The sequence below is a fragment of the Ochotona princeps genome, chromosome 3, assembly GCF_030435755.1.
Source record: "Ochotona princeps isolate mOchPri1 chromosome 3, mOchPri1.hap1, whole genome shotgun sequence".
Lineage (NCBI taxonomy): Eukaryota > Metazoa > Chordata > Mammalia > Lagomorpha > Ochotonidae > Ochotona > Ochotona princeps.
This window is the reverse complement of record NC_080834.1, coordinates 38,515,217-38,659,395: the sequence shown is the minus strand read 5'-3', so window position 1 is coordinate 38,659,395 and position 144,179 is coordinate 38,515,217. Positions and strand designations below refer to the sequence as shown.

General features: G+C 44.1%; 2 protein-coding genes and 1 pseudogene across 2 annotated transcripts; 2 read left to right on the top strand and 1 right to left on the bottom strand.

Moving 5' to 3' along the window:
* The first annotated feature begins 39,239 nt into the window (after nucleotides 1-39,239).
* N6AMT1 (N-6 adenine-specific DNA methyltransferase 1) lies at nucleotides 39,240-51,662 on the top strand. The gene is made up of 6 exons (XM_058661729.1): nucleotides 39,240-39,396; nucleotides 41,360-41,446; nucleotides 42,445-42,535; nucleotides 46,237-46,320; nucleotides 50,014-50,155; nucleotides 51,372-51,662. Exons 1-6 carry the CDS (start codon nucleotides 39,263-39,265, stop codon nucleotides 51,476-51,478), a joined length of 645 nt encoding a protein of 214 aa, XP_058517712.1. The 5' UTR covers nucleotides 39,240-39,262; the 3' UTR covers nucleotides 51,479-51,662.
* LOC101517250 (small ribosomal subunit protein eS12-like) lies at nucleotides 44,285-44,610 on the top strand (annotated as a pseudogene).
* A 14,070-nt stretch (nucleotides 51,663-65,732) lies between the features above and the next one.
* LTN1 (listerin E3 ubiquitin protein ligase 1) lies at nucleotides 65,733-135,136 on the bottom strand. Its single transcript, XM_058661721.1, has 31 exons — nucleotides 134,956-135,136; nucleotides 130,991-131,194; nucleotides 130,113-130,211; nucleotides 129,414-129,644; nucleotides 126,842-126,894; nucleotides 125,905-126,085; nucleotides 119,189-119,362; nucleotides 117,166-117,356; nucleotides 114,302-114,437; nucleotides 111,381-112,190; nucleotides 109,376-109,417; nucleotides 107,422-107,608; nucleotides 106,757-106,996; nucleotides 105,519-105,672; nucleotides 104,643-104,787; nucleotides 103,650-103,836; nucleotides 101,056-101,215; nucleotides 99,517-99,621; nucleotides 95,330-95,472; nucleotides 93,723-93,858; nucleotides 93,095-93,239; nucleotides 91,396-91,609; nucleotides 90,478-90,715; nucleotides 89,062-89,136; nucleotides 86,269-86,455; nucleotides 81,660-81,831; nucleotides 78,184-78,404; nucleotides 71,386-71,580; nucleotides 68,446-68,613; nucleotides 67,960-68,024; nucleotides 65,733-67,929 (listed from the first exon to the last, which is right to left on the bottom strand). The coding sequence occupies exons 1-30, from the start codon at nucleotides 135,088-135,090 to the stop codon at nucleotides 67,962-67,964; spliced, it is 5,391 nt and encodes a 1,796-aa protein (XP_058517704.1). The 5' UTR covers nucleotides 135,091-135,136; the 3' UTR covers nucleotides 65,733-67,929; nucleotides 67,960-67,961.
* Nucleotides 135,137-144,179: the final 9,043 nt, after the last annotated feature.

The following is a 144,179-nucleotide window of genomic DNA, read 5'->3' as shown; positions in this document are numbered from 1 at the left end:
TTGAATATGGTAGTCTCTGTTACACAGTCCTGGATGATCCCTCTGAGGCGACTGGGACCCAAGGTATGACAACCATGCCAAGAAAGATTGGGACACAAGAAATGCAAGGCGGGCCCGGGGGCATGGCCTAGCGGCTGAAGTCTTCGCCTTGAACACCATGAGATCCCATATGGGCGTCGGTTCTAATCCCGGCAGCTCCACTTCCTATCCCTGCTCCCTGCTTGTGGCCTGGGAAAGCAGTGGAGGATGGCCCAAAGCTTTGGGACCCTGCACCCGTGTGGGAGACCCGGAAGAGGTTCCTGGTTCCTGGTTCCTGGCTTCGGATCGGCACAGAACCGGCCACTGCGGCTCACTTGGGGAGTGAATCATCGGGCGGAAGATCTTCCTCTCTGTCTCTCCTCCTCTCTGTATATCTGACTTTGTAATAAAAATAAATTTTAAAAAATGCAAGGCAAGTGAAGCAATGCACACTTTATTGAACTCAACTACATACATGCATATGTGTGTGTGTGTATACACACACACACACACACACTCACACACGGCAGGTTACCTAGGCAACCATGGAGAGCCCCTCTAAAGATAGCAAACAAGGAAATGAAGTAATAATCACCATAGCGGCAAAGGAGTAAACATGATTCTCAGGAATGGATTCTAACAATCAAACCAATTAACTGAGGAAGGGGATGTGATCCGCTACAGCAACTGATGAGAAAGGGGGCACAGGTAGTCTCTGCTCATCCCCTAGACATGCATGGCCAAGTGAGGCAGCCAGTTCCATGTAGGAAGTCTGATTCCTGCTAGCGCTCTCAGTATGAGTTCTGGAGTCCTCCGGCATCTGGTGGACTGGTTCAGGGACGCACTTCTACACACAGTTACTATACACCCCCTTAAATGAAAAGTCAAGCAACAAAACAATAGCAGGAAGAAAAATAGAAAATTTACAACATGAAGTTAAATAGCATGACATAAAATAACCAATGTGTCACTAAATAAATGAAAAAGAAAATGATACTGCTGTGTGAGCTATGTGTCATTGAAGAAATTATTAAGAAAACATCCAGTGTGGCACTGATAGGGCAGTATGAACCATGAAATCCATTCTGTTCCTGTACCCACCTGCCTGGGTTCTGTCACTCTGCTTCTACTCATGCTGGAGTCAAACAAATCAGTAGGACTGGCAGTTCTATACCTGGGCTCTCCTGAACTCCCAGTGAAGTCCCCTTCCACCTGCCTGCTGGGGGAGTTTCAGCCACTGACCACCAACCACCCCTGGGGTATCTGGTCATGGCATAACCACTGCACTGTGTGCTGCTTCTCCTGTCCAAGGGTCTCCCGCTGTCACTGCCATCTGCCTGGACTCTCCTAATTCCCAGGATTGAATCCTCTCTGCTTCATCCTGGCTAATGATTCTCTGTTCAAATGTATCCTTACCCTATTCAGCCATCTTGTTTTCTGACCCAATACACTTTTTTCTTTAGGTTCACTAAATTTAGTTTTAAAATCATAAAACATCCCTCACAAAAGAGCATTACATTCTACACACTGTTCTGAACAGATGCCACAGATATGTGAACCAGTTGCTTTTCTTCCCTGTCCCACCCCCAAAGGTTACAGTGAGCATAAAGTCAAGTGTTCATGATAATTACATGGAGAAAATTTTGTTTTTCTTTTTAACCATCAACAATGAAAAAAAATTAAATTCCCTCACTCTGTTGTTTTCTATAAAATTTCTATGTTAGTTTTTGCACTCCATCCCATATGCTTTTTTTTTTTTTGCTTCTTTTTAAAATATTGTCATCATTTTATGATACAGTTCCATAGGCCTTGGGATTTCCCTTTCCCAAGTCCCCTCTCCTCCCAACTGAGTGCTCCTATATTATTACTATTGTATAGTTCTTAATAAACACTTATAAATACATCATTGTAGGCATGGACAATGGCAGGGAGTCCAGCATCCTATTGACAACGTACAGTTAGGCCAGCGCCGTGACCTAGCAGCTAAAGTCTTCACCTTTAGGATACCAGTTGGTGCCAGTTCTAATCCTGGCAGCCCCACTTCCCATCCAGCTCCCTGCTTGTGGCCTGGGAAAGCAGTCCAGGATGACCCAAAGTCTTGGGACCCTGTACTCGCGTGGGAGGCCTGTAGGAATTTCTGGCTCCTGGCTGTAGATCTGTGCAGCGCCAGCTGTTGCGGTCACTTGGGGAGTGAATCATCAGATGGAAGATTTTCCTCTCTGTCTCTCCTCCTCTCTGTATATCTGACTTTGCAATCAAAATAAATAAATCTTTAATAAAAAGATATAGTTCACAGTTTCACTGGGAGTCCATCTTTGATCTGGAAACACAGATGCATACTGCATTGTATCCTCATATCTGGACATGATAATCTCCATTAAACAGTTACTGTACATCCCTTAAATGAAAAGCCACAAAACTAAATCAACAGCAGGAAGAAAAAAGAAATTTACAATACCATGAAGTTAAATAATATGCTACTAAATGACTAATATGTCGCTGAAGAAATAAAAAAGAAAATCAAGAACCTCTTTGAAGAAAATGATACCACTGTGTGATCTATGAGTCACTGAAGAATTTAATGAGAAAGTGTTTTTGAAGAGATGAAACTAAATAAAAAAAATCAAATTCCATGAGATACAGTTTCCTGTGACCTTTGTTGCTGAGATAGGTCTCCTGCAGGCAACAAATAGTTTTGTTTTTTAATCCATTCTAAGCTATGACATTTCATTGATGGGGCTAAACCATTTACATTCAGGGTTAATAAGAATGAATGGTAATTTGATCCTGTCATTTTTAGCAATAGGTTATGTCATATACTTTTAACATTTAGTTTTTAAGGCCATCTCACAAAACTTTTACCATTTTCCATCATGTGATATTTTCGGCCATTTGGAATTTATATACAAATGTTAAATAAGATGAAGATCCTCTTTTACTCTAGATGGATTACCAATTGCTCGAGTATCATCTTTTTCTTAGATTTCATTTCATTTTATGACACAGTTTCATAGGCTCTGGGATTTCCCCCAGCCCCTACCCATGTCTGCCCCCATGGTGGATTCCTCCACATTGTTGCAGTAGTACAGTTCAAATCCAGTCATGATTCCTTCATTGCGGGCATGGACCATGCAGAAAGTCCAGCATCTTATTGTCCAGATAAATTCAACAGTTTCATCGGGAGATCATCCTTGGTCTGAAAGTAGAACTGGCAGGATATCGTCCCCTCCAATGAAAAGCCGCAACACAGCATTAACAACAATTTACAACATTATGGAATTAATTGACATGATATTGAGTGACCAATATCTTAGAAAATTCAAGTTCTTTTCCATTTCCTGTAACTACTTCATTGACATCTCAATTTTAGTATACACACAGCTGGTTGCTATAAATCTAAAAAATGATTATAGGGTGCTATTCAGCTGTCTCGTGTCTATTTTTATTTTCATATTTAGCAGCTTATAGAATTCAAGCGTGATTTTTACTGAACTTGGTGAATTTTAGGATGGTCCAAACAGGCTTGTAACTCTAACAAGCCAGATGTTAATGACTGAGGAGCAGAACAATTTTACGACGGGTGTGCAGAGAAATCTTCACTACCTTAGTGAGGAGTAACTGACCTTTGTGTCCTACCTAGTAAAATATATGGGGGCCCAAACTGACTTTTTCCTGTCTGTTCTAAGCTTTCCTTGTTGCTCTCTGTCTGTCTCTCTGATCTAATTTTGGGGGTCTCCGGAGCAACCCTGATGGTCATTGCAAGAGAAGATGGGGATCCAAAGTTGGAGCTAAGTAAGGACCCGAGAAAGCTCCTCTCCTGGGTCCCGAAGGAAGTTTACTGTTTTTCTGTTTCTGAGGTCCGCTCTGGGCTCCCGGCTATTGTTCTGATGACATTAGATCCTGTGAGGAAGGATCTGGGCATCTTCCATCCTATGGAGGAAATCTGAGATGGAACGGTTGACCTCAGAGTTCTCAGCCTACGAGGGCACTCCAATTCCCCGTGATCGCCTTGGCAATTGGGATGTAGTCCTTGGTGCCCATACTGATAGTCTTTGGTGAGGATCCGGGAGTCTCCAGGGTTGGGATACAAGCCTCCTCCTGTCCTCCTGCTCCACTCTGGGATCCCCCCCTGCTCTGTGCGTATGACCTCCTATTAAGAGGTTGTCAGGATCACTCTTAATTCCCCCTGTATGTCTTTATAGTTTGTGCTGATGTCTAATGTTGATTCAAGTCTGTCTATAAGTTACCTGTTATATTCTTGATAAGTTATACTTAACGTCTTCCTCGCACATTTTCAATGGCCATTTTCCATACTGATGCCAATTCAAATCCCAGTTACTCGATTTCTGATCCCCTCCCTACTAATGCACCTGGGAAAGCAACAGAAGATGGCCCAAGTGCTAGGGCCCCTGTCACACACCCGGAAGACCAGGATAGATGTCCTGTCTCCTAGCTTCTGTCTGATTCAATCAGGGCCATTTAGGCCATTTTGGGAGTGTCCAGCCAATACAAGATCTCTCTCTCTCTCTCTCTTGATCTCTGTCTCCCCCTCTATCCCTTTGTATCTTAACAATAAGAGCAGAGGGCCTGGCGGTGTGGCTTAGCAGCTGAAGTCCTCGCCTTGAACATGCCGGGATCCCGTATGGAAACTGGTTCTAATCCCGAATTCTCCACTTCCAATCCAGCTCTCTGCTTGTGACCTGGGAAACCAATCGAGGACAGCCCAAAGCCCAAAGCTTTGGGACCCTGCACGCGCGTGGGAGACCTGGAAGAGGTTCCTGGTTCCTGGCTTCGGATCAGCACAGCACCTGCCACTGCGGCTCACTTGGGGAGTGAATCATCGGGCGGAAGATGTTCTCTGTCTCTCCTCCTCTCTGTATATCTGACTTTGTAATAAAATAAAAATAAATCTTAAAAAAAAATGAGCAAACGTTTCATCAGTATAGCTTTTAGTATCTGCCAAAGGTTTATGTGTAGATGTCTCCTTTCCATCATATTCAGTATAGTTTACAACTTCTCTTTTAATATTTCTTTGAATCTTGGATTATCTGCAAAGTGTATTTTTTTTGTCATGAATAAAACTTATTTACCCACTCTGATATTTTTGTTTAGGTGAACTTAAACAGGGACTCTCAATGATAAGAATTACTTTAATAATTGCTGGGATTTTCTTATACCAACTCAGTGCAAGCACAAATCAATATGATAAACTTTTCGTGTACATAGGCCAAAAAAAGAATCACTTAGGAGCATGGAGATTTCAATATACATCTATTGAAGAAAGGTAAATATTGCTAATGTTCTTTCTTAGTGACTTTTTAAACTGCACCTACCAATTCTGAAAAAGGAATATTTTGTCTCCCATTAATTTTAACTTTGCCTCTATTCCCAAAAATGCATCCCCCAATGAACTTAACTGCTATATTTTTTGTGGAAATTTTTAAGCATAATATTCTCTTCATAAGCTGTTCCTTTTATTTTTGTCTAATGTATATCTTCAGTGTATTTAGCACTAAATTTAACCTGGACTGGTATTAGCAGGACCAACTGTTGTATAAAAAAAAAAAAAAAATTGCACTCGCATCAGAAAATAAACATTCTGAGTCCTATTAAGAATGTCCAAGGATGCTTTTGTAGAAAGTAATTCTGTGAGTTTCCATGTGAGTCTTAATATGTCTGACATATTAACATTTATGTTTCAAAGCTACATGTGTTCTAAGAGCATCATTCTTCAGTTCTTCAGCTATTCATTCGAATACTAGCCAGATGGTTTCAGGGCTTGTGGTTGCTTTGCTTTTTAGACAGTAACATGCCTCTTGCTTTGCAGGTCATCCTGACCCAACCCAACCTATAATCCCAGTATAAAAGTGTTTAATCCTTGGTTTTATCTTTATGTAACTTGACCAAAAACCAAACTAAAAATTTTGCTGCACTTTACTTCTTTCTTCTTGTTTGATTTTGTCCCATATCTCTGTTTAATCTTTAATTTTGGCCACTAAAATTATCAAAATGAGATTTAGCTTATGTTTTATTTGTGCCCTAGTCTCTGGCAATTGTGTCCCTATGCACTCTTTTTCTCAGTAGAATGTTCTAATTCATCTCTTTTTCTTCCTGAACTCCAATAAAATAAGAGCCATTGAACCCTAATTGTTTATTTTTAATTATTTTTGATGATTTTTTACATAGTTGTTTAAATTAGAGTTAAAAGCTACAGGAAGGTGGGTGAGATCACCATTTCCACATTCTCTTTTTTTTCCTTCCTGTATCTGGGATAAGGAGGGAGATAAAGGGAGAAGCCACACCTAGCCTCCCAAATGCCTCTGCACCCTGGGATGGAGGGTAGTCTCCCAGGGTCCTCAATGTGGGGCATGCTCTGAGAGTCCTGCTCAAATGATTTTCATAGTTCAATAGTTCTGAATTATTGCTGATTTCAGCACTCAAAGCACGATGAAATCTCTCCAGAATTCACTGGTTGACAAGGTCCACTTAGGAGTCTCTGTTTGCCCAGATATTCATTGCCTACACCAGCAATGTCAGGGCACACTTAAATAACAGACTGATGGGCTTATGCCTGCTTATGAAGGACTATACTATTATAATATAGGAAAAATCAGTTGGTGGGTTGGAATTTGGGGAGGGGTTGAGGGAAATCCCAAAGCCTATGGAATTGTACCATAAAATTCAAAATTCAATTTTTAAAAAGATATCTTTGGTCAAGCATAAGGAAAAGATGCATGTGAAAAAATCAACTTCTAAAGGAAACCCAGTATGACTCACAGCTTACCTCAGAGAAAACTCTACAGGCCAGTAGAGAATTGAACAACATAGTCCATTTCCTAAATGGAAAACATTGTCAGTACAGAATAACTTACCCACCAAGGTTTTCCTTTGCTTTCGAAAATGAAAGTGAATTCTTTCTTGCACAGCTTCCTCTTTGTCTTATTGAGACACTTTGGAAGCCCAGCCTCCAAGACAGATAATACAGAACGTGACACTGAGGACAGACAACAAGGGTAGACAACACTTGGAAAGTCACATTGGATATTCTAGTCATAGTGTCTGTAGGGGTTTCTGCCAACAATCAGCATCCACAGTCAGAAAAGACAGTAAATAATGTTGTGGATGGCTCCAACCACCAGTCTTCAAACTTCATCAACTGATGCTAAAACTGAAAAGAGATCATCTGTCTCGGAGAATTTTGCATGAAATAATTGTTGTCATTGTTGTTGCTATTTGTCACTGTTTCAAACCACTGAGTTTTGGGTAGATTGTTACACACAGACAGGTAAACAAAACAAGTAATACTCAAATAAAGCAACTACAAACTACCTGTAAAACTCTTTTTAGATAGATAGATAACATATATAATTGACTATGTGTGAATACATATGTATATGTATATATATATATGTGTGTGCATGTGTGTGTATGTGTATATATATATATATTATATATATATATATATATATATATATATATATATATATATCAGATCAAGTTGCTACAGCAAAATACCATAGATCAGGTGGCTTAAACAACATAAATTGATTTTTTACAACTCTGGACGATAGAAATCTGAGATTAAGGATTGACTAATTCTGTTTCGAGAAGATTCTGTTCCTGACTCGTAGACAGCCATGATCTCTCCAGGTTGCCATGACCATTCCCCAGGACCTGCAGAAAACCTTTCGAAAGTTTAATCTTACAAAGAAATTTATCATATTAGACCAGGGATCCATATTTGTGACCATATTTAACTTTAATTATTGCCTTACAGGCCCCATTTCCACATACAGCCATACTGGCAATTAACTTTCCAAGGTACACATTTTGGGTAGACACACACATACAATCCATAACACAAAACTTAACCTAAAAAGTGCAAAACTACTGAAGTGCAAATGCTAGACAAAGTTAAAATATAGCAAACACTATTCAAATATGATCCAGTGATATGAACTGAGTGATTAATGTGATGGCATTTCAGTTGAAATATGTGGCAGCTAACTTGAGTTCTGAAGGTTAAGCCTTCCTGAAGGAGTTTAGTGTTTCTATAAAAGTGGCTATAAGGAATTCTCTTGCCCCGTTTCCACCATGATAAAACCCATGAAAGGGTCTTCACCAGTATTTAACTATGCTGGTACTCCAACCCCAGACTTTCAGGCTCCAGAACTGTGAAAGCTAGATTTCTGCCATTTGTTAGTCATTAGCCAATAGTACTCGGCCATAGCGAACTAAACTAAATGGAACAGCTAGTATAACCCTGCTGACATCAGATAAAATAGAGCTTCAGGTAGGACATTCTACTAAAGATGAAAAGGAACATTTCACAAAAATAAAGATTCAATTCACCAGGACTATATACAGACACAGGTAAAAATCTATAATGCAAAATTATAAAAATTTAAATAAGGAGAAAAAAACCTCCATCAACACAATGGGAAATACTAACATGCTTCTCTCACTGGAAGATTAATCCTACAAAATGAACCGATAAAGGTGTAAAAGACTTAAACGATAGAATCTTCAAAAGACTAAAACCAACATAATGAAGCAGAAAATATGAAGATCATTCCAAGGGTTCATGGAAAATATGTTATTAAAATTATGAGAAGTTATGCAAGGATATAAAAAAACACCTAAATATATATTTTAGTTTCACTTTAATAAAATTTATTTTAATTCTAAACATTTGAGGTACCCTTCAAGTGGCTGAGATCATTCTAGAAAACAGCAGCATAAGATGTGGGACAGTGTGGGGGAGAGAACCAAATGACAAGGACATACTCAATTTCTCAAAAGAAATGTGAACATTGAAAAGAACCCAATAAAATACAACGTATATAACAGTGAGCTAAAACAAAGAGCAATTACCACAAGAATAAAAACAGAATTTACTTGGAGCAAATGCTGCAGCACAGTAGGTTAAGCTTGCATCTCATATCATATGACACTGTTGGTGTGAGTTCCAGCCACTCTACACCAACACCATGCCAGTTTCGAAGAACAGAAATATTTATTTGTCAGTTCTGATCCACCTAGAAATTTCTGTTATTTTAGCAACTTAATCATTAAGTCATCCACAATTTCTTACTCTAGTTAAGATAAAAAGAATTTCCCAAATAAACTTGGAATTATGAACATTAGATCCTCCGACCATAAGGACACTACTTAATGAAGTAAAATGTAGACCAGAAGTTGCTATTCCTTATTTCAGGTGAACAAACAAAGCTTTCTTTATGACTACTCTATACAAATATTATCTATTCTGCCTATGAAGACTTTAACATTTGTTGAAAACAAGAGAGATGAACAGCTGAACAGGCTAGAAAGTATATTGAGGATACATGTCTGTATTCATAGTAAAATCTTTGGCTAAGTAATGTTACTGTGAAATGCACAGATTAAGTTATAAATTCCCTCATTAAAGTTATTCTTTGAAAAACAAACAGTGCACATTAATGAATGGCTCAAATTGGAAAGGGGCATACCTTACGAATTGTTCAGGTAGATATTTTAATTCCCAAGTGATTTTTCCAGTTAATCATTTGACTCATGCATTTCCTTTCCTTGGGGAAATATTCTGAATCTTACTTGACTTTTTAAATTATTTTAATATGCACAAAACATTTTTGGTATTTGTGAAGCTACAAAATGTTCTTAACCTCAGAGAAAACAAACAAGAGAAAATTATAACGAGTCCAAATCATTAAGTGCATTTTTTTGAAGTCGCTCAAGTGTAGGAAGACTGTAGGTGAACTAAACTACCTTGGCCCAAACCTAGACAAGTCTCTGGAAATGTCAAAAATAATTTCATATTAATAGTTTGGGGGTGTTTTATGATTTTCTTTTTACAAAGCAGAGTTGGAAAAAAAACATGAACCAGAAAATTAATCAAAACTCAAGTTTCAATGAGGATACCCTGATACATTTGGTCTTCCAATCCTGCAGGCTTATCATGTACAGATCCTCCAACTCAACCTAAATCTGGAAGAAAATGCCATGCTAGATGCTGGGCTCATACAGGAATAGAAACAAAACTGAATTTTCACCCGAACTATTTCAGTCTATGAAATTAGGTTACAGTTAAACAATGACACCCCAGTGGCTTATAATTTTACAATACAATACTACATTGGAGGGGGGATTTTCAAGTCATCATCTCCCAGAAATCAAAGGAAGATGAATTTCACTTCCTGCCTATGCAAGGCCTTCCTTGCCCTCCAGGGCAGCTTTTGGACTCCATCTGGTTCAGACCAAGAATTTTCCAGCACATTCTTGTTTCTACCATATATGGCTTGCTATTCTAAGCACTTCTCCATTTGAGTCCTGTAAGCGCTCGCACAGTGTCTTTTGCGCCGAGGAAGAAGACAGCATAGCCTGCAGGGACACGGCGGCCAGGAGAACAGATTCCAGGGCCAGATGGCGTTGGTACAATTCTCAGCACGATGGGCCCGGCGGCGTGGCCTAGCGGCTAAAGTCCTTGCCTTGAGGGCCCCGGGATCCCATATGGGCGCTGGTTCTAGTCCCGGCAGCTCTACTTCCCATCCAGCTCCCTGCTTGTGGCCTGGGAAAGCAGTTGAGGATGGCCCAATGCATTGGGACCCTGCACCCGCGTGGGAGACCCGGAAGAGGTTCCAGGTTCCCGGCTTGGGATCGGCGCGCATCGGCCCGTTGCGGCTCACTTGGGGAGTGAAACATCGGACGGAGGATCTTGCTCTCTGTCTCTCCTCCTCTGTGTATATCTGGCTGTAATAAAAATGAATAAAATCTTTAAAAAAAAAAAAAACAATTCTCAGCACGATTACTAGACATCTAGGAAAGTCTGCTTGATATTTTCAAGCCTCACCTAGAGAAAGGTAGCATTGGTGGGTCCTTGCTACAAGAGCTGTGAGGATCAAGTGAGGCAGCAACTACATTTCAAATAGCAGTGAAAATACATGCTGGCCATGTAGATGTGAGCTACAGGTAATGTTTGCCATCAATGTGTTTGTCCTTGCATCCCACTGAGTGCCTACCTCTCTTGCCAGATGCTTTTCTAGATACTGGGCCCCCATGGTAAGCAGGCAGACGCTGATCCTCCATTATCACCCCTACCAAGAAATAAGTTCCATTTGGAGAGACTTAAATCTCGTTCAGTAACTGCCATGGTGCTAAACCCGAAACAGATGTCACTTATAAATACATTATAATCACTGCGAGAAGAAAGACAAACTTGGAAAATCTAGCACTCCTGGACAAAGGTAATAAATATGTGAACAAACCAATTGTATTCTGCCGAGATGACCTTTCGAATCCAGTCCTTTAGCATTCCTTAAAAGTCAATTCCTTGGTAAATTTAAAATAGAAGGGATTACAGGAAGTTTCCACTGTACCATGCCACGTTTGACTCACAAAGCGCAGGAATGTGTGGCACGGAACACACTGAGGATTGTAATGTTCAGCCAGGTGAGCCCGGATCGCTTTGTATTTTGAGGTCATTCAGTCTGGAGCCCTAGAATGCCAGGTGGAAGCCTCGGCCTTCAAACTGCAGCAGGGAGGTGCGTGGCCTGAGGGATTGCAGGGTGCCAGGGAAGCTCAGGTGCACCTAACTGAGCAGATCCACTCTTCTGATGCTTGAGTTACGATTAAGACACGTTTCTCTAACACAGTTAGCAATAGACACTGTTTAGATTTATTCATTTTTTGAAAATAGACACGAGACAGCTGAATAGTACCCTATAGCCATTTTAAGGTGTATAGTAGCCGGTTCTGTATATAAACTAAAATTGAGATGTCAATGAGCTAATCACAGGATGTGGCTAAGAACTTGCATTGTTTTTAACATATTGGTTACACAAAACCATGTCAATTCCATAATGTTGGGAATTGTTGTTGATGTTATGTTGGGACTCTTAATTGATTGGGATGATATTCTGCCAGCTCTACCTTCAGACCAGAGACAGTCTCACCAAGAAACTACTGAACTTACAAGGACCATAAGATGCTGGACTCTATGCTTGGTATATGTTTGCAAAGAAAGAATCTTGATTGAATTTGAACTGTAATACTGCAACAAAGTGGAAGAATCCACCATGGGGGAAGGGCATGGGGAGGGGTTGGGGGAATCCCAGTGCCTATGAAACTGTCACATAATGCAATATAATTAATAAATATATATTTATATATATATAATTTTAAAAAAAGATTTATTCATTTTTGGGGCCTGGTGCAGTGGGCTAGTGGCTAAAATTCTCGCCTTGAACATGCCAGGATCCCATATGAACTCCGGTTCTAATCCTAGAAGCCCCGCTTTCCATCCAGCTCCTTGCTTGTGGCCTGGGAAAGCAGTCAAGGACAGCCCAAAGTCTTGGACCCTGCACCCGCGTGGGAGACCCAAAGAAGCTCCTAACTTCAGGCTTCGGATCGGTGCAGCACCGGCCATTGCGGTCACTTGGGGAGTGAGTCATTGGACAGAAGATCTTCCTCTCTGTCTGTCTTCCTCTCTGTATATCTGACTTTGCAATGGAAATAAACAAATCTTACAAAAAAGATTTATTCATTTTTAACAGTAAATAAAATCAGCTTTATTCTAGCAAAAATAATTTTAAGAGACTACAATCTAATTATAAAACTGTGGTTTATTGAGTTTGTTCATTGTAAGTAACCAGAAGCATAACTCTACACACACAGCATTAAGGGCGAATTTTGAGAAATGTAGAGAAAAAGAAGATGCTTACAGAATCATTGGCCTGCTTGGTCAGAAAATAGGGACTGTAGTTTTAACTACAAATGTTGACTGGTCAAATTAAAATGAGATAAATGATGTCACTGGATCCCAGTTTCCACATCTGGAAATAAGAGTGCTTGCACGCTCATTGAAGCAGCTTTCCAAAGGTAGTTATTAAATAACTATTCACACAGTGCAGTGAGAGGCAGTTAGTATTATGACAACAAAATACCCAGAACTGGGATTTATAGCTGACCTCTATCTTACATTCACCCATTACCTTACATTTGACCTATCTCGGAACGACACACACCACATGTCAGAGAGCCCGAGTCCTGACTTCAGGCCCAACTGCACACCTTGGTAACGCACACCTTGGGAGACGTTAGGGTCACTCAGGGCCAAGCAGTGTTCCTCGATGAGCCTGAGGGAAGCTCACTCGAGCTCCTGGTTCCTTGCGATGCTCTGGTCCAGCATCAACTGTCGAGAACATTTGAGGCCTGAACCCAGGGAGAGGACCTTACTTTCGCTTTCCCTCTCTCTCTTCTCTCTCTCTGTCTTTATTATTTTCAAATATAGAAATTAGCTATATATAATGCCTGAAACTGAGTAATTTATGAAAAACAGGAATCTACATGTGTGCAGTTCCGGAGGCTGAAGAATCCAAGATGGAGGGACCAGCATTTGATGCCTGGGGTGGGCAGGGAGTCTTTCTGACTGTGTCAGCTGCAGGAAGGAACCTTGTGTCCTCACGCAACTGCAGAAATAAAGTTCCTCCACCCAACCTTTTCATAATGACAGTCATCCCGTTAAAGGCAGCTTTCCCTGACATAAACACCTCTCCAAAGGCTCCACCTATTTAAGCCGTAATAGGAATAGATTTCCCAATGAAGGGGCCAGTGTGAAAGCTCGATCAGGTAATCCTCCCCCTGCAAGTGTCAGCAACCCATATGGGCACCAGTTGGTGTCCCATCTGCTCTACTTCCCCTCCAGCCTTCTGCCTGTGGCCAAGGAAAGCAGAGGGAGATGGCCCAAACCCTTGAAACCCTGTACACCATGAGGAAGCTCCTGGCTCCTGGCTTCAGATATGCTCAGCTCCAGCCATTGCAGCCATCTGGGAAGTGAGCTAGTAACTGCAAGATCTTTCTGTAAAATTTCCTTTTCAATAATAAATAAATATATTTTTAAAAGATTTATTTATTTTTATTGGAAAGTCAGATATACAGAGAGGAGGAGAGATGGAGAGGAAAATCTTCCATCCAATGATTCACTCTCCAAGCAGCCACAATGGCTGGTACTGAGCTGACCCGAAACTGGGAGCCAGGAACTTCTTAAAGGTCTCCCGTGCAGGTTCAGAGTCCCAAGGCTTTTGGGCTGTCCTTGACTGCTTTCCCAGGCCATAGTCAGGAAGCCGAATGGGAAGTGGGGCTGCCTGGATTAGAACTGGCACCCATATGGGATCCTGGTGCTTATGAGGCGAGGACTTTAGCCACTAGCCCACTGCACCAGGCCCCATAAATGAATATTTTTTAAAGATTTCCAATGCTTTAATTTGGGAGAAATAATTGTCTAATTTGGGGCACATAATTGGTAGTTAATTTGACAGATTCAGGGAAGCTTCTTTACCCAAAGCCTTAGGATACGGAACAAAACTGTGACTTAAGGGCAACTCCTCTGTTTTACGTTTCTGAAGAGAATAAGTTAAAGAGTTGAGATTTCCCTATTTTAAAAAAAAGATAGGATGTTGGATATTTTCCAACAAATAAATGTTAAGTGTTTGCCTGGGGCCAGCACCTTGGCCTAGTAGGTTAAGCATCCACCTGCAGTACTGTGCCGACATCCAATATGGGCACCAATTCAAGTCCCACCTGCTCTACATCCAATCCAACTCCCTGCTGTGCTCCTGGGAAAAGAGCAAAAGATGGTCCAAGCCTTGAGGCTCCTGCATCCACACGGGTGATCCAGCTGAAGCTCCAGGGTCCTGGCATCAGACTGGCCCAGCTCCGGCCATTGGAGCCACATGGGGAGTGAGCCACTCGGTGAAAGATTTTTCTTTTCCTCTCCTTCCCTCTCTCTCTCTCTGTGAGTGTGATTCTCCTCTCTCTGTAAATTCACCTTTCAAATAAAAATAAATAATAAATAAATCTTTTTGAAAAGAAATTTTTAAAGAGACAGGTATGTTTACCCTGAATGAACATCAGACAGACACACATGTATTGAAGTATCCCATATTACTCTATAAACATGGATAATTTCATAGGTCTGTTAAACATCTTTTAAATAAAGAAGCAAGGGCTGTCCATGTGGAATAGCAGCTAATGCCATCATTTGTGACACCAGCATCCTACACAGGCAATGATTTATAGCTTGGCTGCTCCACTTCTTAGCTAACAACCTGTGAAAAACAAAAGTGAATGATCCAAGTGTTGGGGCCTCTGCCTCCCACCTTGGAGACCTGGATGAAGTTCCTGGTTCCTGGCTTCACTGTGGTCTTCCCCTGGCCATTGTGGTCAACTGGGCAGTAAACCAGCAAATGGAAGATCTCTCTGTGTTTCTCACTCTCTCAGTAATTCTGACTTTCAAGTAGGTAAATAAATATTTTTGAAAATATTTGCATTTCTGCACCAGGAAAAATTTATTGGAAATTGTAACGGCATGCAGGTCTAACCTAACCATGACAAGTTTCCAACGTATCAGTCATTGTGCCAGTCATATCCAAAACCATAGCATAAAAAAGCTGGCCATGTGTTCCCCCTGCTGAAGTGCAGTCCACTTCATGACCAACTCTGATTGGAGTAGGGACAACATCTTCACTGTGGTCAGTCTATCATATCTTGGGATAAAATGAGTTTTGATCAATAAATGTGCCAAAGGAGAGACAGAAAGAATGCCTTTTTCACATATCTGGACTGTGAAACAGGAAAGTTAGCCAGAGAAGGATTGAGAACACACCTAATGTGTAGCATCTTAATTAGAACTGGGTACCCAGAGTGAAATGGATGGTTTTCTACCTCTGAGTATTGCAGACTTCTCTTAGGCTCAAATGATTTCCCACTTTCTATTCCATTTTCCACAAGGATGGTTCCACTATGAATCCTGCTCATGGATTGCTGAGGGATAATCCTTCTGAGTAATGCATGGATGCTGACATGTTAAAGCATTTTCAGGGTGAGCATTTGAGGTGGTGATTACAATGCCACCTGGAACACCCACATTCTGCATTACCCTATCTCTCTCTCCAATTCCCCTTCACACACTCTCTCTCTCTGTGCCTTCCTCTGTTTTTGCCTTCAAGTGAAAATTAAAAACCACAAGAAATTTTATTTAAAATATATATTCAAAACATTCTGTATTCTTTACAATTAAAAAACACACAATAAAATTGCACAATTGTTTTGATTCACCATACTCCCAAATAATGCTGAAATGAACAGGGATTTGGCACATGGTCTACCAATTCCAAGGCCTGATTTGTTGGTTGTTGCATTCCACTGACTAATTCTTTTCACTACTACAACTAACCCAATTATAATCACTTAGACTCATGAGAACTCAGTATACCCTACCAAAAAGGGACACCTGCTACCATGACTTACCACTCAGCCCAAAGCCAATCAACCTCTAAGACCATTCTCATATGCTCTGAGGCTGAATATTAGCCATGTGTTTTTAAACCATTCATAACTTCCAAACTATTGAAAACCTGAGGCTTTTTTTCAATGTGATGAAGCTATGATGCTATTGACTATAAAGCAATGAATGTCCTCACAATATGACAAGCAAGGTTTTCTCCAGAGAAACACCTTTGTTCATTTAATGAGAATTGACCAATAAAGTTAAGGCAAAGAATTTCTAATCTCTGATTTCATTTCTATCAGCAGCAATGAGCACTGCATGCCTTAGAAAGAACAAAGCCCTTGATTCTTTCCTAATTTTGATTCTCCATGTTGATATCCTGTGTAGCAGTTACCCTTTGAGAACTTCTTCATGTAGTTAAATTTGATAGTAGCATTTCCTTCACTGGCTCACTGACTGCCCTCTAGTGCAGGTTAGCCAATGACCCCTATAGAGGTCTCCAATTGCTCTCTATGCATGTTGAGCAATTCTTACCCTGTACCTCAGCCAATGAAAATGTTGTGCCCTTTTACAAGCAGCAGAAGTCCCAGAAGGCCACACAATTCTATGGCATGATACATGCAAAAGAATAATAAAGCATTTTATGGCTGCAAGGAAGCCAACCATTTGCAATAGTGCCCCAAGGCAGGTAAAATTGCTGTGTCCTCACTCAGGCTCATGCCTTGACAACTGTAACAGAGAGCATTTCATTTGAAAGAACCTGGGCTGCAAAGCTAAACATTGTCTTGGATTTTGGATAACGACATAACCCAGGTTCTGTCTATGTGTATTTCTAACTATGCCCTTTCTAAGAAGTTGGAGGAAAAAGGTACTTCAAGCAAAAAAAAACTAGGTGAGTTTAATAAATGGAATGTTATCCATTGGGAAACAGACATTAGCCTCTGTAAGTTTATTTCCACCCAATCTAAGTATCTCTAGAAAAAGTTGCCCTGTCCCTAGCTATAGGCAACTGCCTACGTTGCCTTGTACCAAGGCAAGAGTTGCATTGCTAAGAGAAAAGCAGCCAATACTTGGCAAGCATCTGGGCCTGGTTAATGCCAAATTTGTGTTAACTAGACAAGTATGTCAATATAGTTGTTTATTCTTTCTTTTGTATTTTTATTCTAATTGTGATGATGTCTACATAGTTGATCAGGGTGAGAAGGACCGAGGATCAGGGGTAACAGGTGAGACCATTGTTTGCACATTTTCTGCTTCTTCCCGTGTATGTGGGAGAGAGGATACAAGAAAAGAAATAATGCCCAGCCTTTCGACTACTGCAATACCCGGGGGATGGGGAACTGCCACCTGATGTCATCCCACATTCCCCATTGTGGAGCATTTTCGGAGGATTCTGTTCTGAGATGCTACTGATATCGCCACTCCATGGATGAGGAAATCTTGCCGATGTCAATTGACTGTCATAGTCCACCTGTGAGTCTCCATTGGCCAAGGAATTTGCTGTCAAGTTTCATTGGGGTAGTTGATCAGTTTGTTCTGCCTGCCCCCCATCCTCAACAAACCAATGGGTGCTGCAGCCTAGCCCAGCCCTACCCATCACACACTCGGCCCTCACATACCACAGGGGGAGCTGCAACCCAGACAGAGTGACCCGCAACAGCCCCCATTGGACAAGCCCCCCAGCTCTGCTTCCTGTGCCTGCTAGCATGCGCAATGGAGTGGTCCAGTCTGCTTCACATCCCATTGGGATCTTGTGTACATCACTGGGCATTGACGCCTAATTCAACCCAACCGACTCCACCCTCCAGCACACACTCAAGGCAGTGGATGCCACTGCCTGTTCAACCAGACTCACCTCCAGTCCTGGTTCTCATGTTCACCAGTGGGAGCCGCAGCCCATCGCTGGATCCACTCCCTGCCCCGAATCTTGCACTTTTCAGGTAGTTTTGCAATCTAGATTGACAGGACTTGCCCCAAGTCCTAGCATTTGTCAGCTGATGCTGCTGCAAAGCCAGTCCATCTGCCCTTATTCTGGCTCATGCCTATACCAGTAGATATAATCGGCTGCCTCAGCCTGGCTCTCCCCCAACCCAGTTCACAAGTAGGCCAACAAATGTCATAACCCTGCCCAGCCTGATCTACCCCCAATTCCAGCTCTCACGCATGCCAGCAAGAGATGTGGCCCAGCAATGCAGTCCCTGCTACTCCCCTACCAGGCTCAACCCTCACCCCGCCCAGGTCTTGCATGTGCTGCTGGTTGCTGCAGCCCAGTCTGGCATTTGCCAGCGGGTGCTGCAATTTGGCCTGGCCTGGTCTGCCCCCCATTCCAGCTTGTGCTGGCTGGAGCTGCCACCCAACCTGGCACAGTCAGCACCAAGTCCAGATCCTAATGTGAACTGGCTGACGATGTGGCCAGACCCAGCCCAGCCCACACCCCATCCTGGTTCTCAGATTGCCAGTGGGTATTATGAACTAGCCCAACCTGGCCCACTCCCAGACCTGAGCCACACGTATCCTGTAACCTGATCTGTTCTGAGCTGCTCCTTACCTCATTTTTTGTGCTCACCTGCAGGGACTGCACCCTGACAAAGGAGTTCACCAAGCTCCTCTACCAGGTCTCCTCTCAGTGGCAAATCTCGCACACATAGCGGGGGTCCTTGGTTCCGACTGACTTAGTCTACCTCCTGTCCTGGCAGGAACAGTAGCCTTGCCCAACTGGCTCATACCCAATCTGGTGTTACAGCTCAGCCAGTCCTGAGCCATGCCCTGACACAGCTCTCATGTGGCCCAGTGGGAGTGAAAACCTAGCCCAGCCTATCCTACATCCACTCCGGCCCTCACAGACACCAGTGGATGCTGGGGTCTAGCCTAGTCTGGCATGCCCCATACTGTTCACACCCATGCTGAGCAACATTGCAGCAATGCCCAGCTCAGATCACCCCCATTCTGGCTTTTACACTCACCAGTGGGAACTACAACCTAGCCGGAGCACCCCTTTAGCACCTCAACCAGGCCTGTTTCCAGCCCCAGATCCTGTACATGCCAGTGGTGGCTGTGACCCAGCTCTGCATAGCTCATCCCCTTGTATTGACTTTTGTCATCGGATGCTGCAGACTAGCCTTTCCCAGCCTGCACCCAATCCCAACTTTTGCTGGTAAGTACAACAGCCTGGCCATGCTCGGTTCACTCCCATCCATGATTTATGCAAACCAACAGGTGTGATAATTTAACCATGCATGTCCCACTTTCCAGCTTGGCTTCTGCACTTGCCAGTGAGCTAAGGTTGGCCTGGCCTTGCCCAGTCCACCCCTTTCCAAAACCACCCCACATGTGTACAGACAGTTCGAGCTACCATGGTCGATCTGACCAAAACCCTGGCCTGACTTGCATACTCACTAGCAGGAGCTATGGTACATTCAAGGTGGTTGCCCTAGTTCTCCCACCGGACCCACCCCCAGATCCATAGCTCACCCATGCCAGCGGGTGCTAGGCCCTTATTGGTCATAGGCTACTCCTTCTGTCCTGCATATGCATGAATGATGGATGTTGTGGCCTGCTCCACACCATATTCTTGGGTGTGTCTGCAGGTGCTGTAGCCTGGACCAACCCAGCCTGTGCCCAATCCCATTACTGATGAGTGTCAGTGGGTTCGTGGTTATGCCTTGCTCAGCCTGTCACCACCCCCAGCTCAAAGGAAACCAGCTGAAATTGCAGATCAAAGGGATGAGCCCACACATCCCCAACAGATTCTGCCCCCCAGCCCCAGTTCTCTTGTGTGTTGGTTAAAGCCATGGCCCAGCCCAGCATTAAAGCCATGGCCCAGTCCCCTGTTTCAACTCTCATTGGTGAGTATTGTGACTAGCCCTCCCAGGAAGGGCTCCAGCTCTAGCTTTAGTGTGTCCCAATGGGTAGTATTCAGCATTGGTCATTGCTAACTACCCCAGCTCTGCTATCCCTCTAGGGCTACTGTGTTGGTCTGAACATTAAAGGTTTATGCATTCTCCCCTCAAGATCCCACCACTGGGGAAGCCCATGAACCATCCGGCTCGAGCCCTACTGCTGGGAGCTCAGAGCCCAGAGCGCAGGCTAGCTGGCCCTTTCAGGTTCCAAGCTGCTTATTCTTATTTTAAAGATAAGCAGGACAGCGGGAACTCACATTACCCCAGCCCACAGGTTGGCAGTATGCAGATTGCCCAGGGAAGGAGTCTGTAGATATTTTGGGAAGAGCTGAGGGCATGTTTGACAGGAGAGAAATCTGGGGGCTTTCAGCAACCAGGCCACTGCATTCACAGGTAGGCAAGGGAGCTGAGACTGAGTGATTTAGAGGGGGAAAACAGGAGGTCATGCTGGGTCAAACAAGCCACCTGTCCCTGTGGGAGATCTGGGCTGAGCTAAATAACATCACTTGCCACCCACTGGTGCTCACAGAAGCTGGAGCAGGTGAGCATGCCTGACTGGGCTAGGCTGCAGTACCCACCCAGAATACTCAAGCAGGGAGTGGGCTATATGAGGCTGGGCCACAGCACTGACAGTAGGGCAAGAGAGCCAACTTTGAGGGTAGATTCTGTATGGGACTTTTGGGACTATAGCACTTGCTGGTGTACCCAGAGAGCTATGGGTGGTGATTGGCCAAGCCAAGCTGGACCAAGGAACTCACCTGAAAGGAACACAAATGACACTCTCAAGGGCTGGAGATGAGAGAAGGCATAGCAGGGCCAGGTTGCAGCACCCATGGGGCATGCTAGGGCCAAGACTGTAGGGAGATCTTGCCAAGCAGGATTGCACTCCTACTGGCATACATGAAATTCAGGGTTTGGAGCAGGCCTGGTAAGGGAACTTGGGTAACTCACCTACTAGTCACAGCAGCTTTGGGAAAGCACAGAAGCTGGGGATGGGGCAGACTGGGCCAGGCAAGGCTACAGTACTGGTCGGTGTTTATGTGAGATGGTTCTGGACATGGCCACAGCACCTACTGGCATGCCCAAGAGCTAGGACAGGGTGTGAGCCATGCCTGGCTGGGCTGAGTCAGGCTGGGCTACAACACCCACAGCAAGAGCCAAGACTGCAGCTGGGCCATGCCCGGCTGCATCAAAACACCCACCAGCATATGCAAGACCCAGGGCTGGGAGTAGGCCTGATAGGAGAACTTAGGGGACTCTTCTGCTGGGCTACAATACACACTGGTGACAAGTACACAGGAGCCAGGTGCTGGACAGAACAGACTGGGAAAGGCCCTAACATCCATTGGCATGAGTATGGACTGGGTCTGGGGTCAGATCAAACTGGGGTAGGCTATAGCACTCATTGGTGAGAGTCAGATGGGTGCAGGCCAGTCAGACTAGGCCTGTAGTACACCTAGTAAGTAACAGGAGATGGGGCTGGCCATGTCAGCCTACGAAACAGCACCAAGCAGCACAAGTCCAAGGCTTGGAATAGGCCTGAAATGGGAACATGGGGAACACCACTGCTAGGAGTAGTCCCCACTGGTGAGCACAAGAGTCTGGGATGTGAGAAGTCTAGACAAGGCTGGGCTGTGGCACCTATTGGCACATGTGCGAGTTGGGTCTGGAGGCAGGCCAGGCAGGCTCAGGACACAGCACACATTGGCACAAATGACAGCCCGGACAAAGACCTAGCCTAGTCCATCATACATCTACCCTGGTTCTCACACGCACCCGTGGGTACAGGAGTGTAGCCCAGTCTGGCATACCCCAGACCCAATCCACACTTGTACCAAGGGAGACTGCAGACAGAGGCGACTCCAACCTGACTCCTGTGTGTGGCAGCCAGTTCAGGGTCCAGCTCAGTCCATCACCAACATCAGCTCACACACACACTAGTGGCCTCAGTTGTCCAGTCAGTTCTGTCCCAGTCCCATTTCATACACAAAGCAATGGATCTTGCAGCCCAGCCTAACCCTGCCCAAAACACACCACTCACTCTCAGCCCTCACATACACCAGTGGGAATTGAGCCTAGTCAGAGCAACCCCTAATAGCCCCTACCCCCACCAGGCCCACACCAGCCCCAGTTCCTGTGCATGTCAGTGTTTACAGCAGAGTATTTCAGTCTGTCTCTCATACCCATTCAACTCTCATACACATCAATGGGCACTGGAGCCTAGCTCAAACCAACCAACCCCATTATCCAGCCAGCCCACACTCACTCCAATGGGTGCCCACCCCCAGCCCGGGTTCTCATGCTCACCAGTGGGAACTGCAGTCCATCAGAGGGATGGACATGATTTCCCTACTAGGTGCTCTCCTGGCCCCAAATCTTGCACTTTCCATATCGTTCTACAGTCTAGCATGACAGGACTTACCCCCAGTCCCAGCACCTGCTACCAATGCTATGGCAAAGCTCAATCAACCTGAACTTACTCTGGTGCATGCCTGCACCAGTGGATACAGTCAGTTAGCCCAGCCTGGCTCTCCCCCTAACTCAGCTCACGTGCAGGCCAACAGGATTCGTAGTCCTGCTCAGCCTGGCCTGCCTTCAGTTCCAGCTCATACTGGTGGGTGCTGCAGCCCTAACCCAGTCTGGACTGCCCCCCAAGGTCCTGTGAACTGGCTGGGGTTGCGGCCCAACTCTGCCTGTCTTGCACCCTGTCCTGATTCTCACATCTGCCAGTGGGTGCTATAAACTGGCCCAGCCTGGCCTGCCCCAAGACATAACCCGCACATATGCTAATGGGTACTATAACCTGGCTTGGTCTGGATTGCTCCCAGTGTTGGTTCTTGTGCTCACCTGCAGGGACTGCTTCCTGACAGAGAAATTACCAATCTCCTCTCTCAGGTCACCTCCCAGTCACAGATCTTGTGCACACCAGTGGTTTCTTGATCCATCCTAGCTTGGCCCACATCATGTCCTGGCAGATACAGTGGCATTGTCTGACCAACCCACAACCATTCTGCTCTTACTGTTGGGTGCGTGCCACAACTCAACCATGCCTGATCCACTCCCAGACCCAGCTCTCACATGGTTCAGCAGGTGCAGAGACCTAGCCCAAGCTGTCCTATACCCACTCTGGCTCTTGTGAGCACCAGCAGGTGCTGGAACCTAGCCCAGTCTGGCGCACCCCAAATTCAGTTCACACCCATACTGATCGATGCTTTAGTAATGTCCAGCCCTCATCGCTGATCCCATTCTGGCTCTCATGCTCACCAGTGGAAACCACAGCCCAGCAGTGGCAGGGTTCCCCTAGTTCTCAACCAGGCTCGCTCCCAGTCACAGATCTTATGTATGCCAATGATTGCTCCAACCAAGCACAGCATAACCCATCACCCAGCTTGGCCTGTGCCATCAGATGCAGCAGCCTGGCCTGGCTTGGCCTACCCCAGTCCAAACTGTCACTGGTGGATGCTGCAGCCTATCCCTGCCCAGCCTTCCACCATCCCTGGCTTTCATGCAAACCAGCAGGAGTGATAGCCTAGACTAACCCAGCATGGCCCGAATCCCATCCTGGCTCTCATGCATGCTATGCTTGGCCTAGCCCTGCCCAATCTGTCCCACCCCCCAACCCGGAGCCAATCCACACACCAGCCAGCAAGTGAAGCAGCCCTGCCTGACCTGAATAACACCCAGCCCTAACTCATGTGTTCACCAGCAACAGCTACACCACACCAGGGGAGTTCCCCAACTTCCTCCACAAGGCCCACTCCCAGACCCAGATCTCATGTATGCCATGTGCTAGGCCCTTGTCTGGCACAGTTTGCCCACCAGTCTCAGCCTTTGTGTCTGCTGGTGGATGCTGCAGCTTCTACCCCACACCCAATTCCTGGGTGTGCCTGTCGGTGCTATAGCCTGTACCAGCCTGACCTGTTCCCAACCTCAGTACCCATGAGTGTTGATAAGTTTCATGGCCACGCCTAGCTCAGCCCACCACCACCCACAGCCCTTGAGCAAACCAGCTGCTATGGCCGCCCCACGGGATGAGCCTACTATCCTCCAGAGAATCTGCTCCCAGATCCAGTTCTTTCATGAGATGGTTAGTGTTGTGGCCCAACCTAAATTAACCCACACCCTGGACCAACACTCACTGGCAGGTACTGTGGTCAAACCCTGCCAGGCAGGCCCCGGCCATGACTTATGTGTGCACTGGCAGGTGGTGGTCAATATCAACTAGCTCAGCTTAGATCTTCCACATGAGTGGGTATATTGGTTTGGTCCCAAAAGGTCCTCCAGTTTCCCTCTTACAAGCCACCTGGTCTCAGTCCCCTTATTTACCTGCAAGTGCAGTAGCCTGGTTGGTGGAAGTCCCCCAGAAGTCACTCTGAACTATCACGTTCTCCTTCAGCAGTTTTCCCTTCCACACCTCTACAGATCTGCTTCCCTGAGCAATCCACAGACCCCATTCCCACAAGCGTGCAGATCCCCAAGCCCCATCCTCCAGCAGTATGCCATGTCACCCTAGGGCACTGCCTGCCTACACAGGGTCAATGCACACTTCATGTGTGGGTCCCCAGACCGTGTCTGCTGGTATGCTGGTGTCTGCCCACTATGTATATTTAAAAAAGAATAGAATAGGCAACTATTCTGTCACACTGGAATAGTTAATACAAATTTGGCATTAACTAGGCCCAGAATGCCTGCCAGCTGTTGGCTGCTTTTCTCCCAACAGTGTAACACTTGCCCAGGTACAAGCAACCTAGGCAGGTGCCTTCAGCTGGAGTGTGTTAGAGGTTTAATGTAGATTCTGGAATGTGAGATGGTCTTTTGTTGTTTTGAGCTTCTGGCTATTAAATTAGTAACTCCCTTAGCTCTCTGGTATTCTATCTTCCCCTGGTGCTTGAAATTCAATTTAGGACGTCTCATATTTTTTTTCTTTCACTTTGTACATTGTCAGTTTTGAAGCTGCTTTTCCAAATTTGCCAGGGCACATCTAGTTACATCCTAGGTAATTATTGCAACATCTAGCATGGAGTATGTATTCTCCTAAGAACATAATAAAACTTTTGGTAGGCACTCTACTCTTTCTTAAGTATATGGCTTGAAGGTGAAAACATCTTAAGCCAAATCAACAAATGTTTATAATTAAAGGCATAGTGTCCACTTCAAAATACTCTACAACCTACTTTTCTACAATTTATTCTTCCACAATTTACTTACATTTAAATCTGACTTCCATGTTTTATTTTTTTAAAGACATTTTTTATTAATTTTGAGAGTCAAAGTTACAGAGAACGATCCTTCCATCTGTTTATTCACTACCCAGATGACTGAAATGTCCAGTACCTGGCCAGGTCAATACCACAAGCCAGGAGCTTTTTCTAGGTCTTCCACCTGGGTATCAGGGCTCCAAATACTTGGATCATCTTCAGGTGGGTTTTTTTTTTTCAGTTTTTGTTGTTTGTTTGTTTGTTTATTTGTTTTTGATGCAGGGAACTGCATCAGAAGTAGAGCAGCCAGGAATTCAACTGATGCCCATATGGAATTTGGGCATCACAGGCAACAGCTTTGCCCACTCTATTTTAATGCTGGTCCCCCAATTTTACTTTCTTAATAACAACTACCTATAAATTTTCCCTTCATAACAAATTAGTACAGGCAAGCTGGTCATTTCGCTATCAATTGATTCCATGGAATGCTGCCCTTAAAATGCTGTGATTTCAATTTAGCCTTATTTCTGAGATTTCAGTTACATACGTAAAGGGAACATTGAGGCAATTGTTTACATTTTAAAACATGTGTTGCTGGACTGCTCAGACCAATGTCTGAATTCCACACTGCATTTTTTAACCTCTGAGTTGAACCTCTGAGTCTCTTGTTGTTGGGGTATGTATTAGTTATCTGAAGCTGCCATAACAAAATATCATAACCTAAGTGGCTTTTAAAGAACAGACATTTATTTCTCACATTTATGGAGACAGAAAGTCCAAGATCAAGTTGCCACCCTGGCTGGGCTCTGGCAAGGATCATCTTCTGGGGCTGTAGATGGCCACCCCCGGGCTGTGTCCCAACATGGCACATGGAAAGACAGCAAGCCCTCTGGTACATCGTCTTATAAGGATACTGCTTCCGCCAGGCAAACCACACTCTCATGACCTCATCTAAACTTAATCTCTCCCAAAGCCCCATTTCTAAAGGCATGGCTTTCCACAAATGAATGTTACAGGAACACAATTCAGTCCCTGGCCAGGGGCATGTGGATGTGCAGGATCCCACTAGAGAGGCGCCGGTGCAGTGCATGCTCTGGCAGACTTGATTCAAGGCAGCATTTTGCCAGCCTCTACTTCTCCTGGTGGCTTTTTCCAGATGGCCCCAAGGCTGGGACCAAGAGTAAATGTGATTCCTAATAAAAGCTCATTGCTCATGTTGTCTCAATGTGGCTTCAATGTGCAAGCCCTGAAGGGTATTTTCTGCCCAAAACTGCAATCTTGAAGCTTGGCAACTACATTCTTGAAAGGATGCCTAGGGAGATTGAGTTTTCTTGAGTGACATCTCTAAGGAAAAACCAAATGCCCAAGTAGAAGGATGACTTTCCTGCTGATCTTACTGTTAGAAATATTTTTTGAAGCACAAATAAATATGGTGAAGTTTCAGAAGCCAGAGGAAAAATGTGCTTAATGATTTCTGGGCTAAAAATAACAAGAAAAATGAGTGATGGGTATCCTTGACAATCATTTTCATGAAAAGTCAACTTCAGAAAGACACTGAATTTTGCTCACACTTTGTCTAAAGAAACAGTGCAATCATTAACCATGGAGACTAACTGGAAAAGCTGTCAAAAAATAATTCATGATTCATCTTGGATGGATACATACAATATAATTATGACTTTTCTGAATTTCAATAATGCATACACCAATAAGAATGCCATTAAAATGTGGGTATTAGCTTTCCAATAATTTCTAGAAATCGAAATGAAATCTGTTTGGCAATAACATGACATTTTAACACCAGTGAAAATATTTTATATAGTTATGTAAGTGACAAAAAATGTTTTACAAAAATCTATCCAGAAGGACTTATAACTAGGAAAAACAATTATAATTAATAAGATTTCATGAAGTGTACAACAGCCAAAGACAGTTTTTGGAAGAGCTGAATGTGATGAGGTCATTTCTGGTCCCAAATTCTCAAGATCTGACCACCTGTAGAGATTCTCTTAAAGTTCCTAAGAGAATTAATTTTCCATATTTGGACAAGCCGTGACAATCTCCCTGTTCTACATGACTTTCCATCATGCCAAAGTAATGGAATTCAATGCACACTTTAGCTTTTTAAGCAACAGTCATTATAGTGCAAGAACCAATGTGCATCTCTACAAGTTCCAGATAAAACGCATGAATCCATTATTTCTGAAAATATTGTGGAGCCTAGATTTTGTTTCCTGGATAGAGTATGTCCAAAGAAATCAGAGGTATGCTTAGGATAGCTAAAGTTACCTACAGGATAATGGCCCATCTTAACTGTTCAACTGACTGCGAAAAGCAAAGCCATACTACCAGGTGAGCCTGCCTTCTGCCACATTAGCTGTGTGAAGTCCAGCATATCATGTTCTTTTCATATTAATTAATTTATTTGGAATTTAGAGCTACGAGGGGCGGCACACATACACTCAGAGAGAGAGACAGAGAGAATGAGAATCTTTCGTCTGCTGATTCATTCCCCCAGATAACTGCAATGGCCAGAGCTGAGCCTAGCTAATACCAGGACCTTAATTCAGGTCTGCTGCATAGCTTCAGGGTCCCAAGAACCGCGACCATCTTCACTGATCTTCTCAGGCCATTAGCAGGGAATTGGATCAGAGGTGGTGACATAGCCACAATGTGAGCCAATTCCCATATGGGACACTGACATTCTAAATGGCTGCTTTACCTATGGCACCACAACACTGGCTGTCCTTTTACATTATTTTTTAACTGAGATCATTAGAATATACAATATCCCCAGATGCAGGTAACTGGCTAGGTTGCCTCATATGTAGGCAAATGTTACCCTGCTGGGAAAAAGGCAACCAATAGCTGGAGGGCATTCTGGGCCTGGTTAATGCCAAATCTGTGTTAACTATACCAGTGTGCCAGCATAGTTGCCTATTTTTCTTTTACAAATATGTGGGAAACACAGGGAATGCTGGGTAAATACACACCACCCTGGCTCTCAGGTTGGCGCAGAGCAGAAGAGTGCTCAGAGCCAGGGAGAGTGGGGACCTGCAGGAGTGGGAGCAGATGAGGGCATGTTTGACAGGAGAGGAATGACTTCTGGAGACTTTCAGCAACCAGGCCACTGCATTCACAGATAGGCAAGGGAGCAGAGACTGAATGGTTTATAGAGGGGAAACCAGATGGCATGTCTGGGTCAGACCAAGGTACGTGGGAGACCTGGGCTGAGATAAACAGCATCACCCACCACCCACTGGCACATGCAAAAAGCTGGGGTTGTGGGACATGCGTGACTGGGCTAGGCAGCAGGACCCACCCACAAGTGTCTTCAGGGAGTAGGCCACATCAGGACAGGCGGTAGCATTAACCATAACACAAGAGAACCAATTCTAGGGGCAGATTCCGTAGGGTAATTGTGGGTTCACCTCTGTGAGATTGCAGCACACACTGGTTTGCATACAGAGCTGGGAGTAAGCATTAGCCAGGTCGGACCATGAAACTCACCTAACAAGAACTCACCTTGCACTCATGGGGTGGAGCTGGGACGATACCAGACTGTGCCAAGGTGCAACACCCATCAACATGGGTAAAGGCTGATACCGAGAGCAGACCATGGCAAGCAGAACTGTATGAGGCATGCATGAGATCCAGGGCTGGGAGTGAGCCTGGCAGAACTCCTCTATGACGAGCAAAAAGTTGGAGCTGGGAGTGGACCAAGTCAAGCAAGGCTTCAGCACTCATCAGCATTTGTGTAGGCTAGGTCTGGGGCAAGACGGGCTGAACCAGGCCACAGCACTCATTAGCTTGCACAAGAGCTAGGATAGGGTGTGGGCCACACCTGGCTGGGCTGGGCTGCAATAAAACCAGAGCTGAGACTTTGGATGGGTCATGCCAGGCTGGGTTGAAAGACCCACAAGCACACACAAGATCTGGAGATAATAACAGGCTTGGTAAGGGAACTTTGTTTGGAGACTTCCCTGCTAGGATGCAGCTCTCCCACTGTGAGTGCAGAAGCCAGGGCTGTGGCCAGACCATGCTGGGCAAGGCTGCAAAACCTGTGAGTATATATGTGGGATGGGTCTGGGTGCAACCCAGACTAAGCAAGACTCCAGCACCTACATGCATTCACAAGAGCCAGAATAGGTATGGGACAGGCTAGGCTAAACCACAGCACCTTCCTGGCCACATGAGAGCTGAGTTTGGGGGTGGATCAGGCTGGGTTAAGCTGTAGCACCCACCAGTGAAAGCTGAAATGGCTGTGGGCCAGTCAGGGTAGGTTGCAGTACACACCAATAAGTGCCAGGACTGGAATCAAAATGAGCTGCAGCATACTGACACACGTGAGATCCAGGGCTGGGAAGGGACCTAGTAGGGGAACTTGAAGAATCCCTGCTAGGTCGCAGCTCCCACTGTGAGTGCTGGGGCTGGGGAGAGGCTAGGACAAGCAGGACTGTAGGCCAGACTAGGCAGAGTTACAGGTTGCAGCATATGGGCTGGGTCTGAGGCAGTCAGTCCATGGCACATGTTGGTATGAGCAAAAGCCAGGACAAGTTGCAGGCCAGGCCACATTGGATCACAAAAACCACCAGTTCACATGAGGGCTGGGGCTGGGAGTGGGCCAGGCTGAGCTGAGCTGCAGCACCTCTTGAAAAATGTTGAGACAGGGGGCAGGTCATCTCAGACTGGACTGCAGCACCCGGTGGCACACACAAAACCCAGGGCTGGGAGTGGACCTTGTAGGGGAACCTTAGGGACTCCCCTGTTGGGCTGCTACTTCCATTGGTAAGCATGAGAGGTGGACTGGGGTCTGGAGTTTTGACATGGCTACAGCACCCATGGGCAAGCATGTGGGCAGGATCAGGGGAAGGGCCAGAGTGAGCTGGGATAGGGTAGGCTACCATCCCACTGGCATGAGCCAGAATAGGTGTGGTCCAGCTAGGTTAGGCCCCAGCATGAGCTGGCAAATGCTAGAACAGGGTGCAAGTTATGTTAGGCTCAACTGCAGTACTCCCTGGCAGGTGCAAGATCCAGAGCTGGAAGGGGAACTGTGGTAGGGGAACTGTGGTAGGGGAACTGTGGTAGGCGAAGTGTGGGCACTTCCCTGCTAGGCTTCGGCTCTCACTGGTGAGTGTGAAAGCCAGGGCTGGGGGAAGCCAGGCTGGACAAGGCAGTAGCATGAATAAACATACATGAGAGTCAAATCTGGGAGTGGATTAGGTTTACCTAAGCTGCAGCACCCATGGGTATATGCAAGAGCCAGCTGGGATATAGAATGGGCTGGGCTAGGTCACAGCACGTACCAACATGCACAAAAACTAGGCCTGGGTGGACGTGGTGGAAGTTAGTGGAGGTCACCCTGACTACACCACAGTGCCTGCTAGTGTGCATGAGGACTGGGCTGGGCTGGGCTGGGCTGGGCTAGTCTGAAGCACCCATCAGTTCATTTGAGAGATGAGGCTAGGGCAGAACTGACCAGGCAGCTGCATCCACTAGTATGTAGTATGTGCATTGGTTGGTGCAAGGGGTGGATCAAACTTGACCCTACACTGGCTGAAGCACACAAGAGCCAAGTCTGAGGTCACCTCAGGTGAGGTTTCTTGGGGGAACTTCCCAGCTAGGTCACTGGAACTGAAACCCCAACCACAGGGAAAATCACAAGATTCGTGGTCTCACTTGGAGCAGGTATATTGGGACTGGGTTTCCTCGGTTGCTGGTGCCATGCAGTGTACGGTATGCCTGGACGCAGGTGGAGGACGTGAGAGCCAGTTCATCCAGGCCAGCAGAGGATGCTGAAAGCTTCATCAGAGGATAGTTGACAATTCTGGCCAAACTTTGAAGCAAATGTCTGGGTCCGTGGATGCATTCTAAGGTAGGCTTGATCAGTCAATAGACCTTGGAAAGATTCTCTCAGCCCTGTTGCTACAAGGCCAACAATGCCTAAGAACTGTTGGAACTACTCAAGTGACTCTCTCAGAACACTCTTTTCCACATCAGGGTCTCCAAGGCATCATCAAATGGCCATCTACAATTCCCAGGTGCTGATGCATTTTCTCCTGAAGACGCAGGAGAAACAAACATTTGAAATATTTGTCCCACCCACCTTCCTTCATACCTCATCCCTCCCCACCCTACTCAGAGACCCACATGGGCATGCATCCCTCTCAACTATGTAAACAATATTAAAAATAAAAGAAAGGAAAATGTAAAAAAGGATATACAATACCAACTTAAATATCAGAAGAAACACTTCTGTCAAGCACATAAATTGTTTTCAACACAGGCATCACTAATAGCTAAATTCATAAAGTTTACTCAAGATTGTTTAAGTTAAATGAAATAGTTATAATACAAACAACAAAAGAGTAGACATTTAATTAACTGGAACATACTTTTCCCTCTGCTCAATTTTAAAAACAATTTTAATAAGAATATTTGTAATTATATTTCTAAGTATGAGCATATGCCATAGATTTTTAACTTTATTTTTTTAGTAATTTCAGATTCACAGCCAAACTAAGTGAAAAGTAAAAAGAGCACATGAATATCTTGATTTTCCAAAATTCATGGTTTATATTATGGGTCATTTTTTTTTTTTTTTTGTATTTACACATTTAGGCACCAACTGTTGCAGCCTTTGGGGAGTGAATCAGCAGACAGAAGATGTTTCTCTGTCTCTCCTCCTCTCTCTATATCTGACTTTCCAATAAAATAAGTAAATCTCTAAAAAAAATTCACCAAACTAATTGGAGTTTATACAAAGAAAAAATAGACATTTTTTCAAATAGAACATTTGAAACAACAATTATTATAGAAAAAAAAAGTCAGGTTCTAGTCCAGTTATATAGCACACTACTCCTCCACCTGTATCACCAGCATCCCATAGGGTGCCAGCTCACATCTGGCTGCTCCACTTCTGATCCAGCTCCAAGACAATAATCTGGGAAACCAGCATATCATGGCCCAAGGCCTTGGACCCCTGCACCCATGTGGGAGACCCAGAAGGAACTCCTGGTTCCCAGCTTCAGACCTGCCCAGCTCCAGCTACTGCAGCCATCTGGGGAGTGACCAATGGATTGAAGATATCTCCCCCTTCCCTTTCTCTCTCTCTCTCTTTCTCTCCCTCCCTCCCACCCTCTCTGTAATTCTTTTGAGCATAAATAAATACATAAATAAATAGAATGTTTCTTGGACAGGAAATTGCATTTCCTTATTTAAAAAAAAAAGAAAAGCAAACAGTATTACGGGGGGAGGGGAAAGTCCTTACTAAATAAAAATCCCATTAAATAAGCCAAAAAAGTAGAATGTAATCAATTGAAGCATGGATATGCTAATTGGAAGTCGAAACTTCTTTTAAAGTGAATCAAAAAATGCAGGAGGTACTTAGCATGAAGTGGTGTTGGATTTTGTCAAAAACTTTTTCTGCGTCTATTGAGAGTATTATATGATTTTTTGTTACTCAGTTTTTGGATGTGGTGTTTTACATTTATGGATTTACAAATGTTGAATCATCCCTGCATGCCCAGAATGAATCCTACTTGATCCGGATGAATAATTTGTCTGATGTTTTTTGAATACTATTGGCTAAGATTTTGTTGAGGATGCCCATCAACAGAAGACTGTATAAGAAAGCTATGGTTCATTTACTCCATGGAATACTACTCCGCTGTTAAAAAAAGCAAAATGCATTTCTTTGTGGCCAAATGGGTCCAACTGGAAACCATTATGCTAAGGGAAATGAGCCAATCCCAAAAGGTTAGATACCACATGTTTGCCTTAATTTAAGATGAAATGATGTCAATCCTAAAAATAGTACCTGTAAATTGTAACATTATTACACCCTCAAATAGCTTATATTACATGCAGTAAGATATTGTGATGTAACCAATGAATCAATAATCAATGAGAGGCAAACTGCCTATGAACTACATCAAAGAACTGAAAGCCTGATATGCTTTTAACACCCTATGTTATTCCACAATGGGTAGGGAGAGCAGAGAAATCTTCCACCTTCTTAGAGTGAGTGAGGAAGTTGTTAAGTATAATCTATCAAGATTGTAACAGGTAACTTACAGACAGCAGATTCAAATCTGCATTAGACATCAGCACAAACTACTATAAAGACAAAGAGTGGGATCCAAGACCGATCCTGACAGCCTCTTAATAGGAGGTCATATGCATAGAGCAAGAGGGGACCCCAGAGTGGAGCAGGAGGACAGGAGGAGGCTTGTATCCCAACCCTGGAGACTCCCGGATCCTCACCAAAGACTATCAGTATGGGCACCAAGGACTACATCCCAATTGCCAAGGCGATCACAGGGATTTGAAGTGCCCTTGTAGGCTGAGAACTCTGAGGTCAACCATTCCCTATTGGATCTCCCCCATGGAATGAAAGAAGCCCAGATCCTGTCTCACAGGATCTAATGTCATCAGAACAACAGTCAGGAGTCCTGAACAGTCTTCAGAAACAGAACAGTAAACCTCCTTCGGGACTCAGGAGAGGAGCTTTCTCTGGTCCTTACTTAGCTCCTCACCTTCTCTTGCAATGACCATCAGGGTTGCTCCGGAGACCCCCAAAATTAGATCAGAGAGACAAACAGAGAACAACAAGGAAAGATCAGAACAGACAGGAAAAAGTCAGTTTGGACTCCCATATATTTTACTAGGTAGGACACAAAGGTCAGTTACTCCTCACTAAGGTAGTGAAGATTTCTCTGCACACCCCTCGTAAAATTGTTCTGCTCCTCAATCATTAAAATCTGGCTTGTTAGAGTTATAAGCCTGTTTGGACCATCCTAAAATTCGCCAAGTTCAGTAAAAATCACGCTTGCATTCTATAAGCTGCTAAATATGAAAATGGAAATAGACACGAGACAGCTGAATAGAACCTTATAATCATTTTTTAGGTTTATAACAACCAGCTGTGTTATACTAAAATTGAGATGTCAATGAAGTAGTTACAGGAAATGGAAAAGAACTTGAATTTTCTAAGATATTGGTCACTCAATATCATGTTAATTAACTTCATGATGTTGTAAATTTCCATGTTTCTTCCTGTTGTTGAAGTTGTGTTGTGAATTTTAATTGGAGTGGATGATATCCTGCCAGTTCTACTTTCAGACCAAGGATGGTCTCCCGATGAAACTGTTGAATTTATCTGGACAATAAGACGCTGGACTTTCTGCATGGTCCATGCCCTCAATGAAGGAATCATGACTGGTTATGAGCTGTACTACTGCAACAATACGGAGGAATTCAATATGGGGAGAGGGTTTGGGTAGGGGTTGGGGGAATCCCAGAGCCTATGAAATTGTGTCATAAAATGAAATTTTAAAAAAATATATATGCAGGAAGTACTGAGGTACACACCCTAGATTTCCTTTAATGTTCTCAATCACCCTGGCTGCTGACAGGTTACAAACAGGAAATGTCCTCAAGAATTATGGCTGCCTTCTCCACAGTAATATCCCCTCGTAAAGCATCCTGCACTCTTCTTGGCTTCTGGACAACCTGGAGAGTCATTCCTGCTTTAGAACCGATCTCTGCGAGGTCAACCTCAAACTTGGTTGTGCTTTCATCTCAGTTCAACTTTTCCCTCTCTCCTGCCCTCTGCTTTCTCCCTTATCTGTACAGAATCTGTTTCCAGGTAGACAAATCCAAGAAAGACAAAATAATAAGAAGAAGAATAGTAATAACACAGACACAAGGACCAGAGCCAGTGGATAGGCCTGGCAGGCTAAGCCTCAACCTGTGGCACCTGCATCCCCACATAGGCACTGCTTTGTTTCCCAGCTGTTCCCATTCAGATAGAGCTGCTTGTTTACTGCCTGGGAAAACAGTAGAAGAAGGTTCATATCTTTGGAACCCTGAACCCAAGTGGGAGACCCAGAAGAAACCCATGGCTTCTGTCTTCAGATTGGCTCAGCTCCGGCCATTGCATCCACCTAGGGAGTGAACCAGCAGGTGGAAGATCTCTTCTTCTGTCTCTCCTCTTTGTGTAATTTTGCCTCTCAAAAAATAAAATAAAATAAAATAAACTTAAAAAATAAGAAGCATCTGAGAATATCTAGAGTTCCTGGAATCAAGAAGAGAGGATGAAGGGAAGTAGAATTCCTAAAATTCAATAGAGAAGGGATCAGATTGAAAAGCACTTTAAGTGTTCAACAAAAGAGAAAGAAAACATGGGCCCAGCACAGTGGCCTCACTGCTGAAGTCCCCACTTTGAACGCTGGGATTCCATATGGCCGCCGGTTCTAATCCCAGCAGCCCAGCTTCCTATCCAGCTCCCTGCTTGTGGCCTGGGAAAGCTGAGGGCAGTCCAAAGCCTTGGAACCCTGCACCCGGGTGCGAGAGCCAGAAGAAGCTCCAGATTTCTGGCTTTGGATTGGCTCAGCTCCAGCCATTGCGGTCACTTTACTTAGGGAATGAATCAACGGATGAAAGATCTTCTTTTTTTTTTTTTTTCTTCTTTTTTTTTCATTATTTTTAAATTCATTAATTACATTGTATTATGTGACACAGTTTCATAGGTACTGGGATTCTCCCCACCCCTCCCCAAACCCACCCACCATGGTGGATTCCTCCACCTTGTTGCATAACCACAGTTCAAGTTCAGTTGAGATTCCCCCATTGCAAGCATATACCAAACATAGAGTCCAGCATCTTATTGTCCAGTCAAGTTCAACGGCTTCTTAGGTAGACCCTCTCTGGTCTGAAGACAGAGCCAGCAGAGTATCATCCCGATCAATTAAAAGCTCCAACATACCATCAGCAAAAATTTACATCATTATGGAATTAATTGACATAATAATGAGTAACCAATATGTTAAAAGTAAATGCGAGTTCTTAACCACCTTCTGTGACCACCTCATTGACATTTCAATTTTAGTTTATACACAACATATAACATACATAACATAACATGTTATACATAACATCATATCATCTTAAATTAAGGCAAACATGTGGTATTTAACCTTTTGGGATTGGCTCATTTCCCTTAGCATTATGGTTTCCAGTTTGGCCCATTTGGCCACAAAGAACTGCATTTTGTTTTTTTTAATAGCTGAGTAGTACTCCATGGAGTAGATGAACCATAGCTTTCTTATCCAGTCCTCTGCTGATGGGCATTTTGGCTGCTTCCACAGAATGGGAGAAGATCTTTGCGCACTACATAGGTGATAGAGGACTAATCTCCAGAATATACAAAGAACTACAAAACAGCCAAAACACCAAAACAAACAAGCCACTCAAGAAATGGGCACGGGAAATGGGTAAACACTTCACAAAGGAACAAACCCAAATGGCAAATAAACATATGAAAAAATGCTCAAGTTCCCTGGCAATAAGGGAAATCCAAATTAAAACATCAATGAGGTACCACCTAATGCCAGTAAGACTGGCCCACATGAATAAAAGCACCAACAACACTTGCTGGCGAGGTTGCGGGGAAAAGGGAACCCTACTCCACTGCTGGTGGGGCTGCAGGCTGGTACAGCCTCTATGGAAATCAGTATGGAGAACATACAAACAACTCAAAATCAACATACCGTATGATGCAGCAATAGCACTCCTAGGAATATATCCAGAACACGTGTTTTATGAGAAACCAACATGCACTCCTATGTTCATAGCAGCACAATCAGTAATTGCAAAAACATGGAAGCAGCCGAAAGATCTTCTTTTGTCTCTCCTCCTCCCCATATATATAATTTTGCAATAAAAATAAATAAATAAATCTTTAAAAAAAAGAAAAACACATCCACGTATCTGTATTGTATTAGAGTGTTTCAGAGAGACAGAAGCAACAAGATTTGAACAGAGTGAAAAGGAGACTCATTTTAACAAACTGTAAAATGTGGTCCTGGAGGCTGACCAGTACTGGGCTCTGCTGAGGCATCCAGCAAGCTGGGCATCCTGGAAAAGCTGATGCTTCCTGCCCAAGCAAGGTCAGTCTTCACTCGATTCAGGTCTTAGCCGATTTGATAAAGCCCACAAACACAGAGTGCACTCTGCCGTAATGTCCACTCATTTCAATGTGAAATATCCAGAATAATGTTTGGTCAAATAGCTGGGTGATCTGGTCGAACCAAGTGAACATTTAAAATTAATCACCCCACAGCATCTATGAGGGTACTCTAAGAGGTTTCTGGAAATGTGAACTAGATTTCTTTCAAGATGTATTTATTTAATTGAAAGGCTGAGTTATGGAGATGATCTTCCATACATTGGTTCACTAACCAAATGGAAGGCCAAAGCCAGTAGGCTGGAGTTCCATTTAGGCCTCCCACATGGATGGCAGGAGCCCATGAGCTCAAGGTACCTAATTACAGTAAAATCACTATTTCCTGTTTTTAAAAATTGAACAAATACAAAAATTTTCTGTTGATACTTGCACACTATGTGGGATTAAAGGGCATGAAAAAAAATAAAAGAAGTGAAATGAGTCCAGAATTTTTATGTTTATTAAAAGATATGTCAGGCCTTGGTATAGTAAGTTAAGCCACTGGCTGCAGTGCCTAGATCCCACATGGGCGCCAGTTCAAATCCTGGCTATTGCACTTCCGATCCAGCCCCCAAAAATGCACCTGAAAAAGCTGGAGAAAATAGCTCAGGTAATGGGGCCCTTGCACTCATGTGGGAGACAAGAAAGAAACTCCTGGCTTTGGGCTGCCCCAGCTCCAGCCATACAGCTATACAGCCATACAGCTATACAGACATTTGCAGAGTGAATACACAGATACAACAGCACTCTCTCTCTTTCCTTCTCTCTGCGAAATCTGCTTTTTCACTAAAAATAAAGCTTCCCAAAAAATGGCCTCGTAACAAAAATAAATAGGGCGTGACGCGTGCCAAGATGCCATACAGGTACCAGATCATGTCCCAGCAGCCCAGCTTCCCATCCAGCTCCCTGCTTGTGGCCTGGGAAAGCAGTCGAGGATGGCCCACAGCCTTGGGACCCTGCACCAGTGTGGGAGACCTGGAGGAAGTTCCTGGCTCCTGGCTTCGAATCAGCTCAGCTCTAGCTGTTGCAGTCACTTGTGGAGGGAATCATTGGACAGAAGATCTTTCTGTCTCTCCTCCTCTCTGTATATCTGACTTTGCAATAAAAATAAAATAAATCTTTTAAAAAATGCATCTTACTAGAAAGATACACTCCTGGGCCTGGCGCAACGGCTCAACTGGCCAATCCTCCCCTCTCCAAGCACCAGCCTCCCATATGGGCACCAGCTCACGTCCCACCTGCTCCACTTCCCATCCAATTTTTTGTTTATGACCTGGGAAAGCAGCAGAGGATGGTCCAAAGGCCATTGCAGCCATTTGGGGAGTGAACTAGAAGATGAAAAACCTTTCTCTGCCTCTCCTTCTTTCTACAGATCTGCCTAACGAAAATAAAATTTTTTAATTAAAAGTATACTGATAATCCAAAATCGGTAAAGCAATTTTTGGATCATAATACAATAAAAAGTAAACAAGAAAAAATCTTCAGGCTGAAAGCTTAACGTGCAGCTCATGGTTGAAAACACACGAAAAAAATCTTGTATTTTGTAACTACATTTTTTTTTCAAATCCTTGCAAACCAGGAAATTTTCCAGTTACTATTATCACTTCAGCAAGAGGGTGCCCCACTATGCAACACTGATTCATAAAGTGAAATAAATGCTCAAAAGGCGGCAGCGAATATTAATAACTGCCAATTAGGTAATTGTCTTCAGAAATTTCGGCAGCCTCCACAGACAGACCCAGTCTCCCGAGACAGGCCACAGTCCAACCCGAGTGCCCCGTCCCCTTCGGGACCGCGCCCGAGCGCGTGCGCAGGCGCGTTCTCGGCGCATGCGCGGGAAACGCAGCGGCGGAAGATGGCGGCGCCCAGCCTCCCCACGCCTCTGCATGGGCACGTGGGCCGCGGGGCCTTTCGCGACGTGTACGAGCCCGCGGAGGACACATTCCTGCTGCTGGATGTGCTCGAGGCGGCTGCGGCCGAGCTGGCGGGGTGCGAGAAGGGCTAGGGCCCCGGCGGGAGAGGTCCTGGAGGGCGGCAGGCAGGCCTGGGGACCGCTGTGAGCCGCCGCCTCCGCGCGGCGCACTGTCTGCCTGCCAGTCTGCCGTTCGTCTGGGGACACCTTGGGAAGCGCAAACGTCCAAAGCATCGCTTCTTATTAATGTGGAGTTTTAAAATAGCTGATGAGGCGGTGTGGCATTGAGTCAGACTCCCTCTAGCAGCGGAAGGCCGCGATAGTAGAAGGTTTGGGGGGAGTGGGAGTTTGGGGGGAATCCCAGCCTATACAAATTGTACCAAAATTCAAAATAAAAAGCAGCTCCCGAGGGAAAAAAGGTCTTTGAGACACAGCAGAGTGGGAACGTATTTTTAAATCCACCCGATAGGCATACTCAGAGCGCTTACGGCGCGGCTGGGGCAGCGGAGGCCCTGAAATTTTCATTTAGTAAAAATTCAGCTACGTGCAGCTGCACCTGTAGAAACCACTCTTAGCATTTTACGGTCGCTAGAATTAGTTTGTTGAAGTGCACGCCGTAGCACTTTAATTTCGTAACATTAAAAAATTATTGTACATTTAATTTTTTAATGAGAGGCATTTGGGTCTTTGAAGATCAAAACTGAGTTTTCTCAGGATGAAACAGCCACTGGCTTTCAAAAGATTTTATTGTATTTACTTATCCTTACAATGGGTCGTGATTTGACAGGTATAAAACCTAACATGTTAATAATAAGCTAGTTTTCATTGTAAACAGTGGGGCTTTGGAATTTACCAGAGTGTGGAACATGCCATTTATACACGTACAAATTGCCTTGCAGAAAGTTCTATAAAAGGAGCCGATTCTGTTACAAGTTTGGATATTTCCAATCTCGGCTTTCTAATTACTTGTGAGACCATGAAGTTGGTTTTGTAAGAGAAGCCACCTAGTTGAAGTTCACAGAGCTTAACGGCACATTAAAGGCTTGTCAGATGTGTGGGCAGGCTCCAATGGTAGAAAACTGTATGCTTTGTGGCTGGGGAGTTTTAGAATAGTAAAGTGCTGGCAAATGCCATTAAACTGAACCTTGTAACAGGACAGTTGATGTTTTGGAGTTTAGATACAATTATAGGCAAGACAACTAAAGAGCAAAATACAAAAGATTGAAGATTTTAACACCATTCTAAGATTACACACAGGTATTTTCAGAGTTGTGCTTATAGGCTGTGGGAATACAGAATGTGCTGCTCTGTTATGCATAAAATGATGGGTCTTTTTCCTTTTGGATATGCAGATGGGTTTATTAATGCTACCTACCTGAAAATGACAACCAACCCTGTCATTTTAGGATATAAAAACTAGGATCTCCTTACGACAATGGATATCTTCCATAGTATTTCCAACTTTAGGTTAACATGATTCCATGTTTCTTATTGTTGAGATTTTTTTGGAAAGCCACCTGTTATGATATGTAACCATTTTATGAGCTTGGAATACAGTACAAATCCATTATTTTAGTGGTTTTGAATTAGGCAACAGGTGCCAACATTGCTGTTATATCATGTTAAGCCACCTTTTGCAATACCAGGATCCCATAAGAACCTAGTTTGAGGTCTGACTGCTCCATTGTGGATCCAGCTCCCTACAGCAGCACCTGGGAAAGCAGCAGGAGGTAGCCCAAGTGCCTGGGGCCCTTCCACCTGTGCTACAGACCCAAGTGGAGTTCCAAATTCCATACTTCACCTGGCTCAGCCCTGGCCATCCCAGTCATTTGGAGAGTGAACCAGTGCACAGAAACGTGCTCTTGAACTCTGCTTTTCAAACAAATATATCTTAAAACAGAATTAGGCAGCTTTAAATGAACACAGAATGGTTGTTGCAAATGTTAGTTGGGTATTTGCAAGTAAGTGATGTAAAATGATTCTGCGTGAAGTGTTTTCGTAACACTGTACTGATACCTGTTAGGTGGTTGTTTCTTTCAGTGCGGAAATATGCCTGGAAGTAGGGTCCGGCTCCGGCGTGGTGTCTGCATTCCTCGCTTCTCTCCTCGGCCCCCGGGCTCTGTATTTGTAAGTAAGTGTATCAGGTTCAGTCAGATCTTCTGAATGCCTCACGGAAATCATTTTGTAAGCACATAATACTAAGGACCTCAATTTTAAACTAGGCTTTCTTTAGACATTATAACTTTATGTTCAAAACTTTATTTCTAACATATCTTTGTGGGAGCAGTGTAATTTTAAGTCATCTCTGGAACTGTTTCAGGTAAATAATCTTACCAGAAATTTTTAGAAAAATTTTGGCGGAAGGGCCCGATGCGATAGCTTTGTGACTAAAGTCCTCGCTTTGCATGTGCAGGGATCCTAGATGGGTGTGGGTTTGTGTTCCAGTGGTACCACTTCCCATCCAGCTCCCTGCTTGTGGCCTGCGAAAGCAGCGGAGGTATGCCCCAGAGCCTTGGCACCCTGCACCCATGTGGGAGACCCAGAAGAAGCTCCTGGCTCCTGCCTTCTGATCAGCTCAGCTCCGGCCATGTGGGCACTTGGGGAGTGAAATCAGCAGATGGAAGATCTTTCTCTCTCTCCTTTACTCTATAAATCTGACTTTCCAGTAAAATTAAATGAATCTTTAAAAAATAAGTACAATTTTTGATAGAAAATTTTAAAATAGAGAAAAATAAACAGAAAAAAAAAGAAATTTAAATCACTAGTAAATTTTTACAATGTGTGGTCCTATATTTTTCATGTTTTTCATTTGTTATTGTGTCACATTTTCTGAACAAGAATTCATGTTAAATTCCAATTTACTGCTTACCTAGTCCTCCTTCATTGGACATATCATAGTTTAAAGAATTCCTTCCATTGTGGGTGCACATATATGTGAATTATTCCATTCGTGCACATAGATTATGTCAGTCTTTTTCATCAACAGCAAATCTTCATTCTTTTCATCTTTGTTAAAGCATTGTGATTTTTTTCCCCAGACCTGTCCCATTTGGAATTACTAGAACACCCCTTGAGTTGATCAGAGACAAGGCTTTTGAGAATCTACGTTCCTTCCTTTTCTGCAGGTGCACTGACATCAATCCCGAGGCCGCAGCCTGTACACTGGAAACAGCACGCTGCAACCGAGTTCATATTCAACCAATCATTACAGATTTGGTGAGCCAATAATTCTTGTCCTATAATACTCAATGTGGGATCATAACCATGGCATGGTAGACTAAGCCTCTGCCCACAGTGTTGGCATTTCATATGGGCACCAGTTCATGTCTTGGCTGCTCCGCTTCCCTTCTAGCTTCCTGTTTGTGGCAGTGGAGGATGGCCCAAGTCCTTGAGACCCTGTACCCATGAAGGAGGCCCAAAGGAAGCTCTTGGCTCCTGGCTTGCTTTGGAACAGCTCTGTACTGCCCATTGAGGCCATTTGGGGAGTGAACCACTAGATGAAAGATCTTTTTCTTTCTCTCTTCCCCTCTCTCTGTCTTTCAAATAAAGAATAAAATAAATCTTTGAAAAATAATAATAAATCTATTCCTCAGATAAGTTAAGGCCATGATGTTTTAGGTCAAAAAAGCTTTAATAATGAATTAGTTAGCTTCTGACCCCTAAATAGGATATTACATACAAAATAAATTTTTTACGGTAATCCATCTTTCCACATTTTTAGAAGAAATTTATATTGACTTGTACGCATGGTATCTTTCAATTGAAAGTAGTAGTCAACTGCTTCAAACTGTCTTAAACACTAACAATGGGTGGTTTCAGGTACAGCTGGCTCCAGGAACTCAAATGATGTTAAAAGCATCTTTCTCTCAGTTCTGAATTTGTCTATAGTCTTTTATTCACTTGATCATAACAAGTTTGCATATCTACATCTTATTTTGCAGAAGACCCTGAATGAGTGTGTTGGATCAATTTGAGTTGTGTGCTACCCCTCAATTGTGTTCTGCCAAGGAGGAATAGAATATAGAGGTGACTGACTTCTACCAGGGTCATGGCCCTACTCAGCAGCATGATCAGGATAGACCATCTCTAAACTACTCGAGTTAAGAGTAACTGGTGAGGGACTGGCATCATGGCTGAGGTTAGGCCTCTGCTTGGGATGTCTGCATTCCATATCGAGGACTGGTTCAAATCCCAGTTACTCTGCTTCTGATCCAGCTTCCTGCTGCTACTTCTGGGAAGGCAGTGGATGAAGGTGCAGGTACTTGGGTTCGTGCCAAGCGTATAAGAGATGAGAATAGAGTTTCTGGCTCCGGGTTTCAGTCTGGTGCAGCTGTCTGTCTCTTACGAGCATTTGGAATGTGAACTAGTGAATGGAAAATCTCTAGCTCTCTGTCTCTTCAGCTGTCGTTCTGTCAGATAAATAAATGGAAGAATGGCAGGTGGTCGAACTTGCCCAACAGAAGCAAATGAAGTCAGAAAAAAATGGGAAAAGTTCCAATGACAGCTGTTTTCTAAGAAGTAAACATCATGCTTTTTTGTTAAGATATTTTAGAATAAGGACTTAGGCTGTTTTAAATGTATGAGTTTTCTTACTTTAGTAATAAATATGAAATGCCTTCTTATAAGCAAAAGTCATAATAGCATACACCAGGTAGACTTAAGACAAGTCTTTCTGTCCTAGCCCTGCAACATTCTTCCCCTAATGAGCATCAATAGCCTTCCTGCTTCTTCAAGTTTTTAAATGGGTGGATATTGTGGTGCAGTAGGTTATGCCACTGCTTGCACTCCTGCATCCCATATCTGAGTGCTTGTCCCAGTCCTAGCTGCACCCCTTCCAGTCTACTTCCATCTAATGCATCCCAGCAAACATTGGCTTATACTCTTTCAAACTGCTGCTGCTGCCGAGCCGCATGGAGGTGAGGCCCGAGTGCATTCAAGATTTGGCTTCACTCATAACCCACCGCCATGGCTGAGGAAGGCATCGCTGCTGGATGTGTAACGGATGTGAGCACTGCTCTACAAGAGGTGCTCAAGACCGCTCTCATCCACAACGGCCTCACGCGTGGCCAAAGCCTTAGACGAGTGCCAAGCCCACCTCTGTGTGCTGGCATCCAACTGTGATGAGCCCATGTATGTCAAGTTGGTGGAGGCCCTGTGTGCCGAACACCAGATCAACCTCATTAAGGTTGATGACAACATGACTTGGGGAATGGGTAGGCCTCTGTAAAACTGACCGAGAGGGGAAACCCCGTAAAGGGGTTGACTGCAGTTGCGTAGTCGTTAAGGACTAAGGCGGCGTGGCCTAGCGCCTAAAGTCCTCGCCTTGAATGCCCCAGGATCCCATATGGGCGCCGGTTCTAATCCCGGCAGCTCCACTTCCCATCTAGCTCCCTGCTTGTGGCCTGGGAAAGCAGTTGAGGACGGCCCAATGCACTGGGACCCTGTACCCGCGTGGGAGACCTGGAAGAGGTTCCTGGTTCCCAGCTTCGGATCGACGCGCACCGGCCATTGTGGCTCACTTGGTAAGTGAATCATTGGACGGAAGATCTTCCTCTCTGTCTCTCCTCCTCTCTGTATATCTGACTTTGTAATAAAATAAATTAATCTTAAAAACAAACAAAAAAAGAATACTTCAAATGCAAGAAATGAATAAATAAACGTTTGGCTCATAAAAAAAAAAGAAAGAAAAAGAAACATTGGCTGATGGTTCAAAGGCCTGGGTCCCTGCCACCCAAATGGAATTCCAGGTTCCTAGCTTTAGTCTGGCCCCACCCTGGCTGCTGGAGGCATTTAGGGAGTAAGTGAGTAGATAGGATAGAATATTTGTTGAAGTGTTTAATTCAAAGGAATTCTTTCAGTAGCCATTTGCCCTAAATGTGCTTTTTTTTATTTTTTTAAGATTTATTTATTTTATTACAAAGTCAGATATACAGAGAGGAGGAGAGACAGAGAGGAAGATTTTCCGTCAGATGATTTACTCTCCAAGTGACCGCAACGACTGGTGCTGTGCTGATCCGAAGCCGGAAACCTGGAACCTCTTTCGGGTCTCCCACACAGGTGCAGGGTCCGAAAGCTTTGGGCCGTCCTCGACTGCTTTCCCAGGCCACAAGCAGGGAGCTGGATGGGAAGTGGAGCTGCCGGGATTAGAACTGGCGCCCATATGGGATCCCGGGGCGTTCAAGGCGAGGACTTTAGCTGCTAGGGCACCATGCCGGGCCCGAAATGTGCTTTTTTTAAAACAATATTTTCTTGTGTATAACGTTGTGCCCAGCAGAAACATTTTCAAAATACAAACATTTTTTAATTTCAGTATCTCTCTTTCAAGTATTTTAAACACTTTGAAATCTGATTCTGTCAGCCAATGCATTTACCAGTAATTACAGAAGTAGAAAGCAGGAAGTGTCATCCTCTAAGGTTTCCTGTTAATAAAGATACATTTCTGGCATTTCTTCTTTTTTTTTAAGATTTTATTTTTATTACAAAGTCAGATATACAGAGAGGAGGAGAGACAGACAGGAAGATCTTCCGTCCGATGATTCACTCCCCAAGTGAGCCGCAATGGGCCAGTGCTACGCCAGTCTGATACTGGGAACCAGGAACCTCTTCCAGGTCTCCCACGCGGGTGCAGGGTCCCAAGGCTTTGGGCCGTCCTCGACTGCTTTCCCAGGCCACAAGCAGGGAGCTGGATGGGACGTGGAGCTGCCGGGATTAGAACCGGCGCCCATATGGGATCCTGGGGCGTTCAAGGCGAGGACTTTAGCCACTCGGCCACGCCACCGGGCCCACATTTCTGGCATTTCATAACACATTTTTCTTGGTTATGGGAAATGTCTAAGTGAGCACATATAGCCGTGAAGTTGTGCTCAATCTATGCTAGATATGTCCTGCATATACACTCTGTTTTTGAATGTGTCCAGGTCAAAGGCTTGCTACCGAGACTGAAGGGGAAAGTTGATCTTCTCGTGTTCAATCCCCCCTATGTGGTGACTCCCCCTGAAGAGGTAAGACTGACAACAGAATTTAGTCATCAGACATTGTGGCTGATTTGTTTGTAGAAATCAAATGACATTAGTCCATGACTGCTAACAAACTGTCTGATTTTACTTGTGGTTATCCATAATGGAATTCATGGAATTTAAAACCTAAAGCCTGTTTGGCTGCTATTACTGCCAATGACAGGTTAGTCCTTGCTCTTGTGCCACAGAGGATAAGGGAACTGAATCTTAGAAACGCTCTAGGAAAGCTCTCGGAGGTTCGCCTCAAGGGTGCGTCCAGCACCAGGGATGCTGGTTCACAGTGCTCTGCTTCTGATCCGGCTCCCTGCTCATGCGCCTGGGAAAGCAGCGGCAGACAGCCCAAGTGCTGCGGTCCTGGCTGGGCACGTGGGAGACCTGGGTGAAGCTCCCCGCTCCTGGCTCTGGCCTGGACCAGATCTGGCCATTGTGGACATTTGGGGAGTGAACAAGTGTCTAAAAAGTATCTTTCTCTGTATCTCTTCTCTGTAACTCTACCTTTAAAATAAATAAATACATCTTTAAAAAAAAACAGTGACAATATTTCAGTCTAATAATCTCAGTCGTTGTGAGAAAATTTAACAAAGCCATTCAGCAATAGTGTAAAATCAGAACTCAGAAAATCTGCTTACATCCGTATTTGTGATAGTAAATGATGTGAACTTAATTGTGTAACAAGAACAGTAAATCATGGTCTGTCATTCCTGCTAACTACTGAGATTGTGGCGACACGGTGGCCCCACAGTGTCCCTCTTCTGACCCCCTTTCCTGGTCCTAGGCTCTGTGCCTCTGACTCCTCCAGCTGCTGGAACTTGTCGATGACGCAGTGCAGTGTCCATGTGCTGAGCAGTTAGTAGCGTAGGTGTACTGGAGCTTCAATAGGAAGTGAATTAAAAGTGGATGTAGTCAGAGTCAAGACCTGCACCATTGGTCTGAAAACCAAATCAAGGAAATATGAGGGTACTTCCAAAGGTTCGTGGATAAGTAGGATTTAAAGATAAATTTATGTGTAGACATTTGGCGTACTAGTTAAGATGCCTGTGTCCCCATGTGGAAGTTCCTGGGTTTGCTACTCACCTCTGGCTCCTGACGCCAGTTTCCTCAGATAGAAACCCTATGAGGCAGTGGTAATGGTTTAAGTAATTCCATTCCTGCCTTCCACATGGGGGACCTGCGTTGAGTCTCTGGCTCCCAGACTGGACCCTGGCCCAGCCCAAACAGCCATGGGCATTTGGGGTATGAACCAGATAAAGAGTTGTCCATCTGTATCTTTAAGAAAAAAATTTTTTAATTTTTGTTGGAAAGGCAGATAAGATTACAAGTTGAAGGAGAGACAGAAAACTCTTCCACTGGTTTACTCCCCAAATGGCCACAGCTGCCAGAGCTCAGCTGGTCTGATGTGAAGCCAGCAGCTTCTTCTGGGTCTCCCACGTGGGTGCAGAGTCCAAGGCTTTGGGCCGTCATCCTACTGCTTTCCCAGACCGTAAACAGAGAGGTAGATGAGAAGTGGAGCAGCTGGGACACTAACCAGCACCCCATGGGAGCTGCCACTTTCAAGCGGAGGATTTGCCATTGAGCCTTCACAACGGGCCTCCATCTATCTCTGTTTTTCTGCTATGCATCACTTTTTCATAGCACACATTTTGCATGAACGTTTTGAAAACTTTTTAGGGAAGAGGCATGAAGATCAACAGAACAAAAGTAAAGCCTAACAGACTTACAGAACCAGGAGACATACATGCAACTTTAATTATAAAGTTTGTGCTTGTAAGAAGTGGTGGCTATGCATACTAGCGTATCCAGAAACAAGACGTAAGATCCTGATGGGCCCAGCACGATAGCGTAGTGGCTAAAGTCCTCACCTTGAACGCACCGGGATTCCATATGGGCGCCGGTTCTAATCCCGGCAGCTCCACTTCCCATCCAGCTCCCTGCTTGTGGCCTGGGAAAGCAGTTGAGGATGGCCCAATGCATAAGGACCCTGCACCCACGTGGGAGACCTGGAAGAAGTTCCTGGTTCCTGGCTTTGGATTGGCGCAGCACCAGCCATTGCAGTCACTTGGGGAGTGAATCATCAGACGGAAGATCTTCCTCTCTGTCTCTCCTCCTCTCTGTACATCTGCCTTTCCAAATAATAATAAGTATATCTTAAAAAAAAAAAATCAGATCCTGTTGGCCTGTGGTCTCTGAGGATCAGGAGAGGACACAGCAGCTGGCCTGCACAGCAGGCGTACAGCAGGCCACCAGACATGACTGCTCCATCGTGCAGACTGAAGCCTGCCTTTTACGGCCTGGGAGAAGGTGGTTGGCCAGGTGATCTCATTGTAGCGGCGTGTCCAGTGTAAGTAGACAGAACTGCTGAGCTTCCCTAAGTAGTCCACCCACAGATGCCTCTACAGACCTCTGCCCACAGAGCCCCATCAGAGGGGTCCTGCTTCCTACTGGAGAGTGACAGGAGGTGGGCCTGCAGAGGGTGTCAGCGTGTACGCTGGCCGAAGACCATCTTAGCTGACTTCCTATCCAAAGAACAGGGACCACCAAAATAAGGCAGCAACACAAAGGAAGGACACAGAAGGGAAACAGTAGTGTTAAAGGACATTTCTACTCATTTCTTTAAAATATTCTTACATTGTCAGGACAGTATACGTTGGTAAGATCCATAATACTGCATTACCTTACAGATTTTGTTTTTAGAATAGAATTAGGTTGATAGAAGAACAGTACTCAAGTTTACCTTAAAAATTTTTTTTTCTCGGGCCTGGCGTGGTGGCCTAGCGGCTAAAGTCCTCCTCTTGAACACACCAGCATACCATGTGGGCACCGGTTCTAATCCCAGCAGCTCCACTTCCCATCCAGCTTCCTGCTTATGGCCTGGGAAAGCAGTTGAGGATGGCCCAAAGCCCTGGAACCCTGCACCCATGCGGGGGACCTGAAAGAAATTCCTGGCTTCTGGCTTCGGATCGTCTGTTGCAGTCACTTGGAGAGTAAATCATCTGACGGAAAATCTTCCTCTCTGTCTCTCCTCCTCTCTGTATATCTGACTTTGCAATAAAAATAAACAAATCTTTAAAAACAATTTTTTTTTTCTCGGGCCCAGTGCAATGGCTCAGTGCCTGAATCCTCTCCTTGCACACTTGGGATCCCACACAGGCACCAGTTCATATCCCAGCTGCTCCAGTTTCCATCCAGCTCCCTGCTTGTGGTCTGGGAGGGCAGTAGAGGATGGGCTAAAGCCTTGGGACCCTACACCTGTATCGGAGACCCAGAAGAAGCTCCTGGCTTCAGATCCTTTCAGCCCCAGATATTGCGGCCATCTGGGGAGTCTTTCCAATAAAAATAAATGTTTTTTTTTAAATACAGTTCATAATCTATTACTAAATGAAGGGCAAAGTTTTCTCAAAAGTTTGTAGACTTCCTCATTTACTCCTAACAGCAAAAAAAATTTTTTTTAATTACTTTCCTAATTATATAGATGGAACTATTTTTTCCATTTCACAAAACTTTACCCACAGTCACATAAACCAGGAAACGGTAGAACTCCCATTTTGCCTTGCCTCTTTGGCAGCACTACAGAGTATATACATGTCTAGGATGTTACTTGTTATCAATCAGAAAGGCCCAGCTTGTGATCTGAGTGGCGCTGGACTTGAGTCGTAGAAGACATTCTCTCATTGGCCGCAGGTGGGGAGTCATGGAATAGAGGCAGCTTGGGCCGGTGGCAGAAGTGGCCGAGAAGTCATGGACAGATTTTTTCCTGTAGCTTCAGAGCTGCTGTCACCAAGAGGATCATTCTACTTAGTTACCATCAAAGAAAATAATCCAGGTAATTCCAGCTAGTTTGTTGTTTACCAATTTGTTTCGCTAAAATCAGAAGATAATGTCGAAGACATTAATTTATGCGGGGCGTGCATAGTAATCTACCCAATCACTGACATTAACACACATGCTCAGCTTTGGTCTCATTCGTTAGCAAATACTGAAATACAAAATCCGTTATTCCTTCGAACCCTTCATCCAGTAATATTGTGAATAGTCTCTCCACCCAGTAATAGTCTTTAGTTCATCTGAAGTTTTATCATGAAAGCTGTGATAGTGTTTGGGTTTTTTAATCTTCATTTTCAGAGGACTTTGTAATTAATTGTAATCTTTCCTCTTTTCATATACATCAAGTTTGATTTCTATCCTTTAGCCCCTCAAGTCACATCATTACCAGTTTTATTTTTTAGTAATGCCATTCTTTTAGTCTTTTTAGCTGTATTTAAAGTTTTACTTTTTTAATATACCTGAAACAAACGTTACTTCTCCTTTATTCTCAGCATACAGTATCACTATTGTTTGTTCATTGCTTCATTGTCATTTTTCATCCGGAAGAAAGGACTCAGGACAGAAATGGAGGCAGGCAGCTGAAAACTGAGCACTTGCTGAAGCACCAAGTGCAAGCGCTGCCTCTGTGGAGTCCGCACCGGCCCCTCCTCGTAAGGTCCTGAGCAGTGTTCTCAGAATACAAAGTGCTTGGTCTGAATTGCAGGCAAACTCTTCATACACTTTTACTTTATCCATGTGGAATCCTTGGTGTAGATTATTTTGTCTCAGGAAGTTATAAATAGTCTGTGCTTACGGGCCTGGTGCAGTGGCCTTGCAGCTGAAGTCCTCACCTTGAACACGCCAGGATCCCATTTGGGTGCTGGTTCTAATCCTGGCAGCCCTGCTTCCCATCCAGCTCCCTGCCTGTGACCTGGGAAAGCAGTTGAGGATGGCCCAAAGCTTTGGGATCCTGAGCCTGCAAAGAGAGACCTGGAAGAAGTTCCAGGCTCCTGGCTTCGGATTGGTGCAGCTCCGGCTGTTGCGGCTCACTTGGGGAGTGAATCATCGGACGGAGGATCTTCCTCTCTGTCTCTCCTCCTCTCTGTATAACTGACTTTGCAATAAAAAGATAAATCTTTTTAAAAAATAATCTGTGCTTATAATTCTGTTAGTATTTAGTAGCTGTATACACCAACTAATTTGATTTTTCCCTTTCATTTTAATTTTCATTTCAGAAGATATTTTGAAAACTATGAAGACAAAAGGTCTCCATGGGAGCACTGCACTCTCTAGACAAGCAGGCCAGGAAGTCCTTTCAGTGCTCAGGTTCACCAGGGCGTGATAGACCTGTGTGCCCGGAACTGCTGAAAGCTGAGTGCATTCTTTTTATTCTGAAACTGAAACTATCCCTTGACTAAGAATGGATTTTAGCAGAAATTCATCACAAATAAAAAGAAGTGGGACATTCCTTTTCACCAGGCAATCAGAACTGTAGAAATGTTTATGTAAATGCAAGTAAATATGTGTATTTATAATCTGTATTTTATATATAAAAGTATTTTTATATGATGCATGAAAGGTTGTTCAACTTTATTTACTTATTTTGCAAATCTGAGACAAATAAAGCAAGAGATCTGCCTGCAGGTTCACTGCCCAGGCTGGGTCAGGACTGGGCCAGGCCTAACCGGGCCGGGAACAGCGCAGATCCCCAAGGTCTGCATTGGCGGGAAATCAGACTGGAAACAACCCCAGGACTTGTACCCAAGCACTCTGAGGGGTCGAGCATGATACTTCAGTGCAGGTAACACCCACTCTGACTTGAGCATTTTATAGCAGCAAAGTGACGGAGTCAGTGTGAATGTCCATCCGGGTAGAAGCTGGTAACAGGAGGACAGTGCATCTAGTTGTCGCTGATTGTTAAAGCATTAAGCACTGTCCTGTTGAAGTAGACTGAGCCAGCGGGGTAAGGCATTAAATAGTCCTGTTGCAGTGGACTGAGCTGGTGCTGCCGAACAAACGAGCAAGCAGCAGATCGGTACCATCCTATCCAAGTTGGTTTTTGGAAATTTCATGGAAAGGATGTATAATGAAAACACTATACGTGGACTTCAAAATATTTTTGTATCAAAAACAGCTTTATTTTTAATTTTACTTTTTCCACCAACAGAGAAGGTATGTTTGTGTGTGTGCAGTGGGCCACATGGGATCCTGGCTTTGGTTTGGCCAGGCCCTGAGATTGGGGCCATTTGAAGAGTGAATTGGTGCAGGGAGGATGTCTGTGTGTCTGTCTCTTTAACTCAAATGAGTACATAAATCTTTAAAAATATATATAAAAAAGGCAGTGATAGCAATGGAGGAATGTGTGTTGTCTAGATGGATATATAGATTCTGTTTATTTGAACAGGACTCAGTAGTAAGAGCTGAGAATTGAAGTAAGGCACTGTATTGTAGGACATAGCTGTTAAGCACTAAAATGTTTACTTTTTACTTTTGTGGTGGCATTTTTACTTGTACAATATTAGTGACAGAAGATTACTATGCGTTTAACCAAGTGGTGACTGTACAAGTGATTTCATTGCTTGAGCCATTTTAAAACATCCCTTCATGTCTGCTAGGCAGCTGTTGGCTGGCAAATGTCTTTCCCTCCACACTTATCCAGAAAACACCCCACAGAGGCAGCTTGCTTTCAGCTGGCAAGGCGGTAATACTTCATTGTTCTACCCTCTGGTGTGTGGACGATCACCCAGACCCCTGCCCTGCTGCCTGGAGGGCGTGGTTTAAGCCTAACCTTCCCCAAGGCCCGAGGCACAACCTTCAGGCCTACACGTGGAGTGTGACCTCCAACATGGCTAGAAGGTCAAGGGAAGTACACCTGGAATGTGACCTCTGACATGACCGGAAGATCTAGGGAGATAGACCTGTCATACAGCCAATTACAGTGTCTTTGGTGGGCGTGGGGTCTGCTACAAGGCTCCCTCCTGCCCTCCCCTTCCTTATCCTTTAAAACCTGTAACCTGTGTGTAATAAAGCCAGCATTCCTCACCAGCTTGTCTCCGGTGGTTTTTTTTTTTTTTTTTAAAGATTTATTTATTTTTTTGTTGGAAAGTCAGATATACATAGAGGAAGAGAAACAGAGGAAGATCTTCTTTCCGATGGTTCACTCCCCAAGTGACCCCAACGGCCAGTGCTGCCATGATCTGAAGCTGGGAACCTGGAACCCCTTCCAGGTCTCCCACGTGGGTGCAGGGTCCCAAGGCATTGGGCCGTCCTCGACTGCTTTCCCAGGCCACAGGCAGGGAGCTGGATGGGAAGTGGAGCTGCCGGGATTAGAACCAGTGACCATATGGGATCCTGGGGCGTTCAAGGCAAGGACCTTAACCACTGTGCCACCGTGCCAGGCCCTTCTCCAGTGGTTCCTGTGGCCGAAGGCAACTGTCTGCCTCACGCTCGGTGACCTTGGGGTCTGCTGGCAGATCTAACCCCCGAGACTGGTGTATAAAAACCCTCCATCCGGGAGAGGAGCTTTCTCTGGTTCTTGTCTGCTTCCAATTTTGGGTCCCCACCCCCTCGTAATAACCATCAGGAGCGCTCCAGAAACCCCTCAAAACAAACGAACAAAACTAGAATAGATAGACAGAGAACAAGGAAAGCTTAGAAACAGACAGGAAACGGTCAGCGGGGATGCACTTATACCTCACTGGGTGGGACACAAAGATTAGTTACTCCTCACTGGGGTATGGAAGATTTCTCTGCACACCCTCCTAAACATGCTCATCTAAACTGTTGACATATATCCTGTTACAATTCTAGAGTTAGACCACCTGAAAAACAGCCAGGTTCAGCGAAAACGTGCTTCAATGCTATAAACTGCTAAATACTAAAATTAAAATAGGCATGAGACAGCTGAATAGCAATGTAAGCCATTTTAAGGTGTATAGAACACGGTTGAATATAAACCAAAATTGAAATGTCTATGAGGAAGTCACAGGTTGTGGTTGAGAACCTGCGTTTTCCTATTAACATTGGTTAATCAATACCATGTCAATTAATGCCACAATGTTGTAAATGGTTGAAAATATTATGTTGGGGCTTTTGATTGATTGGGATGATACTCTGCCGGCTCTACCTTCAGACCAGAGATGGTCTCACCAAGAAACCATTGAACTATGGAAATGCAACAAGGTGGAGCAATCCGCCGTGGGGGGAGGGTGTGGGGAGGGGCGGGGGGAATCCCAGTGCATAAAAAATGTATCACATAATGCAATGTAATTAATTTAAAAAAATGAAATGCAGTAAAAATGTTTAAAAAAAAAAAACCTCCATCCCTTTGTCATAACTTAGTTCAAAAGATCTTCATCATCTTCCCCTTCTGCAAGGTACAACACTAACCCATTCGGTTGGGGGCACTCTGCCGACTGGACCAAATGAGCAAGGATTAACCAGCACGGCAGCCCTGCAGCTCGGCTGAGACGCTCGCATGCCAGCGTGTGGCAAGAAAATTAAAACACAGCGACCTGCTTCAGGAAACTTGTAGGGATCTGGTGGTAAGGAGCACACTGAGTTATCCCTCCTAAAGTGTAGAGTAAGGTGGATCTGGCTACTTTTATTACCAAGAAAGCTGGAATGCTTAGTGGTAGGCCTCTGGTTTTTAAAGGTAACTCGCATCTCCTCAGTGGATTACTGCAGCCCACTTACCGAGTGACCCAAAGGTTGCCAGTTGACTTCAAAAATGTTGGGACTGTGTGATGGCTCAGTGAGCTAATCCTCTGCATGCAACGCTGCCATCCCATGTGGGTGCCAGTTCTACTACCAGGGTCTTTGCTTCCGATCCAGCTCTCTGCTTATGAACTGGGAAAGTAGTGGAAAACTGCTCTGGTCCTTGGGCCCCTGCACCCATGGGAGACCCAGAGAAAACTCCTACCTCCTGGCTTCAGATCAGCTCAGTTCTGACCTTTGCAGCCATGTAGAGAGTGAACCAGTGGATGGAAGACATTTCTCTCTGTTTTCTGTAAATCTGCCTTTCAAATAAACATAAATAAACCTTAAACAAATGTTGATTTCGTGGCTACATCACTTGATGGCAGGGACAGGGGGGCAGCTCCCTTGTCAGTGCATCCACTCAACCCTGTGAGGTTTAGAAGCCTGTCATTACAAGATTCTTCATGGTCCTCCTTGCACCAAGATGCAAAGAAAATTAACTAGGATACTTTAAAGATGAGCTTTTAGAACAGCTCATTTGGTGGGGTCAAAAGAAAAATGATTGTGATAACAATAGTATCAGAATTTAGAAAATGCAGCAAAAGTCAAATGAGGTTTTAGTCTTACACGTACCGGCATAGCGAAAAGAAGAAATGCTCAGATCAGTACACTAAAAGTTAGAAAAATTCACAGTAGGAAAACAGAGGAATAGAATGATGGTAAGAGCAAAAACCAACTTTAAAAGAAGATACTGCCGAACAAATCTTGAAACTAAAAAATACTGATTATATAGATTAAATGTACAAATAAAAAGTATTATGAACACATTTATACGAATGAGTTGAGGGTTAGTTTGTGTTAACTTAGTTAAAATGGGAAATTCCTGGCAAATCAAAACACATTTCAAAGGGGCTCTAGAAAAATCATGAGGGGGGGAAGCAGTGAGGTAGCCAACAGTCAATTCCCATTAGCATACTAAAGCTGTCAGCAGCTACTGAGCCGTTCGCTCTCAGACCTGCAGCCGGCCTTCCTCCCACCTCTGCACCCGCTTTATTTTTATGGAAACTTTCAATCCCTGCATCCTGCTGCATTTTACGTCCTGTATAAAGAATGACCTTCACAAGATTTTCCCAAGGCCAGGACAGTTAACACCATTTAATGTTTCTTTACAACTATTAAAATGTAGACCTCAAGAAGCTGACTTTGAATCTGGTGATGTAGAATCAAGTTTAGCACTTGAATCAAGGATTTTCTTAAGCAGAAAAAGACAAATGTGCCACAGAAATCAGTATTTATTTGCATTGAGTGAGTCCTTCGTGTTCTGGGCTACCCAGTCCGCAGCAGCTAGCTCACAGTGTCAGTTGTAGTCACGTAGGAACAAAATGAATAAAACAAACCTAGGAGGCTGTTTAAATACCTAGTTCTTCAGACTCAAGCAATGATCCTGAAAGTAAGCAAATACGTCACACACTACACAAAGCCACTGCCTAAGCTTTTCCCTCAGGGACTGAACAAAAATCTAAAGTTCTAAACAAAATAGTTAAGTAGTAGACTCAAAAAATCAGACTTACGAAAATCTTCGGGATATCCCTAACTAATGCAAAGGGAAACAGACTATCCTTTAATTTTTTTTTTTTTTAATTTACTTTTATTTGAAAGGAAACTTGCAGAGAGAGAAGGAGAGACAGGATCTTCCATCAGTTCATTTCCCAAATGGCCGCAATGGCCGGGGCTGGGCCAGGAACCAGGAGCTGCTTCTGCGTCTCCCACGTGGGTACCAGGGTCCAAGGACTTGGGCCGTCTTCCACTACGTTCGCAGATAGCAGGGAGCTGAATTAGGAGTAAAGCAGCCAGGTGGGTCTGGAGTCAGCATCCATATGGAGTGCCAGCACTGCAGGCAAAGGCTTAATGTGCACCACGCAACTGACCTAGGCTTTTCCTTTTCAGAAAATGAACTGTGACTTACCAATTTAGGAGACCTCATAATGTCACTGAACACTACAAAATGTTAATCACAAACTTCTGATCCTTAAAACAAAAGAGCCAAAAATAAGACTACAAATGAGGTGAAAAAAGCAGGATGGCTACTTTCCTTTTTGTTGAAAGAGAGACAGAAGGAAGTGTTACATCCACCAGTTGGTTCACTCCGCCAAGTGCATGTGATGGTCAGGCTTGACCAGGTCAGAGACAGGAGCCTGGAGCTCCATCTGGGTCTCCCGCAAGCGAGGCAGGGACGGGAGTTATCCATCAGATGATGCCTGCCAGGGTGCGCATGAGCAGGAAGTCGACCGAAGTACAGGAGCCAGGATTGGAGCCTGGCACTCCAGCATGGGCTGTGGACATGCCAAGCAGCGCCTTTGCTGGCCCAAGCAGCTGGCCCCCCGCCCCTGTACATGAAAATGAGGCCTGTGCCAGGCAGAACGGAAGCTGCAAGCCACACACGCATCCTCAGGGCTAAAACACAGCAAGTGTGACAGCTTACCTAAATTTAAAATTTTATCCTATTTTCATTCATTTAAATTTCAACATAGCACCTGGTACAATTATTAGAAAATTTTTAAGTATGCCTTGAACAAGCTCGGTACCTGACTTTAATTTTTTCCTTCTAATTTTTCTGAAATCTAAGCAAAGTGCCAGAATTTTGGAGGAAATTTCACATCTAAATTTAAATGCAGTGCAAATGTAAAATGTGAAATGAATTCTAAAACCATGAGGAAAAAATGTAAAGTATTATGTTTAACAATTTTATATTGATTATATGTTGAGCTATCTTGTATATGCCAAGTTAAAATATATTTTAAAAATAGCTTTATATATTTTTAAATCATTTTCTGGAAAGTGTTACAGAAGAGTGTGAGAGATCGTCCACCCACTGATGCACTCCCCAGATGGCCACAGCAGCTGGAATGGGGCCAGTCCGAAGCCAGGAGCCCAGAACTTCTTCCAGGTCTTTTTCCAGTACCTCCTGGTATGTGGGCTATCTTTTGCTGCTTCCCAGGCACATTAGCAGGAAGCGGTATCAGAAGTGTAGCAACCAGGACTTGAACCAGAGCCCATCCAGGGTATCAGCACAGCAGGCACTGTTTTACGTACTATACCACAGTACCAGTTCCAACTTCATATTTATGTCCTATACCCAATACAAAAATTTAAACATATATCATTCATTCAACATCACACTGCTACCAAACACTAATTGATTATATTATGTTCTTAAGAGGATGGTTTCTTTTTTAAAGATTTATTTCATTTTTATTGGAAAGGTAGATATATAGACAGGAGGAGAGACAGAGAGGAAGATCTTCTGCCCGTTGATTCACTTACCAAGTGGCCACAACGGCCAGAGCTGAGCCAATCCGAAGCCAGGAACCCAGAGCCTCTTCTGGGAATCCTGCATGGGTGCAGGGTCCCAAGATCCTGGGCTGTCCTCAGCTGCTCTCCCAGGCCACAAGCAGGGAGCTGGATGGGAATTGGGGCCACCGGGATCGGAACTGGTGCCCATACAGGATCCCGGCTTATGCAAAGCGAGGATGTTAGCCACTAGGCTACTGCGCCAGGTCCATGGGTGGTTATTCTTACTTGAAAGGCAGAGTTACAGGGAGAGAAAGAAACACACACAAAGATTCCATCCATTCACTCACTTCCCAAATGGCTGCCACGGCTGCAGCTGGGCTGGAATCCAACAGACTAGCTTCCCTTGCAGCCGAGAAACGGAATGTCATTAAGTGATGCAGCCCCAGAACTGAATTCACCGTTTGACTTGATTGCATTGCCCACACAGTTTACTCCATCTCGTGTCTCACCCTTCTGTCCAGTCATTTAGAAAAGCTGTCACTCTTATCTGAGGCAGAAAAGCATGACTGTGATTTTCCAGTTTAAGAAGTATCTTTGTCAGGGAATGACAACTTGAAACCCTTGCCTTCCGAATTCTTAAAGATACAGCTTGTTAACGGGTCTTAAACAAGGACAAATACATAATGCTAGCTGGTTATGTAACATCAGACTCTTGGAATTCAGTCCCTGCCCAGAAACCATGGAAGCACAAGTGGCCTAACTTGTAGTTTTCGACTAGGCAACAATAAACTGCAAAACAACTCAGAAGCAGTTAGGTTTTCTAAATAGCCTAAAAGTCTGAATTGCCATGGAAACATAATGATCTCAAGCACCACTCTAAAGTGTGGACAGCAAATACACAAATTGCTCCAGTTTCAGTGCTACCCAAAAGCTCCTGTCCTCAAAAAGAAATCCATGGGCCCAGCAAGGTAGCCTAGTGCCTAAATCCTCACTTTTCATCCACTGGAATCCCGTTAAGGGCACCAGTTTGTGTCCTGGCTGCTCCACTTCCCTTCCAGCTCTCTGCTTGTGGCCTGAGAAAGCAGTCGAGGACGGCCGAAGCCCCTGGGTCCCGGCAGCCACGTGGGAACCCGTAAGAAGTTCCTGGCTCTCAGATCAGATCAGCTTCAGCCACAGTAGCCGCTTGGGGAGCGAAACCAGGAGGTGGAATACCTTTTTTTTTCTTTTAAGGATTTATTTTTATTGGAAAGTCAGATATACAGAGAGGAGGAGAGACATAGAGGAAGATCTTCCATCCACTGATTCACTCTCCAAGTGGCCTCAAGGGCCAGACTGAGCCGAACCAAAGCTAGGAGCCAGGAGCTTCCTCTGTTTCTACCACATGCAGATACAGGGTCCCAAGGCTTTGGGCCGTCCTCGGCTGCTTTCCCAGGCCACAAGCAGGGAGCTGGATGGGATGCGGAGCTGCTGGGATTAGAACTGGTACCCATATGGGATCTTGGCGAGTGCAAGGTGAGGCTACTGCACCAGGCACAAAATAATTTTTTTAAATCACATATATGTTCAAACATACTGGATATATGTAGATCTAAAAATCAAGCCTACTACTCATTATAAACCCTGAGAAATCATGCCTCGCTCTAACAAGGCCTTGTGCAAGAAAGCTCTACAAAGTAGGGAAATCCATAAGGAGATCCAGGATTCCATCACAGACACGCAACACTTGTGCCTCCAATTCTGTAAAATAAAGGGAAAAACCTGGGGAATGATTGGGTTGTAAGACCTTGAGGAGAAAATCTAAAAGCTAAGACGAGGGCAGATATTGAGGGATAATGCCGAACCATAGCATAGGAGGCCACGTCCCGCACCGGAAGGCAGGTTCAGCTTGTTCTGTTAGTTTTAATGTTTACATACTTGGGAGAGTGCACACCCATGAGGGTCTCTGACCAGCGTGGGGAGGCTAGAGGGAAGGAGGGTGGAATGGGCAGAACATGTTGGATTTTCTTCTGCTGCTGCTGCTGGGAGGGGAGGGGAAGGGGCTGCTCATGCGGTCAAGCTACATCCAGGGATTGGGGAACGGTCATTTGATGTTGCCTTAGAGACCCGCAAAGTGGGGACGAGTGTTCCAGGGGTATTACTTGAATGGCTTTAGTAGTTTTGAGACTCTGTGTGCCGGCTGACCAAGTCCACCTTAGTGCATCCACAGACCCAGACACTTGCTGCAGAGCTGGGAGAATTGTCAACGTGTTCTGCCCACCCTCTGATGAGTCACTCGACGTCCTCCGTTGGCCTAGATGAACTCCCTGGCGTGCTCCCCACGTGCAGCTGGGTGTGCTGTCCACTGCACCGGCGTCGCCCGACACACACGCTAGCATCAGACCACGTATCTCGTGATTGTCCCTGTGACTAGAGTTGGAGTCCAGTGGTCTAGTTGAGGAGTCCCCCAAGAAGTGTCCCCTGGGGTTCCCTCAGACTTGACTACTGTGAGCTTCAACCAGTGCAGGGTCAGGTTCAGTCTATCACCTGCAGCTGCGGGCTCAGCTCTCCCAGCCCTGCCTGTGAACTGACAGGGGTAAGGCCTAGATCTTTGTTGTTTTAAAGATTTTTAATTGAAAAGTCAGATATACAGAGAGGAAGATCTTCCATCTGATAATTCACTCCCCAAGTGAGCCACAACAGCCAGTACTGCGCTGATCTGAAGCCAGGAGCCAGGAACCTCCTCCTGGTCTCCCACACGGGTGCAGGACCCCAAGGCTTTGGGCCATCCTCGAATGCTTTCCCAGGCCACAATCAGGGAGCTGGAGGAGAGGCTGGGCCACCAAGATTAGAACTGGCACCTATATGGGAACCCAGCGTGTTCAAGGCAAGGACTTTAACCACTAGGCTACTGCACCGGGACCTACAGACTCTTTTCATGCACACCAGAGTACGTAGCTTAGTTGAGGTGACCCCCAACAACCCTGACCAGGCATGTCCTTAGCCTTGGTTTTTGCATATGTGGGTATGTGCTGCAACCTAGCCTAGCCCATTTTGCATCCTATCTGGCACTTGTGCATACCCACGGGAGCTGCAGCTTAGCTCAACCTAACCCACCCCCAGACCGAGCCCACACACATGGCCTGCCCACAGCCATGCTCACCAGTGGGAGCTGCAGCCTAGCAGGGAAGTGCCCACAGTTTCCCTACCAGGCCTGTTCCCAACCCCAGATCTTGCACCCGCCAGGGGGCACCGTGGTCTAGCCTAACATGACTATCACCCAGTCCTGGCACTTCCAGCAGATGCTGCAACAAAGCCCGGTTGGCCTACACCCATTTGTGTCTCATGCCAGCAGATGCAGCAGCCTGTCCTGGCCTAGGCCGTCACTGGACCAAGCCCATACACATGCCAACGGCTGCTGCAGTCCTGACCAGCCTGGTCTACCCACAACCCAGCTCTGGTTCTTCCCAGTGGGAGCTGCAGCCTAGCAAGGAAAACCGCAGTCTCCTTACCATGACTACTCCTGGCCAAAGATCTGGTGCATGCTGGCGGCTCTCTGACCGGGTCTTGGCATGGCTCACCTGCAGTCTCAGCTCTCGTTGACTGGTGTTGCAGTTCCCTTGGCCGGACACGGTCCACACCAGTGCCAGCAGGTGCTGAGGCTTGGCCCAAGAACCGGTGGGCACAAGTGCTGAGGAGTGCTGTGGCCTTGCCTGGCCTAACCTCCTCCCAAGCCCAGCCACTGTGCTCTCCCACGGGAGCTGGAGCCCAGCAGGGGAGTTTCCCCCAGTTCTCCTTCCAGGCCTGCCCACAGCCTTGGAACTCACACATGCTGGCATGTCGCCACCCTGCAGCGACACTAAAATGACGAGGAATTTCAAGGGCCTGGAAAAAACAGGAACCACTACTGCAACCGGCACACACACACCCCGAACGAACACACACACAAACGAACCAACGAAAAGCCGAACCAAAAGGAGGGAGGCAAGGGAATGGCTGAAAGAAAAGGTTTATTGCCGAGAGCGGGCTGCTTATGTTGTTCTCCACCAATCACTTCTGCCCGTGGGTCCACGGGGCGCAATCTGATAGGCCAGCAATCACAGCGAGGGGGCATTAGCCTATCCTTGTGACTTCCTGTCTGCCTCCTGGCGGGACAAATCCCGCCTCCTGGCACTCGGCCAGGCGCCATCTTGCGACCGCCTAACATACACGTGGCGTGGGGTCGGCTGCTCTCCACACTGGCAGGAGCTGCAGCCCTGTTTGGCATGGTCTGCCTTGAGGCACAGGTTTTGTATGTACCGGGAGGTGCCTCAGCCTGGTCCAGCCCGCCTCCTCCCGACCCCGCCTCCTCCCAGCCCCGCCTCCCAGAAAAAGGTGAGTTCTGTGGTCTAGTGTGGTTCCTCCCAACACTCCCAGCTCTCCATGCACACCTCCAAGTGCGGCAGTACCAGAGGCTGGCTCGCAGTCCCCTACAGAGTCTGCCCCCAGACCCAGTTCCTTCATGTTCTGGTGTGTGCTGCAGCCCAGCCTGGCATGGTATACCCCCCTTGCTCAGACACTCGACAGGTAGCTACTGCGGCCTCGCCCAGTCAGGCATGCCTCCCAGCCCCAGCTACCAACCACTAGCAGGTGGCAGGTAATGTTATTTAGCCCAGCCCAAGCTTCCCATGTGAGTGGGTGCCTTGGCCTGACCCACACGTGTCCTCCAGGTCCTTCTAGCCCCTACACTACCCAGTCTGAGCTCTCTTGCCTACCCAGGGGTGCAGCGCCACGAACCCTGGAAGACCGCACGTCAGTCCTCCCTTCCCAAACATGTCCACAGCTGCTCCCACTCCATATGACCCTGGATCCCTTCCCCAGGCAATCTGCAGTCCCCGCTCCGCAGACACGTGGCGTTCTCCGACTTCCCCACATACCTTAAAAACAGGAGGAGACTGCTAGCATGTTGGGGTAGTTAACAGTGTTTGCATTATCCACGTGCGGAATTCCCGCTGGACTGGCTGCTCTGTCCTGGCACTGTACCATTCGCTTAGCTACAGCCGTGAACCTCTCTGCTTCCGGCCTGGCTCCTTACTCCACTGCCTAGAAAGGCAGCAGATGATACCCCAGTACTGGGGCTCCTGTCACATAGGCCAAAGATGGAGTTTTTGGTTCCTCACTTCTGCCTGAGGAAGTCATGGCTATTGCAGGCATTTGGGGAATGAACCAGGTGATGACAGAGCTCGGCAACTCACTCATTCATATAAATAATACGTCTATTTTAAAAATATAAGATGTAGGTCCAGCATGGTAGCCTAGTGCCTAAAATCCTCTCCTTGAACGCACTAGGATCCCACATGGCTGGCTGCTCCACTTCTTTTCCAGCTCCATGCTGGATAGTCTGGGAAAGTAGCAGTGGTTGGCCCAAAGCCTCAGGACCCTGCACCCATATGGGAGACCCAGAGGAGGATTCTGGCTCCTGGCTTCAGATCGGCTCAGCTCTGGCCCTTGCAGCCACTTGGGGTGTGAAGCAGTGGACAGAAGATCTTTCTCTCTGTCTCTCCTTCTCACTGTAAATCTGACCATCCAAAAAAAAAATAAATAAATAAATGTTAAAAGAAAAGCAAACAACAAGAAAAAACCAACACAAGCTGGCTACCCCACACATCTGTAAGAAAAACAGGCATGTTGAACAAATGGGGCAAGCAGAGTTCTCAAACAGAAGGCGTGACTAGCCAAGAACATCAGAGTAAGTTTTGAAAAAGAATAAGATTAGAGAACCACAGCTTTCAAGATGAATCACAAAGCTGTTTTTTCACTTAAAAATGTATATATATATTGGGGCCCGGCATGGTGGCCTAGTGGCTAAAGTCTTCACCTTGAACGCGCCAGGATCCCATATGGGTGCCGGTTCTAATCCCGGCAGCTCCACTTCCCATCCAGCTCCCTGCTTGTGGCCTGGGAAAGCAGTTGAGGACGGCCCAATGCTTTGGGACACTGCACCCACGTGGGAGACCTGGAAGAGGTTCCAGGTTCCCAGCTTCGGATCGGTGCAGCACCTGCCGTTGCGGTCACTTGGGGAGTAAATCATCTGACAGAAGATCTTCCTGTCTCTCCTCCTCTCTGTATATCTGATTTTGTAATAAAAAAATAAATAAATCTTTAAAAAAATTAGGTATTTTAAAAAAATGTATATATATACACATATAACTTAAGGAGGCCAGTGCCTTATCCATTAGGCAACTGGGGCTTCACATATATACATATAACTTAAGTGAAAGGACTGGAACTGAGCCCAGAACATGAGATGACCAAGTAATATAAAGATAGGAAGTACCATATAATTACTGGCTACTCAGTATACTGCTTAGTAAATGATTCCGTGGGAACTGGCCACCAATACTGAGTTATAAGCCTTCTACTTTACCGCAGTAACAAGAAACAGCTCCTAATGAATGAAGCACATTTTAACTTTAAAACTTTTAGAGCAAAACTTAGGATTCATTTACACCTCAGAGAAAATAATAGAACCTCATTTTTATTTGAGGCAGAATTACAGAGAGAGAATCAAGACAGAGAGAGAGGTTGTTCATTCGCTGGTTCACTCACCAAATGGCCTCAATGGCTGGAGCTGAGCCAATGTGAAGCCAGGAGCCATGAGCTGCTTCTGAACCTTTCACTTGGGTACAGGGGTCCAAGGACCTGAAGCAGTCTCCGCTGGGTGCGGAATCAGGAGCGGAGCTTCTGCAACTCACACAGTGACCATACGGCATGCCAGCAGCACAGGCACAAGATCAGCCCGTCAAGCTACTGCGCCAGCCGAGAGGACAGAATGTTCTAAACCCCAGGCGTCAGTTCCAAATGAGTAAGGCTTTGAAATTTCAAAATATAATAGAAACTTTTAAATCTTAGGGAAGAAGCAAATTTTCAATACCTAATACAAAAAGGCTCACCATAGGGAAACAAATGACAAATCAAATTAAAAACAATCACGAGGGTTGAATGATAGGCAAAGACCTGCTCTGTGTCTCTCTTTATCTGCTGTCTTTCAAATAAATAAATAAATAAATAAGTCTTAAAAAAAAAAAAAAAACACCAAACCAAAAACGGGGGCTGATGCTGTGATGAAGAAAATAAAGGTGCCAGCTCAACCCCAGCTTCCCATGCGGGCTCCAGTCTGGCCTGGCTTTTCCACTCCCAATTCACCTCCTTGCAGATGGACAAATATTTTCTCGCTTTCTTTCCTTCTCCTAGCTCTGCGTTTCAAATAAATCAATCCTTTGCAAAAGGGAAGAAGGCACACTCGTAGCAGTGTTCAAAATGACAACAAACAATAGTCGAAACATTAATCGAGGAATTTGGTAAGTAAACTGATGTTAAAGAGTATAGTTAAGCAAATATCAAGTTACAGATTATGTATGGTAGGGTAGCATAACTACGTATTTTTAAGAGAAGCTCTCTGTACTGTTCTGTGGATACAAACACGGTGAAGCCTGAGATCTTGAATGGCAGACAGTCCAAGCAACCTCAGAACGCAGGTCTGTCCAGGGGCAAGCGGAGGAGGCTGGGGGAAGGACAAGGAGGAGAATTGTGCCAGAGAGGCGTATAAAAGAGAAACATTTTATTTCTTTAAAAATCAGAAGTAAGGAAAAATAGTATGTAAAGGGTTACAAGGGCATTTATATTATTTTTTCCTATATATCTGAAATTTTTTTAAATTAAAACAAATTTTATTGGGCACATATGGCATAACAAATAACATTAACTATTCACACCATTGAAACTGTATCAAGTAATAACAGATTGTTTAAGCTACAGAAATGTATGCACATATATCACAGCATGTGATGATAAGTAAGATTCAGAAATAAATTTTAATATTCCCTATTTACTTTGGGGTTTTAAGTTAATCATTTTGCTGATGGGCTTTGAGTTTCATGCAGTTTTACAATGACCTTACACTAAAGCTTTAAAAGCTCTTCTGATAGCCAGCAAAGCTGCATGAATAAAGCTTACTCGTGTGATATTCTGAATTCCAACCTTGGAAAGGCTTTTCTTTAGCATATAAGCCCTAATAAGCTTTATAATTATACTTGCAAGTCTTAAAGGAATGGATTTTAGGGTTTGAAGTATGAAGCGTGGTTACATAAATATAATCACTTCATTTTGGCCATTCAAAAAGAACCCGGCACCCTCGAGAAGAGCTTGACATTGAAGCAGGGAAAAGAATAAACGCTCCCTCGTCCCCTTTTCTATTTGGGATTTGGGTTAGAAGCCCGAAAGTACCAATACTGGCCGTGTATAAACAATGTCTTATTACAAAACCACTGTTGAAGGCTATGTAACTTTGACATGGAAATAACACAGTCCTTTGGGGTTACTGTCAGAGAAAGACATACAATTATTCTAAGAAAGGAGTTAAGAAGAGGTAGTAGAATTTTGCTGTCTTTATTTGACTGACTCCAAGCCTCAAGGCAAGAAGATAAAAAATGCTACACAAAAAATTCAAGACACACACAAAACTGGGTAAGACACTGCATCTACAAGTGCAATTCAAGAGATCTGGAACTCCCATAATTCTTCACTCTCCACCTGTGGGCCTCTGAATAGTCACACTATGTCAATAATAGTCATTTTACCCAGTTGACAGTAAGCAGTAATTTTATTTAACACAAGTTGCTTTTTGCCAATTAAACATTGCAACACAGAGGATTAGATGATCACTTAAGTAACCTAACTAGTTCCCCATGAAATGGAAGACTGCAATAAAATTATTTCAAGTTTCAAGGTTCCATACTTAATATGTTTGGGACACAGTTTTAATGGTAACCAAGCTGTGGCAAAAGCAGGCCTTCACCCATTTGTACACTTTTATCCATCACACTGAACTTTACTTTGTAGTAAAACCCTAACTTTCATTTCTGAAGGCTAAAACAGGCCAGCTTCCCCAAATCTCTTATATTTTGTGTAATTTTGGCTGGTAATAACAACAAGATTTACCTCCAAAATCTAAAGACTCCTAGAGCATTTTTAAAATATTGTTATTCTGTCAGTCTTTATGCTTTAATATTTACTCTTCCCTCTCAACTGAGGGATAGTTACCATTCTGCTTCATGAATGAAATAATCAAATTACTGTTTCTCCCACATTCTTACCCTTTGGAAACTCATCCAAGCTGAGTAATCCATTCACTGACAAGTTGACAATTCAGATTTCACCAATGCACAGAAATGATTTTCCACAAGCAAAATGTAAGTGTGATGAACTGGAAATTTCTGAATCTCATGACCCTTGATAAATGGAGGCACCTTTAAGTTCAGTTTACTCTTTTACTTAGGATATAACAGCATGCTTCGAATAGCTCAAGATAAGCCATATCAGTGTCATTTTATCATTAAAATAATCTACAAAAATCAGAATTAGTGTCTCTATTGTTTGTCAAAACTAATAAATATGTCTTAAAATATCTGTAGATTTAAATTAGCTCTCTCAATTCATTTTACCTCACCTGGACTTTTCTAGAACATAGAACAAACTGAATAGATTTATCAGTATAATAGTTGTATTTTCATATATCCCAATTCTGTAATTTAGATCTTTTTCATTAAATATATAAAGAAATTAAACCTTTCATATAAATATTTTTCTCTCAAATATGCAATATTCTTTTGTAAAAGAAAAGATTTCCAAACATTTACAAAGCAATCTTAAGATAAGTAAACTTATTTTTAGGATCATTACGTTAACCAAAATAATTTTTTGGAAAAGTCCCATTTAAAAATGATGTTCACTGGCTTCCTCACATCAACGCTGCTTTCAGAGATCCAAGTCAGACGCCTTTAACTGGCTCGGACGAGGGATTGCTTCAAGTGGAAAACTCAGAAAAAGGTCTCACGACACAGGGGACACGTCGATTTGTTGCTGGACGTAAACCATTTGTACTGAAAAAGAAAAGTTTGTAAATGTTAGAAGATCTTTTCACAGCTGTTTTCTCACATATACACATCAGAATCACTGAAAAAGAGAGAATGAAATTTTTGTTCTTTGATCTTCAGAATCAACAGAAAATGCTACCCCCAGTGGCCACACTATGATTTTTTTCTAGTTGGGCTCACTCACCAAGACCAAGGAAGGTCTTCCTCAAAGGAAATGCCAGTGAAGACCAATGGCGTTCAGTTCCAGTCAGAAACACCCAGTCACTCCGAGGCCAGCAGCCACAGCAAATTACTAATTATTTTTTAACAGACTTTTTTTAAAATCACTTTTTAATATGCCTCTTATTAATTATAATTAAGAAACCTAAGAATTTAACATATATCTTCTTTTTCACAGTTAGGTAACAACATGTGTTTATAGATTTACCAAGCAGGCTGAGTGGAATTTCTTCTTGCATGTTCTACAGGCTTTTTTGGGAAGGGAATAGTTGAAACCGTGAATGACTGAGAAGCAGATCATGCAATCCTCAACACCCTCAAAACGCTTGTCCACATTGTTTTTCCATAATGCCAAGCCTTCCATAATACTTCCGTTCTGTGAAGAAGAAAAATAAGAGTCATACTATAAAACCGAAAACCACCAATGATATTTTTATTCACGTTCTCAACATTTTAAGTTGTACTGTAAAGAACAGAATCTGTTTGGCTAATATTTACATATATGCAGTTCGATGAATGCTGGCTTAAAAATAGCTTTCCAAGTTTCAGGAATTGTATGGAGTTTTTCTTTGTTAAGGCAGGCTTCAGGTACCGCACATCCAACCCTAGCCTTCTGTTCCTGTGTCACACTGGCAATTCTTAAAATAGTCCAAATTTTTTCATTAAAATAAAATGATACAGGAATCTGTGGCCAGCAATTTTTTTTCAAGATTTATTTTATTTCCCAGATCCATTAGCACAAAACTAGATCAGATGCAGAGAACTCCGTTAGAACCAGTGCTCGAAAACGGAACAGGGCATCCCACGCAGAGCTTAATGCACTGCACCGAAACACGAGCTCTTTGGCCAGTGATCTTTGATGCTGCCACTGTAACCACGCACACAACCGGGACTGTGAAATTAGAAAGTAAACACTGAGTATGCTCTGACCTTCCCTCTCCCCTTCCTCAGACTTCTCTATTCCCTGAGGCATACAAACATTGAAGTCTGGCAATTATTAACCATGTAGCAGCCTGCAAGTTTAAATGACTGTAAAAGTCACGTATCTCTCACCTGAAATCAAGAGTTAGGGGCTGGGGCCAGGGCTTAACAGGCAAAGTTGCTATGTACAATGCTGGCTTCCCATATGGACATAAGTCCAGGCATCTCCACTTCTGATCCAGCTCCTTGCTATGTGCCTGAAAAAGCGTCAGAGAATGGCCCACATACTTGGGCCCCGTGTGGGAGAATTGGATGAGCTCTGAGCTCCAGCCTTTATGTAAATTTGGGGAGTGACCCAGACAATCTCCGTCTCTCCTACTCTCTGACTCTGCTTTTCAAATAAATAAATAAATACATAAAAATAGTCTTGAAAAGAATCCAGAAATCATTAAACCTAGTTAGCAAAGCATGCTGAAGGTTGAAACTGGCTGGAAGCTTGGCCTCCTCTGCCAGCTAGCCAAGTTGTAAATGCAAAACAAAACTTCTCAAAACAAATCAACAGTGTTACTCTACTAACACTTGACTAGAAAGGAAACAGCTTGAATGCTGAAACTGAGACAATGTTAGGATCTGCACAGAAGACCAAAACGGCCACAATATTCCCTTAAACCAAAGCATAACCCATATCAAGCCTAATTCCCCACAAATTTTTTTTTAAAGATTTATTTTTTATTGCAAATTCAGATATACAGTGAGAAAGATCCTCCGTCCAATGATTCACTCCCCAAGTGACCGCAATGGCCAGTGCTGCGCTGATCCAAAGCCAGGAGCCTGGATCTTCCTCCAGGTCTCCCATGCGGGTACAGGGCCCCCAACTTTGGGCCGTCCTTGACTGCAGATGAGGAGGTGAGACTACACAGGGTAACAGCTAGAAGTGGAACTCAAAGATGTGACTACGGCCTGGCACAGCAGCCTAGCAGATGAATCCACCGGAATCCCATATGGGCACAGGTTTGCATCCTGGCTGTTCCACGTCCCATCCAGCTCCTGTCTGTGGCCTGGGAAAACAGTCAAGGACGGCCTAAAGCCTTGGGACCCTGCACCTGTGTGACCCGTAAGACACTCCTGGCTCTCAGATCGGCTCAGTTTCAGGCTCTGTGGCCACTTGGGGAATAAACCAGCAGATGGAATATCTTTTTTTTTTTTTTAATTTTATTTTTATTGGAAACTCAGATATACAGAGAGGAACATCTTCCATCTGTTGATTCACTCCCCAAGCAGCCACAATAGCCAAAGCTGTGCCAATCTGAAGCCAGGAGTCAGGAACTTCTTCTGGGTCTCCCAAATGGGTGCAGGGTCCCAAGACTTTGGGCCGTCCTTGCCTGCTTTCCCAGCCCCACAAAAGCAGGGAGCTGGATGGGAAGTGGGGCTGCCGGGATTAGAACTGGTGCCCATATAGGATCCTGGCACATGCAAGGCGAGGACTTTAGCTGCTAGGCTATCGCACGGGGCCCAGATGGAATATCTTTATTTCTCCTTCTCTCTGTAAATCTTTCCTATAAGAAATAAATCTTTATAAAAGAAAAAAAAAGGCAACTGAATTGTTACAATTTCATTCAAAAAACCTTTAGTAGCAGAGCTATTTCTTATAAATAAAGAAAAGCAGTTTCTTGAGAGGGAAACGCCTCCTCCTGATGAAGATGCTGCGAACACTGCTGCAGGACAAGTGATCTAGAATATTCCCTACGCTTCGCAGCAAAGCAGCAGAAGAGTGCGAGAGAACGGATTGTAATGTTCAAAGAAGCTTGACTGTGAGCTACAGGGAGCCTGCTGTGAAAAGAAGGGTTAACCGATGCAGCAAACTTCACTGCTATTATCTGAAGAAACTATCCACCACCTCCGCCCTCAGCAACCACCAGTTCTATCGGAGGCAAGACACTCCACAAACAAAAATACTACATCTCAATCAAGATTCAGCATTTTGTTATGGCAGCAAAACATCTTGAAATTAAGGTACGTACAATGTTTAATAGGTTACAACCTCTGTGTTCACTAGGAAGCCAAGCGATTCCTAGGAGTTAATTCTGAGACTCAAGTGATTGCCGGGCTCTAGAACCAAATGCTAACAAGTCGGAGGTATGCTTGCACTCTCTTCTTCAAGAGATCCATATCATACTCGACTAGTCTGGCCTTAGTTTAGAACGCCAAACCTGAAATGGAACTTTACCTGATGAGTGAGGTAAGTACTTAATTGCAACATCCAGTTCCTCCACTGCTGGACAGCCACTCCCACTCTTTTGCCACTTTCCACTGTTATTGAACCCAAAGGATAATTTGAAGGCAGCTGTATTATAAGCTCAATGACAATGTCCTCAATGCTGTACGTCGCCATCACTTCTCGAGTAGTAGCTCGGGCTTTCACCTGTAATTGAATAAAGACAATTTTATAACCAAATCTTTTTCACTCAAGACATCTCTTACAGACTGACGAGACAAGGACAAAGCAGGAAAACACACTCATTTATCTGACATGAGATATTTAATATATAGGTTTAAATCCCTTTGTATGTTTATAGTGATTTTATCACACTGAAAATTTACTTGACAACAGGCTTTTCCTTTGAGAAAGTTATGTCATTTATGAACAACAGAAAGAATGAATTATTAATCTCTTCCCTAACCAGGGTACCGGTTCCACATCTCCCGGATCCTTCCCGACCGCAGTGCCCCCTGAGCTGCAGGGCCAGCCGTTAGTTGCTGCAGCATTTCAACCTGGTTCTTCAATTGCCATGCTAACACTACAAACTCAACAAGGACACAAGTCATCGTCCTTTACGAACTTCTGACTTTCTTATTTCCAGTGTAAAAACCGGATTTTAGATTCTTGCCTCCAGCCTTAACCTAGATATTAATTAGATATAAATATGACCGAATTTGGGCCAGCACAGCAGCTTATCAGGCTAACCCTCCACCTAGGGCACTTCCATCTGCTAGTTCACTCCCCAAAGAGCCACAAGGGCTGGGGCCAGGCTGCTTAGAAGCCAGGAGCCAGGAGCTTCCTCCAGACTGCCCAATTAGGTGCAGAGGACCAGGCCCTTAAATGACTCTGCTACTTTCTCCAGGCACATTAGCAGGAAACTGGATGAGAAGTGGCACAGCCACGGGAAGGAAAAAAATGGTGATCTCACCCACTGGAGCCCTTGGCCCTAATCAGCTATGTAAAGATCACCAAAAATAATAATTAATAATTAAAAACACAGGAAGTGGCACAGCCAGCTCTTCTAAGCACTGGCAGTGACTTTACCCACATCACAGTGCTGGCCTCTGCTAGTTCTCTTCTCTGGCATTGCCAGCAGCACAGCAACGCGCAGACCCTGCTCTTGCTCATGTCTACTCCAGTATCTCTGAACTATTCAACTAAATCCAAGTCATATCCCAACAGTCCATGCTACACACTGCAACCACAGCAATTCATACAATAGAACTCTGACCATACTTCTATCTAAATGGAAACCCTTGGGCCCGGCGGCGTGGCCTAGCGGTTAAAGTCCTCGCCTTGAAAGCCCCGGGATCCCATATGGGCGCCAGTTCTAATCCCGGCAGCTCCACTTCCCATCCAGCTCCCTGCTTGTGGCCTGGGAAAGCAGTCAAGGACGGCCCAATGCATTGGGACCCTGCACCCACGTGGGAGACCCAGAAGAGGTTCCAGGTTCCCAGCTTCGGATCGGCGTGCACCGGCCCGTTGCAGTCACCCGGGGAGTGAATCATTGGATGGAAGATCTTCCTCTCTGTATCTCCTCCTCTCTGTAAATCTGACTTTGTAATAAAATAAATAAATCTTAAAAAAATAAAATAAAATAAGGGCCCAGCGGCATGGCCTAGCGGCTAAAGTCCTCGCCTTGAAAGCCCCGGGATCCCATATGGGCGCCGGTTTTAGTCCCGGCAGCTCCACTTCCCATCCAGCTCCCTGCTTGTGGCCTGGGAAAGTAGTCGAGGACGGCCCAAAGCTTTGGGACCCTGTACCCACATGGGAGACCTGGAAGAGGTTCCTGGTCCCGGCTTTGGATTGGCGCGTACCGGCCTGTTGCGGCTCACTTGGGGAGTGAAACATCGGATGGAAGATCTTCCTCTCTGTCTCTCCTCCTCTCTGTATATCTGGCTTTCCTATAATAATAATAAAATCTTAAAAAAAAAATAAATAAATAAAATAAATGGAAACCCTTCAGTGGCTGCAGACCAAATGTTTTAGATTTATCTTTCCAAACCTAACTCTTAAAAAAATTTATTTATTGTTATTCAAAAGGAAGATTTACGGAGTGAAGGACAGAAAGACCTTTTATGCGCTGACTCACTGCCCCCAGCTGGCACGCATTTGGGATCCCAGTGCATGCACGGTTTAGCCACGAGGCTACCGAGCTGGGCCCCAACACAACTGTTAATTCGTGCGTAAAACTGACTCTCTTGATGACTCCCCTTTGGGAATCCTGTTCTAAATGATCACTGGATCAGTCATTTCTTGGGTGATCACAGAAATCAGAGTATCATCTTAGGGGAGGTGTTGTGGCACAGCACTGTTGCACCAGTTACATACCATTGCTATACTTCCAATCGCCTCCTTGCTAACATATTGGGAAGAAGCAAATGATGGCTACTACATTTTAGTTGCAGTCGTTCATGAGGGAGACTCAGACTGAGTTTTGCCAGTGTGGCTGTTGTGTGCTTTTGGGATGGTCAATCAGAATGAAAGGTATCACTCTGTCACTATACCATTCAAATTAAATTACATTATCATTTCAATGCTGCTTGTTTCTGAAATACTGTTTTCTCCAAATCAAATGTCTTTCCCTGCTCACCCCAAGTAACCTTCCTCTGTGAAGTCTTACTTAAATCCACTCAGCCAGGTGAGCATCTCCCAGTGACATCACAGAGCACTCTAATTATGTGCCACTCCAGTTCCTAATGCAGGAAGCATCAGTCTGCTCTCTTCTCTCTGACGGTGGGTTGTAACTGCCCAGGTGATGGGTATATAGTTTGGTATGTGCTAGCATTCCTCTATCAATTTTGTTTTTTTTTTAATATTTTGTTTTTTGTTTATTTTTTTTTTTATTTTAATTACATTGCATTATGTGACTCCCTCCCCCCATGGTGGACTCCTCCACCCCGTTGCTGTATTACATTTTTCTGGTTTTTTTTGATTACATTGCATTATGTGACATGGTTTTATAGGCCCTGCGATTCTCCACACCCCCCCGCCCCCCGTGATGTATTCCTCCACCTTGTTGCATCACCACAGATCAAATTCAGTTGAGATTCTTTCATTGCGTGCATCTACCAGGCAAAAGTCCAGCATCTTATTGTCCAGAAAAGCTCATCAGTCTCTTGGGGAGACCATCTCTGGTCTGAAGGTAGAGCCGGCAGGGTGGTTCTGATAGTTCCACAGTACCGTATTGCTGCCACTCTCACCACTCCAGGCACAATGCGGTCATTGGAAAATCCACTGATTGATACAGTCCATCCTATATATCAATTTTGAATGGACTAGTCAATAAAAACTATTTGGCAGGTGGATAAAATTAATATAGTATTCCAATGCATGGAATAACTTTGAGATCAATACACAAGAATCAGAAAAGAACACAATCTGAGAATCAGGATGGCGGAATAGGGTAAGGACATGTTTAAACAGATGAAGAAACATTAGCCCATGTGAAGGGCACATTCGAGGAAACAGAAGAGGACGAAACAAAAGCTGAGGGGGACCTGTGACTGACAGACACAGGAAGTAGCTGAGACAACGGTAGGTGTTGCAGTGACGCATATGCCAGCAGCATTCAGCGAGCCACGATCTGAGCTGCACTGGCCACTGAAACACCAGCAGCAACAACATGGGAAGGGGCGTTCACCGGGAGCTCAGGAGAGAACAAAGAACTGCCCACCTTACTGGGCTGTTTGATTTGGCCAGGAAAAGAGACACAGCAGCAGGTCCCAGATGGGTGGTGCAGGAAGAGGGTGGACTTCACAGCCCAACCTGCCCCCTACAGCCGAATCTAGCACCATATGTTCAAGGAGGCAAAGACTATGGGACAGGAGTGAGCATGCATTGAACTGGAAATGAATTCATTTCTGGCTCAGTGAACTAAAACAATGTCCAGTTCACCCTCAGACCTGATGGTCAACAGATCAAGAACTCTAGTAGTGGCACATCAACTGCCATTTTGTACAGTGGGACAAAGGCATTGATACTGCAGGGAAAACACTGAGCTGTACATGCTCTAAGCTGGGAGCAAACTCACTGAACCCAGTGCATTGCACTGGTCCCACAGGAAAATAATACGAACTTTGGCATTGTACGGGTCAAAACAGACCCATGCAACCCCCAGACTAAATAGTCAATAGGTTCTGGCAAGATCAGCACCACCACCAACTACCTAGCTATACAGGACACCTGGTATCTCCCTAATCCTAAGAACTGCTCCAACCAGAAGTGGGAGAAAGGTTGTACAGATAGTAGTGCAGCCTCAGCACAGTATCACAGGAGGTAGAGATGGTGAGCCAGGAGCTGGGGCTACAGAGACTATGATGGAAATCTAATATAAGAACCCAGACCTGGAACTTGCTGGAGGGAGTGGCACAAGTGACTACAAACAGAGACATGTACCAAGCACAAGAAGTAAAATTGAACTGTAGACCTGTGGGTGACACAGCTTAGAAACCTGCCCCAAGGAGAAGAATTTGATAACCAGAAGTACAATGACCAAGAGCAAAAGAGAAGAGACAGAGGCACAATGAATATTACTGAAGACTCCCCTGCAAAGGAGCAAAATGCCTTTGCCAACCTCAGAGTTAACTGAGGAATACATCCAGAAAATGGAGGATACAGAATTCAAAACACTTGTTATAAAGCTTCTTATCAACAAGAGGCAGTAATACAGGAATTCAAGAAATTTAAGGAATGTGTCACACAGGAAATGAATCAAATGGAAGCTGATACATCAGAAATGAAGAATACAGTAGAGCAAATTAAAAGTACAGTGGAGGGTCTGGTATGGTGGCCTAGTGCGTAAAGTCCTCACCTTGCATGCACTGGGATCCCAAATGGACACTGGTTCTAAATTTGGCAACCCTGTTTCCCATCCAGTTTCTTGCTTGTGGCCTGGGAAAGCAGTTGATGACGGCTCAAAGCTTTGGGACCCTGCACCCACGTGGGAGACCCAGAAGAGCTCCTGGCTGCTGCCTTCAGATCAGCACAGCTCCAGCCACTGCGGCCACTTGGGGAGTGAATCATCGAATGGAAGATCTTCCTCTGTCTCTCCTCCTCTCTGTATATTAGACTTTGCAATAAAAGTAAGATAAAATAAATCTAAAAAAAAAAAAGTACACTGGAAAATATCCAAAATAGAACAAATAAAGCAGAAGAAGGAATCTGAGAATTGAACGATATTTCCTGTCACTAGGGGGAAGCAAACAAACAAAAAACTGGAAGCAGAACTGGATCAAGCTAAAAAAGTATACATTAATTGAAAGACATTATTAAAAGGCCAAATATAAGAGTTATGGGAGTCTCAGAAAGTGCAGAGAGAGAAGTTGGGTTTACAAATGTATTTAATGAAATAATAAAGGAAAATTTCCCTAATCTAGAGAAAGAATTGGGAAATAACATCTAGGAGGGGCACAGACCAAAAGCGATCTTCATCACAACACATGATAATCAAGCTCTCTTCAATCGAACATAAGGAAAAGATTTTTAAATGTGCACATGAAAAAAGTCAGCTGACATATAAAGGGATGCCAATTAAACTCACAGGAGACCTCTCACAGGAAACTCTACAGGCCAGAAGAGAATGGAATGACATATTCCAGATTCTAAAAGCAAAAAAATTGTCGGCCCAGGATATTGTACCCAGGAAAACTTTCTTTTGTCTTTGAAAATGAAATAAAATTCTTTTGACAGTAAAAAGAACTTAAAAGAATATGCCTCTTCCAAACCTGCTCTACAAATGAAACTTAGATATTCTCTTCACGGAAGAACAGCACCCACCAAAGCAAAAGACAAATGCAAAGAACATTCCAGTAAAATAACAACAGAAGACTAAATCAATGAACAACCCATTGCTAAAATAACGGGACCAAATTACTACCCATTCATATTTACCCTGAATGTAAATGGCTTAAACGCATCAATCAAACCTCAAAGATTTGTAGAATGGATTAAAAAACCATCTATTTGTTGCCTACAGGACATATACCTCACCAACAAAGATCAGCAGAAACTATATCTCATGGATTTTCATGTTTTTGTTTTAGTTTCATCTCTTCAAAATTCTCTTATTAAAGTCTTCACTGACTCACAGATCATACAGTAGCATCATTTTCTTCAAGAAGGTTCTTAATTTTCTTTTTCATTTCTTCAGCGACACATTAGTCATTCAGTAGCATATTATTTAACTTCATGGCGTTGTTAATTTCTTTTTTTCTTCCTGTTGATTTTGTTTTGTGACTTTTCATTTAAGATGAGGTACAGTAACTGTGTAATGGAGACTATCATATCTAGTAGCATGTTATTTAACTTCATGGCATTGTAAATTTCTATTTTTCTTCCTGTTGCTGATTTTGTATTGTGATTTTTCATTTAAGGGATGTACAGTAACTGTGTAATGGAGACTATCATGTCCAGATGTGAGGATACAATGTAGTATGCATCTGTGTTACCAGACCAAAGATGGACTCCCAATGAAACTGCTAACTCTATCTTGACAATAGGATGCTGGACATATGACTGTGTATGAAGAACTGAACTATACTATAGTAATAATATAGGGGAAGTGAGTGAGAGGGTAGGGGATTGGGGAAGTGTCTATGGAGCTGTGTTGTAAAATTATAATAATAACAATAATAATAATAATAAGTAAAAAAAAAATAATGCGACTCCCGCATAATCTTAACAGAGGATGTTTTTGTGATGATATTCACAGAAGCAAATTTAAACAATATTCAAACCGCTTCTGCACATCAGGCCAGTACTTACCGCCATGCCATTAAGCAGCTGTGTACTTGTTTGCACAGAAGATATTTCTTGAAATGAAAGAACATTGCTGACATACTTGCTTGTAAATCTATCAACAATATTGAAAACACGTTTCTCACTGCTATTCCACCACAGCCTAACCATGGCTGGCAAGTCTTTTAATGTCATATGATACACTGAACAAGCCAAGTGTGGAATATGGTATGGAAGAGTTGCTGTTTCTAAGGAAAAAGACAAATTCTTAAGTTTAGGGATACTATTCTTACATAACATTTTATGTTTATTTACATATTTTTGCAGTAACATTACTACTTTCCTCAGAACATCTTAATACTCCAACAACACTGTTACAGCTAATAGGACAAAGAGTTTAAAAGCAGAACACCGTGCCAGCACCCTCCCTCACACTCAAAATGAAAAGTAAGAGGACAAAGTTTGGTAGAGCAACCAACTTGCAACTTGGGATGTTGCAACTCACAGAAGTTGGGATATTGTGATGTTGTTACTCACAGAAGTACCTATTTCAAGTCTCAGCTACTCTCTCTCTGATCCAGTTTCCTGTTAATATGTCCGCTGGCAAAGAGCAGGAGATGTTTCCAGTACTCAGGTCCCTGAGCCCTCCATAGGACATCTATTTGGAATTCTGGGTTCTCGGGCTTCAACCTGGTCTATCCTGGGCTGCAGCGGGCATTTTGGGGAACCACCATGCAGATTAAAGAGACCTTTCTCTCTGCCATGACAATATTAAAGAAAGTAAAACTTTTGAAAAAAAAAAAAAAAACAGGAATGGCAAAAGTAGTAAAAAGAGGGAAAATGTCAACACTGAACTAGTCTTCCTAGAAGCATTCTATGTTTCATATCGGAAGCAGTGATCACACCCGCTTCTCCCCAACCCTAGACCCTTCCCACCCTGCTCAACAATGCAAACATCGTCTAAACAATAATAACAAAACAAAGACCTCATATAAAACAGAACACACAAGCGAGGGTAATTCGGCTTATATTTATACATAAATCATTCAGTCATAAAAGCAAATGCAATTCAGAGTTAAGGAGTGAACTAGCAGAATGAAGATTCTCCATCTGTCTGTAAATCTGCCTTTCTAATAAAAATAGATTAAAAAAAATAAAATCCTGCCATTTGCGGCAAAATGAACACAACTAGAGGAGATCCTGTAAGTAAAATAAGCCAGACCCTAAAAGACAAATACTGTAAGTTCTCCCTTATACATGCATGGGAGTTAAAATTCAAAAAGACACATCTGCGTGTATAGGTACTGCGATAAAGGTAGTCTCACAAAACTTTATTTTAGGGACCAGTGCAGTGGTGTATTGGCTAAAGTCCCCAGTGGGTGCTGGTTCGAGTCCTGGCTGCTCCACTTCAGGTTTAGGTCCCTGCTAAGGAGCCTGGGAAAGCAAGAGAGGATGGCCCAAGTTCTTGGGCCGCTGTATCCACGCAGCAGATGCAGCAGTTACGGGTTCCTAGCTTTGGATCAGTTCCGCTCCAACCACTGTGAACATTTAGGCATCTTTCCCCATCTTTATAAATCTGTCTTTTAAATAAGTAATCTTCAAAAAAAAAAAAAAAACCTTTCTTTTATAGCTTTGTCAAGCCAGTTATACACTACTATAGTTTTAATGATCTGTGATTACTTTAAAATTTATGGCATATGAGTGAAATGGTCTTTATTTCATTCAATTACAGCCACTGTTTACATTCCCACTTAACTACAGTCTTTGTTTTTTGTTAAATTTCCTATTAATTTAAAATTGCTTTTTAGATTTGTTTGTTTGTACTACAAAGGTAGATTTACAGAGAGCAGGTGAGTCAGAGAAAGAAAGGTCTTCCTTTCACTGGTTCTCTCCCCAAATGGCTGCAAAGACCACAGCTGAACTGATCTGACGCCAGGAGCTTCTTCTGCGTCTCCCACACGCATGCAGGGTCCAAGGATTTGGGACTATCTTGTGCCAGTTACCCAGTCAATAATCAAGGAGCTGGATTAGAAGTGCAGCAAACGGGCCTGGCACAGTGGCCTAACGGCTAAAGTCCTCGCCTTGAACGCACCACGATCCCATATGGGCACAGGTTCTAATCCCAGCAGCCCTGCTTCCAATCCAGTTCCCTGCTTGTGTTCTGAGAGAGCAGTCGAGGACGGCCCAAAGGCTTAGGACCCTGCACCCGTGTGGGAGACCTAGAAGAGCTCCTGGCTGCTGACTGGATTGGCGCAGCACCGGCCGAGGCGGTCACTTGGGGAGAGAATCATCTGATGGAAGATCTTCCTCTCTCTATATATATATCTGACTTTGCAATAAAAATAAATAAATCTTAAAAAAAAAAAAAAGTGGAGCAACCAAGACTAGAACTTGCACCTATATGGATATCAGCTCTTGAAGGCAGAGGGTTAAGCCTAATGAGCCACCGTACCACACCCCAACTTACAATGTTCAAGCTCAAAGGAAGAAAAAACAAAGGAAGCAGAGAAGCAGGGGAAAAGGAAGGGAATGACATTATGGTCTTAAACCACAGTGAATCTTACAAACTAATTACAATTAAAAAAAAAAAACTTCAAAAGATTTAAACATTTTTGAAAAGCTTATTTTGTTGCCCTGGGCAGGCATTATAGTACAGCAGCTCGAGCCAGTGTTAAGGCCACCTGCACTGGTCCCTGTTTCCCCGCTTCCCCAGCAAACAACGGTTCAAGTACGGGAGTTCCTGCCATTCGTGGGTGAGACCTGGACATGATCCAGGCTCCTGGCTGCAGCCCGGCTCAGAGCTGGCAGTGGTGGCCATGGGAAGGTGAACCAGCACAGGGAGATCTCAAATGATTGCTTTCGCTCATTCATTCATTCATTCTGCCTTTTGAGTAAATAAATACATTATTCAAAAAAAGTTTAATGTGAAAAAATATTTTTAGAATCCTCACACAGGTTTTGCACAATGAACTTATTGAGGATCCCTAGTAAATCATGAAAAGAAATTTGGCCTCATTTATGTTCTTCAAAGCTCATGAAATGCCGTTCCAAAGTTCAACACTCACACATGCAGTCCTGCAACTACGCAACACATCAAAACGCCCCACTGTCGGTCTGCTGTTTAGAATGCCGTTTACAGCTAGATGTAGGAACGCCATTGCCTCAGCTAAGACCTGAGCTCATCTTTTACTCATCTTTATTTTCTTAACTGAAGACTACTTATTTACAAGCCTATAAAATGTTATCACCTAACAAATATTTGTTTGTGGAATATGAGGCAACATTCTCCACATACTAACCCTCAAAAATTTATTCAACAATTCTTTAGATCTTATCCCAAGATTTAATTGTTTGTCCTATTAACAGAGATACAGAAAGTCTTACATTTCAACATTCTTACAGTTGGGAAACATCTGGGATCGTTCTTCAAAGCCCCAGGGACAAGTTTAATATAACCTGGTGTGAACCTAATTTCCAAGAAAGAACACACAGAGCTTACTAACCTCTAATGCTCAGCTGGAGCTCCTCGGTGAAAAACGTCTTCGGGTCCTTATTTGAGGCCTCAACAGCTGTCTCTCCGTACGTGGGGTTTTCTGGCATGAGTCGGAACAGGTGGTACAGCAACTTATTCAAGCTCTTAGTTTTGCGAAGGTACATGGAATAGAGAGCCCGAAGCTAGTGAAAAGCAAAAGAATTGGATGATGAAACCACTTAAATCAAGACAATCGGTGGGAAAGAATAGACAAATGTATAGCAGATCTTAGAAGAACAAATTACGAATGCATTTATTTGACAATTTACAATTATAAGGAAAAGTTCTAAAATCCACGTCACTCCCATGTTTCAAGTGTGCCATGTCACATGGCACTATTCCTTCCATGACATGCTGTTCATCCTGACGTTACTAGATATATGCTGATAACAACTTTCTCATATCATCTCCCAGTTAATACTCTTACCTTGGCTTGGAGTCTATTTACAGCATGAAGAAAATCCACTCAACCCTCCCCAAGAAGGACTCTCTTCCCAAGACTTCCAAAAAGAATGTCATTTCATGGCTGAGCTCTTTCTGTATCAACTCCTTTTAGGGCCGGGTACAGAAACTAGTAGCCCAAAATGTCTTGGGGTTTCCTCACTGTTGTTTAATCAATCAGGAAATTTAACATGAAAATCTGAGTTTCTAATTTCTCTTTCAGGAACATGAAAAGTGGCACTACTGAGTGTGTTCTGGGATACTTGTACTTGTCGTCCCTCAAGAAGGGAGCTCAAATTCTTCACAGCTGCTTTCTAGTTCTTCAGTATTTTATCTGCTTAACACAATTTCTTGTATTACAGCATATACCTCCTCATAGTACAAAGATACCACTAGCTGAATATTATGAAAACTCAAATACATGGATCAAGCCATGGTAGGATTTGGAGTTCACGCTTAGAATACACTGATCAAAGTATCTTTATATTAAAGAAATCAGACTGACACTACCTTTACTGAGAAATCAAGTCAACATCATCAGTAAAAGGGCACAATGACATGCACCTGCAGAGTAACGCAGGCGCACAAGTGCAGGAAGTACTCTTGCTGAGAATAATGAGGAAACGGCAGACAACTGAAGAGTATGGGACACTCGACAAAACAGCTGGCTAACAACGAGAAAGAGGAATTACGGGTTACAGCCACAAGTGCAAGCAAATGTAATATAAGCCTTGACTGAACCCTTAATAGAGAAGGAAGTAAAACTATAACGATTAGAACTGTGATAAACCAGGGAACTCCAAACCCTGCTTAGACAAGTGCATCAAAACTACATTCCTATGCTAGTTTTACAGGAACGCGTCCTTCTTCTCAGCAGATACATACTGAATTACTTTTGGTAAAGCATCATGTCACAGTATGTGCACCTTACTTTCAGGCAGAGCAGCAGAATAAAAAGCATGAGTAAATACAGTACCATATGAAAAATGTATGACGGTGTACGACTTTTCATACAAAGTCACTGAATTTTAACTTCTCTGTTTCTTTTTTTTTTTTTTTCAAAATAAAAACAAGGGAAGAAAAAAAATTTCCAACAATTAATTAGGTATTATCAATGATATCTACAAGACACATGAACATGACTTAGAAATCTCATACCCAGGTATACTAGAGAAGCCAAAAGCTTGCATGTCAATGTTAGCAGCAACCTCAAACACTAGCCAAAAGTAAAAATAACCCAAATGTGCATGAGCAGATGAAAAAGATAAACATAATGTGGCATATCCATACAAGAGAATATTATTCAGGTACAAACAGAAACACAGCGGGGGTGGTGCTGTGAAGTAAGCACGTTAAGCTTCCACCAGCAGCGTTAGCTTCCAATACAGGCACCAGTCCGAGTCCCAGCTGCTCCACTTCCAACAGAGTTTCCTGCTAATGGCCTGGGAAATCAGTGAAGGGCAGCCCAAATGCTTTGTGCCCTGTCCCACACAAGATACCCAGAAGAAGCTCCTGGCTCCTGACTTTAGGCTGTCCCAGCTCTGGCCACTGCAGCCATTTGGGGAGTGAACCAGTGGATGGAAGATCTCTGCCTCTCCTCTCTGTTCTAACTTGGCCTTTCAAATAAAAATAAAGCAAAAATGTAAAATGTCCAAAAAAGAAAAATCCAGAGAAAGAACTTAGTGGTTGCTCAAACTAATAAGATTAGAGAGGACATGGGAAGTGATTGCGCCAAGGTATGGGTTGGTTTGGAAGATGTTGAAAATGTTCTAAAATTAGATTGTGCCCCAAGAGGTGCGTAACTCCATTAATACACAGGGTTTTCAAATGTTCAAGGAGAGGGGCCCGGCAGCGGGGTCTAGTGGCTAAAGTCCTCGCTTTGAATGCGCCGGGATCCCACATGGGTGCCGGTTCTAATCCCGGCAGCTCCACTTCCCATCCAGCTCCCTGCTTGTGGCCTGGGAAAGCAGTCAAGGATGGTCCAAAGCCTTGGGGCCCTGCACCTGCTTGAGAGATCCAAAATAGCTTCCTGGCTCCTGGCTTAGGGTCATCACAGCACTGGCCATTGCGGCCTCCTGGGGAATGAATCAACAGATCTTCCTCTCTGTCTCTCCTCCTCTCTGTATACCTGACTTTCCAATTAAAAAAAAAAAAATCTTTAAAAAAAAAAAGTTCATGGAGAGGTTTTTCCTCCCTTGGAGTCCCCTCCTGTCACTAATGCAGGAGCTCTTTTTCTTTCCTATACAAATCATACTTTTCAGACAAAATTTTTTTAAAAATTTTTTAAGAGTTCATGGAAACTGCACATTAGGAAAAATTGTATAAATATGTCAAAAAAATTCTTTTACCCAAAATATAGTTACCTTTTAATTCCACCTATCATGAAATTTTTGAAATACTATAGTATATTAAAAACTAAATTGTACACTTTCAAATGGTTAAATCTTAAGGTACATGAGTTGTAGCTCAATAAAGAGCATGTTCTCTCTCATTTTACACACACACACTCATACACACACACTGACACACTCTCACCAGAGTTTTATTTCTCGTTCAATCTCATTTTTTAAGACTGTTGGTTTTTTGTCTTTTTTTTTTGACAACAGAATTAAAACAGTCCATAATTTAAGGCTAATTTAAGGTTTTTTTTTTAATTCCCTAATTCAGGACTCATCTAATGAGTATTACTTATTGAGTTAGTCCAGCTTTTGTATCCCTAGTTTTGTTCAAATTTCATGCTCCACATTAAATGTTGTGCAAATCTTTGCAATTCTGCCCATATGCTGGCTTGATAACGATGACACCTGTCAATTCTCCTGATTTCTGAATGACAATAACAAAATTAATACAAAAATTCTCAAACTTTTGCAATTTCTAAAAGAGATCGACAATATTTTAAGAAGCAAATACATGGGCCTGGCACAGTGGCCTAACAGCTAAAGTCCTTGCCTTGAACGCGCCAGGATCCCACATGGGCGCCGGTTCTAATCCCAGCAGCTCCACTTCCCATCCAGCTCCCTGCTTGTGGCCTGGGAAAGCAGTGGAAGACTGCCCAAATATTTGGGACCCTGCACCCGTGTGGGAGACCCAGAAGAAGCTCCAGGTTCCTGGCTTCGGATCGGTGCAGCACCAGCCGTTGCTGCCATCTGAAGAGTGAATCATCAGATGGAAGATCTTCCTCTCTGTCTCTCCTCCTCTCTCTATATTTCTGACTTTGCAATAAATAAATAAATAAATAAACAAATCTTTAAAAAAAGAAACAAATACAAAAGTTCAACAAGCTCTCTATAAAACACATCAACAAGTAAAAAGTTTATGTCATAAATATAAGTGACAGATTGGCAGAGAAGCAGAACAAATCTAATGTGACCTATGATTTGATTTTCCTCTTAGGTTTAACGCAGTGTAAGTTGAAATAATTGGTATGACTATGATCAACAATATAATATTTAAAGATTCTGAAAAATTGTACTGAAAAGGATGCCTTGAGTTTTACGTGACATTTTAAGTATGAACTGAAACTCACTCTTTTTTGTATTGATCTGTTTAAAGAAAGCACACAATTAGGCTAAGCCAATCAAAACTAGGATGAAATTTTAAGTGGGTTCTCCTTAAAACAGGGCTGGAGTAGCTCTCCAGCTTCTTTCTGGGCCACAAACTCTGCCTAAACAAGGGCCAACAGAGACATCTAGTGGCCGTTTTCATAATTTGGGCTACTTTCATCAGAAAAGCATTTCGAATTGTACAGGTGACTTCACTTGTCTTTCTCCAGTTTCATGATTTCCAAACAATGTAAATCTGCACTTTCATCAAATGAGATCTGTTACAACATCAGGGATTTGCTCCTCACAAAATATTCAAGATTCAATTCTTCTGAAATCATTACTATGAAGGTACTAGGTAAAAGCTTCTGCAACAGAATGACTCCGCGAGTGTGTCTAGCTGGAAAAACAAACAGCTACATTTCACAACTCAATCACTTTGTTAAGCATGGACTGTGAGCTTGGAAGCAGTAACAGGAGTAAACTTACTAGGTGAAGCAACAGTACTGCATTGACATGGAAGGCCTTTCCCCTTTGATGGACAGTAACGGAGAAACACATTGGGACAAAACTGCCAAAAGTTGTCACATTATTTACCTGAGATGAAGCGGCTTTAAAGAAAGTAAGTATTAATTTCCAAGTCAGGAGGTACCCCAGAACGTAACAAAAGTCTTCACTCAGTGGTTTAATAGTAACTATCTGTCCCACAGGAATACACCCCAAAATGTTTTCTAGTAAGTCTTCTTGTTTGTTAAGTACAGACATCAGCACTCCTGGGGGCGACCTGAGAAGGAAGGATTGAACACCACAATGTTCAACAAGTTGATAACATGCACAAACTTCAAGTTTTGCACAAACGTTTTCCAAAACCCTTTTGAACAGTTCCCCTTTACAGATCTAATTTATCTCATATAATGCCAACTGTAGAATCTGAAAGCTATGAAATAAAAATACAGACCCTGGGGGCAGGTGCCATGGTATAACCCACTAAACCTCTGCCTATGATTAGTACATTCCATGTGGATGCTCCACGTTCGGTCCCGCCCCCAGCTGGTGGCCTGGGAAAGCAGCAGAGGATGGCCCAAAGCCTTGGGATCTCACACCTGCGTGGGAGACCCGAAGAAGCACCTAGTTTCAGAGCAGCCCAGCTCCGGCAATGACAGCTATTTGGAAAGTAAACCAGAGGCTGGAAGATTTCTCTTGCTATCTTTGCTTCTTTCTCTCTTTAACCCAATAAAAATACATAAATCTTATATATAACTCTGCAGGTAGCACTTCAAGACGACACTTTTAGAAAATATCTATTTTAACTTTGCAAGAGAAAATCATGTGCCCGGAGAGGCCAAATGAGTAGTTCAACAGTTAGTCAGGAGAGCCTGTAGACTGTGACACCTAGCACGCCCTGTAACATCCTATGATGAACAGAGAAAAGAGCAGAGGCACCTGGTTCTATTTCCGTTTTACTGCATACTTGGCAGTACTGCATATAAAAACATTACTATAATCAAAACTATAAATCAGAATGATCAATAGCAAATACATACTTTTAACAAAATCATTCAACTAACTCTTTTCAAGAAATTAAACATTCACATTAACTCATTAACAGTATTTATTGAAGTAAGATGAACACACCAGATTCTCAAACTTCTTTCCTGTGATTCTCTCGTTTGCTTTTCTCCTTTCCCGGTAATGTTCTTTCTTCCTTGCGACTTTCTCCTGCCGTCTGTAAACAGGCTTTCTCCAAACTTCCATCCCCAGGTCCTTACCGCACCACCTCCTCCGACACCATGTCTATTCCATTTCCATCCCAGGGGACACTAGATCTTATGAATCACAGCTCCAAAATTGCTTTCGTTTCCACTCTGTTTCTTTCTGTAATTCATGCTTCCCAGTATTGCTACACTCAGCAGATAGAACTCATCTTCTACCAAGTAATGCCCCACAATTTAGAAAACATCATTTTAGGGCCATTTATTCTGTTGCTCCCTTAAATCTTCCAGTTTCACCTTCAACTATACCCACCCTACCCGGTAAACACTGGCTCATTTCTTCTTTCATTCAACAAATGGGCACTACCCATGAGTCTTCAATAGATGATAAACTGTTCTGGGTACCGGGTATCTACAGTTAGCAGCAGCGACACTAAAATGACGAGTCATGCTCTTGAGGGTCTGGGAAAGCCGGCAACCAGACCTCTCACTGCCAAAAGCGGCTGCGTTTAAAACCTTCTCTCTGCTGCGCCTGTCCCCATTAGTCTAAGCTTTCCTACCCGCTTCTTCTGCCACCCTTCCGCCCACATTTCTTCCCTTACTCTCTGCTTCATTCTCCAGTCTCTTTGTCGCCCCCCAGTCTTTCTTCATTCGTCCTCATCTAGCATTTACCTGCTACTTTTATATAGTTCTCTACCAATCATGTCTCCCTGTGGGTCCAGTGGGCGCTATCTGATACACCAGCAATCACAGCAGAGGGCATTAGCCTATCTCTCTGACTTCCTGTTTGCCTACTGGCGGGACAAATCTCGCCTCCTGGCCCTCGGCCAGCCGCCATCTTGTGACCACCTAACATACATGTGGGGTCAGCCGCTTCCCACAAGAAACAAAAATTGTTGGGCCCGGCGCAGTGGCCTAGCGGCTAAGGTCCTCGCCTTGAACGCCCCGGGATCCCATATGGGCGCCGGTTCTAGTCCCGGCAGCTCCACTTCCCATCCAGCTCCCTGCTTGTGGCCTGGGAAAGCAGTCGAGGACGGCCCAAAGCTTTGGGACCCTGCACCCGTGTGGGAGACCCGGAAGAGGTTCCTGGTTCCCGACATCGGATTGGCGCGCACCGGCCCGTTGCAGCTCACTTGGGGAGTGAAACGTCGGACGGAGGATCTTCCTGTCTCTCCTCCTCTCTGTATATCCAGTTTTCCAATAATAATAATAAATCTTTAAAAAAAAAAAAAAAGAAACAAAAATTGTGCCTTCACAGAACTCACAAACAATGTCAAAAGGCAAAGATTTCACGATCCCCAATACATCCTGAACATTCATGCCTCGGTGCTTTTGCACATGGTGTTTCCTAAACTTGTTTCATCTTTCTTGCCTGAAGTACCACGTTAAAAATTCAGTCTAAGTGTCTCTTTCACAACATAAAGTCTGTGTCCATTAACTGCCCAGCCCACCCTACTTCTTTCTGGTTCTCAACATGCTAACTTCTCCTTGTTCCTAATATCTGTCGTATATCTTCTCCATAGGGCAAATGCTACATAACAACTTTTAGATAACTGGAAAAGAATGTATCCATTTGGAGCCTGTTTGGCTTCAATCTTTTAAAGACACCATACAAGTAAGGCAGATTATAAGTATTTAATAAACCAAATTATTAAGGGAAAAAAAGGAAAAACCTTACAAGGCTGGTTCTTCCTCATCATCTCCATATGACTTTAGATTATCTTGATCATACTTTGGCAATTCAGGCATCAATCTGGAGATTAGAAAAACAAGTAATTCATAGTAAATTGTTCATTGTTAAATATATTTTTTCTTAAATATTTATTTTTATTTGAAGGGTATATTTACAAAGAGCAAAGAGAAAAAGAGAGAGAGAGAGATCTTCTAGCCACTCACTGGTTTACTACACAAATGACCATAATGGATAGAGTTGAGCCAATCCAGAGCCAGGAGCTTTTCCTGGGTCTTGCACTGGAGGGTCCCAAAAACTTGAATCATCCTCTGCTGCTTTCCCAGGTAATAAGCAGGGAGCCGGATGAAAAATGGAGCAGCACCCACATGGGATACCCATGCTTCAGGCAGAGCAGCCTGCTAAGTCAGAGCATCAGCCCCATTGCTAAATGTTTAACAGCAGGGCCTGGTGACGTAGTCTGGTGGCAAAAGCCCTCTCCTTGCACGTGCCACGATCCAGCTGGGCGCTGGTTCTAATCCAGGTGGCTCTGCTTCCCAGCTCCATGCTTGTGGCCTGGGAAGGCAGTCAAGGATGCCCAAGGACTTGACTTGGAACCCTGCACCCACGTGGGAGTCCAGAAGAAGCTCCCGGCTCCGGGCTTCAAACCAGCACAGCTCTGGCCGTTGTAGCCACTTGAGGAGTGAATCAGTGGACGGGAGATCTTCCTCCCTGTCTCTCCTCCTCTCTATACATACCTGACTTTCCAACAAGATAAAAGTAAGTAAGTAAGTAAAAACAGAAGAGGTAACTATGATAAATATATATGCACCTAAAGCTAGGGTATCTAGCTATTTAAAAAAATGCTTAACAGTAGAAAGATCAATACTTTTTTGGTAATGAATATATATATATATATTTTTTAATTGATGTACTTCTTTAATTGACAAGTGACTGCTTTAAATGGTATTTCTCTTTTCAAAGGGAGTTGGGAAGACAACATTAGTCCAGCAGGTAGCACAAACATGGAAATGTGTTCATACTGAAAGTAAATTTTATCTTTTCCCTGAAAATGTTTTATTATGAAAGCATCCAAATATGTAGCACTGAAGAGAATCTTACAGCGAATCCATAAGTGCCCATGTTGTATAACCTATTAAGATTGTAACAGGTGACTTATAGGTAAGGAATATATTTTCACTGTGAGTTTTTTAAAATAAATATGTATGGTCTGGATCATTTAAACATAGTTACATACAGAGAACAATGACCTGAAGTACCATGTAATGTGGCTTCCTAGGTTATTTATTACATTCATGTCTCTATTTTTTACCCTGCTACTTTTTAATTTAACATGCAAATGTAAATACGTATTCTGTTGGGTTTTTTTTCCAGACTAGTGTAACACTGATCAAGAACACTTACTTGTACAGCATGTGGTAAACAGCAATTTGCACGGGCCTGGCTTGGAAGAGCAGTAACGGGACCAACGTATTCAACACGGTCTGCAGACACTCTGGTAAGTTAGTTTTTTGGCCAGTAACCAGTTTTGCAGGAAGTTTGTGACTCAACAGCTGATCCTTTGAAATATATGTTAACGTTTCACACATGGGCCTCAGCATTGCATTCTTAAAGGATGTTTCAGACAAATCTTTGTTTTCTCCTGGAGACAAAAGAGAAACATTCAGATCTCACAATAAATTCAGTAATACAGCTTCATCAACTCACCATCACAATGAAAAACAAAATGATTCAAGCAGTCCTAAGAGTAACTAAACACACATTTCAGTTCATCTCAACTAATGACTTTCATCTCAATCTTTAAAAAGCAAATGACCGTTCATCAGATTCCACTTATCATGCCATCTGAATTATTATTTTTATAATTCATTTATTTATTTGAAAGTCACAGCTACAGAGAAGTATTTTCTATCTGCTGGTTCATTCCCCTGATGGCTGTAACGACTGTTCCTGGGCCAGGCCAAAGGCAGAGCGTCTCCCGCATCTCCCGCGTCTCCCGCATCAGCGACAGGGGTTCAAGCACTTAGGCCATCTTCCGCTGCTTTTCCGAGGCTGTTAGCGGGGAGCTGGGTTCGCAGCAGAGCAGCTGGGACTCACTGGGGTCATAGGGGACTAGTGTGCGGGAGGCACTTAGATCCACTACACCTGACTGCTTTTAATTTCTTCTGTAAAAGCATACATGATACTTCTGGGAAGCCATACTTTCTCTACTGTCTTTTTCCACTTAGTACAGTTTGATTTAAACCACTGAAATTTTTGTGCTAAAATTTTTAATAAGTCATTTTTAATAACACTCTCATTCTCGTGCCCCTTTTCACTTGCCTGTAACAGTCACCAAAAGAGGTAAAAACAAACTGTGGATGCCCCGGGAGAAAAACTCTTTCCATTCACTGATTAGGTTTATAGGAAGGCTGCCAGCGGTGTCAGGAGTTATGGAATCAAAGAAGCAACTGAGATCGCAGGCCAGGTCACAGCTGACACACGCAAAGAGCTGGACGAGCGGAACACAGTACAGCGCCTGGTTTTCATTTGTTGTCTGCGGAAACAAAAAAAAAAATGAAACAGGTAAGCTGGCTTCAACCAGAACAGTGCAGAAGAAGGCAATAAAGAGAAAAGGCTCCTCCATTTCTAGGAGTTAAAACTCAAAAACTGCTGTGAAAAAAAAAAAAAAAAAAAAAAAAACCTGCTGTGAAATACAGTCAAAATCCAAAACTAGGAATGAACAATTTATTCTGGAATCCCTTTTTTAAACTGCTACAATGAAAGAAAATTTATTACCTACAATTTACCAAGTCAGATACATTAAAAACATACTGATTTTATCAGCAGCCTACACATTTCACTTTATTGTTTAAAAACAACAACAAGGGCCCGGCGGCGTGGCCTAGCGGCTAAAGTCCTCACCTTGAACGCCCCGGGATCCCATATGGACACCGGTTCTAATCCCGGCAGCTCCACTTCCCATCCAGCTCCCTGCTTGTGGCCTGGGAAAGCAGTCGAGGACAGCCCAAAGCTTTGGGACTCTGCACCCATGTGGGAGACCTGGAAGAAGTTCCAGGTTCCCGGCTTTGGATCGACGCGCACCGGCCCGTTGTGGTCACTTGGGGAGTGAATCATCGGACAGAAGATCTTCCTCTCTGTCTCTCCTCCTCTCTGTATATCTGACTTTGTAATAAAATAAATAAATCTTAAAAAAAAAACAAAAACAAAAACTGAAGCTTAAACAGGGTAACTGTAAAACACTAAAGTCACATAGCTAACTAACAGGCAAGGTCAGGAGTCCATCCAACTAAAACTCACTGATGGTCTCAGAGCCCACAGTCACATATCTGATGGCTCTGTGGAATAAAGAACATCTCAATCTGCCTATCTTTAATGCATCAGTCTGGTAATAATTTAGTCACAATAAAAAAGTCAACAACGACAATAACAACAAAACTTGTATTTTACCAGTAACAGCCAAGTAACAAAAACTATATGAAAAATATTAATGGAGAAAATAGTTTTTCTAAAAGAGACCATTGTATTTGTTGGAAAGGCAGAATTACAGAAAAAAGAGAGATAGAAAGAGGTGTTTCAACTACTAGGTCACTCCCGAAATGGCTGTAACAGCCAGAGTAGGCCAGTCCAAGGCCAGGAGCAGGGAGCTTCTCCCACATGAGTGCAGGGGCCTAAGGACTTGGGCTGTCTTCTGCTTTCCCAGGCCATCAGCAGGGAGCTGGATAGAAAGTGGAGAGCAGGAATGAAACCATGTGCGGTTGCGACACCACAGGCAGAGCGTTGCTGCACTGCACCACAGCTCTAGGGACACAGCAGCTGTAATGGCAGTGAATGGCGTTGGCTGTGGTTACATCTCAGTCTTTACAGTCTGTCAGAGAGTGCTTGGTAGGGAGATCTGTACTGTTCTAAATGTTTAAAAGGAACTAATTACAACCACATGTTGAACTGCAATCAGCAAATAGTCTGTGTATAGGTACACACAAAAACCCGACAGAGGGAACACTGTATCAGGTTACTCTACCTCCAACCAAGCCAACATGGAGCACATAATGAAGTCCCATTCACTCTCCGCCAGAGGAGACGAGCAATACTTCAGGAACAGGGACAGGAACCGGATGATCTCTATATTCACTCCGAGGACCTCTGGACTTGCGTCTGACAGATTACTGTGATAATGACAAAAAGCAAAATAACATGAAATCAAAAAGTGTTACAGTTATATTTACATTCAATTAGAAAATATTCCTTTTACACTTTAAAAAAAGAGATTTATCTGCTTATTGATTTACCTGAATGACAGAGAGACACGGAGAGATAAAACAGATTTTCCATCCACTGGTTCGCCCTCCGAATGCCCATCAGCAGCCCCAGCCAGCTCAGCCACACGGGCTGGGGGAACCCAAGTGCTGCCTGAAGCTCATTAGAAGCGCTGACTAACCTGAGTCAATCAGAACTCAATCCACTGTGGATGCTCCGAGCAGTGGCTTGAAACCACAACAACGTCCTGCCTCCATTTACAGTCTTATAAATGACTGAATTAAACATCTATCATCTTACTACCACATACAAAACTGCTAAATGTAGGCACAGAATCTGGGTCCATACTGGATCATGGGGGAGCAGGCAGAGTAGTATCAAGTATCACTCACCAACTGAAAAGAAATATATCCTCATGCTCTTTCTTCCAGGACATTATTATTTTTAATATCCCATGTAACAGCTCTCCGTCATCTGTGCTTCTGGTCTGCAGACAAGAATTGAAAATGGCAAGATGGCCAAAACCTCCTAAAGTAAAGTTCAAAATGAAAATTTTTAAAATCTTTCAAGTACACCATTACCACGAAATGAAGTCTACTCTGAGAAGTCAAAACCGTTCTTCAAGACTATCCAGGTTACGGATCATAAAAGAGGTACCATAAGAAGGAGTTCACAAACAGCCTTGCAGGCTCCACTGAGACAGACGAAGTGAACTGAGAGTATAGTGAGTTAACGAAACTGTGCTTTACACAAATCTACGCCCCTTTTCCTTCCTTAAGAAAAGGACACGTGCAGTGTACTCATCTTCCAAATAAAAACCAAAAAGGACAGCAAGCAACTGTAAAGTTTTTTTTAAAAAAAGAAAGAAAGACAGAAAGAAAAGAAAATGTCTGGTAACTCTGGTCTCCACTCTTTAGAATCCCAACATTTCCCATAAGCCATCTCCTGGTACATCTTGACACCCTTTGCCTCCAACATTTCCCCTTAAATGCCACCCAAGCTGTGCCATCTGCACCTCTGGATGTTCTTGTGTATCTGGAATGACCTTCCTCAACTAGATCCACAGGTGTCATTAGTCATCCTCTAACGGGGGCGCAATACGTCTTTGTATTTCTCTGGGACGCTCCTACTGGCACCTTAAAGCAGAGCAGAAACACCCCTTCTGTCGTCTCCACACACGGAGCATCACTTTGCACCATCGGTTGTTACAAGATATGACTTTATCCCTGACTTCTTTACAATGGGAACTGTCATGTGGAAGGTGCTGGGGTTACTTAACTTAGTCAATAAATGAACTAACAAGAGTGCGCCAAAAAGTTTTGAATACAACAAGATATAGTTCTTCTTTTGCTTTTTTCATTAGTTGGCTAGAGAAGAATGCGACACAGATGTCTACAGGAGCCTTCGAAAGGCACATGGGACATACATACTAAGAAAAGACTGGACTTCTTCTTTTTTTTTTTTTTTTTGCACTTAAACTTTTGACAGGGAGAGAGACAGACTCAGATAGTTGTCATCGTCCGCTTCCCAAATGCCCTGAGCTGGGCCAGGCCGAAGCCAGAAGCCCAGCGCCCAGTTTGGGGCTCGCACCTGAGTAGCAGGGCTGCAACTGCCCGAGCGGCCGCCACCTGCGGCGCCCCAGGTTACACAGCAGCAAGCAGCAGACGGGGGCACCGACCCGGGAGTCCCGCGCACCTTCCCGACAGCTGGGCCAAGTGCCTGACCCCAAGACAAAGTTATCTTTTAGTTTCCTTTTCCCATGAACATTTTGAAGACCCTTGTCAATGGAAAATAAACAAGCAGACGCTTTTTGTGGGTGTCAACTTCCCCTGAAGCCTATAGAATGTCTGTACTACAAAATATTAATAGCCACTCCTGCAGCGAAATGCATCATGAACTAAGAACTAATTCAACTTATTTCTGCTGTTGGGTTTTGTAAAACCCTTTTCATCTAAAATAATGGTTAAATTGATAACATTTTAATCGCCAGTAAACTAACCATCAATACTGCAAAGATCTTCTTTAGTCCAGCCCAACAGAGCAGGGATACACTGTGCACTGAATTCTTTTTTATCTTCTTTTGACAAAAATGGACAGAGACTCTGGATGGTATGCAAGTTACCTTCTGTTAGTGGAAAAAAGCTGTTTAAAGAGAAAGAAGAATTACATTTATTCTAAAAATGCAATCCATCAAAACCTTATTCAGCTACGCAAAAGATCAATAATTCTACTACATCAAACAGCATAAGAAAATAAACTGATAAGAGATTTAAACTGCTGAATCTAGATAATTGTTATTACCTTTTCCTGAATATTTCTAATTTTTGAAATGAGTATACAGAACTTTTCTATCATGTATGATTTTTTTTAAAAATTCACTTACTTAAAAGGTGGAGTGAGAGAGATCTATCCAATGGTTCTCTCTCCAAATGGTTGCAATATCCAGGGCTGCAGCTAGGAGGCAGCAGCGCCACCCCGTTCCCACGTAGGGGCAGGAGCTCAAAGCCCTGAGCTTCTAACCTGCTTCCTAGGCCATCAGCAGACAGAACCAGAGCCAAACAGCAAGGTCTCCAACATGCACTCAAGGCTCCTCCCCATGAATGAACTGTTCAACTTCTACCAGCAATACACGAGTGTGTTGTCTCAACTGACTCAATTTAACTACCCACTGGCCTTCTGAACTAATGTGAATAACAAATATTTGGGTTTCATGTGCATAAATACGATCACACTAAACACACCACTCTATTTACCACGTGCAAATTTTGTAGATCTGTTCAATTGAGGATGTTTAGGTATAATCATCCCATTTAAAAGTTATATAACAAAAACACAGAAAAAATTATTTAACGGTCTACCCTGTGGATGTTCATCGTTTGACTGCCTCTCTCTTTGTGGCCATTTAGGACAGCGCTCTACTTTAAATTTCGTTCTTACACATAAAGCTGCAATGAACGCCCTTGAGCAGACTCTTCCAGGTATGCACAAGGACTCTGATCCTCAGAAGTGAAATCATAAGATCAAAGGATCTGAAGTCCTATATCTTGATAGCTTCAAACTGCTTTCTGAAAAAGCATAATTAGTTTATAGTTCCACCAAAAATATGTAAAAATGTGACTCGCTGCATACTTAAAATCTATTTCATTCCTGGTAATACAGTAGAAAAACATGCTAAGTTTTAACTTTATTAGCCCTTACTGATAAAGCAAATACTTTTCCATTTCAAACTTATAATTGAATTAGCTTTGGCAATTTCTTTGATGAATTCGGTGTTTAAGACCTTGATACACTTTTCAATTTCAACGCTTTTTAAATAGTTTATAGGAGCTATTTATAAGTTATAGATACCGCTTGCTTATTAGTTTGTAAATATTTTCTGTCGGGGCCTGGCACGATAGCATAATGGTTAAGGTCCTCGCCTTGAACACCCTTGGGATCCCATATGGGCGCCGGTTCTAATCCTGGCGGCCCCGCTTCCCATCCAGCTCCCTGCCTGTGGCCTGGGAAAGCAGTCGAGGACGGCCCAAGACTTTGGGACCCTGCACCCGAGTGGGAGACCCGCAGGAGGATCCTGGCTTTGGATTGGCTCAGCTCCAGCTATTGCAGCCGCTTGCGGAGTGAACCATCGGACAGAAGATCTTCCTCTCTGTCTCTCCTCTCTGAAGATCCGCCTTCCCAATAAAAAATAAATAAATCTTTAAAAAAATTTTTTTTCTGCCATTTTACCACCTGTCCCTCTTAACCTTTATTTATAATATTTCCACGATACAGAAATTATCGTTTAGGGTTCAGCACTGTGGCACAGAGAGACCACTGCATGCAATCTAGTGTCCCTTATATGAGAGCTGGTCTGAATTCCAGCTACTCTTCTTCCAGGCCAGTCACTGTTGATGAGTTTGGAAAACAGATAATGGCCAAAGCGCTGTCCCTTACTACCCATGCGGAAGACTAGACTGGAGCTCCTGGCTCCTGGCTTGGGCAGGACCAAGACGCTGCTATGGCCGCCATGCGCAGAGTGAACCAACTCGCTCTCGGTCTGCCTTTCAAATGAGTACATACATCTTGTTAAAATTCTTTTTCATTTAAAAAAAAAGGATTTTTGTTTTTCATTGTGGTAATATACATGTAACTCAAACTTCACAAAAGGGGCTTCAAAAAGTCGATGAAGTAATGGGTGTGTGGCCTAATGGTTAAACCGCCCACTGGGATGCCTAAATGCCCTACCAGAACACTTGGCTTCAGCCTGGCTCGGACTCCCCATTAGTTGCCTGCAACCACAATGGGTCATTTTCATGAGTAGGGTAATCAGTATGTGTCTCTTTGTGACGGACTGACTTCATTTGGTGTAAGATTTTCAAGATTCATTAACACTACTGCATGTGTCAGAATTTTTTTCCGTTTTAAAAGTATTATTTATTTATTTGACTTTTGATCCAGGCACTTAAACAGATAAAAGTTTTCATTTTCACACAATCAAATATCTATTTACTTTATGGGTTTTATGGCATTGTCTGTTCTTTAAGATCTTTCCTGGGGCAGGTGTTGAGGCATCCCATATGGGCGCTGGTTTGACTCCTGGCTGCTCCACTTCCAATCAAGCTCCCAGCTAATGGCCCGGGAAAGCAGCCGAGCATGGCCAAGGCCTTGGGGTCCTGCCACCCATGAAGAAGACCTGGAAAAAAACTGGCATGAGTCTGTCCCAGCCCCAGCTGTGGCTGCCATTTACGGAGTAAAACACTGCATGGAATACCTCCCTCTCACTGTAAATTCTTTCACATAAATAACAAGAAGATATTACACGGGTTTATACACAAAGGATCCTATGAGGAAACTACTGCATTACTTGGGCTGAGGTGTTCACATACCTCATACATGTGTCAACATGTGTCAACCTGCTCAACAGCTTATAGGAAATACCATTTTGTTTGTTATGATATTGTAAAATAGACAAAATTGATACATATATGCACATAACTTCTGAATTGCTCTTGGTATATCACTAAATCCGAAACGTTTCTGGGTAAATCTCAGCTGATTATTAAAGTTATTTTTAAAAATTTATTTATTTTATTAAAAAGTCAGGGTTACAAAGAGAAGGAAAGACAGAGAGCAAGATCTTCCATCCGCTGATTCACTCCCCAAGGGGTCGCAATGGATGGAGCTCAGCCAATCCAAAGCCAGGAGCCAGGAGCCAGGAGCCACTTCCGGGTCTCCCACGCGGGTGCAGGGTCCCAAGGCTTTAGGCCATCCTCCACTGCTTTCCCAGGCCACAGGCAGGGAACTAGAAGGGAAGTGGCATAGCCGGGATTAGAACCAGCGCCCATATGGGATCCCGGGGTGTGCAAGGTGAGAACTTAGCCACAAGGCTATCGTACCAGACCCTAAGTATGAATTTAAATGTACATTCTTGTTTTGCTTTGTCTGAAATACACATTTATTGTAGTTGCAGAACATCTTTCAACAGGATCATTCTCCTTTAAAAGGAGTGACTTTCTCTACCAGTTCCCTAGAGCAAAAGTGGCAGAAGAATGCTATAGAGAAGAAAAAGAGTTTTACTAAGGAGACTTCTGAAGAAACGATTGTTTACACAATACTATTTGTTTAAAACAAATGTATCATTTCATAATATGCATGCGAAAATTTAAACATGCTAGTTTGAAAAAAATAAGATGAGTCTCTAATCTAAGATAATTTAAGATGTTTAAAAGTTTTTACTTTTTGGGCCCAGCATGAAAGCCTGGTGACTAAAGTCCTCACCTTGCATGCCCTGGGATCCCACATGGGCGCCAGTTCTAATCCCAACAGCCCTGCATCTCATCCAGCTCCCCGAGTGTGGCCTGGGAAAGCAATCGAGGATGGCCCAAAGCCTTGGGACCCTGTGCTTGCACGGGAGATCTGGAAGAGGCTCCTGGCTCCTGGCTTCGGATTGGCACAGCTCAGGCCATAGCGGCCACTTGAGTGAATCAGCGGTCAGAGGATCTTTCTGTCTCTCCTCTTCTCTGTTTATCTCCCTTTCCAATAAAAAATAAATCTTGAAGAAAAAAAAGTTTTTACTTTTCACTTCCTTTCATTTGCTCATTTTCTAAACTTTATTTTTTTGATTCACTAGAGATTATCCATTTGTTAGAGTATCAAAGATGATCAAAAATAATAAATTACAAAATGAAACACATGAAATAAAGATACCTTTCTTTTCTCTTATAATGTGGCTTTACTTCATCAGATGAAATGCTTCTGGAAAGGATCAACTTAGCAATAATAAGAGACCAGAGTGTACCATTTTCCTTGGACCTAGAAAAGAGAAAGTTACACTTCATTTTGAACACATATTTTAAAAAATCGTTGTAAAATTAAATACATAGCTTTCTGAAGGCATCAACTCACCCAAAACTTTTACCAGTCAACTAATTACCCAAAGAAACAGGAGTTCACACTTTCAGTAATTATTCACAATTGAACTGAGTACTCATTTCAAGGAAATTCCCAAGTCTGTCAAGTTCCAATTGGAGACAAACCTAAAGAACAGACTTAAAGACCAGAGGGTACAGGTGGGAAAAGGACATCTCCCGGAGGACACCTGGGCATCTGCCACACAGAGCCAGGCAGTGCCCCCCTCCTCCAAGGAAAGTGGTACCACAATCAGACTAGGACCAGAAGGGGGCGCCCTGACACTGCAAAGCATGCCAAGCACACAGACAAGGAATCACTCTGGAAGATGAAAATGACGTGGACAAGTTAAGCATCATCACTGTAATTTCCACAAAGGCTCTTGCACATCTAACTTCCTCATCTTAGAGAAAGGATTTCATATTTCTAAGACATGGACCAGTCATGTGCCTGGATTCAAGTCTCAGCCCCATCAACGGTGCCTTTCTGCCAACATCCACCACAGAAAGCAACTGCGCATGGTCCAAGTTCTTGCGTCCCTACGCCAACATGGAAAACTCAGGCCGAGTTCCAGGATTCTGGCTTTAGTCTGATCTAGCCTCCAGCTGTGATGGACTGTCAATCAGAGTATGGAAATGTACCCTCTCTTTTACTTCACAGTAAATTTGGGGGCTGATGTTACAGCAAAGCAAGCAAAGCCACTGCCTGCTAGGGCCAGTGTGGCACAGAGAGCTAATCCTCTGCCTGTGCACTGCTGTCCCATATGGGTGCTGCTTCTCGTCCTGGCTTCCCCACTTCTTTTATCTTTCAATGCCATTTGCCATTTAAAATACATACGGGGACCGGTGCAGTAGCCTAGCAGCTAAAATCCTTGCCTTGCACGCACCTGGATCTTATGCGCATTGGTTCTAATCCTGGCTACTCTAATTCCCATGCAACTCCCTGCTTGTGGCTTGGGACAGCAGTCAGGGACGGACCAAAGCCTTGGGACCCTGCACCACATGGGAGACCCAGAGGGGGCTCTGGGCTCCCGGCTTGGCTTTGCTCAGTTCTGGCTTTTATGGTCACTTGGGGAGTGAATCAACAGATGGAAGATCTTCCTCTCTGACTCCCTTCCTCTCTGTATATCTGACTTTTCAATAAAAATAAAATTAACCTTTAAAAATACATAAACTTATGGATTAAAAGAGAAGCAAAGTCCAAACAGATCCCCTGGAAAATGACACCAATGACTTAACATCCCAGAGCCGTTCATCACCAGCTTACATCTTGTGGAGGACAATGCTAGACAAAAGAACAATAATCATTTAAAAAATGGAAACTTAAAGGGATTCTTACCTGTTAAATAACAGTTGCAAAAGGTCAGAAGTATCGCCAAATGCACGTAGGTTATCAAATGTAATACTCATTTTTTGAAGCATTTCACAAAATCCAGGTAGAAAAATAGGTGGATTGTCCAGTTCTTCACACCACTGCAGTGAATAGAGCAGTTCTGCAACTAACATGAAGGGAAGCATCGCATTACCAAGTGCACTTCGAAATGAATTATTTCCACTTCCTCGTTCCATTGTCTAGTATTATTGTACTCACATCGAAGTAGCTATGAATTTTTGTCAAATGACCTTCAAGCCATTCAAATACGGGGCAGGCACTACGGCACATCATGTTGGGCCGCTGTCTGCAACATCAACATCCCATGTGTTCCAGTTCAAGACCCAGCAGCTCCATTCTCACCTGGGCTTCCTGGAAGCCCAGTGTGCCCTGGAAAGCAGCAGAGGACAGTGCAAACACGTGGGCCTCTGCGCACACGCAGGACACCCAGATGAAGCTCACAGCTTTGGCCTGGCCCAGCTGTGGAGTGAGCCAGCAGAGTGAGCCAGCAGAGTGAGCCAGCAGATAAAAGCTCGCTCTCTCTCTCTCCCTCTCTCTCTCCTTTCTTCTCAGTCTGCGACTAGCTTTCAAGTAAATAAGACTAATAATTTCCAAATATAATGAAAACTGAGAGCATCTGCCTGTGGCACAAAACGCCACTCCTCTCTCCCCAAGTCCTACTTGGTGCTTCTAATCAGTACAGATTTTTAAGGAAAATAGAGGGAAGAGGAATGATCTTGGGTAACTAAGTTATTAGAGACACTGAAACAATCTTATTATCTTGGCACAAGTGACAAGTTGCATCAGGGGAAACACACACAGGGCACACCAGGGATTAGCACTGTGTGCCCAAGAGGCAAGACCGGGGGACAGCATGACGCAGCTCTGTACTGGACACATACATGATTATTAATGGGGATACTGCAACCTACCTCACAGGACTACTGTGAAAATTAAATGACCTAACGTCCATTCTAAAATCGACCCATCACAGGCTTCTAATGCATTAATGATCTCAACAGCCTTTTTTTTTTTTAAAAAAGATTTATTCATTTTTTATTACAGCCAGATATACAGAGAGGAGGAGAGACAGAGAGGAAGATCTTCTGTCCAATGATTCACTCCCCAAGTGAGCCGCAAAGGGCCGATGCGCGCCGATCCAAAGCCGGGAACCTGGAACCTCTTCCGGGTCTCCCACGCGGGTGCAGGGTCCCAAGGCATTGGGCCATCCTCAACTGCTTTCCCAGGCCACAAGCAGGGAGCTGGATGGGAAGTGGAGCTGCCGGGACTAGAACCGGCGCCCATATGGGATCCCGGGGCTTTCAAGGGGAGGACTTTAGCCGCTAGGCCATGCCGCCGGGCCCAGCCTTTTTTTTTTTTTTAAAGATTTATTTTATTTTTATCGGAAAGTCAGGTTTACAGAGAGAAGGACAAACAGAGAGAACAAACTTGCATTCGCGGGTTCTCTCTCCAAGTGGCCCCAACGGCTGGAGCTGAGCTGATCCAACGCCAGGAGCCAGGAGCTTCTTCCGGGTCTCACACGCAGGTGCAGGGTCCCAAGGCTTTGGGCCTTCCTACACTACTTTCCCACACTACAAGCAGGGAGCTGCATGGGAAGTGGAGCAGCCTGGATATGAGCCAGCACTCATATGGGATCCCGGCAAGTGCAAGGCTAGGACTTTACCCACTAGTCTGTCGTACCGGGCCCTGAACATTCCTTAAAAGTGTATGCATTATGAAGTCAGAAGCCATAGGACCGGACTCAAAATATAATTCTAGGTAACTCCAATCAAGCAAAGCTAACAAAAACAGCAATTAATATCTAACATATAAGGCTAGGAAGAAGAATAAATAAATATCAGTTTCTAGTAAGTACCCACAACCAGAACAAATTATTACAAAAACTCAGTTTTTGTAAAAATTTCAGTTTTATGTTTTGATAGAATCCCTCTGAGCAATATAAACTGTAGGCTTATTTTCTTAGCACTAACTACATAAGCAGCCAAATGATCTCAAGGGGTGTTTCAGCATTTCAGCTTTCTGCCTGCCATCTGTTGTTCCCTACTAACTGGGTTACAGCAGTGAGACTCACACAGGTTTCACGCAAAGGCTCTACCTTTCAAACCATTTCGCACAAGGTTCTACCCCTGCCTACAACTCTACACCACGTCCTGATACAAACAAATTTGCTGAGGTTCTAAGTCTTCTGGGGATATATTTGTACCTATATTTGCCGGGAAAATATTATATTGTGCTGAACAGCAAGGTACAGAGATTCAAAAATCAAGCAGAATTCAGAATTCAGAATCCTTGGTGAAACACCAAAGCTTCATTTCCCAATTTCTTTAGGTTACGTGTCACAGGACTTGCTTATACTTTGATATTTTGCCAACCCGAGGAATCTATTTTAGAGCAAACTACACCCCTAGCAAACAGCAGAACAAATTTCAGTATGTTCCCAACCTCACATTTCCCATTACCAAAACAATCAATAGGAAACTGAAGATCTTAGATTTAAACTGTGGCACAACAATTATTTCAGTTATATCATGGATACTTACTTATTTTCTCAAGTTCATTATTTTCTAGGGTTATTTTCTTTTTCAATGCAACTAACATCATCTTGCCCAATAAGGCTGAAGTACACAAATGGCTGGGAAGGGTCTTGGCATCTTGTTCCTTAAAATCTGTTTTGGAACACTCACAATTCAAACTCAATCTTCCTTCTAAAAGAGGTCTGTGTAACCACTGTAAAATGAATACATCAAATTACATACAAGATGATTATTCTCTATGATTTACTTGCCTACACAATTCAAAGAATAAAGATGAGTTATTATAATATCTAGAAGCTTGTTTATTATTAAAGGAAATCATCAAAGTCTGTATCTCTTTAAAACTCCCTAAGGAAAAGAAATGATTAAATAAAACTTCCTGGGCCCGGCGGCGAGGCCTAGCGGCTAAAGTTCTCGCCTTGAAAGTGTCGGGATCCCATACGGGCGCCAATTCTAATCCCAGTGGCCCCACTTCCCATCCAGCTCCCTGCTTGTGGCCTGGGAAAGCAGTCGAGGACGGCCCAAAGCCTTGGGACTCTGCACCCGTGTGGGAGACCTGGAAGAAGTTCTAGGTTCCTGGCTTTGGATCGGCGCAGAACTAGGCGTTGCGCTCACTTGGGGAATGAATCATCGGTGGAAGATCTTCCTCTCTGTCTCTCCTCCTCTATGTATATCTGACTTTGTAATAAAAAATAATAAATAAATCTAAAATAAAATAAAATAAAATAAAATAAAATAAAACTTCCTAAGGACTCATTAAACCTTACTCACTACTGTCAGAGCCAAACAGTATCTGGTAAACAGCCATCACTCAGCATGTGAGGGGTGCAAGGCAGACAGTATCTGGTAAACAGCCATTACTCGGCACGTGAGGGGTACAAGGCAGGCAAAAGGCAAAGCAAGACACTCGTTTCTTTGAATTTCTTTTTCTTCCTCAGCAAATTAAAATTGCCAAGCTTGCATAAATTCAGAAACGATGCTCTCCAATTTCAAACATACCTGAGTAGGAAGAGACTGTCTCATCTTCTCCCATTCACTGTTGGTTGGCATTATACTTCCAACATAATCTGCCAGCAGACAGGGATCTTCACTCTCTAGGAATGTAATTAGCAAATCTTCAACAGCAGACAAAAGGACTTGAAGACTGAAAATGATGAAAGAACTTAGCTGTTGCAGCTATGCTAGGACGAGTTTGAGAACCCTGGCACTCGTGAAATACTTGATGACAGATGACAACACTCGTGACAAAAACAGCAGAGAAGAGCAGCTGTTCCTACGCGCTTGGACACACAGTCAAAACAGGGCCTTCACGAACGCTTCCATGAACGGAAATGAAACGTAGCCTCCAGCTCAGCCTGAAGGGACTCTGAGCCACTCCAAAGCAGATCTGCCGAGCTACAGCTCTTATTCCCTGAAAAGAGCTTGACTCTGACGCCTTCCCAACAGCCTCAATATACATTCTCCTTTTTCACTTGTGTTACATTAATTCAGATCTGATGTGTAAAATGTTTCTGCAATGTATTTTCAGCAGCTTGAAATACAGACTACCTTCCCAAGAACCAATCAACAGTATGCGTAGACGGGAAGTTATAGCACCACTCCAGACCAGCTCCCTACACAGGACAGTTCCATCATCATAAACTGCTACAAGTTAGGAGTCCTGCTAATGCATCATAACAAATGACTCTTCAAGCGATCAGTTTAAATGAATGAGCAGTATAACAAAATGGAATTGTAACTCTGGTTTCTCTCTTAAAGAGTCCTATGGATTTCTTACAGAACAAATCATTTTTCTTAGGTATACACATCACAATGGAACCGATTTAAGGACCGTGATCAAAGAGACACTTCACAGCTAAACACAAAAAAGCTCACCTTGTGATGTCCAAAGATGAAGACTGAACTTGACTCTTCAGCCACAGAGCAGATAAACGTAGGAAGCTACTTTGCTTATATGTACCACTGGCATGATGGACCAACACATTTACACCAGAGAGCCAAGTATTTTTCAGTTTACACATAAGAAAATCTAAAATCAAGATGTCAGTGGGAATTTATAATCTCACCAATCAGCTTTGTTAAAAATATCTGAAAGAACTCATAAATTGGACTCAAGAAAACATACAATTAAAATCCAACTACTAAAAGTGTTGTGAACAGTCAGTTACGTACACTACCTTGTGCTATGTAAAACTAAAAGGGTAAAATTTTAGTAGCTTTTCTACTGTAAATGCCTTTACAAAAACCTTTTTCTTTTGGAGATAATAAAAACTAAGTACTGCACTTCTTTCACATAAGTGTAAACATCAACGAAAATGGTGAAGGAAGGCTGTCTATCCAGTGTTTTGTATTTCTTAGTATTTTTTCATAAGTGCTTTTGAAGTCTGAATACAGAAGATAGTCCTCACAATGATAATGTTTCATTGTGATAAGAGCCAACATTGATTTTTTTTTCTACTATAATTGAGATATAACAATATTATTCATTAAACGAGAAAGTGGAACCACCAAGAAATTACACAACTCAGAGCCGGCATAAAGCCCAATGAAGCCTCTGCCTGCAGTACCAACAATCCCATGTAAGCACCGGTTTAAGTCCTGACTTCTCCAAATCTGATCCAGCTCCCTGTTAATGGGCTTGGGACTGTGTCCCCACACTCCTGCAGGAGCCCCGGAAAAAGCTCCTGGCTCCTGGTTATGGACAGGCATAACGCCAGCCCATCCACTCCCATTTGGGGAGTCAATCAGTGGACTGAAAATCTCTCTTTGTCTCTCCTCTCCTTTCTAAATCTGATTTTCAAATAAACATTAAGTTAAAAAAAAAAAATTAAGCAACCTGCCAAGGCTGATGAACAGGGATGTGGGGGGTGAGCCAAGATTCTAACTCATCTACCAGGGTTACTTCCAAAACTACTTCTTTTGACATGAAGCTCACATACAGCTTTAACTTGCTTGCTAAAGCTGAAAGTGTGTTAAGACTGCAGTCATTTACTCAAAATGCTTTAAACTTTGAAACATGTTATGATTCAATTAATAAAGCCTGGAAACTTACACTCACTACGAAGGTCAGAGCCAGAGATTCCCAACAAAACATTTGAGGAGTAGGCTATTACCTGGCAAGTGCGTTTTTTCTTTGCTCTGAGCACACAACTGAAAGAGCGTTAATAATAAATCTTCAGACGATGGCATTAACAGGCATCTTTTGGCGGAGCTGAAGTACTTATGGACCACATCACAGACAACAGACACTAATGAATCACTATTTTCAGCTTCTGACAATGTCTTTGTCTTGTATAAAGTTTCATGAAGTTTAACAATGATTCTTTCAAAATACACTTCTCCAATCAAGTAATCTAGAGAAAAAAAAGTTCAGACAAAAATGAAATATTAACATATATTTTAAGTATCTTGCTTGGAGTTAATAATATGTGAGTCTTTCTGTGTGTTTAAGAAGTGTTTATGCGTTACACTGAAGAATATTATCTCAACAAATCAATCTGTCCTGTCACACATAAACACCGTCAGATAAAAAAAAGCTATTTTAAATTATGTACAGAATAGCACTAGTCTACAAAATCACTGGGAGTAGCTTTGTTACACTAAAAATCTTAGCATATGAAACTGAAAAAAAACTGGTTTATCTTTTAAGCCATACTACAAAGATTTAACAATGATCTAGGATGCTTACAAAATTAAGATATCCAAATAAGTCCTGTTTATTCTTAATCAATAATATGTAAAAAAAAAAAAAAGCACACAAAAGCAGCATTTTTCCTACCATTTTTAACATGCTGAGACAACACCAATTTTAGAAGAGTCCATTTTTCTGAGAAGTAGGGTTCTGAAGTAGATTGTAAGTTCTTTTTATTACAAAGTTCGTCTGTCACAGTTACCAGTTTCTCTCCAAGTACATCACCTTTCAGCCAAGGTGTTACTGAAGCATACTTATCTGAACTAGAACATGCCTAAAACCATAAGATGAAAACAAAGGTTAGATTCAAGATCAAAGCCTTCTTACCAGCCTTCTTCGTCATGGCTCCAATTCCATCTCCCACCATTCCCCCGCCCTTTCCTCCTCCCTGGTTCTAGGACACCGCCATCTGCCCTGTCCCCCATTAAACCTGGCTTTGTGCCCTTCACAATGCGTTCCTGCCATCGTCCCAACCACAAATATTCCATCCTTTTCCTGCCAACGAAAATCCCTTCCATTCTTCAAAATGGTACAAATCCCATGTTTATAAAGCCTCCCCATGCACTCGAGCCCGCAATGATCACTGCTTTTCTCGGAGTTTCTAAAGCACTTACTGTACTGTATTAACATGTAAAGGTTCATCTGTCTGCATCTTGTCTTTCCAATGAAACTTTAACTTCCTGGAGGGCAGAGAATTCTTAAACTTCTTTGACACCTTCTGTCAACACTTCAAGTATGTTCACTGAATGATGAGTGTGTGAACTTAAATGACAGATTTAAGCATTCTAAGAAAATTATATTTTTCTTCATTAATTTTGTAAAAATTCAATTTGAAGATGGGACTTAACCCCTAAATTCTCTGAAAAAATGGTTCCTAAAGCCAGGTATCTGACAGTAACTTATTTATTTTGATGGAATGGGGGGAAGAAAACTTGTAAATCCACCCCGAAAGGAATGCTGATCCAGGTCCCAGAGCTTCTCTGCAAGGGCTGAGAAGGGAGGAATTTGCAACTTGGCTCATTTCAGAGCAATCTGGAAAAAAAAAAATCCAAGTGCAGATTGGGTAATGTCTAAAAAACTGCTTATTCTTTTAAAGAAAACTGTAGGTAACTAGAGCTACCAATAAATGAGCCTTATAATCCTGAGGAAATTTCTTCATCAGGTTCAATTAAAATTAAAAAACAACACTAACATTTAGGAGGGTTATAGTACTGGTTTTCTAATGTAGTTTATTAATAAATTCAACCAAACTTATTGAATCCTGATATAAATATTTAAAATTCTCTCTCAAGTTAGCAAGCCAGGAATTTCAATGTACTAATGTATCCGATGAAACAATCTTTACAGCTGCAAAGAAATGGGGTAGCTGGCACCAGTGAGTCTCAGGACAGAAGGCAAATACTAGCTAGGAATTTTAACACCCAAGAAAGAGAGTTCTTTACCACGACAAATACAAGTACCTAAACCACATTCCTAAGTTTGCAACGGATCCCTCAGTCTGTTCCTACAATATCATTAATTCCGGCCCAACACAGTAGCCTAGCAGCTAAAGTCCTTGCCTTGAATGCACCAGGATCCCATATGCGTGCTGGTTCTAATCCCTGCTGCTCCACTTCCCATCCAGCTCCCTGCCTGTGGCCTGGGAAAGCAGCTGAGGACGGCCCAAAGCCGTGGGACCCTGCACCTGCGTGGGAGACCTGGAAGAAGCTCAAGGCTCCAGGCTCCTGACTGGCTCAGCTCTGGCTGTTGCAGCCACTTGAGGAATGAACCAGTGATTGCAAGATCTATCTCTCCTTCTCTCTGTAACTATGACTTTCCAATAAAAACAAATAGGGATGACACACTGTACTTTCCATTCTCTGATACGCTTAACCAGAAAAGTAACAGAATGTAAGACAAAGATCAAATATTTTCTTAAATTAGGAAAAGTTACAATAGTACAGAAGTTTTCTAGTATAAACATCTTACACAAAACTATGAGAATGGTTTTAGTTTCTCTATATTCATGAGTAAAATTACAGAGAAAAAATTCCTGAGATACCTTTTCAATAACCTGAAGAAGAGAATTCCACTGTAGGTGCTCCTGAAAGAAGAAAAAGATTTAGAAACACTCCACTAAAGCAAACACTAAAGAATTCTCCCATTTTCTTAAATCATGCTAGTATTGTTAAACATTTACGAAGCAGTATCAGACACTTCTCAAATTACAATCAAGAATATATTACTTATCTGAAAACTGACCTTCAGTCAAAAACAAATTCAAAATAATTCACTTGCAGGTTCACTCTGTACAGACATTATTAAAACTGATGGCAAAGAGTATTAAAACTGATGGCAAAGATGCCAGTACTGTGGCATAGGGGATTAAGCCATGGGCCTGGCGCAGTAGCCTATTGGTTAAACTCCTCACCTTGCACGTACCAGGTTCCCATATGAGCACCGGTTCTAATCCCTGCAGCCCCGCTTCCCATCCAGCTCCCTGCTTGTATCCTGGGAAAGCAGTTGAGGATGGCTCAACAGCTTGGAACTCTGCAACCGCACACAGGAGACCCAGAAAAAAGCTCCTGGATTCAGATCAGCTCAGCTCAGCTCTGGCCGTTGGGACCATTGGGGGTGAACCAGAGAACAGAAGATCTTCTCTGCATATCTGACTTTCCAATAAAAAAACAACTCAATCGGGCTCAGCACTGTGGTCTAGCGGCTGAAGTCCTTGAACACACCTGGATCACATATGGGTCAGTTTTAATCCCAGTAGCCCCGCTCCCCATCCAGCTCCCTGCCTGTGGCCTGGGAAAGTAGTCAAGAACGGCTCAAAGCCTTAGCACCCTGCACCTATGTGGGAGACCTGGAGGAGGTTTCTGGCTCCTGGTTTTGGATCGGTGCAGTGCTGGCCGCTGTGGTCACTTGGGGAGTGAACCATCGGATGGAAGATATTTGCCTCTGTCTCTCCTCCTCTCTATATATATCTGACTTTGCAATAAAAGCAAATAAATCTTTTTAAAAAATCAATCTTTAAAAAAAATGTACAAGTCTATGTAATATATATCCTAAAAACAAACAAACAAAAAAAGGTGGTTAAGTCACTAGCTGAGACCCCAACATCACACACGAACACTCAGCTTTCACTCCAGCTCCCTGCTCACATGCCCGGGAAGGCAGCGGAGGGTGACCCAAGTGCTGGGAGCCCAGCCACCCACACCAGGGACCAAGATGGAGCTACACGCAACTGGCTTTGGTCTGGCTCTGGTCACTGTGGCCATCTAGGAGTGAACCAGCTCATCCAAAAGCTCTCCCTGCCCCCTCTCACTCTTCTGTCTTTCAAATAAATCAATGTTACAAGAAAAAAAAATGGGGGCCTGGCGGCCACGGGCTAGCAGCTAAAGTCCTCGCCTTGAACGCCCCAGGATCCCATATGGGCGCCAGTTCTAATCCCGGCAGCTCCACTTCCCATCCAAAGCTCCCTGCTTGTGGCCTGGGAAAGCAGTTGAGGACGGCCCAATGCATTGGGACCCTGCACCCGTGTGGGAGACCTGGAAGAGGTTCCTGGTTCCCGGCTTTGGATCGGCCCGCACCAGCCATTGCGGCTCACTTGGGGAGTGAATCATCGGACGGAAGATCTTCCTCTCTGTCTCTCCTCCTCTGTGTATATCTGACTGTAATAAAATAAATAAATCTTTAAAAAACAAAATGGAAATAACACAACACTAAGGAGTATAGGCATTTGGAAGAGCAGTTGAGCTAACAATAGAGACTGTCCCTTGCCCTATTGGGAAGTTCAAGTACAAGCTTCACTCCTGATTCTAGTCTCTTCCTAAAAAACACACCCTACAAAGCCACAGTGATGGTTCACATTCTTAGATCCTGTTACCCACAGGGGTTTCTGGGATCGAGCTCTTGGCTCCTAGCTTCAGCTTGGCCCAGTGTAGGTACCGTGTTGTGCTTACGGGGAGTAAGTCAGCAAATGAGAGAGCTCAGCCTGTCTCCCGGATCTTTGCTTGCTTGCTCTCTGCCTTTTCATGGAGAGAAAGGATACAGAACACTCATACCTCAGTGATATCGTCCAAGACATCTTTTCTTTCCATATCATTATCACAGCAACGCAAGGCACTGTACAAAATGTCCACCAGGAACCCAGAATCCTTTCTTTGTTCTTCACTCAGCCAACCTATTACTTTTCCATATAAGAACTTCACTGCGGGATTTTTCTGTGCGAGCTCAGCTATTGCAACAGATTTGGCTTTGACAATACTCCGGTTTTCAACACCAAGAAGCACTTGAAACACCTGGCTTGATGAGAAGCAGTCAAGTAGGGTGGACAGAAACCGTAAATGTTGCTCTGACTTCTTCTCATTGACATAGTTAATACTCATCTCGGCGAGCTTACACACTAAATCGTCCAAAGGTTTTTTCCTTAGAGGGGATAAGAGGTCTGAAGAATCACGAGCAGACTCCAGCACTAACTCAGTGGCCTCACTGTTCTCTCCTTCCGACGACATGCACTGGTCATTTTCTTTGTTACTTTCAGGTTCAGGTGTCTCATCGGCAAATCTAACTTTACCATTTTTTCTCTTATTGGACTTGACTGAGCTCTTTGGCTTCTGCAGCACCTGTAGTAAGTTACAGACGCCCAAAACGGATTTAGCATCAGCTTCTGGCTCATCAATTTTCTCGACACAGATCTCTGAGAATCGTTCCCAGAAATTCAGCAGGACATTTTCCAAGCCATGAGCTGTATGATTATCTTTATCCATGTCTGCTTTAGCTTCCCAGGAACTTAAGGTTTCTGCCAAATAATGAAACAGCTGCCCATTTTGCAATACTGGGTCTTTGAGAACCGTATCAACAAAAGGAATCAACTGAAAAAGAATGTAAACACAGAAAAGGTCATGGAGAGAAACGAATCATTCTGGAAAAGAGATTACATAAACTTTCATATTAACAGAAAAATACTAATCCTGCTGCAGAACTCCAAGAAACGTTAATTTGCAGATCATACAAAGAACTTAATAATTCACCACATTCCATACGCATTACTTTTCTACAGTCTTGGTCATTAACACACAGTCCAAATGTGAGCATCATACGTGTTAAACTATGGCATGGGACCATTGGCATCTCACAGGCAATGCCAGTTCAAGTCCCAGTGACTCCCCATTCCAGTTTCCCTGCTTCCACGCCTGGGCAGGCAGCCCTGGATGACCCAAGGGCTCCAGCTTCTGCCACCTCTGTGGGAGACCTGGATGGAATTCTCAGCTCCTGGTTTCTTTCTTTCCCAGAACAGACTATTGTGTTTGCAAAAGGAAACTCCTCGATGGAAGTCCTCTCTTCTCCGCTTCTCCGCCTCTCTGGATCTCTCTCTCTCTCTGCTCCCAGCCACTTCTCTCTCTCTCGATCACCCTGGTTTTTCTTCTTCTTCTTCTTCTTTTAAACAACAAAAAATACTTTTATTTGAAAGGCAATTGCAGACAGAGAAGAAGAGACAAACATTTTACATCCACTGGTTCACTCCCCGAATGCCCACAACAGCCAGAACAGGGAACGTCCAAAGCCAGCAGCTTCTTCCACGTCTCTCATGTGGGTGCAGGGGCCCAATGACTTGGACATCTTCCACTGCTTTCCCAGGCACACTGACAGAAATCTGGACCGGAAGTGAAACAGATGGGACTCAAACTGGTGCCCATATGGGATGCTGGTGCTTCAGGCACAGACCTCCATCCTATCTTTCAAGTAAACAAATCTTTTTTAAAAAATCACACTTCTGTGCATCTTGTATTTCCTCAATGTTTTGCAATTCCTCTTTAACTGTTGACAAATATAAGACATGAGACCATAAGCCAATAAAAAGAACACCCAGAGCCCACAAAATTTCACAACTCGAGTCTGGTGTGGTAAGCCTACTGGCTAAAGTCCTCGCCTTGCAGATGCTGGGATCCTATATGGGCACGGGCTCATGTCCTGGTGGCCCTACTTCCCACCCAGCTCGTTTCCGGTGGCCTGGAAGCAGTCGAGATGGCCCAAGGCCTTGGAACCCCGCATCCACGTGGGAGACCTGGAAGTGGCTCCTGGCTCCTGGCTTCGTATCGGCTCAGCTCTGGCCATTGTGGCCACTTGGGGAGTCAATCAGTGGATGGAAGATCTTCCTTTCTGTCTCTCCTCCTCTCTGTATATCTGCCTTTCCAATAAAAATAAATCTTTTTTGAAAAATTCATAACTTTTGCTTAAATTACAAAGAGAACTATCTGAAACATCAACTCATAGACTTTTAATCTGTTATTAAAAGTATGCCAGTAGAAACCATAAGACATATTCCTATCTCTTATTTCTAAAAACCAAGCCAAAATTCTAACAACAACAATAACAAAAATATATTCGAGGGCCCGGCAGCGTGGCCTAGCGGCTAAAGTCCTCCCCTTGAATGCCCCGGGATCCCATATGGGTGCCAGTTCTAATCCCGGCAGCTCCACTTCCCATCCAGCTCCCTGCTTGTGGCCTGGGAAAGCAGTCGAGGACAGCCCAATGTATTGGGACCCTGCACCCGCGTGGGAGACCTGGAAGAGGTTCCTGGTTCCCAGGTTCGGATCGGTGCGCACCGGCCGTTGTGGCTCACATCGGATGGAAGATCTTCCTCTGTCTCTCCTCCTCTCTGTATATCTGACTGTAATAAAATAAATAAATCTTTAAAAAAAAATACATTCGAATATTTTAGAAGCAGTGAGATAATGATGACATTTGAACAATGCAATGGGCATCCCTCAAATTCTTTTTCGTATGTAGTCTTTTTTACATCCAATGATTAACTGGTCCTCAGGCATTACGATTACACTAGCTATGACAATATGGAATTTTTACTGCAATACCCACTGTGCAATTCGTAAATTATACAAATGAAACCTTTACAAGGCAGGCTAACAACTGATTGTTGATCATCAGTGTACAGAGGCGCAGGCTATTTTTAAGTTGTAAATACCTGATCATTTACGAGCATCCGTTCGATCTCTTCCTCACCTAAGTTTTGCTGCATTATAAAACGCAAACATTCAAAAAAAGCGGCAATCACCGCTGAGCACTCGGAGCCACTTGATTTGATTCTCTCTGTTGACAGCCTAGAAAAGAATAAATAACTGCACGTTACTCTCGAGAAGAAGAAACCCAAAATGACCAAAACAAAGGCAGTGTGTTACAGCAAGTGAAGCCGCTGCCTGTGACGCTGGCCTCCAATATCAAAGAGCTGATTCAGTCCCAGCTGGTTCACCTCCAATCCAGCTCTCCACTAACTGCCTGGGAAGGCAGCAGGGGCTATCCTAAGTCCTTGGGCTGCTGCAACCCATGAGGGAGACTCTGATGGAGTATCACACTCTTGGCTTCAGCCTGTCCAGCCACAGTCAGAGAGGTAATTTGGAGAGTGAACTAATGGATCGAAGATTCTTTCTCTGTCACTCTGCCTTTCAAATACATAAATCTTAACAAAACAGAATAGGGGCCAGCATTGTAGCATATCATGCTAACCCTCCGCCCACAAGTACAGGCATACTATGGGCACCAATTCATGTCCCAGCTGCTCCACTTCCAATCCAGCTCTCTGCTCATCACCCAGGAGCGCAGGAAGCTCCTGGCTTCCTATCAGCCCAGCCACCGCCATTGTGGCTATTTGGGCAGTGAAATAGCAGATGGAAGACCGACCTCTCTGTCTCTCTCTGTAATTCTCTCTCCAATGAAAATAAATAAATCTTTTTTTAAAAATTAAAAGCTAAAACAAAATAAAAGCAAAATAAAGACATTAGAAAGATGTGATTCCCCTTAAATAAGAGGCTGATGGAATTGTGACTCCTTATGAAAGACTACACTATTGTAGCAACATGGGGAAAATCTGTCGGGGGTGGGAATTTGGGAGGAGGAAATCCCAATCTATACAAAATTGTGCCAAAAATTCAAAACAACAACAAAATAAATAAACAAAGAATAAAGCAGAGGCATGCTAAGCAAAACAAACAAACAAAAAACAAAGGTGTGATCCCAAACAGGGCATTTATTTTAAAGATTTGTTTTTATTGGCATGTGAGATATTATAGAGAGGAGGAGAGACAGAGAGGAAGATCTTTCATCTGATGATTCACTCCCCAAGTGGCAACAACAGCTGGAGCTGAGCTGATCCAAACCCAGAAGCCAGCAGCTTCTTCTGGGTCTCCGACAGAGGTGCAGGGTCCTAAGGCTTTTGGCCATCCTACACTGCTTTCCCAGGCCACGAGCAGGGAGCTGGATGGGAAGGGGGGTTGCCGAGATTAGAACCGGCACCCATGGGCCCGGCGGCGTGGCCTAGCGGCTAAAGTCCTCACCTTGGACGCACCGGGATCCTATATGGGCACCAGTTCTAATCCCGGCAGCTCCACTTCCCATCCAGCTCCCTGCTTGTGGCCTGGGAAAGCAGTCGAGGACGGCCCAATGCATTGGGACCCTGCATCCGCGTGGGAGACCTGGAAGAGGTTCCTGGTTCCCGGCTTCGGATAAGTGCAGCACCGACCATTGCAGCTCACTTGGGGAGTGAATCATCGGATGGAAGATCTTCCCCTCTGTCTCTCCTCTGTGTATATCTGACTTTGTAATTAAATAAATCTTAAAAAAAAAAAAAAAAAAAGAACCGGCACCCATATGGGATCCCAGTGTGTTCAAGGTGAGGAGTTTAATCACTACACTATTTCGTCAGGCCCCAAACATGAAATTTTTTAAATGAAAATAACTGCAGCTGACACTGTGGCACAATATGGTTACGCAGCCACCTGTGGTACCAACATCCCATATGAGCGCAGGTTCAAAAACAAGCAGTTGGACTTCCAACCCAGCTCTCTGCGAACATTACGTGGAAAACCAGCAGAGCGTCGGAGTACTTGGGCCCTGCCACCTGCATGGGAACCAGGAAAAAGCTACTGGATCCTGGAACAATCCCTGCCCGCTGCGGCATTTTCAGGAATGAATCAGCAGATGGAAGATCTTTCTCTGTGTTTCCCTCTCTCTATTCATTCTGCCTTTCAAATAAATACATCTTTTAAAAATTCACTAAAAATCTTATAGGCTAAGAACAACCAAAATACATTAACAGTCCAGTGAGAAAATATTAATTATGAGAAAAACGTATTTTGAAAATATATCAGAAAAAGCTAAGAATATGTGTTTTATGACATTCTGCCTTTGACGGAGATTTAATCAGATGGGGAATGGTTTGGGGCGAGGGAGGGGGAGAGCAGGCATCTGACCTAGAGCTAAGTTCCCTGCCAAGATGCACCCGGTCCTTACACAGTGCCAGTGGCCTTCGACTCCAGCTCCCTGCTCGCACGCTGCAAGGCAGCAGTAACGGCTGCAGGCAGAGTCCAGGCCACCCACAGTGATACGTGGGCTGAAACCCTGGTTCCTGTGTCAGCTCAGTCCTGCTCCATCATGTCTACACCTGCGAAGTGAACCAGAAAATGGCAGGGCTGCCTCTCATTTAAATTAATTTAAAAATGTTTAAAATTTTAGTCATTGCTAAAACTGTCTTTTAAATGCAGTAAATGCACTGAGAGAGTTTTTCCAAGCACGAATTTAAACAGCAATATTTTGTTTTATGGAATGTTTTAAAACTTCACTGGATTGTGTTTTTGCACTTAGGCATTGTTATTTACCAATTTTAAAACTGGACTATTTTCATCTAGCAGGTTCTGAAAGTATCCAAAACAGAATTATAATCCTAATTCTCTGAAAACTTTTAAGTGTGTAATGAGTAGCAAAGTAATTTATGAAAACATACATATGAAAACAACAAATGTCTTGCTTTAAAAATAAAGAATGTTAAATCCTTACCCTGCAACAAGAGATGTGAGAAAATTTTTGAAGAAATCCAGCTTTGGATCTGTGACGGACTGAGGCAGCTTGCTGAGGAACGGCAGAAGGTAGGGATGTATGACAGTGGCGAGGCCCCGGCCACCTTCGCGAATCAGAGTGGATAGCTTGGGAAACACACTTTTTTTGGCATTTACATGAAGCCAACAGTCCTAAACAAAAAAAAAGATTGTTATCAGTAATTACAGACCTTAAACAGATTTTCTCAAATAAGAAACAATTCACAGACTCAAAAATAAAAACAAAAAGCATTTTATCTAGAAGGAAAATCTCTCACCACTACTAAAAACTAAAATTCTGGGCCCAGCATGGTAGCCTAGTGGTTAAATTCCTTGTCTTGAATGCACCAGGATCCCATATGGGTGCAGGTTCATACTCCAGCCGGCCCACTTCCCATCCAGTTCCCTGCTTGTGGCCCAAGAAAGCAGTGTAGGATGGCCCAAAGCTTTGGGACCCTGTACCCACGTGGGAGACCCCAAAGCTCCTGGCTCCTGGTTTCAGATCAGCACTGCGGCTGTCTCTCCTCCTCTCTGTATATCTGACTTTCCAATGAAAATAAATAAATCTTAAAAAAAAAACCCTAAAATTCTGACATTATGAATATTATAAATGGTAATGATACATTATACATGCCCACAGGATAATGCTGCTCAGAAACACTGGACTGGGGCCAGCATTGTGGGACAACTAGTTACATCCTGACCTAGACACTGCATCCCATAAGAGATGCAGTCCAAGCCCCGCCTCTCCACGCCTGATCCAGTTCCCTGCTAACGCACCTAGGACGACAGTGTGCAAGAGGCCCAGGTTCTTGGGGCCTACCCACCCACATGGCAAACTCAAATGCAGTTTTAGGCCCAGCCCAGACCATTGCAGCCATCAGGGCTGCAATGTAAAAGGAAGAGCTCTCTTTCTACCTTTTAAATAAATAAATGAGCCTTAAAATGAGAGACAAGATTTCTGTATAAGAGCTGCTTTCTAAAAGGGACAGCTATATTTTACCTTTCCGTCAGGTCATGTGGGGCTCAGGGATAAAGAGGTCACTAAGTCAATAAGATGGCGACTAACAGTCAAGGTCACTGGGTTACAGGTGGCAGGCAAGATGGCGGCCAAGGACAGAGCCCTGGGCGTGAACCAGGGCAGGGGTCAAGTCGTTTCAAAGAAAGACTGACTGGCCAGGGCCATTTCTCTCACCTACCCTGACCTATGGGAGGTGGCTTCCGCAGTCATGCTCCTAGTAATTGGCTCCTAGTTTCTCCCCCCCAGGAATTCCTGAAATTCCTAGCCTGAGGCTATCCCTTACCCTATATAAAAAACTGAATTTCCCAATAAATGGGAACTGCTTAGACAGAACCCCTGTCCGTCTGTCTGTCTCTCGTTGGCCGGGAGACTGGGTGGCGGGCAGCAGGCTCATCCCCTCTGGCAATGGGGTACTAGAGGAATCTGTGGGGGAGACCCCGCAAGGTCACATACATTTCACGTGACTGTTAATACTGGCCAATCTAATGCAACATACAAAGTACACATTATGTTCAGTTTAAGCTTTACAACAAGCTTTAATTAGCATTTTGTTTCAAGTGTCTTAGCTTTAAGATTTTTTTAGACAGATTTACAGAGAGAAGAAAAGACCAAAGATCTTCCATCTGCTGGTCACTCCTCAAATGGCCACCATGACCACAACAAAGCTGACATAAAGCCAGTAGCCAGCAGCTGCTGCAGGATCTTCCACACTGCCCAGGCCACAAGCAAGGAGCTGGAGGGGAAGTGGAGCACCCAGGACATGAACTGGTGCCCATACGGGATGCTGGTGCTGCCGGTGGATTAACCAGTTGAACCACTGCACCAGCTCCCAATATCCTAGTTCTAAGACAGCAGTTTTTTTTTTTCCAGTGACATTATAATCATTTCTGTCTTGTGTGGTATCTAAAGGCTCTGAAACGTAAGATGTGTAGCATTCAATGCGTAACTGCGCCTCTTTACATACCTCAATAGTTGTAACTGTGTACAGGACAGCTTCCCAGAGAGCTGGGCACACGATGGGGTCGCTGTCATCAATGCTGAGCAGAACTGAAGGGCTCACTTTGGAGGCTTCCTCTTTCATCAACTGTGGAATACGCTGGCACAAAGCAGAAACTAACTCAAAATAGGCTGAGCGGATCTGAAAGAAACAAAGCTGAATTAAATGACAGCCTTGCAAGATGTTTTACAGACTGGTTACTCGCATTAACTCCCCACTAACAATACTGAAAGGGCTTAAAATGCTTTTTAAAATCTTCATAAGAATATCAAAAGGCTAAGAAGACAACAGCAATCTTCAAAGCAAATGTGAGATTGGAAAGGGTTAATTGGATTTTCTCTTTCACTGGCAAAAGAAGTACAAAACATCTTTAGGTTTAGGAAGCCTTCTTCTAGAATTACCATAATCAGTTAACAAAAGTTGAGGCACAGTGAGCCATGGTTAACAGTAATACAGATAGCAGAAATCCAAAAGGTTTCAAATTTTAGATTTATCAGTCACATAACCCTACATGACAGATATACACAACTACCGTAAAACAACATTTATTATATTTAAAAAGTAACTTTAAAATGTCCGCACTGACAGGTCCTGGGACTGCGCTTCTGCAGTTGCTGATGCCCATGCAATGGACAAACATGCCCAGAGGCACAACGGGACATGACAACCAGCTCATCTAGGACAGCAGAGCACGGCAACTGTCTCATCAGATGGTGGCATGCAGGACAGGTTGGACAACTCTCCTGGCCAAGCTTTGCAGCAAGTGTCTGGGTCTGTGGATGCACTAAAGTGGACTTGGTCAGCCAAAAGACCTTGGATAAATTTTCTGCAACAAAGCTAACAATGTCTCAGAACTATCAAAATTGCTCAAGTAACATCCTGAGAACATTCTTCCCCACATCAAGGTCTCTAAGATGTCATTAAATGACCACTCACAACTCTGGATGCTGATGCAATTTGACAGCTAGAAACACACACACACAAACACACAAACACACTTCAAGCATTTGTCCCACCCACTTTCCTCCAGACCTCAACTTTCCGCACCTTAATCGGAGTAACCAGAGGGCTACATGGGTGTGCATCCCTCTCAGCTATGTAAACAATATTAAAAATAAAACAAAAAAAATTTAAATCTGCATGGAAATAATTCTGGAAGCAGTTCTTCAGATTTAAAAAAAAAAAAAAAGTATTTCACGGGGTCCTGGTTTGATGGCCTCCGTTTGGGGCGGGAAGGTTGTCCTGGGACCCTGAGGAGCGGATTGGGAACGCCTCTGAGCGCGCCATGCCATGGGCTGGAGTGGGGGAGGAGCTAGCAGGATCCAGGCGGGGGCCCAAGCAGCTTGGCCCCGGGCCCCTGCCACGATTCCAGCCTAACACAGCCAAGCTTTCCACCACGTACGTGCGTACATGGGGTGAGAGGCTCTCGGGCGGCCAGTGCGCCATTTGGCGCCAGGCTTCGCCTGCTGGCCGCCCGGCCAGGAAGTTCTGGAATTTGGTTTCTCTGATATGCTGCATGCGACGCTCCGTGCTGAACCCACAGTACTCTGAGAATATGTATTAGTCCTTAAGCTTTTCAAAAGCATTTAATCTTCCTCTGAAGAACCTGTAGTCACTTTATAGTGCCGATTGCCAACATCAGCTCACTTAAAAGGCAAAATTCCAGGCTTGTCCAGCAGGATGCCCCATTACCTGATAGGATGAGGGATCAGCAGAGGGGTCACAGAAGGCAGGACTGTGACACTGACTGGCATTCAAGAACCATACTCGGGGCTAGAATGTGTGAGGCATGCGTGGACCAATCCCCTGAAACTCTGACCCCATTGGATGGTTTAGAAGGGCCGATGGAGTCTATGCAGGAGGCATGACAGTCTATAGGGCGTGCTGGGCTGACCAGAGCAACCTCTGGCATACTTAACACTGGCTGGCAACAGGCCTGGTTGGAGAGCGTGGGGGAGGCCTTGGCTGCGTGGAGCCTACCACTAAGGGGCACAGGAACTGGAGGGAGGCTGAGTTCTGGTCGGGTCACAGTTGTAATCCCTTGGCACAAATATCAATTCGGATTTGACGCACCATGCCGGATTAGACCACAGCACAGTTTGGTGCTCCGGAGGACCAGGATAGATGTTGGACGGGCTCGGCTAGGCTTCAACCCCATCTGAGCCATATATGAGATATACGTGGGTATGGACGAGCCGTGGCTGGGCTGAAACTCTCAACAGCAGGAACCAGAATGGATTGAAGAGCGGAGCTGGCCGAAGGACCTGCTGGAATGCGTGAAGCCCGACACCAGGAAGGAGTCGGAGGGAGGAACCTGAACAGTCCCTCTGACAGGACACTGACTCTACAAATAAACGCAGGAAACATGGAGGTAAATAACCCAGAAGAGGCTTTGGAATGTGACCCACTGGAATACACTTGGCTCGGGTTGGGGCAGACCAGGCTGAGTCGGTTCACGTCATCCACTGGCAAGCCCAAGTGCTGAAACTGTCTGGGGGCCTGGCCGGGTCTGGTTGCGATTAAAAAAAAAACAAACAAAAAAAAACAGTACAAAACACAAAATTCCAAGGTGAAATGGCCTGTGCCAGTAGGGAATGCAACACCCGACCAGCACTCCTCCCACTGGTTTAGGTGAGGGACGAGAGTGTGATGGGCAGAGCCGGGGAGAGATGCGATACTCATTGGTTCCAATAGAGGTCGGGGCTCAGAAGAGAACCAACCCAGGGGTTAAAACCATCAGCTGATCGGAGTGATGGACGGTGGCGAGCACTGTGCTTACTAGTAGTACATGTAGGAGCCTGGACTGGGAATGCCTCAAAGTTTTTTTTTAGGGGGATTCCCCTGAACAAAATGGAGGAATCAAAGCATTAACCAAGAAAAGATGGAAAATGGAGTAGATGAATCAACCACCTCAGCTTTATGCTTGCAGCGGAAAACTGGACAAGGGGAAACCCTAAGACGGACTAGGTCAATCAGTGGACTCTGCACCAGCCTCATCATACCTGGACTGTTGCTGATGATATGTTGGAGCTTCTAATTGATCGAGGTGACGCTCTGCTGGCTCTGCCTACAAACCTGAGAGGGCCTCCCTAAGAGGCCGTTGAACTTGAACTGGACAAGTGGGATGCTGGACTCTGTATGGTGTAAACTTTTAATTAGGGAATCTCAACGGAACTTGAGCTGTGGTTATGCATCAAGGTGAAGGAATTCATGATGGGGGAAGGGTTTGGGGTGAAGGGGGGGAATCCCAGTACCTATGAAATTGTGTCATGTAATGCAATGTTATTAATGAATAAATGACTGTTAAAAAAAAAAAAAAAAGTAGGGCCTGGCGGCATGGCCTAGCAATTAAAGTCCTTGCCTTGAATGCCCCGGGATCCCATATGGGCGCCAGTTCTAATCCCAGCAGCTCCACTTCCCATCCAGCTCCCTGCTTGTGGCCTGGGAAAGCAGTCGAGAACGGCCCAATGCCTTGGGACCCTGCACCCGCGTGGGAGACCCGGAAGAGATTCCTGGTTCCCAGGTTCAGATCGGCGCACCGGCCTGTTGTGGCTCACTTGGGGAGTGAAACATAGGATGGAAGATTGTCCTCTCTGTCTCTCCTCCTCTCTGTATATCCGGCTTTCCAATAATAATAAAAATCTTTAAAAAAAAAGTACAATTCCTAAACTAAAAGTGAATAATTAAAATGCAAAACTCAATTTGGTTTAAGAGCAGTGCTTTCCTCCAGATGCTGAAAGTTACTCACCCAATGTGTCAGCAAGAACAGGTGGCGCCTTGGGGAGGCTACTGAGTCCGGAGGACTCCACCCTATGAACGGCATTATGGCCCTTTTTCCACGCCTTTTTCCTGTGACAACTCAACAAGGCACCATCTTTCAAGCAAAGTATGTCCTTATGAGAAAATGGATTTGGGCCCGGCGGCATGGCCTAGCGGCTAAAGTCCTCGCCTTGAAAGCCCCGGGATCCCATATGGGCGCCGGTTCTAATCCCGGCAGCTCCACTTCCCATCCAGCTCCCTGCTTGTGGCCTGGGGAAGCAGTCGAGGACGGCCCAAGGCTTTGGGACCCTGCACCCGCGTGGGAGACCTGGAAGAGGTTTCAGGTTCCTGGCATCGGATCGGCGCGTACCGGCCCATTGCGGCTCACTTGGGGAGTGAAACATCGGATGGAAGATCTTCCTCTCTGTCTCTCCTCCTCTCTGTATATCCGGCTTTCCAATAACAATAAAATCTTTAAAAAAAAAAAAAAAAAAGAAAGAAAATGGATTTGCTGGTGCCTTGATGCTGTACCTCCCAGTCTCAAGAGCTGTGAAAAACACATTTTTATCATGCATATACTAGTCTACAGTTCCTTGCTGTGGTGACCCAAGCAGATCCTGTCTTCTACCAAGACAGAATCCAGAGCAGGCACCTGCTGCAGCCATTCAGATGCTGCAGTGCAGTGTGCCGAGGGCTCTGTGCAAACTCCGACTCTAAGTCAAAAGCATGCATGCAGGCTCGGGTCTCAGAAACATACAGACAGGCTCGGGTCTCAAAAGCATGTCCATCCCTACTGTTGAAGTTTCCATTTTTGAAAAATTCACCCACTTTCTAAAATCTGTGAACCCAATATCAAGTCACAATCTTTTTAAAGATTTATTTATTTTTATTGGAAAGTCAGATTTTACAGAGAAAAGGAGACACAGGAAGGTCTTCCATCCACTGGTTCACTCCCCAAGTGACCATGATGGCTAGAGCTGAGCCAATCCAAAACCAGGAACCAGGAGCCTCTTCCAGGTCTCCCACGCAGGTGCAGCCCAAGGCCTTGAGACATCTTCGACTGCATCTCCAGGCCACAAAGAGGGAGCTGGATGGAAAGCGGGATTAGAACCAGCGCCCTTATGGGATCCTGGCATGTGCACGGCAAGGACTTTAGCCACTAGGCTGCCGCTCCAGGCCCCAAAGTGACAGTTTTTTAGCATAGTATATGAACATGCCCAGAATAATAAAAAATGAGAGCCACTAACATGCGTAATCTCAAAGAAGAGAACACAATGCTCTACCTTTATATTTCAAGTCTCATAATAGAAATAAGCACCGTTTGCACTGTGTCCTCAGTTTTCAAACTATTGAGCTTTTGGTTGGTGATCTGTTGATTTAAACGGCCTGTTCGTGTTGTTTTACCTACTGAGTTGCAGTATCAGAAGGTCGAGCTGTGCCTCACTGTGCATGAGATAAGCTATACGCAGCCTTCAGCTGTACTAATTCATGAGTTTAATATCAAAACACGACCGATAAGCAAATATTTTAAACATTATATACCGATCACTTGACAAAAATACAGAACAGTATTTCCTCTATTTCAGCAATACTCCAATAACTAAGTGTTCATAGGAACTTTTTTTCCCAAGATTTATTTTACTCTCATGTGAAAGGCAGAGTTACAGAGACAGGAGAGACACAGGGACATCTTTCATCTGCTGGGTTACAAATGGCTGAACTGACGCCATCTGAGACAGGAGCAAAGAGCTTCCTCTGGGGCTCCCACACAGGTGCAGCGACTACAGGACTTCGGCCATCACCTTCTGCTTTCCCAGGCCATAGCAGAAAGCTTGATTGGAAGTGCAGCATCTGGGGCCTGAACCAGAGCCTAACAGGATATTAGCACCACAGGCAGAGGCTTCACTATTCTGCCATGGTGCCATCTTTATAAGGACTTCAGAACATAATTACGATGAATAACGAGAATCAGTTATACAAACAAAAGGACATATGTCCAAAATATTACATCAGCTGCTGGAGATGGCAAATTCAGAGGCAGGAGGCTAGCACTGCAACACAGTGTGTAAAGTAGCCACCTGCAACACCAGCATCCCCTAAGAGTGCCGATTCTAGTCCCAGATGCGCCATTTCCAATTCAGTTTCCTGTTAACGCATCTGAGAAAGCAGTGGAAGATGGCCCAGATGCATGTGCCCCGTGGATGAAACTCCTGGCTCATAGCTTCAGTTTGCCCTAGCCCCAACCATTATGGCCATTTTCAGAGTGAAGCAATGAATACAGGGGATCTCTCTCTCTCTCTCTCTTTTTTTATTTTCTCTCTCTTCCACCTCTCTAGAATCCTGGCTTCCGTAGAAATTACGCTTAAAAAAAGAGAAAAAGAAAATGCAGAGACATGGATCCAGTGAAAACTAATTACATGAAATGAAAGGTGCTTTTTTGGACCGGTGTTGTGCTGGTTCATGCCCTGGTGGCTCTGCCTGGAACCAGCAAATCCGATTATGACCTGGGAAAAGCAGCAGAAAATGGCCTACTATGCTTCCTCTTGGCTTTGGCCGGGTCTCGCCACTGTGGCCCTCTGGGAAGTGCACAAGGGGATGGAAGAAGTCTCTCACTATGTTTCTCCCTCCCTCTCTATTAACTCAGATAAATAAATAAACTTCTCTTAAACAAACAAAAAAAGAGAGCCAGCGAGAGAGAAAAGAGCCTTGAGCACATCAGCAGTACTAAGGGACAAAAGAGACTGATACCTAAGGCTCAAACTAGATCTAAAAAATGAAAATAGAAAAAATTTAATCCACTCTTGAATGAGTCACCACAAAGACATGCTTACGGATCTTTGACACAGAAAGCATAAAGTAAACCAATAAGAATAAACTAACAGAAACCAGACAAATGCCTTTCACTCTCGAAAAGATTAAGATACCTGAGGTACACTGTGCTTTCCGTACTTCCAGAACTTATTCTGCGACAGCAGAGATTTAAATTTCTCCTCCAGAGAGTCAAGTTCACTATCCGGTAAAAGGCAAAGCAATTTCTTTAATGCCAATAAGGAAGAAGTTACAACCCGATAGAATTTAGCTTCTCTTTCTTCCTCAGGAACAGTTCTTGATGGAAAAAAAAGAACATATATTAAGATTGAGAATAAGCCAAACTACATACTTGGTATATACAGACATATGTGTGCATGTATACATGTGTATATACACACATACATATTATATGCATATATGTAATTATATATGTGTTATCATTAAACATGTAACACAGTTGCCTTACTTTATTCTTTTATTTGTTCTCCAGCAACTCCTTGTAAGATAATTAACACAGATCTTAATTACTTACTCTACTTCCAATACAGTCTAAAAACAGATGAAAAACTGTGGCTTAAAAACATGATCCAGTATACCGCTTTCAACAGCACATACCAAGGTGATCCTGGAGAACACATATCCAGCATCTACTTTATCTCATGGATTCTTCTAAGTCTGACTGGAATATAATGCATGAAAGAAAAATATTTCCCTTCTCTTTTTGAACTGCTTGTAGAACAACTACTTCAAGCCAGATTTCAAAAACGTTCCTGCTATAAACAAAAGCAGATACATGTAGGAAACCTCCAAAACATCTCTTTCTAACTGAATCGAATATGTACCTTCTGGAAAGTTCAAGTTACACCGCAGGTCAATTTGCAAATAAAAACACTTAGTGTAGCATGTGCCATGTGGCGTTACATTAAGTATTTTCAGATGTATATTTAGAATCATTCTCTTAGAAACAAAAAATCCCACCGACATTACCATGACTGCTTAGAAGTGAAACAAACCTTTACCATCGGCTACCATAGGAACACTGAAACTCACTGTGGGTCACTGAGGGTGTCGGGGGTTTCCTTCAGGAGGTGATCTTGCAGCACCTACACCAGGAGAAAAATAACAAGGCCTTGATCCTTCACGGGTAACGAATAGGGCATAGTTAAGCAAAGCCAGTCAACAAGTCCCCAGGGCCTCCAGGGGACAGGTGTCTGTCTAGTAGCTACAATGCCCATATTCCTGCCTGGTCTCCAGTACTGACTCTACTACCAGTTCACCTGCCTGTTAAAATAGGAGGATGGCAAGTGATGGCTCCAGTATTGTGTATCTGCCACACATGGAACATCCGGGATGAGCTCCCAGCTCCAGCCTGGTCCAGTCATAACTTGCTGGTACTTGAGAACTGAACAAACACATTGAAACATTTTTTTTTTGTCTGTATGTTTCTTTCATCTGTCACTAAATAGCAAAATCACACAGAAAAGCTGAAAGATTCAGATTTTATCTGTTACTTTTTCTTATCAAGCTGCATTTTTTTTAAAAAAGATTTATTTTATTTTTATCTGAACGGCCAAGACAGAGATCTTTCATCTGTTGGGTTATGCCCTCCACATGGCTGCAGCAGTGTCTTCCAGGTCTCCCAGGCGAGTGCAGGGCCCAAGCACTTAGACCCTCTTCTGCTGCCTTCCCAGTTTATTAGCAGCACAGAGCCGACTTGGAAGTGAAACATCGGGGACTCAAACTGGCACCCAAATGGGATGCCTGAGTAACAGGCGGAAGCTTAGCTTGTTACCCCACGGTACCAGCTCCACGTTCCTGAGGTAAGGATAAAGTACTTTCTCCTGTTTCCATCAAGAGAAATTTTCTCTACCTGCTTTTGGCCACTTACTCCTCTCTTTTCCTTTGCACAGAACAGCTGAGTAGAAAAAAAACTCCACAGTAAATCTGAGATGACTCTGACAGGATACTCACGCATGCAGGAGGACACTTCCTGTGCCCTGCTCCATGCCAGTGAGTTGTGGCACTCTGGGAGATGCCAGCATCACACATCAGGGTGTTCCGAGCTCGGGCTGCTTCACTTCCAATCCAGCTTCCTGCTAAGGCGCCTGGGAAGGCATGAGAAGTGCTTGGGCCCCTGCCACCTTTATGGGAAACCCAGAGGGAGGAGTTCCAGGCTCCTAGTTTCACACCGGCCTCACCCTGGTCACTGCAGCCCGTTGGGAGCGACCCAGCAGACAGAAGCCTGCTTTCTCTCTGTCTCTGTGAGTCACTCATAAATTTTATTTAGGAAAGGAAGGGAAAACGGCAGTGGAGGATGGCCTAAGCACCTGGGCACCTGCTGCAAATGTGACACAGATATTGGCCTGTCTCCACCCTGGCCGCTGCACCTACCTGGAAGTGAACCAAGGGTACAAGACCTGTGAGTTTCAGATAAATAAATGACTCCTTTGATAAGATGCTTATCAAAATTTCATGTGATAAAAATTAGGGGACCTAGCGTGGTAGCTTAGTGGCTAAAGTCTTTACTTTACAGGCCCTGGAATCCCACATGGGCGCTGGTTTGTATCCTGGGAGTCCCTCTTCCTATCCAGCTCCCTGCTTGTGGCCTGGGAAAACAGTTGAGGACAGCCCAAAGCCTTGGGACTCTGCACCCATGTAGGAGACTGGAAGAGGCTCCTGGCTCCCGGCTTCGGATCAGCTCAGCTCCAGCCATTGTGGTCACTTGGGGAGTGAACCAGCGGATGGAAGATCTTCCTCTCTGTCTCTCCTCCTCTGTGTGTATCTGACTTTCCAATCAAAATAAATAAATCTTTAGAAAAACTTAAGAAAAATTCAACTCTCTAATCATACATAGAGTTTAATTCTTGCACAAGGGGACTTTAAAGAATTTGTGGTCACTTGGGGGGTGAATCATCGGACGGAAGATGTTCCTCTCTGTCTCTCCTCTCTGTATATCTGACTTTGTAATAAAAATAAATAAATCTTTAGAAAAAAAAACTATGCATAAATTTCAAAACCTCTTGCACCCTAATAAAACTTTTCATCTCATTTTTCCACAAACTTCGAGCACCCTGTATCTTCTCATATAAAGGAGCAGTAAACAGCGAACTAAAAGAATACAATGACATGGAATTACGGAGAAAATAATTTGAGATTTACTTTATACATGCTAGGATGCAAGGTGTCCAACTGGCAAGCTGTCTAAGGCCCACAAAAGCACTCTGTCGGGCCAAGGCAGGGGCTACCACAGGCAGGGCTCTAAACTCCATAAACCTATAGCAAACTAATTTGTAAACTTACATTTTTCACCTGCTCTAAATATCCAGATGGCCCTTCACACATATATGTAAGTCTTTAGATAATACATGATAGGTTAAATTTATAGAAATGAAAGCTCTAAAAAAACTAGATAAACATTCCATGGAAGGTACACATTTTTTTTTTTTTTTAAGGTACACATTTTGTTAAAAACAGTCCATTTTGTCAAACGTTACGGGAAAAAAAATGGCATTTGACTTATTCATTCTTCTACAATGGCAGCTAACAGAATTGTCATTGTATTATGCTTTATATTCTTTAAATATTTAAAAAACAAAATCACAGAATGGCTCCAAAAACTCACAGTTGTAATTTCATCTTTACAAAATGCTAAGGCTTCAGGCTGCTTGGTTGGAGGGAAAGCCGCTTCAAAGGCGTCTTTTGCTGCAAACGCGGCTGGCGAGTACGGATCACACTGAGCCATTAGCCAATAGCCCATCAAACTTTTTAAATAGGGAGCCAAGTGTTTCTTTACTTTAAGGATAAGTTTTTCAAAAGCTTGCTGTGTGGCTTCTCGAACCCGGCGGTCATGGTCCTGTGGAAAACACAAATGAGGTATAAAGAAATGCAATATGAAAATAAAATCATTTATTCCTAGGCATGCAACAACAACCCATTACCAAGAATTGCCTATGTAAGAGTAAAACTAAACTCAATATTTTGAAGTATCAAGAACTTTAGGTTTATTCCTCCAAAGTAATTTCTTGTTGTCTGCCTTTCTTAGTAATATTTTCATATTAGACTCCATTCCTTCTCATTGTCTTAGAGCACATACGCAAAGGAATAAAACTACTGCCAACAGTGATTACAGCTGGGATCATCTGGATGGATCTCTACCAGTGACCTCATCTGTGAAAACCCTCCACACACTCTACAAATCAATGCAATGCAATCCGCAGTAACAGTGCTGACGGCACGCCACATCCCTAAGCAAAAACAAAGCCCTTCGACACCACAGTCTTTGGGACTTCAATCAAAGAACGCACAAATTCTTAATACTCACAAGTGAAATTTTGCAGAATATTCTGGGCCAATATGGAAGCACTCCTTTCACTATTTCTGTGTCTCTCTCTGTACACATGGTTCCAAATTCCTGCATAGCCTGAAAGTATTAACACATCAGTAACATCCAAGATGCTGGCAATGGATCATGTTTCTTCTGTTCTGGAAGCATAGTGAGTGTCATACAGCAAGAACAACACATTATTTATACTTCTGTCACATGGGATTAATTTGAAGAGGTCCTTCATGGATAACCATGGAAGAAATGGTTCCACTGGTACAAGAACAAAAATAAAACGCATGCAAAGAAAAAAAAAAACGGTTAAAACGGAGCCAGAATCACATTTCCTGATGGAAAGACTGAGCAGTCAAAACTCCAATCAAGGGCCCGGCAAGGTAGCCTAGTGGCCAGGATCCCATATGGGTGCTGGTTCTATTCCCAGCATTCCCATTTCCCAAACAACTCCCTGCTTGTGGCCTGGGAGGGCAGTTGAGGACGGCCCAAGGTCTTGGGTCCCTGCACCCATATGGGAGACCTGGAAGAGGCTCCAGGCTCCTGGCTTCAGATCAGCGCAGCTCTGGCTGTTGAGGCCACTTGCAGAGTGAATCAACAGACGGAGGATCTTCCTCTTTGTCTCTCCTCCTCTCCATACATTTGACTTTCCAATAAAAATAAATAAATCTTTTTAAAAATTCAATCACTTCAAAACGTTTAGGGCAATAAACTAATTTAAAACCCAGAAGGTAAGTGTCAAGTAAGCTTAAGTTTTGTGTCAGAAAAAGTAGAAATGTGAAAGCAACTAAAGAGTGTTTACCCATTTTTATACAGAATATGATATACCAAAATGTTCTAACATGGTCACTTTTATGAAAACTTACTTTTAATTTTGTTGTGACATCTTTCTTAGACAGTTTCCGCAGCACCATTCGGAAGTCAGAATCGACAAGGCTGTCTATTTCTTCAGCTCCCTGAATAGCAGGAACATAGCCCAGGTCACTGTGAGATGTTCCAAACCCTATAAACCCAGGAACTGTGCCCTGTTCTTTCGCAAGGAGTTCTGCAGCTCGGCCACTGTTGGAAGGCTGGAAAGAAAGAAGAGACAAAAACCCACAGTCCATGAAGAGTTCAAAATTTAACTTATAATTTCTTGACAATTCCCATGGTTCAAAATGTTACTGAGGGCCCAGTGTGGTAGCCTAGCAGCTGAAGTCCTCGCCTTGCAGGCACCCCGGGATCCAATTTGAACACTGGTTCACGTCCCTGCAGCCCCGCGTCCCTTCCAGCTCCCTGCTTGTGGCCTGGGAAAGCAGTTGAGGACAGACTAAAGCCTTGGGACCCTGCACCCATGTGGGAGACCCAGAAGAAGCTCCTGGCTCCTGGCTTCAAATTGGTACAGTTCTGGCCATTGTGGCAACTTGGGGAGTGAATCATCAGACGGAAGATCTTCCTCTCTGTCTCTCCTCCTCTCTGTATATCTGACTTCCCAACAAAAATAAATAATGAATCTTTCAAAATTAATGTTATTGAGGTACTGTTTTTTCCTAACATAAGCTTCCATTCATCACAGTTGGACTCAAAGATGAATGTTTCTGTCACCAAGAACCTCTCAAAATAGTCCTGGGACCGACTTCCTGGTTTCCTCTTCTTTAATATTTGAAAGTGACAGTTAGGGAAAGACAGAAACAGAGAGATCTTTCTTCTGTTGGTTCACTTCCCAGTTGCCTGCAACAACCAGGGTTGAGTGTGGTCAGAGCCAGGAGCTCCAGCCAGGCTGCACACATGGCTGGCAGAGGCCCAGGCACTTAGGCCACCTTCTGCTGCTTCTCCCAGCCCGTCAGAAGGCAGCTTAAGTGAAGCAGACACACAAAGTATTTAGGATGCCAACAGCAGGACAGATTTACCCTTTAATCACCACCACCAGTCCCTAACTTCCCGAGTTATAAACTGTGTAAATAAATGTTAGTAGTTCATTGTGTCAATTTAATGCATATTGCCAGAATTTTTAAATGGGATTAAAGATTGTTAGGAATTGTCATAAACACTATTTTAACTCAGGTAAACTGTGCAGTGATGTAAAGTTACCTCATCAATGGATTCCACGTTTTCATTCATTCATCAAATACTTATCAAGCAATTATCATGGGACGAGTATAATGACAGCCATTTGTGAACTGGGAATTCTTCACAGGCATACACACTCGTTCACACACACCCAACGCATAGCCTGAACTGCGTGAGCTGGAAGGCCCGCGTCCAAGAGAGGTGCAGTGCCAGCTCTTGTACCGGCTGTTCAGCTTTCCATCCAACATCCTGCTAAAGGCCTGGGAAAAGCAGGGGAAGGCTGCCAACGTATCTGCCTACATATTCGGAGCCTCGCTACTCCTGCAGGACACCCAGAAACAGAGCCTGGCCCAGCCCTGGTCACCGCTAGATCTTCCCATGACTGTCTCTCCCTCTAACTCTTTCAAATAGATAAATCAATCTTAAATCTAAGGGTTTAAACAATCACAGTAATTTATTCCAGCAAGAAATACCAAGGATCTTAAAATTATAGGTAAAAGTTTAAGGAAGAACCGGACATTCATTCTCAAGCTACCAATCCACATTATTTATTAATCAAGGGAAAAAGATAACTCCATAAAGGATAGTAAACAAGTAACGAAATAAATAACATCAATAACAGGACAGAGGTTCATGTGTCCCTAATGTCACCCGCTAGGAAGGACTATCTACAAAAGCACTGGACTTACCCTAGATGCAATCTTAAGGAAAAAACTAGCAAAACTAAATTAGGTCAAATAAATGGCTCAGACTCTTGCAAACTAACTGTCATAATAACTGATATATAAATGAGTGACTGATCTTTAACTGAGTCTCAAAGGGTTCTGAAGGTATATGAAAAAAGGCTATAAAGACTCTGCCTGGGGCCCGGTGCAATGGCACAGCTGCCCAGTCCTCCACCTCCAAATGCTAGGATCACATACAGGCACCAGTTCATGTCTTGTCTGCTCTACTTCCCATCCAGCTCACTGCTTACAGCTTAAAGCAGTGGACAACGGCCTGAAGCACTGAGATCCTACACCCGCATGGGAGCGCTGCAGGAGGCTCCTGGTTCCTGGCTTTGGATGAGGGCAGGTCTGGCTTTTGTGGCCTCCTGCGGAGTGAGCCAGAAGACACTGAGTGTCTGTGACCCACACTGGAGCCCAAGACAAAACTCCCCAGAGGGCTGCCATCTGCCTGGCCACTGCAGGCACCTGGGGAGTGAACCAGCTGATAGAATACTAATTTTTCTCTCTCTGTAACTGCCTTTCAAATAAATACACCTTTTTAAATTTTAGCTTATTTTTATTTTTATTTTTTTAAAGATTTATTCATTTTATTACAGCCAGATATACACAGAGGAGGAGAGACAGAGAGGAAGATCTTCCGTCCGATGTTTCACTCCCCAAGTGAGCTGCAATGGGCCGGTGCGCGCCGATACCATGCCGGGAACCTGGAACCTCTTCCGGGTCTCCCACGCGGGTGCAGTGTCCCAATGCATTGGGCCGTCCTCCACTGCTTTCCCAGGCGACAAGCAGGGAGCTGGATGGGAAGTGGAGCTGCTGGGATTAGAACCGACGCCCATATGGGATCCTGGGGCTTTCAAGGCGAGGACTTTAATTGCTAGGCCACGCTGCCGGGCCCAGCTTATTTTTATTTAAAAGTCCGAGTTACAGGGACAAGGAAAGACAGAGCGAAAGATCTTCCACTCACTGCTCCACCCCAATGGCCACAACCACTAGAGCTGAGCTAATCCACGCGTGGAAGCCAGGAGCCTCTTCCAGATCTCCCACTCAGGTGCAGGGTCCCAAGGCTTTGGCCTGTCCTGCTGCGTTCCCAGGCCACAAGCAGGGAGCTCGATGGGAAGTGGAGCAGCTAGGACACAATTCGGTGCCCACAGGGGTTACCAGAACCACACTCAGAGGCCCAGTCCATCATTCCATGGTGCCCACAACTGAAGTAAATAAGCCTTTAAAGAAGAAAAAAAGCAAATATGACTAATACTAACAATTCATGAATCTAGGCATAGGGAAAGAATACAAGGGCTAGGACCAGGATTGCAACAAGCAACGCGTGTGGCGCAGAGGTCACAAGGTAAGTTACTATTACTTTTGACATTGTTATTATGTTAAACATCTCAAGTGACAGAGCCAAGAAAATGTAGCAATGACATCGCTACAATGAACTGAATCAAACAGTGGGGAAGTTTTCCCTAATACTGCACTGCGCTACCACAAACCCTGCATCTACAGCATTACAGCATCCCAAAGCGTGTGGGGTTTACCCGAATCTACTCGAAACAAGTTATCTATGAACTTGCACCATATGCCAGTCTGTGCTTCAGGCTCCAAGATTACAGTCGTGGGAAGTAAACACCTACTTTCAAAACACCTTTTAGTGCAGCAAGATGGTCAATTACATCGTAGGTGTAATGTCATCTGCAATGGAGTCGAATAAAGCCCGTAACAGGCTTTGCAGAGAGCAAAGCTGACGGACCCCGCCATGTCAGCATGGCTGCGGTGGAGCCGAGCAGAGGGGTCTGTCTGACACGGACAGTGACGACGGTAAGCCCTGGAAGCAGGCTGGCCTTGACCCGGAGAGTCACCCCAAGCTGCACCCCAAGCTCACTCCCCCAGCCGCCCACCGCACCCCGCGCCGCCGGCGGACATCGTAGCTCTGCCCGGCTGGGGCTGTGGCTCAGGGACCGGGAAGGGACACGGAGATTCTGCACCGGCTGCACCTGCCGCCCACCGCACCCCCACACACAGCTCACCCTGCACACGCCGACCCGCGCAGCACTCACCCTCAGGTTCCCCTTGGTTCGCTGCTTGTTCTTCCCGCCCATCGTGCCGGCTGCAGCCGCACTCCCAACCCCCAGCTCCCGGGTGGACTCAGCCGGGCCACAACTTCCGGCCTCCGGCGCCGGAAGAGGACTCATTTTAACAACTTCCGCCGCCTGCCCGCCCTGCCCCGGGCCGACCCGTTTCCCGTCCCGCCTCCCGTCCCGCCTCCCTCTAATCATGTAAGCCTGTGACGTAGCGTCACCGGATACGCCACAATGGAAGCCACGCCCCCGTAGTCCGGTGCACCTGCGGCGGCAGATCCTGCTGGCTCCAGCAACAGACACAATCATTACTGGCTGGGAGTTGGGGTCACGTTTTGTGGACAATCCAGATCTCTCGTGTATGCTCCCTACTCATTCATGAAAAGGTATAGCATTTGAACATTGTTTTGATCCTTAAATCCACACTCAATAAATTGGAATTTGTCTTATCCCCAAATTTAGTTCTCTTGCATTGTCCATTTGCTGAAGTTGACCACGATAAATCCAGGTACACAAGCCACTCTCCTGAGTAATCTTTCTCTCTCCCCTTCATCCCTCTGTCCACTAAACCCCCAAATCCTCCTGCTGTCAAAGACATCCCTCGTCCTCCGTATTCATCACCACTATCCAAGCCAAGAAACGCCTTGGCAATAGCCTGCCAACTGTTCTGCACACATGCAGCCTCACGTCAATCCAGGCTTCGTGCTGAACCCAGAAGATTCTGATGAAACTGTCCTGCGAGATGATGCATTGCAGCATCTAATCTTAGGCCCTTCTGCCTGTCATGTGACAAGGATGAGCCTCAATAGCCTAATTGAATCTTTCAATAGTGTCACAGGCTCTCCAGCTCCAGGGCTTTCATTTGGTTCTTTTGGGGAAAAGCTTTTTACCACTTGATTTTTTCCCCCAATCATTTAGTCTTCCTGAGCTCGGCTTGTCTGGGTTCTGTTACACTCATGAATTTCTGTTCTAATCAAAACTGGGGGTGGGGCGTGAGGGAGGAGATTCATTTCCTCTAACAGTGTATATTTATTTTTATTGGAGAGGCAAATCAAATTTATAGGGAAAAGCAGAGAGAGAAAGAGCCTACTGGGCCCGGCTAAAGTCCTTCCCTCGCACGCACCGATCCCATATGGGCACCAGTTCTGATCCTGATGGCCCAGTTTCCCCAACAGCTCCTTGTTTGTGGCCTCAGGAAGCAACAGAGGACAGCCCAAACCCTTGGGACTCTACACCCATGTGGGAGCTCCGCAAGAAGCTGTGGGCTCCTGGCTTCAGACTGGCCAGCCGTTGTGGCCACTTGGGGAGTGAATCATCGGACGGAAGATCTTCCTCTCTGTCTCTCCTCCTCTCTGTATATCTGACTTTGTAATAAAATAAATAAATCTTTTTAAAAAAATAGAAATATTAAGAACCTCCATTTGCTGGTTTGCTTCCCAAATGGCCGCAGTGGCAAGAGCTGAGCTGTTCCGAACCGAGGAACCAGCAGCCTCCAGGCCTCCCACGCAAGGGCAAGGCCCCAAAGCTTTGGACCATCTGTGATGCTGGCATTCCACGTAGGTACCAGTTCATGACTCGGATGCTCCAGTTCTGATCCAGCTCCTCCCTGCTTGTGGCCTGGAAGGCAGCAGGGGATGACCCTAGTCCTTGGGCATTGCACCTGTGTAGGAGAGTCAGAGAGAAGGCTCCTGGCTTCAGATCAGCTCAGCTTCAGCTATTCTGGCCATTTGGGGAGTGAGCCAGCAGATGGAAGTCCATTCTTGTTGTCTCTCCTTTCTGTAAAATCTGTCTTCCAACAAAAATAATTTTCTTAGAACAACAACAACAGTTACTTGGGCCCAGCATGGTGGCCTAGCAGTTAAATTCCTCTCCTTGAACACACCGGGATCCCATATGAGCAGCGGTTCTAATCCCAGCGGCCCAGCTTCCCATCCAGCTCCCTGATTGTGCCCTGGGAAGGTAGTCGAGGACGGTCCAAAGCCTTGGGACCCTGCACCCGCGTGGGAGACCCAGAAGAAGCTCCTGGCTCCTGGCTTTGGATTGGCTCAGCTCCAGCTATTGTGGCTGCTTGGGGAGTGAACCATCGGACAGAAGATCTACTCTCTGTCTCTCCTCCTCTCTATATCCACCTTTCCAATAAAAATAAACAATCTTAAAAAAAAAAAAACCTAGATTCTGTTATCCTGCAGGAATGTATTTGTTATACGGGGCTTCAATTTTGTTGTGCCTTCTGTTTACTCGCTGGGAAGGTGTTGCAAATTCTTTGTAGTTTAGCGTGCTTAGGTCTAGGAATTAAGTAGCTGTGACAAATGGTGAGCAGGTGTGAAGCTGTTTCCTGTCTTCTCAAGATTAGGTACTCTCTCCCCACAGTGGTTGCCATTGGCAACCTTGTCCAATGCGGATAGGTGGGAACTCCAAGCTCTGAACTGGCTGCTGCCTGGTACAGGCTATGACAAGCATATAGAAGGCTTGCATCTCGGCCTGATTGCCATGAGAACCTTCGTAGTTGGTTGAATGGTAATACGAGGAACCCGACTGCCTGGAACCATTAGGATGAACAAGACTATTAATTTTGTTACTATGTTTCTGTGACTCTTACTTCTTCTACTTTTACAAGATTCCTGTAGATTTGTCTGATGCTCCATAAAGACGAGCCCTGACTCAGCTCAGGGCCCATCTCTTCCCTCTTTTCTGTGTGTGCAAGATTTATTTTTATTGGAAAGGCAGATTTTAGAAAGGCCACAGATATCCATGTGGCCGCAATGGCCAGAGCTGAGCTAATCTGAAGCCAAAAGCCTGTTTTAGACCACCCATGTGGGTGCAGGCTCCAAACGCTTTGTGCTACTCTCCACTTCTTTCACAGGCCACAAGCAGGGAGCTGCACGGGAAGTGAGCAGCCAGGACATGAACGTGTGTTCATATGAGATCTCAACAGTTGCAAGGCGAGGATTTAACCACTGAGCTATTGTGCCGGCAGGTTTGTCTCTCACTGGTGAGCAACAGGAGCAGCCTGGGTGCCGGCAGGAAGCAGTGACATGGCATTAGTCTGGCCCGCTCTTAGCGCCAGGCTCCTTCAGTATCATCCCTCTCTGTGTCCAGATTGCCCACATCCTCTCCAGCTTCGGGGTCTCCTCCTGCTACAGGTGCGTAAGCTGCTGCAGGAGCCACACCTTCAGGCTGAGGTGCTGCTGCAGCAGCTTGCAGTCTCACTTGATGGAGACCTATTTTTGGAACCACACAAAGCTACGCCACATGGGCCCTCCCCTACTACTACTTTCAGGGGCTCTGAAAGTAGACATGGGGACCTGGGCAGCCACAACCCGTCGGGGGAAACTGGCCATGACACTCCCTCTAGGCAGGAGCCAACAGTTGTTGATAGGATATCACAATGACAGAAAGGCGTTAAATCACTTCAGTTTTATCAGCAGTAAAATTGTTTCTAGACACCACAGAAGTATTGCAAAAGTTCACCTAAAAGAATACACATGAGGGCCCTGCACGATAGCTCAATGGCTAAATTCTGCCATTTTGTGTCTTGGCTGCTCCACTTCCCATCCAGCTCTCCGCTTGTGGCCTGGGAGAGCAATCGAGGACAACCCAAAGCCTCGGAAACCTCCACCCACATAAGAGGCCTGGAAGAAGCTCATGGCTCCTGGCTTCAGATCAGCTCAGCTCCAGTCACGGTGACCACTTCAGTGAATCAGCACTGGATGGAAGATCTTTCTGTATCTCCTTTTCTCTGTAAATCTGCCTTTCCCATAAAAGTAAATAAATCTTAAAAAAAAAAGAAATAAAAGGAGTACACATGAAATAGTAGCCAAACATTTTTGAGACACGACACAAAAATAGTTCATGCCAGTAGCCTTTAAAATGTGAGGTATTCTGGGGTTGGTGTTATGGCATGCAGGTAAAATCACCACTGCCGCCATGGGATGCCAGTCCATACCCTGGCTGCTCCTTTTCAATCCAGCTCTGTGCTGATACACCTAGGAACAGTGGCAGATGGCCACACATGGTATTTGTGCTTTGGGGACTGGCTTATTTCTCAGTGTAATGATATCCAGTTGGGACCATTTTGTTGCAAATGACAGAATTTCATTCTTTAAGATTTTTTTTTTTAGAAAATTAGATAAACAGAGAGTAACATAGGAAACATAGAGTAACATAGTAACATAGGAAAGACAGATAGGAAGGTCTTCCATTGCTGATTCACTCCCCAAGCAGCCACAAAAACCGCAGCTGTGCTAACTCAAAGCCAGGAGCCAGGAGCCTCTTCCGGGTCTCCCACACGGGTGCAGGGTCCCAAGGCTTTGGGCAGTCCTTGACTACTTTACTTTCCCAGGCCACAAGCAGGGAGCTGGATGGGACACAGGGCTTCCAGGACTAGACCCGCTGCCCATATGGGATCCGGGTACATGCAGGCAAGGACTTTCACTGCTAGGCTACGGCACCAGGCCCGAATTTCATCCTTTTAATAGGCCAAGTAGTATATGAAGTAGATGTACCACTGTTTCTTTATCCATTCCTCTTTTGATGTGTGTCTGGGTTGTTTCCATGTCATTACTGTTGCAGATTGTGCTGCTGTAAACATAGGGTTGCAGATCACTTTCTCATATGCAGATCTCACTTCCTTTAGTATATTCCCAGGAGCGAGCTAGCCATAGTTGCTGTGAGCATCTGGGAAATTAAGTCAGCAGATAGGTGAACGGTTAATAACTATTGCCTCCCAAGAGAAGATAGATACCAAAGAAGCAATTAGATTTTGTTTAAAATTAAGAAGTACATATTTATGAAAATAAGACAACCAGAGAAGACAACAGTGGAATACAACCCATTATTGTTTTCTGGTCACAGGTTAAGTCACATTGTTTATTGGAAAGGCACAGAAACAGAAAAGGGTCCTTATGCCATCCCCTGGCTCACTCTCTAAATAATACAACCCGCTGAGGCTGGAAATGAGGTCCTGAATTCAGTCTCCTGGGTAGGGTCAGGAACCTAAGCCATCACTTGCTACCTCCTGGGTCTGCATCGGCGGAAGCTGATTCACAAGGGGCGAATCCAAACATCCCATGCTGCATCGTAATCACTTGCTAAATGTCCATTTCAAGGATGTTTACGTTGCCGTTTCCACTTTTTCTCATTTTTTCCCAATAAAAGTGAACGACACTTATTTACATATAAAATGTGGGGTGTTGAAGGGGAGAGGTAAAAGAGGACAGGATAGCAAGACTGGAACTGCCAAGTGCCGAATAAAAGAAAAAACAAAACTTACATGGGTTCACCCCAGTTTAAAATCTGGAGAATATCCTGCACCTCGAGAAATCCCAAGAGCATGGAGCATTGCCTATTTTTCAGAAACATAAGCTAAAGAAAAAAGTACATCCCAGCCACCCAGCTGCACTTGGCCCATCTCAAGTGTGAGCGTGCAGCTTAGGACTGCATGCTGACCTTGACTTTGGCTGAGGCAGGAATTGTGGTTGCCACAGGGACAAGCCATGACCTCCCAGGACTGCTGCGACTGGCAACACCCGGCCCTGGCCCGCTGCTATGTAGAGCTGTCAACGCGCTGCTGGCTGTGCTGGGGCCCTGCTGTTTGAGGCCTGGAGCACAAGTGCTGGGGCCTAAGTGAATTGCTCTCACAGCATGCGTCCTGAGGGGGTTGGTCTTTGATCTTGTGCTGGGAGGGTGAAGGACACTTCCGGAATGGGGTCTAGCTGACCATCCGTTTCAGTGTGGAACTGGTTGTACCCATGTGCAGTGTTTCTATGGACTCGGTTTGTTCTAGGTACTTGTGATGAATCCTGGAGGAAGGGCCACAGACCCTTGGGTGCTTTGTAAAATTGCTAAAAATTTTTTTTTAAGATTTATTTTATTTTTATTGGAAAGGCAGATATACAGAGAGGAAGATCTTCTGTCCACTGATTCACTCCCCAAGTGGCTACAACAGCTGGAGCTGAGCTGATCTGAAGCCAGGAGCCTCTCCTGGGTCTCCCATATGGATGCAGGGTCCCAAGGCTTTGGGCTGTCCTCAACTGCTTTCCCAGGCCACAAGCAGGGACCTGGATGGGAAGTGGAGCAACTGGGACACGAACCGGCACCCATTTGAGATCCTGGTGCATGCAAGGCAAGGACTTTCGCCGCTAGGCTACTGCACTGGGCCCAACATTTCTAAAATTTCATCAACGATTTATTTACTTAGGTTTCCCTAATGTATATCTTTCTTGGACAAAAGCCATCTTTGCAATAGCCTACTTCTGTAATCATCAATTCTGCACGGCAGCACATCATTGTGTTGTTTTTTCAATGCAGTTTGGTTTAGCAAATTAAGGAGAAGACTGGTTTTTTTTTTTTTTTTTTAAAGATTTACTTATTTTATTGCAAAGTCAGATATACAGAGAGGAGGAGAGACAGAAAGATCTTCCATCCAATGATTCACTCCCCAAGTGAGTGCAACGGCCAGTGCTGCACCAGTCTGAAGCCAGAAGCCGGGAACTTCCTCCTGGTCTCCCATACGGGTGCAGAGTCCCAATGCATCGGGCCGTCCTTGACTGCTTCCCCAGGCCACAAGCAGGGAGCTGGATGGGAAGTGGAGCCGCCGGGATTAGAACCGGTGCCCATATGGGATCCTGGCGCGTTCAAGGTGAGGACTTTAGCTGCTAGGCCACCGTGCCGGGCCCTGTTTTTTTTTTTTTTTTAAAGATTTATTTTATTTTTATTTTTATTACAAAGTCAGATATACTGAGAGGATAGATAGAGAGGAAGTGGAGCTGCCGGGATCAGAACCAGCGGCCATATGGGATCAAGGTGAGGACCTTAGCCACTAGGCCACGCTGCCGAGCCCGGGCCCTGGTTTTTAATTTCTTTTTTTCACTTCATTTAGATCTATGGAGTGAATTTTAGGTTTTTTGAGGGTGGGTTTAAGACTTGAAGATTAGTATTGTTGATACAGAAATGCTTTTTACAAATAAAATTGACACTAGTCACCGTTTCCTGTTTGCTCTTTTGCCTAATTTGAGTGTAACTGTTTTTCTATTTTCCAAGACTTAACATTATTTCTTTTTAGATGATTCCAGCTCAAGATACTTGCATGTAACCTAGCACCACACTGACACATTATCTTTGTGGAATAAATACACATATAACCATACTTCAAAGATTTTCAAAAAAAGTATTTTTTTTTTGTTTGTTTTTGTTTTTGTTTTTTGCAAAGTCTGCTATACAGAGAGAAGAGACAGAGAGGAAGATCTTTTGTCCTCTGGTTCACTACCCAAGTGACCTCAACAGCTGGAGCTGAGCCAATCTGAAGCTAGGAGCCTGGAGCTTCTTTCAGGTCTCCCACACTGGTGCAGGGTCCCAAGCTCTTGGGCCGTCCTCGACTGCTTTCCCAGGCCACAAGCAGGGAGCTGGATGGGAAGAAAGGCTGCCAGAATTGGAACTGGCACCAATACGGGATTCCAGCATGTGCAAGGTGAGAACTTTAACTGCTAGGCTACTGCACCAAGCCCACTATACAAATTTTAAAGATAGATTTTATATATCAAGTATATAATCTTTGGTATTAGTGTAAGAAAAGTATATGGTCAGTATTGCTAGTATTCACGTTGTTACTATTTTTTTTTATTGTGTCTCTTACATTATATGACATACTCCGGATCACTAAACTTGTTCTGTCTTCTTTTAAATTAAGGATTTACTTGAAAGGCAGAATTACAGGGAGAAGGAAAAACATACCTTCCATCCACTGGTTCATTTCCCACATGGCCTCAGCTGGGCCAGGCAAAAGCCATGAGCCAAAAATTTCATCCTGGGCCCGGCACGGTGGCCTAGTGGCTAAAGTCCTTGCCTTGAACTCTCCGGGATCCCATATAGCTCCGGGTCTAATCCCGGCACCTCCACATCCCTTCCAGCTCCCTGCTTGTCGCCTGGGAAAGCAGTCGAGGACGGCCCAAAGCCTTGGGACTCTGCACCCATGTTGGAGACCTGGAAGAAGTTCCTGGCTCCTGGCTTAGGATCGGCACAGCATCGGCCATTGCACTCACTTGGGGAGTGAATCATCTGATGGAAGATCTTTCTCTCTATCTCTCCTCCTCTCTGTATATCTGACTTTCCAATAAAAATAAACAAATCTTTAAAAACAAACAAACAAACAAGAGTTTCATCCTGGTCTCCCTCGCGGGAGCAGATGCTGAAGAACTTCAGCCATCCCCTTCTGCCTTAGATGCGTTAAAAGGAGCTGGATCTGAAATGGAGCATGGGATGCTGGTATTGTAGGCAGCAGCTTAACCCAGTGTACCACAATAAATAAATACATCAAAGAAACTTCTAGCTCTACCCATACCTCTGCCTTCTGTAAGGAAAGCCCAGAAGCAGAGATGGAACTCAAGCTCACAGAAACAGACTGTGAACACCATTTATGCAAAACGTCACTTTTTGTGTATCAGGCAGCTGAGGTATACACTAAAACTTTGAAAAGATCTAAGTGATAAACTAGCTTTCAACTGCTACTAATAAGCTCAGATAATTTGAAGAAAATCAAACCATTTCATAAATCTAGAGACAGGCAGGGCTGATATTGGTTCGGTAGCTCAACAACATGGGGACTGGCACCTTTGTGATTCTCTTGGTCTTTCCCTCAGGTTTGAAAGGATGCTTCTAGCTCCCGCTGTCACTTTACTGCTTGTGGCGAAATAGGCAGCTTAGTTTGCAGCTTATTTTCTCTACCAATGTTTACTTTATCTACTCAAAAAGCAGAGCAACACATAGAGACACACAGAAAGATCTTTCATCTCTACTGATTCACAACCTTAGTAATCACAACCCCAAGCACTGGGCCAGGCCAAAGTCAGGAACTTCAACTTCACTTGGGTTTTCCTGCAAGTGTCTAAGCAGGACACAGTGCCTGGAAGCAGGGCTGCAATCGAGATAGCCAGGGCTAGAAGTGATATGGGTACAAGCATTAAAAGTGGTGGCTTTTAACTATGTAAAGATTGTCAAAAATAAAGAAAAAAAATAGTAAAACAAACAAAAAAAGTGGTGGCTTGATCTGCTGTGCCACAACACATTCCACTGGGTCTATCACTTTCATTGGGATACAGAAGTAGTCCTGGAAATCCTAAGGCCACTCAAAGCTGTGATACCAGCTAGAAGAGACAGCAATGAACTTTTTCAGGTTCTTTATTGGAGGCAGGTAAGGGAAGAGAGAA

Coding starts and splice junctions, on each gene's coding strand:
- N6AMT1 (XM_058661729.1), top strand. CDS start 39,263: ATGGCGGCGCCCAGCCTCCCCACGCCTCTGCATGGGCACGTGGGCCGC. Junction 42,536..46,236: donor AACCAATCATTACAGATTTG/GTGAGCCAATAA, acceptor GAATGTGTCCAG/GTCAAAGGCTTGCTACCGAG. Junction 46,321..50,013: donor TGGTGACTCCCCCTGAAGAG/GTAAGACTGACA, acceptor CATTGGCCGCAG/GTGGGGAGTCATGGAATAGA.
- LTN1 (XM_058661721.1), bottom strand. CDS start 135,090: ATGAGTCCTCTTCCGGCGCCGGAGGCCGGAAGTTGTGGCCCGGCTGAG. Junction 126,086..126,841: donor GACACCCTCAGTGACCCACA/GTGAGTTTCAGT, acceptor TTTTCCATCAAG/AACTGTTCCTGAGGAAGAAA. Junction 101,216..103,649: donor TAATGAACTTGAGAAAATAA/GTAAGTATCCAT, acceptor CCTTCATGTTAG/TTGCAGAACTGCTCTATTCA.